Consider the following 121,044-nt stretch of genomic DNA (forward strand, 5'->3'; position numbering starts at 1 on the left):
ACCTGTATGGGAAGGGAGGGATATCGCACCTGTGCGGGAGGGGAGGGATATCGCACCTGTGAGGGAAGGGAGGGATATCGCACCTGTGCGGGGAGGGCGCACCTGTGCGGGAAGGGAGGGATATCGCACCTGTGCGGGAGGGAGGGATATCGCACCTGTGCGGGAAGGGAGGGATATCGCACCTGTGCGGGAGGGACGGAACATCGCACCTGTGCGGGGCGGGCGCACCTGTGAGGGAGGGGCGGGGCGGGCGCACCTGTGAGGGAGGGGCGGGGCGGGCGCACCTGTGAGGGAGGGGAGGGGCGGGGCGGGCGCACCTGTGAGGGAGGGGCGGGGCGGGCGCACCTGTGAGGGAGGGGAGGGGCGGGGCGGGCGCACCTGTGAGGGAGGGGCGGGGCGGGCGCACCTGTGAGGGAGGGGAGGGGCGGGGCGGGCGCACCTGTGAGGGAGGGGAGGGGCGGGGCGGGCGCACCTGTGAGGGAGGGGCGGGGCGGGCGCACCTGTGAGGGAGGGGCGGGGCGGGGCGGGCGCACCTGTGAGGGAGGGGAGGGGCGGGGCGGGCGCACCTGCCCGCGGCCCCGCGGCCGGCGGGGCGCGCTGGGGCCGCGCTGCTCGGAGGCTGGCGGCAGCATGGCTCGCTTGCTGGGCACCCTGCGCAGCTCCCAGCCCGTGGCTCGCTTCCAGCGCTCCTGCGGGCTCTTCCCCGCCGGCGAGGAGGGCGGAGGCAGCGGCGACCCCGCGGAGGGGCCCCGGGACCGCGGCACCTGCAATGGAGCGGGCGCACGGCGCTGCCCGGCCGGAGGGAGCGGCCCGCAGGTGAGTGCGGCGGGGGGGCCGCTGTGACTCAGCAGAGCCGCCCCCGGCACCGTGCGCGCAGGGATGCCCCGGGAGGGTCCCCCCGCATCCCGCAGCCTGCCCGGGCAGGGAGGAGGGAGAAAGGGTTCTGGCTGAGAGCGAGGAGCGCCGTGCGCTGCCGCAGCCCGGCCGCATCCTGGCCCCGCCGGGGAAGCGTCTCTGGGCTCATCTCCGCGCTCCCCCATCGCTGGCTCCCCCGGGATGGGGCGGTCGGTGCCGGCGGGAGTCGGCCGCAGAAGGGCCTGCGGGCCACCGCAGCCTCGGCGCCGGAGATGCGGCTGGGAAGGAGCAGCTGTGCTCCCCGCGGCTCCCTCTCCGTGCGGGGCGCAGCTGCCGCGGTGCTGAGCGCTCCCCGGGCCCTGCCCTCCGCACGGGCTGTGCCCGCAGCCGGCCCCGCTGCTGATCCCGGCCGAGCTGCTCATGGAGACGGGCTCGGCTCCCCCTGCACGGGGCTCAGCTCCCCCTGGCCCGGCAGGTCGCCGCGTTTCCCGGCAAGGTGTGTAATTCCCCTGTGTATCAGGAGTAACAGGGAAGGAAGGGTATGATGCAACTCATGTGTACAGGTCGGACGAGCTGCTTTTTCTCTTACTGTAATGGCTTGGATTCATTAGCAGATCGCTTTGTGGTGCCTTTCGGAAAGCAGGTGTGATAATGGGCTTCCAAACACTACCTGCAACATAAACATGGACCAGCCGTGAATGTCACAACTCTACCACTCCTTCCCTTCCATACTATTTTACTGTTCCCTGTTCACATCCAGTGCTCAGATTCCCATTTCAAGCACCTAAAATTCCTCCTTAGCTGCTGCTTGAATCTTTCTCAATTAGATGTAGTTCAGTCTGTTCACTTCTGAACTACAGTGAGTGCTCTTTTTGGGTAAACTATGCAGATAATTCACTAAAAGATGTATTGCTGTATAATGTATGTAAATGATATTGCTTTCTTTTGAACAGTGACGTAGTTCATGTACCAGTGTTGATACTAAAATCCTGTCAAGTTACTGCTCCATGAATGCAGCTGTTCACCTTGAGCAATTGTTTTGGGTTTCATGAAGTAAGGCACAATTACCTTTATGTGAAGGGTGAGTGTGTTCTGAGTGATGGAACTTGGAGATAGAAGCAGAAGGGTTTGTTTCTACAGAATTATGACACAGAATTATGACATTCACTTCTGAAACATGAAAGTTTGGTTCAAACACCCCCAAAATGGAAATGGGAGTAAGAGATTGAATGGTGTTTCAATTAAGTGCTAGCATTATAAAGAGAGGCTCTCTCTGTTCCTTTTTATTGAAACTGGAAATGAAAAGTCTATTTTTACAAGGAGGGTCTTCCACAACCTGACAAGAAATGTGAAAAGTGAGGCTAAGGCTCATATCCCTTGCTTTGTTGCTAATGACCTGGGGTTCCCCTGATGTATCTGCAAATAAGCAGGTTTAGGAGTCTCATTCACATAGCAAATTCCTTGGCCATGAATTCTCTATGGGCAGTGGAATTTTCTTGCTGCTAGCTGCAAGTGTTTGCAGAAAGGTGCTAAAGTGCTGCTCCTGCATCTCCCTCCTGGAGTCTCGTGTGGCTCATGATTCATCATTGCCTCTGTTTGTGTATAACCTGGAGATTAAATATATGGTTAAAATTAAAAAAAAAGGCCCCAAGGCTTGATTACAGTGGCCAGCAGCAGCATGAGTGGCTGCGTTTCTGGATCTTTGTAAATCAGTCCTGCCTGCCCCACGGGAGTTGCCATGAGATCAGACAAGGAATGAAATGCTTAGATGTGACACCTGTGGCTGCATGTGTTTCTTAAATATTGAATCAGTCACCTAACCCATGCATTTAGAATCACTTTCTAATACCTCAAATGCAAACTCTGGTGTCTGTGAATGATACAGAATGGTGTTAGTCCAACACATTAACTGGGTTTATGTCCTAGCTTGGTCTAGATATTGAATCTATGGGCTTTTAGTGGAGAAGCTGCCTGGGTTTATTACTATAGAAGACAAGCAAGCAACTTCCTGTAACCATGCTGTCTCTGGCAAATACTAGTTTCTTTTCTGTACTGCTTTCTATTATTAGTTTGTTTCACAAGAAATTAATTTCTGGAATAGCTAAAAGGTATCTATTCCTGATGCTTTGTAGGAAACCCTCAAGCTGTGCTCATAAAAACAACTTACTACCTGAAGCTGGTGTTTTGTGATTGGCCAAATAAAGGCCACATATATTTAAAAAGTGGAGCTTTGCTTATCACTAAACTCCTGGTGGACTTTTGCTCCTGAAATTGATAGCTTGAATGAAAGGGTACAAAGGGAAAAAACAACCTTCTATTCAAAGTTCTTTGTAGAGGTTTGTTTGTCTCCACTCTTCCATTCCCAGATGCTTTATCATCTCGAGATCTGTCTTCCTGCCTTTGAGAGAGTACAGTTCATGTTTACACTGTAGTTATTCCTTAACTGTCAGAACTGCTCCAAACCGGCGCAATGTTTACAAACTGCCTGATGATGTTTAGTGATTGTATGGCTCTTGCTCATGCTGTAGGTGAGGAGGATAATAACCAGGATAACAGCCAGGTGATGGTAACAGAAACAGAGAAGGTAGGTACAAACTGCACATCCATCTCAATCTGCACATGTATTACAGTCCCCAAAAATGTGGTCGATTACTTGCAAGTTATAGATGAAAACACTGTTTTTGCTGTGATGGGATGGCTGGTAATTTGAAGCATCCTTGCTCTAGAGCCTGAGTCAAGTCCTCTCTTCTGTGGTGGTCCCTTGCAACAGATTTTTGCCCCAGCCTCAGAGTCTTGCTTTTTCTTTTTAAATTGTTGTACAGGCTTACTTTGTTTCACGTTGTTTCCCTTTCCATGCAGCAGTAAGTTGGTGGTAGCTGAGGTGGGTTCAGCAGGAGGGGCAAACCCTTGTGAAAACAGCCCATGAGCACTGCTAGAACAGTCATTTTTGCCTCAAGTGCTAACACTTTGTTCCCCTAGAGAATACAGCTGAACTTTTGGAAGCTCCTCAGTTTGGAGCTGCAGCTGGGGAAATGTGAGATCCAGTTTCTTGTTTCAATGGGCTGAGCACAGGGCTCACATTCCCCAGCAGCGCTCCCGTACTCTGTGTTCCGATCTCCCCTACCCAGAGTGGCTGCTGAGGGAGCTGGACCATCCTGCACGTGTCCAGCTCTTGGTTTGAGGTCTAAGCAGCCAGTAAGGGATAGTGTTAATCTTTATGAGTGAGATGGTTTCATCAGGGGGTTTTGGCCAGCCCTGAGTGACGGTGCTTTGGAAGGTGACAGTGGAGTCACATCCACAGTGTGTGGCAGCCCTGTGAGAATGTTAGCACTGGGTTTGCCTCTCCTCAGGGAGCAGCCTTGCATCCCCTCTGGAGAACAGGCTGCAAAGACAGGTACCTGCTGTTTGTTACCATCTCAGCTTCAGGATCTTGCTGCAGAAACACCTGAAGCTAACAAGTTTGTGAAGCTTTGCTGGTAGCAGTAGAGACCCAGTGTGGTGCCTGCTGCTGAGAGAGTGGTGCTGGCACAGGGGCACCCGAGGGGCTGTGCCGGCAGCCCAGGGCTTACACCGATGAGGATGATGATGATGTGCTTCATGACTCATTGCTTCCTGGATCACAGCCTGAGTCATCGTTTTGGAGGCCACTGGACCTCATAATGAGGAACTGTCAGGATCCTAGGATTAATTCCAGTGCTTGGAGGTGAGCCACTTACTGCTTTATAATTCTGCTGAATGTCTTGGGCCATTAGTTTAGATATCAACCAGAATAATAAAAGTTAATCTGCTGTCGTTTTTCTCGTTTGGGTCTCTGGAGAGCAGGAGTAGATTTAACAGACAAGAAGCCAGAGAAAATGTGTTCTGGAAAATTCCTTTGGGCAGCCAGTTCTTTCAATTTCTCTTGCTTTCATGCTCTGTAGGGAATGTGTATGGGTCATCTGGGCAGTGGAAGGTGACTAATGGCTGCTATGGCAAGTAAATCTGAGGTCTAGAGGGTACAGGTAGTGTTGTCTAAACCATGACACTTTTATTTAAAATATCTGTTCACTTTCCTGCTTTAAAGGGTTTCATATCAGTCCAGTTTGGTTAGCATCTGTAACTTACTTTGCCAGGGTATACTGCTGTTGGTCTAGATGTGGAGACTGTGAATGCTTCAATATGGAGTTAAATCACTGATTTACTTATTTTGTTACTAACTTTTGGAGTATTTATTACTAGATATAAAAATGAAAACATGTATAATGTTTCCTTTTGAAGACAGCTGCCAGTTGCAAACCACTGCTAACAGAGTTCCCTGAGCCTGTGGGTTTTGGCACACATGAAGTGGTCACTATCACCCCAGGCCAGGTGGTTTTTATCCCCTTTGCAGCTTGCTCCATTGCATGGAATTATAACTATTTACTTAAGTCAACCAGTTAATGAGGTGTAGTGCCTTTAGTGTTTCCCATTGCCATTTCCCTTTGCAAAGAGAGAATGTTGGGGTACTTTATTTTACAGGAGGAGTCGGTGTCAGACACCTCAGGTGTGCCACAAGAGCAAAGCCTGGATGTTTGCAGTGGAAAGGGTCCAGAGGCATCAGCAGCGAGGAGCCTGTTCCCTAACAAATATACAGCCCACCCACCAGGATCTGTGGCTTGAAGCAAAGGGCAGAGCAAGCAAAAGATTGAAAGACAGGTCTAGGGAGGAGAGGGGAGTCCCAGAAGGGCAGCTGACACCCATGTCACCTGCAGGTGTGAGGTGCCAGGGTGAATTTGTAGCTGGCACTGACTGAAGTATTAAAGCTTGCAAGCACCTGCCAAAAAAGTGCCACCAGCACTGTGCCAAGCACTGCTGGCTGGGGGAGCACCAAGGGGGCTGCAGCCACAGCAGGGCTCATTCAGTGGGGTAGGAGATGCAGGCCTTGGAGCAGCACTTGGCAACATCAGGTTACATGTTGGTCTCCTTGTGTGTTCCTCCATCACAAACAGCATCAGCGTGGCCTGCACTAATTGCAACTAATAATGAGGCAGCGAGTGAGTTAAGAACATCTTATCTGCAGCTCTCTTCCCAGAGGTGGGCTGGCTGCTGAGGTGTCCTCCCATGTGCCTCTCCACAGCTGCAATCTGAGCACATCCTTTCCTCCTTACAGGAGTCTGTGCCTTTTGGGAGCACATGGACAAGGCACCTGTGTATGTGTGATGGTACTTAACCCAAAGCTCTTTCCTAAGGCACTACCTTGGCAAACTGCTTTGATTCGAATCCTGGAGCTGTCTACTGGCAAAGAAGTCACTTCACCTTGTGCTGGTGCCTGATTGTAAGAGACTAAAACAAATAGTTTAGTTGCCTGAAAATGGTATGGTGTTATTCTGTTTATGTTCCAGAAGCCTTGCTGCTCTGTGCCTCTCAGAACAGACATCTGCCATGGAACTAACCTTTGTGCAAAATTATCTGACTGGATTCATGATGCTGCTGTGTAGAAATAAGTGATTAATCTATGGTGTCAAACTTCCAGGCTACATTTAATTTCTAAAATAAAATCTTGATGTGAGAACAAGCTTTCTGCTCTGAAAAGAAGTGTAATATTGAAGTCCTGTTTCTCCATGGTGACTGGCCATTCCTTTGAGCTCCTGTGGGGTTGGATTAGGTTGGGTTAAGTTAAGCTTCTCTTGAGGATCATCTAAGACCTGTCTGATGGGGCAAAAGTGGGTGAGTGTCTTCCCATTCCTCCTTCTCAGTATCTCTGCAGAACACCTTGGGTATCCAGCAGCCTTGCCATGCAGGCCCTAGTAACACTCTGACTCATTTGGTTTTGGCAGGAAATCAAAACTAAGAGGTGGTGGTGCTTGAGGGAGATGGGTGGATGTATGGGCAGGGTGACCATCTAATGCTGTGCTGCTGGAAAACTGCTGTTTGTGACATATCCTTCTACCCAAAAACAGTTTTAGTAACACAGTACCTTTGGAAATATGAACTACAGTAAGTTTCAGAGAAATCTGGTATGTTTTGAAGCTGAAATACTCATCTTTCTGAATTGCCTAAATTTTGCTTCTCTGTTTCTGAACTTGCCTTTTCCTCCCTCTGTCCACAGACACTGGTGCTACCTAATCCTTAAAATACCTTCCTCAGACATTTCCAGGTGTGGGTTCTGTGTTGCACCCCACAAAATTGCAGTCTAATTCTCATAAATTAAAATGCAATTAAATAAACCTGTTCTTCCACTGTAAAACAGGGAGGAAGGAAGCCTTTTCCTAAGCCCTTCCCTAGCTTGCTTCTCTTACCGTGCTGTTTCCATATTGCACAAACTGGGCATCTCTTCCTGGAATGTAGGAGGATGCTGAAGTGCACGAGAAGCTCACTCACCACATCTGTCAGGGCAGCTGAAACAGCCATGTCCAACCTCAGCCTGGCAAAGCAGGGCTCAGGGAATGAGGGGGGTGAGCCCAAGGAGGAGAAGTGCACAGCCCTGTTCATGCTGGTGTTGTGCAGCTTTCTTGGCAGAAAAATGCTGCCGACACACATCAGTGATTCATAACAAAAGTGTCAGAACTGGGCTCCTGGGGAGTTCTCCAGCAACTGGAATGACCATGAGAGGAACAGCTTTCCATATGGAGCAGGCAAGGAAATAGATGCAGGGGCATTACCCTGGCTGTTGGGAAGGTGCTTTCAGGGGTGTGCTCAAAAGTCTGAAGATCATGGTGGAAGGTAGACCTATTGGAGTTCCTCAGAATTATACTGCAAGAAAAGGGGTGAACCATAATTCTGATGCCATGACACCACTGTGTGGAGGAAGGTCAGAATGCCTTGCCTTTTTAATAGCAACAAACAAAAGCTCCAAAGTATTTGAGCTGGTAGGTTTGATTTTTAAAGGTCCTCTTCCAACCCAAACAATTCTGTGATTCTCTGAATCATGGATGCCAATTCCCCAGGCATCTGCTAAGAAAGGAACACAGGAAATTAAATGGCCTGTGAGTTTGAGTGCCACAATGGACACCTTTTGATGGAAAGTGATGAGAATCTTTTCAGAACAGGTTTCTTAGCCATGTGGAAATCACTAGCTGGAAACGTAGGTGTGAGAGGCATGATGCCTGTGAGGTGAATTTAGAAGAAGGTGCAGTTAGGCTGGAGGATGAGAACAGAAGTCAAATAGTCTTGTCAAGCCAAAGATATGGTTGAAAATTGGCTTCTATTCAACAGGAGCAAATACTTTTTGAAGAAGTAGGTGTAGACTCAACTGTAGAATGGAATAATAGATGTGGTAGAAATTTCATGAAGGAAAAAAAGTTGTTTGAAATCACAGGTTTGACACGGTTCAATGGTGACAAACCTGAAAACTGCCCACAAAATGAATGACATTGTGCAGGACTGTTCCTTCAGCACTGCTGAAGTGTAACCTCTGATCTTTGGGCTCTGTAATTCAAGATAGGCATGTTAGGTGCTGTGTCTGGAAAATGCTCAGTGCCCCCTGTAAGAATTACCAGGTGATTAGGGAGTGGAAGAGAGAACAGTTATGTCATTTTTGAATGCTTATAATGCGTTCCTTCACAGGAAGGAGACAATTTGTTCCTTGTCTGCAGTAGATAAGAAAATACCCATAGGTTTCAATTTCAGCAAGAAGGTTTCAGGCTAGGTGGCAGAAGAGCAAAGCACTTGGAGATCGCCTGGAGCAAGCAGTGGAGTTTTCACCTCTGGTTTGGTAAAGACAGGTTAGACCAACTCCCACCACAGTGGTGTGAGTGTAAGCCAGCTTGGTGGACAAAGCTGGACCAGCCTTAGTTTAGGCTGTCAGGAAATGTGAGGCTGTCCTTTCCAGGGACTGCAGGCATGGTCCTTCTCAAGCAATCTCAGCCTCCTTAGCAGCCACTCCCCTATCTGAAAGAGACTTCGGTTTCTTTAAGACAGCTTTCTTTACAGAAGACAACATAATCAATTTTTCCTTCCTTGATTCTTCCTATTAATTGCCTAAACAAATTCTCTGTCAACTCTAGTCTTATGTTATTCCACTTCATATTGAAATGACTCGGCTGATTCTGTTATTTCTATGTGTATTCCTTCACTATAAGGAAGAAGGCTAATCATGTTACTTCTAGAGCAAGATGCAGAAATAAAACCTGTAATCCAGTCTATCTCCCAACTACTAATCAGACTGTAAGGGAAATCATATGAAGATTAAAAAATTAAATCTTCACACATAAACTGAAGTGTCTGAACTGTTCTGGACCCATTCCATCTTCAGTGTGCTGGGTGTGTGTTGATGTGCAGGTACGTGTATCTGTCTCAGCTGACCATCCTTTACAGGCTGAAGGGAGCCTTTGGATGAGCACATACTGGTGTAAGCTGTGGTGACTGGGTGAGCATTGTGCCCAGGGGACAGCACTGATGGGAGACCTGCATGTACCTTTCCCATTGTCTGTCTGGGTGGTCTCAGCCTTTGCTCTGGCAAATACTTCCAGCCACCCCTGGTGCTCCTGGCTGTGCAGCACTGCTCTTCTATTGTACCTTGCTGAGAGTTTTATCTAATGGCCTTTTGGAATGAGTTAAGAAATTACTGAAATATTACCAGGATCCTGTCTGATTTTCAGGCTCCCCACTGGTTCTTTACCTGAGACCACTGAAAGTGCTGTGACTCTCTGGCTTGAAGCTTGAGCATTATTACATCTCATGCAATGATTGTCTCACTTCTGCATCATCTGATGGTTCCAGGCCATGTCCCTGCCCACTAGGGCAGGAGAGCCTGCTGCTGTCTTTATTGCACATCAGCTGGGAGCTGGATGTGCCCCCTGTGTGCTGGTCAATGAGTGCCTGCTGCCAACAGCAGAGCTGGACAAAATGTTATCACATTTAAGGAAGATTTTCTTGTGATTTCTGTTTGTCTCCACCTCCACATTTTAAGTTTTGGCTGGCTCTAGGGTCCCTCCAACAACACTCTGTAAACCTGGACAGCTTTTGAAAACTGGCTGCCTCATGTTCTGCAGAGAGTAAAAATTAATTACTTGTTTTAAAGCATTTAACCAGAGTGGGAAGCTGCACATATGTATGAGCTTGGTTAGGTGTGTTTTTGATGCCTTGGGGCTTCTTGTGTGTACTTTGTGGGTGCTGTTTGCTGTTGTCCTGCCCCTGCTGTCTCCTGACATCTCTGCAATTCCTTCCATGCCTTTGTATTGCTCCTTTGCTGCTCCCCCCTCACCCTGCCATGGGTAAGGGGCTCATGGCCACACCAGGATCTCCCACTGGGGCACAGTTCCCTGGCCACCTCATGCCTTCCATGGAGCAATGGGTTGCAGTGCTGGTGCTCCAGGGAAGGTGAAATCATAGGTGCTGGCGTGTTCTTGGCTGCTTGTTGGATCTTCAGGAAACTCAGTGTGCTTGATTGGATGGGAGAGCTGAAGCTTTTGATAATCATGGGTTTTGATTTTTCTTATTTTCCAAAATCTAATTACCAATTTTATTATTTTTTTGTGACTTTATAGGCTTATTTTTTAACTTGGTATAGTTAATAAAGTGATGCAAAACTGACTGCTTATGCAGAGTACTCCAGTACAGAACACTTTTTCCTACTGGTTTTATTCTAAGCAGTACAGCCCTGTGGGGCTGAACTGTCTGATTTATATTGTCTTTGTGTAAAGCAACATCTAGACTGGAATTTTTTATTTTTAGTTTTGTGCCTGATTTTTGGTGGCTTTTCTAAATTTAGAACCCATTTTTTAAACCGCATTAAAATACCTTAAAATGCAAAGTATGTAATGTGTTAATTAGAGACCTTGGGAGGGAAACTCCTAATCTTTTGCAAGGCAATTCTCTTGGAAGGGGAGCAAGGGACTTCAAGAACTTCAATTAAACATGTACATCTTGTGGAAGATCCAAAGTAATTTAGAGCTGAGAACAGAGTATTGGTTAATGGGATCTCTGGGTCAGACTCTGAGCCTTGGAAGTCTCATGCTGCACTGCTTGTCCCTAGAGACAGGGCAGGAAAAGCTGGGGCCTGTTTTGCTCTCTGACAAGACATCTCCCAGAGGAATTGCAAGGAGTAGTATCTTTGCACAGCTCTTTCTTTTCCCTAAAAATACATTTTTTACTCTATTAAGTTAGTGGCTCAGCTGGTGTTCCTTTGCTTCAGCTTTGAAGGCTAAACACTGCATATATACATCATTTCCAAAATGATGGATTTCTCCTATGCTGTGTCATTGTGTGTTATTGTATCCCCAGAGGCACCACGGTGTTGGTTTGCCCTGCTCTGCTGGCCCTGTAGGAATGTTTTGGGGATGCTCCCATGCTCCAGGGAGGTTGGGTGGGTGCTCTGGCAGCACCTGGTGTGGGTGACCCATCCTTCTGCAGAGACTGCAAATGTGGCATGACCTTCAATAGCTGTTTTCTGCTGTGCCAATAACTGGGTAGTTTATTTATGGAGACTCATACATCCATGAGAGTTTCCTGTAGTCTGAGTGCTTGAGGTTTTTCAAAACAGATATTCCACAGATGATGAGAATGGTCATTTTTGTGACATTACCTGTCTTCTGTGTCAGTGAATGTTGAGGCTTATTACATCTTGCTTCTGAAATGCTCTAAAAATTCTCACTTTATCTGCAGGCTTAATTGCTGCCCATTAAAACCTCTCTGATCCAGACTGAATAGCACTGGAGATGGATGGAAGAGCTGATTTGCTGAAAGGGCTTCAGGCATTGTGGAAGGCATCAGGTCACTGCAGCACATAAAGAATAACCAAGTCTAAAGTTAAGAGTTACTTAAAATTAGAGATTGAATACTTTTCTGGGAATGTTAGAGGATGTTAACACAAATAATGGATTTTTCTACACTGGGGTTAGAATGAGAATAAAAAGAGAAGACACTTCACAAAGCACTGCACTCTGTGCTTTTGGCAGAAATATTAGGTGTAGATAGTAAATGTGAGCTAACAGGTCTGAAGGTACATGGGGGAGGCTTGCTGTTCTTACAGTGCTTTGGGATCACAAGGAGTGCAAACACCACTTTATTACCATGCTCTACCAAGCATCTAGTGGAGTGATTCTGTGGCACTCTGTGTGCCTGACAAGTGGCTGCTAGCATTGTGTCACAGACAGGCTCTGTTTGTCCCTGTCACACATTGGCTACGCACAACTGCTGGTGTAGAGTTAAAAAAAAAAAAAAAAAAAAAAAGGTGCAAAACCCCCAACCAAATGTGTGTGTGTGTTTTCTGATAGAAAAGGAATGGAAGAAAAAAAAAGATTTTAAGAATCATGTGGAAGGACTTGGACCTGTCTTCAGCCTGGGAATATATTTTTTAAATTCACATTTCTTTTAGAATCTGATAAACCACACCTTTCCACACAAAACAGTTACTGGAATTAGAAAGTTTTATCCCTCATCCCATGAGGTTGCAAATATAAAAGCATTACCTTAGGGATGTGTCTGATTCTCTCACAAGCACATAATTCCCAATACCTTGGAGATTAATGCTTAATGAGGAGTTAGTGGTGCCAGAAGAGGGCTTTCTGTGGGGCCCTGTTAAGTGTCACCAAATGCAGTTTCAGGATCTCAGACAGAGGCATTGGAGTTGCTAATTGAGCTGGGGGTGCTCTCTAAGTGGCAGATGAGACTTGAGACACTCAGACTGATTGCTCTGACATGCAGCCAGCCACAGCATAGAGCTGTTACCCTAGAGGATTGCCAGTAACTCATTTCTGACCTCTGTGACTGATAGATGGGGGAATACTCCTCTGACCCTGGCATTTCAAAAAAATGTTGACTTATCTTTTCTGTTTATTGATGCAAAAATCAATTCAAGTTGTGGGGGTTTTTATGCTGGTTGAATGGATGCAAGTTCTTCCCATCTTGCTTTTGTCGTTTCTGTGCAGTTAGACTCATCTCTGCATTAAAAGCAGATGAAGAGACTGAAATTTCTAATGGCTTTTGCAATGAGTCACAAGTGCATGTCTAGACAATTTTTTTTTTCTCACTAGCACATAGGATGAGAGTTTCTCTTTAGAAAACTAACTTTAGTTATACAGCCAGCTCCAAGCATAATAGTTTTCCCATTTGGAGAGTTTTATGAGCTTATGTCTAAGCTGTATCTTAACTTAGCATGTCTGTGCTGAGATCTTCATGATCCCTTCTCAGTTCTCATCTTTAGGAGGTTCTTTCATCTTGTATTTACACAGCCAATGTATTCTTAATTTTTTGGGGAAGTTGGAGTGAAACTAGATTGTCTCCTTTGCTCCTCCACTGAATCAAAAGTCCTGTCTATTTGTCTGTCTACTCTTTAATTCCTGAAGTGACATGTGTACCTGCAAAATGTGATTCACTTGCCTGTTGCTCCTGCTAACAGTGAGGTTTCTGAGTGGTGTCCTAGTCCCAAATGGCAGCAGCAGAAGCAGCAGCAAACCTTTCCTAGATGCATTCAACAAGTGGCCAAAGTCATGGCCTAAGCAATGTGTGCTGCTGTGTGGCTTCCCAGCTCTGCAGGGATGGGTGTCACCTTTTGGAAGAGGGAAAACAAGTATATTAGGTGGGGTACAGCTAGTGAAATCACCTAGCTGCCAAATCCAGAGACTGAATGAAATGTAATGCTAAATAAAATGAATAAATAAAGCCCAAAAGGTTTGCTGTTTGCAACGTATCTACGGGTAATGCTTAAAAAGACAACCTCGTGGTTGTTACTTAAAATGCTGGAGGTGAAAATCTGATGGTGACAGGTGCAGCTCTTGTCTCTGCCCACTCAGAGCCTTGTATTCCCCTGGATCTGCTCGTGCAGCTGTGGTTGCTGAGCCCAGTCCCACGTCCAAGCTGAATCTTCCAGCTGTGGTCCCTCTGTGGGGGTGACCCCGTGAGATCCTGCCGGGAGCACAGGGCTGGGGGCACACGGAGGAGCTCAGTGCTGAGGGCTGGTGGCAGTGGCACCCAGCAGCAAACTTCAGGGGCTATAATGTGGCAAATTTTAAATGAAGTAGTTCAGTAATTGCAGTTTAAGTTTTTCACCTCAAAACGCATTTCCAGTGAAAGCAGTGGTGGCTTTGTCTACTGATGTAGAAATTTCCAGCTTGAATTCAATAACTTTTATGAAATACACCTGATTACCCTGGAGGGAAGGCTGATCCCATCTCTTGAAAGTCTTTGTCCATGTGACTGCTGCCTTAGTTTGAATAGATTTCTGCTCTGCAGGAAATGCAGCTGCACTATCACTAGAGTCTTCATCCTAGTATAAAAGTTAACTGCATTTCTTGACACTTCTCATGACACATAGTTTTGGTTTAAGGACTGTGAGCTGTAGCAGTTATAATATTTTAAGTGTTTGCTATATTTTTCTACTCCACTAAAATGATAAAATTCTCTCATTTTCAGGGTTGCACACAGAAGTATATTGTGAAGAACTACTTCTACTACTACTTGTTCAAGTTTTCAGCTGCTTTGGGTGAAGAGATTTTTTATATCACTTTCCTTCCGTTTACCTACTGGAATATAGATCACTCTGTGTCTAGAAGAATGATAATTGTTTGGTCTGTAAGTATTTCCATGATTAATTCAAACTTTAATTCTGTATCTGTAGCAAATGACTGTTTAAGAGCAAGAACTACCCCTCAAACAAAAGAAGCACCAACACTATTCATGTTTAGGAAGAATAGGCATTGCAATACTGAGAGAAGAGGTGAGAGGCATCATCTGACTCAGGGTTTCTTCAGCTCTGCCACATCTTGGACTGACTTTTTTTCAGCACAATCACTGACTGAGCTGCTTTTGACAGAGTTTGCACAGAGCAGTTGGGAAAACACTTCCTTCCCAATGCATCATAGTATTTCAGGGATTGTTTTCCATCACTTTAGGAAATAATTCTCTTATTCTCATTTCTTCTGTGCAACTTCATTTAGTTCTGGCTTGGTTGAAATTACTATAAACCTGATAGAAAGGGGATATGCAGGCAGCAGTGGAATAAGCAGGGTGTTTCTGCAGTCACTTGAGGGGGAAAGATCAGATTGTCTGTTGAAGGCTAAGACTTGAAAGCACTGATTTTTTTTAATATGAGAGCATTCACAAATTAACTGATTTCAGCATTGCTTCAGCATGGGTTTGGGGTATCCAGGATAATGTATTTCTATTGTAGCATTGAAAAAACAGGAGATAATCAGGAACCATTGGCCAGGACTGGCTGTTTTGTTACTGCCATTGCTCATTTCGGTATTGATCAGATATTGCTGCCCAAATAAAACAATTTTGGAACAGAGAAGGGAGGTAGGGAGCACATCTGCCAGGTGCCAGAGCCTGGAGGTTTAGCTATCAATCTACACTGATTTAAGAAATTGAAGCTTGGTTAAAATTCAGATATGATATCCATGTTTATTTCTTTACAGTGAAGCTTCTCTGTGATCTAGTCAATTCTGGCTAATAATATTTTGTCTTTTTGACCAAATAATATGATAAGAAATAATAAAACCAATTTGAATTGGGTCATACACTTCAAATACACCTGGTCTTGGACAGAAGACATCAGTTATTGTGCCAGTAACCTTAGTCAGTACATTTTATAAAGAGAACATGAAAAATAACTTGCAGGTGCTATTTAGAAGTAGGTGGACACAGTATAACTAGAGCTGGGATTTGGCCAGGAGTACACCTACAGCTTCTGGAAACGTGCCACTGAAGATGAAAATTCATAGTCACTGCCTTCTGGGTTTGCATATTGCTCAAAAGAATGGGCCTTTGGAGTTCTTTACATGCATTTCTGTAGACTTGCCTTGCCTTTTCTTTGCAAGGAATTCATCTGAGTATTGGCCAGATCTAGTCTGACTTAATTAAAATATTCAAGCATCTGATATTATGATAATTAATATTATTTTTCATTTACTGAGTTGTGGAGTTGCACTTTATACCGAAATGGGGAAAACTGTTTTAAATACATGGGCTTGTAACAATCTGTATTTTTAAAACATTAATTATATGTAATTGTGAAATGGCTAAAAATGTCTGTGCAGGCCATGTGTTAACTTTGTGGCATGCTCAGCCACAAAGGAGGGTGTCTTACTGGTGAGCAGGGACTGGCACTCACAGTGCTGGTGTTGGTCTGTCTAACAGAGTCATGAAATCATAGAATGGCTTGGGTTGGAAGGGACCTTTAAAGCCACCTACTCCCATCCCCTCTGCCATGGGCAGGGACACCTTCCACTAGACTAGGCTGTTCCAAGCCCTGTCCAGCCTGGCATCAGATGCCTTGGTCATGGATGTGACATTTGGCTCAGCTGCAAGGGAAACACCAAGGTGTCAGTGGGACAAAGCTGTGGTTTTAACTAAATTGGAGGTTTTTGGTGATGGAGGTGTGAAGAAATGCTTCTGAATGCGTGATGATGATGATGATGATTATGCATGGCTAAGAAGAACTGTGTTAGATGACAGAAAAAATCCAGGCAGCCTGACAGTCTCTGACAACAGCTGTGAGTGGAGGGCTGGGAAGAGCATGAAGGGACAATTGCAGGACCCAGGCATATTCTGCAGAAGGCTCTTATCCATCTGGGGAAAGGAACTGGTATCAAAGGGAGAGCCTTAAGAGAAAGGGAGGAGTAGCTCCCCTTTAAAGGGGATGCTCAGGATGAGGAGAGGTTGTTAGTGAAGCTCTTCAGCAGGGAGAAAGAGTGGACCAACAATGACTTTTTCAAGAGCCTGGGGCAGAGCACACAGGTATGTTGGGAATCTGGCTGTCAGGGATGATGATGAAACCACTGGCCAGGACAAGTGGCTCTGGAGAAGCAGAAGTGGTGCTGAGGGTGGTACTTTTTGTGCTGTTTCCTACTTAAACCTGAAAGTTTCTGCTGTGAGTTGGAAATGACAATGTTGGTGTCCCAGGATGAATCAGGGGAGTTTCTTCCCTTAAAAATTAAAGCAGCATTAATGCTGTTGATAAAGACTTCCTGTCATCTTATCTGTAATAGTTTATGCAGAGCCAGTCACCTCCATTTGAGAAAGAAAATTTCAAATTGGAGCAGGGCCAGGGATGATTAAAGAACAGACTATTTTCTGAGCAGAAACCAAAAGCTTAGATAAAGCCCTAACAAAATGAAGTTGGAGAGAAAATGGGGCTGGCTGCAAAAACCATGGGAAGGAAGGAGCTTCTTAAAATAAAACTACAGTCACAAGAAGAAACATGCATAAGGCAGTCATAAATAATTTCAGTTGAAGCCAAAGGTTGTGAAATAACTCTATAAGAGTGAAGGGCAGAAAGAAAAAATATAGAGTTTATTTCAGCAGCAGCAGAGGAGTGGACTTGGAACCCTGAATGTCTTGCCCAGCCCTGGGTCCCCAGATACAGTTATTTGTGCTTTTCTGTTCAGGTGGATGGCTGTAGAAAATGCCGACTGTTGTTGCATCCCGATGCTTTGGCAGCTTAAAGCAGCGTGTTGTGCTTCCATGGGGCCTTGTCTCTGAGGATTCAGAGTATTTATGCAGGCTTTACCTTTACCTTTGTGGACACAGAGGAGGAGATGGAGGAAATGACTGTATGAAACCTCTGAGCAAGGTGCTAAGTCAGTAATGAAGGTACCCTGCTGTCTTTGCTTCTTCTCTCCAGCAATTTGAAGTAAACACTCTTGAAACTGCACAGGCAAGGCTTTGATGCCTGTGACTCTTGCAATTTCAGCCAGGAAGTGCAGAGATGAAAAATAGCTTCACACAGTCCCCAAATGTACTTTCAATTTACTGCATGTCTCAGCTCAAGAGGTGAAAGCTCACTTTCTGTTTGTTTGTTTTTTCTTTTTGCACTGCTTCAGGTTTGAAATCTTTATTTTGGTGTGGAATTTCAAAGGCAGAGACCTGGAAAAAAATACTTACTGTTTCAGTTTGCTATTCAGCATGCCTGGAATTATCTTTTTTTGTTTTCTTTTCCTCAGGCCACGCCTCTTTAGAGCCTATAAAATTAATTCATGCAATATAAATAAGAGCTGGCCAGCATGGACTTTGTTGGGGCAGGTGTGGAAGCTTCTGGCATGTGACAGTGATAAGCTGCTGACTCAGGGGTAGGTGGCACCTCTGAAGGAAGGCAGAGTTTGGGTGTTGGGTGATGCCAGGCTGTGTGTGCCCCTCGGGACTCCCTGAGCAGCACTGGGTGGGGACATCTTCAGCAAGTCTGAAAAGGTACTGGGTCTGAACCCATAGCAGTTTAGCTTTCCATCTTGCTTTTCAGAGGAACAGCTTTCTAAAGGCTGTCAGCACTTAGTTATTCAGCAGTGATGAGCTCTGAACTCCCTCTCAGGGTAACCAGGAGTTTCCTGGTCAGCAGGACTTTGCCTGCAATTGTGATGCCCCTGATATTGCTGTGCACTGATTGAAAACACACTTGGAAGCAAACCTTGGGTTTAACAATTCTTATGTGTTTGTTAATTTTAGTGCCTTTGCAACACTTCACCAAAACAAGCCTGGAACTGCTGACAAACACAGTCACTTGAAAGCCAAGCTCTTCAAAGCACCAAATATTGCACTGCACAAGAACATGTAAAACTGTATTCAGGCACATAAGTAACTACATGTCAGAATACAAAAACAAATGGTGTGTGCAAGTTGATTAAGTGTTGATTGAAAGGGAATTTTGCAAGAGCTGGTAGCTGTACTCCACCCTTGAAGAAAAAGTGCCAATGAGGCTTTCATAACTTGAGATGAGCTGTGAATCATTTAAGGTGAAGTTTAAACTGGAAACCTTTTGTATTTCAGTAGAACTTCTAGGTGTAACACTTTGCCAGTTTTAGATACTAGATGACAAACCAGATCAATGTGGCAAAACTTTTCCCTGCTGCTAGGAGTCTGGACCCAAATTTCCTTCTCTAAGCCCATTATAAGATAGTCAACTACCTTACAGATTTTGTCTAAAGGCTTCTTTTAAAAACACAGTAATGTGTTAGGGTATTGGCTGGTTGTGGTTCTGGAGGCTCAAGGTTCTACTAATCTTGTTCTGGTTTTGTGTTTCTGAAGCCTGAATTGAGACAAAGTCCTCCTTCCTTATATATATATATATATATATGAATAATATATACTTATAATTATATATAAATTATATGTATATTAATAATATAGGGTTATAGGGTTATATTAATTATATATATATATATATATAAATAAACCCCTTTTTTGGGAAGCTGCCCTTGCTGTGTCTTCCCTGTCCCTGTGCCTCCTGCTGCCCTTTGCTGTGATGTGAATGCTGTGCTGCTTGTGGTGGGCTGGAGATCTGCCTGTTGGATTTGCTGCCCTCATGGTGGCTGGTACAGCCCAAGGGTTTGAGCATCCCACCAGCTGACTGCAACCTTGAATGTGCCATTGACCCTGGCCAAACCCTTGGTAAACGTGAAAAGTTCCTGTGCAGCCAGCGCAAGGCTGATGTATTTTCTGGGAAACAATAGCCAATGTGGAAATGGCAGGTCCTGGAGCTCTAGGAGAGCCAGCTACCCTCTCCCACAAGGTGTGTGTGCCTGGAGGAGGATCCCAGCCCTGCTGCTGGTGTTGGCACATGGGGAGCAGCCCAGTGCTTCAGGAGGGGATGGGGGAGGATGAGGATGGCTCAGGGGCCCAGGCTGGAGGTGTCTGGGGCTCCCCTGTTCCGCAGGGCTTCCTCCACCTGGGCTGCTGCCAGGGCAAGAGGCCAACAGTGCTGCTCAGTGACTTTCATGGTGTGCTTTCCTGAAGCCAAGCCTTACTTCTTGACATTGACTTGGGGGTAGGAGGAGTACCTCCGCAGGAACGTGTTTTTCCTTGCCCTGTTCTTCTTTCACTCTGAAAGGAGTGATGCCTGGGGGACACAATCACAGCTACTATCTGCTGCAGTCTTTATCTGGCCACTTAACTTGTGGGATGCCGAGAATAGAGCAGTGCAGGCTGGGTGCTTGGCTTAATTTCTGTATGGCAAATCAAAGTCACGCCTGCCTCAGCAACCACATACAGTCTTTACTGCTGCTTGACTGATCTGCAAATGTTCATTAATAGTGCATCCTTCTTTTTTTTCTTCAAAATGCTTGGTTGCTCCTGTCAGTGCACAGTGCTTGTGAAAGAAACCCAAAGTAACATAATTTTCAAACTGTGAATTTTGTTTCTGAGATGATGACATATTACTACTGGTCAGGGTTTCTAGAGGCAGGTTATAGAGTTTCTATTTTGGTGCTAAACCAGCAGATTCAAAGTCAGGCTGCCACACTGTGAGTCTCAGGGAAGAAGTTGCCAATGTTATTTGACCACATCTTCTCTGGAGTTTTGTCTTGTTCTTATAATAGATCAATAATGAAGATAAGGACAGCTGCAAAATCAGAAGTTGAAAACAAATATAAGCTGGTTCCCCTTTGTTAGCTGAAATATTACAGAATATAAAAAGAACTGTTCCTCTGACCTTCGTATGCCAGTGGGAGGGTCAGGTGTGTCTATCCTGTGCAGAGGTTATAGCAAGGCAGGGAAGAAGGAAGATGTCCACACACAGCACACCTGCAGCACTGAGCATGTTTCCTCAGTCCTGCCAGGCTCAGTGTCGGGGCAGCTGCCATAGGAATATTCCACAGCAGAAACTGCACTCTGTGACAGTGCTGCCACAGAGAAATGCACAAGGAACCCTCTCTGCACAGGGAATTGGCTTAGTTGGGTCTGTCTGTTCCATGTGTGTCTGCACCGTGGTGGTAAATCTGCTTCCAGAGCTCTTGCTTCCTGTCATGGGAGTGATGCATGTGAGGAGTGAGGAGAAAGCATTGCAAATGCCAGACAACACCTGCAGGTGTTGTCTCTTAGATGGTTGACTTACACACCAGCTGTATGGATGTCAGGGAAACAAGTCACTTCATGGCACTCATGCTCAGGAGGGGAGCAGCCCCTCACTCCAGAGGGACCTCCTGCAGATGTTGGAAGAAATGAATAGGTACCCACAACTGTGTGGATGCTAATGCCTCAGATTTGGTTCTGTAGTTGTTCGCTAAAGCAAGCTCTGTTAAAATACAAAGATAGATTTGTCTTGTTTATCCTGATGCAAAGGCTCAGGTGAAGAAGTATTTTTGGAGATAGACCATATATATGACTCAGAGCAAATTAAGAGGAAGCTCTCAGAAAAAGACTAGAGGCTGTCTTGCTGCTATAGCAACTGCCAATTGCCGCTGTGTAGTAAAATGTAATGCTATTCACCCAAAGTGGCAATAAAGCCTTGCCTTTCCTTCACCTGGAACCCTGTCTTACTGTAAAGGGTTGCTATTGCCTATTGCCCTCAGCACAGCCCAGCCAAGCTGTAGTGGTAGGCAGCACAGTTTGAGGATGGTCTTGGGTTTTGCTTACAGTTTTGGGGGGTTTTGTTCTTTGTTTGTTTGTATGTTTGTTTTATTGCTGCTTACATTTGTTGCAGGATTTAAGCCGGAAGAGTTCAAAGTCATTTTCATTGCATTGGGAAATCATGGATGTGTGTGAGAGAAGGGTGGGGGTGGGCACTGCTGGATGGGTCCCGCCAGTGCCGCTCCTGCCCTGCTCTGTGGCACAGGGCTGTCCCCAAGGAGGGCACCGCACTGCCCGGGGCAGGCAGCTCTGGCAGAAGTGCTGTTTGCTTTGCCGTGCTGTGAGCAAAGAGCCAGTGTGGATTCTGGGCAGTGCCCAGCCTCTGCAGCACCCCCAGTGCAGGTGACACAGAGCACCACCTGTGTGGGGTGGCCTTTAGCAATGTGCCCCTGCCATCATTCTCTCGGGAAGCCAGTTCAGCTGCTGGGGGGGTGTTTTGCCCCACCTGCGAGTGCTGCTTCTGCCTCATAATTCAGAATAATATGTGTAAAGCCACGTGCATGGTACCCAGATAAGCTAAAGGTAAAGGTCTGGTGCTTCAGAGATCAGTGCTCAGTCTCAGCATATTCTGGAGTCCCCTGCATGTTCTATGAAGGTCATCTCACCTCTCCTTACAGTCTATACAATGTGCTTCTAAAAAGTAGAAGGGTAAGAATTTAATCTGGGATGCCAGGAAGGGGAGGGTGTTGTGAGGATGCCTGGTATTTTCACTTACCCATCCCACCTCCAGCATTCAGTCTGTTTTTCACCATCACAGGAGTCCTAGCATAGCCTTCATTTTTGAGATGACTCATTTCCTTTTCTGCAATGCTCTTACGTTCTAGTGCTAATAATACTTCCACAAGTGGAAGTCATTATTATAGAGGACTGCTGATAAACTGGCTCATCCTACCTTGCCTCTCAGATGGTATCACAAATGGCAGCCTCAATGTTTTATGTTCTGCCTGAGAGAGTAATATTTCTTTCAACCCTGGAATTTAATTAACTTCCAAACATGTGCCTGCATCCATTTGGAAATTGATGGCATTAACTAAATAAACCCACACAGTAGGTTTTTAAAAGACATTTGTTCCTTGAGCCTTTGTTTACTGTGAACAGTCTGGGGCAGGGTATTCACTGTCTTCCCCGTGCTGTGTGTGTCTGTAGGAGCAGCCAGGTGTGTCCCACTTGCTGCTGATAATAAGGCACTAACGTGATTCACATGATGAGGGATAAAAGCTGCAAAGGCAGCAGCAGTAGTCACTTTTCCAGGCCCTGGTGCTGGCTGTAAGTCTAACACTCCCTGCCATGTGCTTTGCTGTAGAGAGACAGGTGAAGGAATGTGACTGGCTTTTCCCTGGTCCTGACATGTGAATCCTGAATCCTGCCATCTTTCTTTTCATGTGAAACCATTTTTTAAATGGCTGATGGGAGACAGAGGGATGCAATGTGCCTGGTGACGAATGTGGCAGTGGGTGATTGTGTTGCTGTTCCAGCATATGGCCAATACCAGTAGCAAGGGAAGGATGTTATTCTAAGCCCCCTCCTTTGCTGGTGGAAGCACAAGAAGCAGAAGAACGAGCTGTCTCACACAGCAACTGAGCTTTCATGGTAGACACCAATTGACTTCATTTTTGTATTTAAAAAAAAAAAGGTTTGCTTGGCTTTGTTTTAAAGAGCCTTCTCCGCCTACATGTGACTACATTATCTAAGGGGAGGAGGACTACAACAGAAAGCAAATAGATCCTACAGGGACCTGGTTAACTTTTCTCAGATGCCCTCAGTGTGGATGCTGAGAGCCTGCTGCCTTTGAGAAGAGGGCGCTAAGGAGCCAAGCATGCCCTGAGCATGGCTGGATGGGCAGCACCTCTCAGGGATGCTGGGCAGCATTGCCCCTTGCCTCTGTTTCCCTTGCTGACCTGAGAGTGTGACAAGTCCCCTAAAAGTACTGTGTTACTGTGCTCGGGGGCTAATTAATGCAGCCCCCACTTAAACCTCTGGTGTCCCAGGCAGGGAATAAAAGCCTTTTACTGGGGAGTTAGGCAGGAGAACTGGTACCTCGTGTTGCTTGTCCAGTTTTCCCCCTGCTGCCTCTGCGAGGATGCTGAGGCTGTCATTTAATAACCACAGGGGTGGAGTGTCCCAGCAGGGTTTCTGCAGCACCGGGTGGAGTGGGAGCTGCTGGGAACAGGGGAGCTGCTGCTGGTGTAAGGCAGTGATTGGAAGGTGGGGGTGGAAAAATTTCTCTTATGGCTGTTTTCTTTGCAGGAGAGGGATTGTAAGGGATAGTGAGGAAATTTAAACTCCTCTGGCATGGGGTGGGAGCCAGCTGTCTGTCTCACACTGTCCTGTATTGCTGAATCTCATCAGCCAACCCTCCTTTTGGTCCCACTTCTCCTCAGGTTACCACACAGAGCAGAAAAACCACCACTTCCTTCACTGGCTGAGCTAATGGAAATCCATTTAATAATTCAGGGGATAAATTCTGCACTTGGAGGGGTAGATTCTGCAGGAAAAAGCACAGGTGGTTCTTGGGTGGGCTGCATGGGGATTGCCTGTGCTGACAAGCCTGTGGCCTTTCCTGTCCCCAGATAGTGATGTACATAGGCCAGGTCTCCAAGGACATCCTGAAGTGGCCTCGGCCCCTGTCACCACCTGTCGTGAAGCTGGAGATGAGGACGAATGCAGAGTATGGGATGCCATCCACCCACGCCATGGCAGCTACAGCCATCTCTTTCTCCTTTTTCATTGCAACCATGAACCAGTACAAGGTAGGGGGTACAAAAAGAAAACAACAAGAAGAAAAAGAAAATACATTAAAAAAAGAAAAGCCTGTGTCTGCTTCCAGCAAGCCACATAAATCTTGCAAATCCAAAGATGTTGCTATTTCCAGAGGAATTCTTTATTTATTTTCACACATTTTCACATGTGTATTCTTCCCCGTGCTTACCTGTAGCTGGCCAATAATAGACACAAAAAGAAATTTAGTGGAAATGTCCTTTTTTTTTTGCCTGGACTCCTCTCAGAGCTGCTGTCAGGCTGCACTGCCCTGCTGGGGCTTGGTGGCTTCAGTGTGTTTTTGCACATGTTGGACATGGAGGGAAGGTGCCTGATTGCCAGCATTTTGTGCTCACCCCATGCCCACCAAGCCAGTGCTGCACATCGGGACATGCTGGCTCCCAGGGAAAGCAAAGGAGCTCTGTGCCACGTGGTTTATGTATGAAAGGAAACGAATCCTTGGAAGTTCCTGGCTCTAACCTGTGTTAACTAGCAGCACACATGATTGGTAAGCCTGCTTGTCAGAGGAGTAACAGCAACTTCACTGCACTGGAGGTGTAGACTGTTTGGGGATGTCTCATAATCTTTCCTCAGCATCTTTCTAAAAGGTTTATTTCCTGGAAGCTCATTTCTCTGTGATGATTATTTTCATTCTGTTTAATGAATCCAAGCCTGTGTTTCCAGTACTCTAGCAGTAACTTGCTGGCTGTATTGTATTTAAGAATGTTTCTCAGCCCTCTCAAGGGATAAATCCATGTAACCAAGAGGTCTCCTACTCCCTGTGTGGTAACTGGTCAGAGCAGCTTGACAGTGGGATGGGGACAGGGAACCATAAGAGGGAATATTTGTCAGGCCTGGAAGGCCAGATCCATCCCATGTGTCAGAGCTGACAAGAAGACCTGGTCAGCCACACCTTCTCCTCAATCCACAAGTGACCAGTGAGACACGCAGCTCTCCACAGGCTGTCTTGTGCTTCTTGGAAACTGCCATGAAACAATAAAGCTGCTGTCAAATAATTAAATGGTTTAATTGCCTCTATTAAGATGGAAAAAAATCTCCCAGTACATTATGCTACTATCTTCTCAAGATGCCCTAATCATCAATTACTGATCTGGACTAGCTCCCAGGCTGCCTGCTGAGGGAGGAGTCAAGTGGGTGTAAATGCGCCAAAGGCTTAGAGAAATGAGGAAAAATAGTGTTTTATGATCAGGGAGTGACATCTGCAGCTGGGACTGAGCTCTCTGTTCAGGGGGCTGGAGTATGCCAGGGGAAAGGGTCAGAAGTGAGCTGTTATGCTTAGATTTTCCACAGAAGCATTTTTGTGCTGACCTGTGGCCACCCTGGTCAATTGTCAGCCTCTGGCGGAAGATGGAGACTTCGTGTCAAATTGGATGAATAAATTGCATTTATTTATATTTTGGGTTGGTTTAATTTTTACAGAAAAATCTCCCTTACAGACTTAAAGAAGCCCAGCAACCTACTCAGTTTCAGGGTTTGAATGAGTAGATTAAGGGCTAATATGTTAAGCTTATTCTTTACCAAGTGTGGGTTTTTTCATTTTTAAATGTTGATTTATTTAAATGCTTCTTTCCATGTTTTTAGGCTACTCAGAGAGGATATTAAGCAAAAACAGCTTCATAAGAAGCTTTAAGTGTCACAGGGAAGAGCAGTCCTGACTGCTCTAATAGCTGGATTGTGGTTTCAGCCCAGACATTGATTCTCCCCACTCAGCCCACCACTCGAGGACTATTGATCACACTTCTGGTCAGATTCTGCAGCTGTCACAATCCTCTTGGCTGAGCTGAGCCTGCAGTGCTACCTCAGGCATGGCTTGTACAACATGCTATGCCTTTTTCCTTAAGCTCTTTAACACTAACACGGGTTTTACAGATAGATATTGTAGGGAACATTTCTGCAAACACCATCTATTCCCCAGATGTCTCTACAGTGAGACCAGAGCTTCCAGGAGCAGGCAGCACAGGTACTGAAATGACCTTCTAGTAGGGCTGCGTGTTGATTGAGGGGAGGCCTTGTCTCAGGTCACATTAATCTCTTGGGGAAAGTGCAGCTCAGGAGCCTCCTCCCAGCACAAGATCCTTATGTCAGTCCAGCTGCTTGGTTTAATGGGTGTATTTAATATTTTTTTTCCCTTTTCACAGTATCCATTTGAGCTCGGCCTGGTAGCAGCGTTTGTGTTCTCGACGTTGGTGTGTCTGAGCAGGCTCTACACCGGGATGCACACACTCCTGGTAAGGATGTACCTCCAGCTCGGCTTTCCTACTGCATCTCCCACTCTTCAAGCGATGCATGACCTGCCTTGGCCATGCCACCGCAGGAGCAGAAGGGTTGTGCCACTGCATTTCGGGCTGTGAATCAAAGGAGCTGTGAGGAAACCCTGGGGCCGTTGCAATCCGAGTCCGCAGGGAAGTGATTTACGGTGCGGGGAGGCCTCGGCGCAGGCCTCGGAGCCGGGTGAGGTCAGGGTGACATCTCAACTGGAGTTCTCCATTTTGAAATTTTAATTGTCAGGAATGCACTTGGGCAACTGCCGCTGCTCCCTAGCTGAGGCCTTTGAGCAATAGTATCGCTGTTTGCAGCGGGCAGTCCGGGGCTGGGGCAGCCCGGGAGTGCCGGCAGGAATTGCGGCTCCCTGAGTCACCAAAGCCTGGTGAGCGCGCTGCCCTTGAGGGCCTGGCCCACAGCAGCGCCCTTGTCAGCGCACAAGGCCCTCAGAAACGACATGTTTCTTGTTTTTAGCTGGAAGGAAATGAATTCTTAAGGGACTGAGATGTGCAAATACTTTGTCTGAAAATAATTATAAAATATCTGCCGCTTTATACGACAGACTTGCTGGGCACAATTGCTTAGAGACATCAGTGCTGCTTTAGGAACAAATTTCAGCATGCCTGTGATAGCTGGTTCTTTCCTGACAAGAGGAAACTTTATTGATCTGTTATATATAGTGGTCACAGGGGCAGTTCAGCTTCCCAAATACGGATTAGAACTTCTGGCTATTTCCTCACAGGAGTTTGATATGGGTTGTTGGTTGCACATGCATAAATAATTGAATCTTTTCTACTAAATAATAATTATATTTGTAATGAGACTTGATGACTGCAAGAAAGGGAGCCCTCATTAGATAAGGGTTAGCTATAAAATATAGCTTGACCTTACTTTCAGGCCCAGTGGATCAAAACAATATCTTACATCGAAGCTGCAGACCCCCTTCCTGGGCTACTGACCTTAAGTCAATCAGTAAAAATTCTTTGCATACTTCTCTTGCGGGCCCATCATAATGAAAGACCCCTCTAAATTTAGATGTATTTTAGGATAAAGAAGAAAAAGTCCTTTGTGCTTTTGACATGATAAAAAAGGGCTGTAAAATAAAAATAAAGTTTAAAAAAAAAGGCTTCTTAGCTGAAGTGTGAGCAATGCTGCCTTTCAAAAGAGCAAATGTACTTGGCTGAGGTCTTTATCCTGTGTGTGCCATGGTGGGGATGGAGCTGGGGAAAGGCCCAGTGATCCCAGCCTCCACATGCAACCCCTCTCTTTGCAGCAGCCTGACACCCACAGTGACTGGCTCTGCTGTCCCACCTGCAGTGATGGTTCTTTGGGGAAGAAGTGCAGTTCAGAGCTGTTTCTGATCCTTGGTGGGACAGCTCCTGCCCTGAGCTGTGATGCCACAGGGCTGGGGCACAGCAGTGCCCAGCCAAGCCATCAGCTGAAAGAGCCTCTGGGTTTTTAACTGAGGCCTTAGTAGAAAGGAGGCAATAATGTTTTAAGTGGCCCTAGCATTTTGGTAAAGCAAAGGAATGGGCAACAAATATCCATGGACTTGGTGTAACTGAATTTTTCCTGTTTGAAGAACCAGAGGAAGAGTGACATTGTGCATTGTGCTTTCCTGCAGCTCCATTGCAGAATCTCACCTTCCGTCGTCTCAGCTCTACAAATCTGTTTGTATTTCAGCACTGCTGGCCCTGCTTTGAATGAGGAGTAGTATCAGAAAGTGCAGTGATGTTATTAGAAGAGATATTACAATTAAAGACCTCCTGGAGAGGCGGTCAGCTGGTATGGGAGCTATCTGCATCCTTCCAGCTGTACCAGAATGAATACTATGCTCAGGGAAAAGGGAGCAAATACCCATGGCCTGGGCTGTTGTTAACAGGAGAGCATCACCCAGCCAGAGAATGGGGTGACAGCAATGCACTGGCACTGCTGACAGGTAATTTAATTACAGCCACCCATCTCCACCACCTGAACATCAGCGTCCCGTGTGTGTGGAAAAACAGGGAGAACACAGGGTCCTTTCTTATAGGTCTTTTAAGTTATGGAGTCTGAGGACCTGGTAAAGAGGGAATCTGGAGTTACCTGGAAAGGGCATAGTAAAAAAAAATTAAAAATTTGGACACATTTTGAAGCAGTGAATCTGTAATTTTTTAGGGGTTATTTTTGAGAAGCAAAAAATAATTGGAGATTATATGGCTCGTAACTGTTGTTATTTGCCTTTTTTGTCCTGAGAGTTGTATTTTAAAAAATATTGTTTTGCTTTCCATCTTAAAACACTGGCCCAACTTTTGGTCCCTGCCTCAATGCAGTGAACAAGCTTTCCTGTCTCACATCTACTGAAGCCATACCCTTCAGAACCACAGCTGATGTGGTGAGAACCTCACTGGCACTGCAACAGTCCTGAGTTACAAGCAGTAATATCCTGGGCTGACCAGCATGGTCACTTTTTATAACCAAAAAACCCTGAAGGGTTTTTTTCCCCATGAGATATACCCATTTAATGTTGATGCATTTAGTTCTGATTACACCTCCCATGGTGGGGGAGGTGGGGGTGTTCTGAAGCTCCCACCCTGCCCCATTGCTGGGCTGTATTTCAGGTTTTTTCATACCACCATTGATCCTGAAATTATCTTTAATACTTTAAAACTGATAAGCACACAACATATTCACAGTGTAGTACAGTCCTTAGGAGTGGAGTTGAGGAGCGTGAGCAGTGTCTCACACTAAATGAAAATGTAAGGGAACTCAGGCAGTAAGTGACCATCTACCAGAGAGAATAGGAAAAGTGTTCTTTTTGCTGGGATTGGCAAATTGGGGAAGCAGGGCAGGTGTTTGGGGCTGTGTGGGAGCAGGGCTGAGCTGCATGGCTGTGGAGGGGCTTTAGGGGAGGTAGATGGAGCCTGGGGAGGACCTGTCTGTGCTGAGGGAGCTGGAGCATCCCAGCAGGGCAACTGGAGGTTTTAAATTTTGCAGATAGTACTGCACCTTGAGCAAAATCCGTGCCTGTCCTTATTTAAAAATTCCTTTATAATTGCGGGCTTGGCGAGAGGCTAATCTGTTTACACAGGCAGACAGGCAAGAATGTGCTTCCTGGGCGTGCTAACAGCAGCTCCTGCCCAGGGAAAAACTCAGGTCCTGCTCCGGGGGACACAGCAGGGAGAGTCCACAAAGCAGTTTTTCCCACAGAAATCAGAGCCATCCCTCCTCTTTCCATCTTCTCCTTAGTTTGACAGGCAAGGGGGGAAATCATTAATTCTGCACTGCTAAATGTAAATGTTGGTCTGGATCTTGCCCACCCACTCTGGGTGTTTGAAAAAGTCGAACCTGCCCATGCATACCAGGACTGAAGGGAGCCACCACAGACAGCCATGGCATGTCCTGAGCCCTCCAGCAGCTCCTAGTGAGGAGCTTCCAAGATGAGAAAATGAGAAGCTCAGATATTGGTGGATGGGGGGGAAAACAGAATAAACCACTGGCCTCCTATATATATATATATTTACTTACAAGTGGTATACATGTACTACTGTACTGATACATACATTATAAAACACACAGAAATAACAAATATAAGATAACAATGAAATAAGCACTACTTTTTAAAAATGCACATTTTTTTCTACTTATGAGCATGCAAAAATTGTTTTCCCCCCTGGCCCCATGGGTTGTTTTGTGCACCCAGTTTGGAGACCATGGGTACAATGCCACTGGTCGGGCAGAGCTGAGTGCCTGCATCCTGTGTGAAACTTCCAAGAGCCACATTACTGTACTGGGGCTGAATGGGAGGATAACAAAATTCAGAAAACTTTAATCAGGTTTGTAAATCAGTGTTTGCAACTGGGTTGGGAACTTCTGGAGTCAGCTGGGTAAATCTGAGCAAAGCTTTTGTGAGGAAATGTTAATGTTTGGTTACATGTCTTTAATTGGAATAGAAATGCATGTGAACAGCTTTTGAGTTCTGCTCCTTGATTACCCATAGAGGGGTATTAAGGACTTTTTCTTCTAATATCAGGTGGACAAACATCTGTGTGGGAAATGGATGTACAGATTAGGGATGGGATTTCTGAGTGTCAGTGTTGGAAGTAACCCCCAGCTCTTTTGTGTCGAGGCAGTTGCTTCATGTTGGGCCAAAATATGCTTTGTGTGTAAAGGTATCATTTAGGAATTGACATCAAAACATGAATTACTGTGAACTAAAGGTATATAATATAATGGTATTTTACACACTAGACATCTGTGATCAAGTTTTTGTATTTCCATGTCTAGCCTCATGTTTCAGATGAGGGAATAAATGGAAATTTCTATTAGGAATATGCAAAATAGCTGTAGGAGTTGTTTAAAACTTGATTTGTTTAAAATCAAATGTTCTGTGAATCTAATGGAAACAGTTCAGCCATATAGGAGTAATGCATTTACCAGAATGTCATTAAATATTTCTGTTGTGAAAAAAGTCAACTCATTCCTGCCTAACTCGAAGTGGAGTTCACATAAATAATTTTTGGACTGTGACCATGCATGGTAGTAGTCAGCTGTTGTGACTCATGAAAAAGATAGTCTTAGAAGAGGACATTTCTGTCTGTGACTAATGTCAGCTTTAGCAGAGAATTTTGTGACTGTACTAACACTGCTGCCTCTATGCGACACTGGAAGGGCAGCCCAGGGAAACTTGTTTTCTTGCTTTTTACCTGGCTGCTCTCATACAGATAGCTTTTGTTAGGGGCTACCTCCTGTCACCTTTCTCAGCTTTGTGGCTGACAACTATCAAGTTCTCAAAACACCTTATTTGCCTCTGTTAATAAATTAGGGTTTAACTATATGCTTGCTTCAGGCACTGTACTAAAAGCCGGATTTCAGAGACTTGGGCAACAAATTTCTCCTTGCTGTATCCCTGCCCGGAGGTGCCTCCCTCCCACTGCTGGCAGAAAGCATGGCACACACACCACATCCCACAGTTCTGCACTTTCCATCCCTGGAGCTTGTGTTTCTGGGATGGGATTGTGTCTCTGGCAAAGGATAGCATCTCCCCTTTATGCAGAGCAATAAGGGATAATCACACTGATGTGATGAAACTGCTTGTAGGGTTACGGGAGGGAAGGGGTTTGTGTGAAGGCAGCTCACTGCAGTGTTGTCCCAGAGGTGGAGTTGTGTGTGTGCCTTTTCTGAGGTCGTAGGTGGAGAGTGCCCTCAAAACATGAAAGCAGGTGAGGAGGAGGATGCGTGTCCACAGACATATGCATATGCGTAAGCTAAGGTTGGGTTCATGGATTGTCTTGTTTTGTTTAGCACAGGCTTCAGGTTGTCCCTGCACGTGGATAATGCCATCACTGGATTCAGGGTGTTCCTCCCCTGCTGGGCCCCACCAATGCAGATACTGGTACTTTATCATCACCCAAGTACCTGGTTTACCTTCCAGGTCTCACAAAGCCTTTTAAATGTGATTTCTTTACAGGATGTGATCGGAGGAGCACTGATTTCAGCTGTGCTGCTTGTGCTCTTGTATCCTGCGTGGGACACAATAGATCACTTGCTGTTAACCAGCCCCTTCTGCCCACTGTTTTCCATAGCTGTGCCTCTTGTCTTATGTTACAACTACCCCAAACTAGACTATTACAGCCCGACCAGGGGAGACACCACTACGATCTTAGGAGCAGCAGCCGGAGCAACTGTGGGATTTTGGTTAAACAACCAGTACACTGCTTCAGCCTACACCAGCAAAAGTGTTCAGCCTGGATTTCCTCTGATCACCAGTACAATGGTGTTTGTGCTAGCCAGGTTCTTCGTAGGGATCTTGGTTGTCCTGCTGACACGCTGGCTCATGAAGAGCGTGGTCCTTGGCATGCTGGGCTATCACTACAAGTTCCCCATTCGCGACCTGGAAGCCCGGAGACGCCTGGAAGTCGAGGTGCCCTATAAGTTTGTAACGTACTCCTCCGTCGGCTTCACGGCCACCGTGATTGTGCCGCTGCTGCACCAGCTGCTGGGCCTGATGTGAGCACAGCTCCTCCTCACCGAGCCACCTGCGGCACCACCGCTTTGGAGATGTGATAATCCAGGCTGGTGACTTGACCAAAAAGTGTTTTGTGCCTTTCTGCACTGGTGTGGTGGGGTTGGCTCTGGCTGGATGTCAGGTTCTCACCAGAGCTGCTCTATCACTCCCCTCTCTCCAGGGAGAGAAAATATAAGGAATGGATCCTGGCTTGAGACAAGTGCGGGGAGAGATCACTCAGCTGTTTTACTGTCACAGGCAAAACAGACATGACTCGGGGAAGTAAGTTTAATTTATTACCAAACTTATCAGAGTAGGATAATAAGAAATAAAACCAAACATTACAACCACCTTCCACCTACCCCTCCTTTCTAGGTTCAACTTCCCTCCTGAAGTCTCTACCTCCTCCTACCCACCATCACAGGGGGATGGGAATGGAGGTTACAGTCAGTTCATCACATGTTGCTGCTGCTGCTCCCTACTGCTCAGGGGTAGGACCCCTCACACTATTCCCCTGCCCCAGTATGGGGTCCCTCCCACAGAAGACAGCTCTCCAAAAATGTCTCCAGTGTGAATTCTTCCATGGGATGCACTTCTTCATCCAGCATGGGTCCCCTGAGGGATCAAAAGTCCTGCCAGGAGCTTGTTTCAGTGTGGTCTTTAAACCCTCCTAGGGGCATCACCCTGCATCAGTGTGGAGCCCTCCACTGATTGCAGGTGGATCTCTTCTCCTCATGGACCTCCATGGGCTGCAGGGACACAGCTGCCACACTACAGGCTGCAGGAGAGTCTCTGCTCTGGCACCCAGAGCACCTCTTCCTCTTCCTTCTGTGATCTTGGTATCTGCAGAGTTGTTTCTCTCTCATATCTTCACTTCTCTGTCCACCTGCAGTTGTGCAGGTTTTCCCTCCCTTCTTAACTCTGTTATGCCACAGGTGCTGCTACTGTCACTGATGGGCTCAGCTTTGGCCAGCAGTGGCTCTGTCTGGAAGCCAGCTGGCATTGGTTCTATTGGACACAGGGGAAGCTTCTGGCACCTTCTGAGAGAAGCTTACCCTTCTATAGACCCTTATAGCTATTACCATGCCCTTGCCACACAAACACAAAGAAATTGGCCTAAAATATCTGACTTGGAGGAGTCACAGGAATTGCTGAGCACAGGTACCTTTGGGTTAGAAATCACTGACACCACTGTGTCCCATAGTTACATACCCTTTCCCAAGCAACTAAATATGTCAAGCACACAGCCAAAATCCCTGCCAGAGCAGTAGCAATGGCTGCTTTGCTGTGGGGTTTGGGTTGCTGGGGAGCAGATTGTGCCTCTGCCTGCCTGGCTGTGGAGCTGCTCCTGAAGCAGTAGAGCAAACCAAGGCAGGGCTCAGGTTTGGGGCACCAGGGAAAATGTGGCTGGTGGGGTGGGGGGAGAAGTGACCAGCCAAGAACAAAGTGCCATCGTTGGGCAGAGCTCATAGTGCCTTCTGATGGCACTGCCAGACCAGGCCAGTGATGTGTGGATGTTTTTACTCGTTATTACAATTTAACAAAAAAACAAACCCAAAATGTAAAAGAGAAGGAAAAGCTAACACAAAATGTTTATTGTGATTTACAACAAATTTACCTTAGATATTAATAAGAAAGCCTCCACTAAAGGATCCTTTGTCTACAAACAACTGAGCAGAGTCATCACAGCACTGAGGCTTGAGTTCAAACTGTTAAACTTCAATTTAGTTCCCCTGGCTAGGGGAAAGGAAAAAGTCCTTCCTGTCATGCAGGGGTGACAAGTAGAGTCCATAAACTGCGTTGTGGAAGGAGCTGAGTAGTGACTCTGGTGACTACAGCGCGTGACAATGATAAGATGCCATCATTTTCTGCTGCTGCACAACATCACAGTTGGTCTTCCATGCATCCTGCAACACTGTGTGCACACTTGTAGAATAGCAGGCAGGCGTGTCCATAGGAAGGTCATCCCTATAACTCAGGCTGCTTATTTAAAACAATATATTTCAGCTGTTGGACCAATGAGCTGTTGAGAAACACAGCAGTGAATGTGGTCTGCTTGGCTGGGAAAATGTACCGTGCTGTTGCTGCAGAGCTTCAAGCCTGGCCCCTGTGCCTTGCCTGGCAGAATGTACAGTGAGAGCCAGCTTTCTAACCATGTCCACTTGTCTTCCTGGCTGCGAGGAAAATGAACCTGAGGAATGTAAAGGAGGTGCTTTGCCATCCCTTGACTGCCTGGATAAACATAATTCCAAAACTGTAGCTGGGAGTTCTGTCTGAGCAGTGTGAGGCTTGCACATGAAAGAGCTGCACCACTCTAAACCAGGTTGCCAGTCTCCAGAGGAAATGCAAGCAAAAATTTTAACCATTTTCAGATTTGCTCAGACTGTGGATAAACTGCTCTATATCAGGTTGTGTGGACTTTCCATGTGCATGCAAACAGCTCCAGCGGGCCTTTCAGCAGGGCACACGGCTACTCACACCTGCCCCTGGGTGAGTGCTGGATGTGGGCCACCACAGCCATGGGCTTCCACCCTCAGCCTCTCTCCCTCCCATACACCACAGAAGTGCTGCCATCAGGTTTAAAACACCTTTAAACCCCTTGTGTTAAGAGTGCTGCATGAACACAGGTGCAGTGCAAAACGGGAGCCCTGCAGAGGGGCCACATCACAAAATCGGGAAAAAACTTGGCAGCAAGACGAGCATTTAAGCTGGGGATTGGAATTACTCCCGAGAAAGGCACAGTTTGTCAGGGACATTCATGCAGCTGTATGTGTAAAATTTCTGTTCTGATTCACAGCTATTTTATGCTATGAAGATTTTATAAATTGTATCTAAATGCTTCACAAGTATTTTTATAATATCCACCTGTATGCGATTCATGCAATAAATGCAAACTCTATTTGGTTCAAATTTTTAAATAAACCTATTTTTCAGAGTTTGGTGTCTGTCTGTTTTGCATCCTGTATTGATACTTGTAAATGACTGATGCAAAGGCAATGAGTCCCTCTCTTCCCAAGCTGTCCTGCTTGTGGCTCCATGTCTCCTGCTCACTCTAGCTCCATGCTTTGGCTTGTCCAGAAGGATCCTGCTTTTTTAAAAGCATTTTAAAAAGAGATTACTGGTCTACTGATGACTATTTGTTACAATATTTGTAAATGGAAATGAGTGACATGCATGTAGTTACTGCTGGGGGACTTTCGGGCACTGGAATTTCCTTCTCCTGCAATATCTACTTCTAATAGACTAAACAGTTAACTGGAGGCCAATTTAATATGTGCAATGACAGCATGACAACCCATGAACTGCAGAATATTTTGCATTAGTTGAGAAGCCTGACAAGGTTTTATGGTCCAAAAGTGTACTTGAAACCAGCCAGGGCCCCATCCTTCTCTCAGCATCACATCCTGCCTGGAAGTGGTGTCACTCCAAGTGTCCACAGCTGATCAGGAAAAGATCAATTGCTGCAGCATGCCTGGGCCAGCTGGGTTAGGCAGGGCTTGCCACTGGGCTCTGTGTTGAGGCTGTGGTCCTGGGTTGCTCAGGGGACCATAGCCACTCCTGCAGGGCCAGGCTTGGAGAGGCAAGTCTCCTGACAAGGTGAGACACATCACCCTTTCTGTATTTCATTAACCTGAAGCACCAGCTCCTCAGTACAAATCTGTCTTTGCTGTCTTTGGAAATCCTCCCCACTTCTTCATCCCTGCAGTGCAGATGCCTCTGCATTTCCAGGGTGGTGATAGAGAATGAGGTTTTGTGGTGGGCTTGCTGGCCATGTTCTTTGCTTTGTAAGACAAAGGTATCAGCTGAATCCTCTCGGGTAGGCACTCCAGTGTTTAGAGTAAAACACTGCTTTTGATGTGAATGGAGTGGGAGGTAACTTCCAGAGTATCACAGCCTGTGCTGTTGTGTTCTCAGTACTGTCTGTGCTCTGTTCTGGTCCAGTACTACAGCTCTCCCTCTGTGCCTGCCTACAGGGGTGATGCAAGACAATCTAAGTTGCCTTTGTTATACTGTCAAAAGGGATGTAGCAGGCACCTCACCCATAGCATAGTCCACTCTGTCCTGCCCAGAGACTGCCTTCTCCAACCTGTTTTCTTTGCAAATCACTTTCTGGGTACATGGTACTGACCCAGGCTTTGTCCTGGCTGGAGCATCTCTGTGTGCTGGTGCCCCAGTGCAAAACCAGCTGCTCTGTCAGAAGTCAAACGGATATTGCATCTTTTGGCAGGAATTAAGAACCAAAGCACCAAGCACTGGATTTCCTCGCTTTAATTTTCCTGTTTGTCATGACCCCAGCCTCCTAATCCATCTAAGTTCCTATGCAAAATCATAAGCAAGCTCATGACTTCCTTTTCTGGATGTAGTTGATGTAATTTAGGGAACAGAAGAAAACAGTGTCAGTTTCAGTTTTGACCCTTCCCAACTGTGCTACAAGGAGAAGTTAAAAACACAGGTACCTGTCTGAACAGGGTGGAAGTGCAGCTGGGCAGTGGGTGGGATCTTGCACATTTGCTGAGCCATGAGAAAAGCAAGGCCCTCGCTTGCTTCCTGCTCCTGTCAGAGCTTCCCTGCTGTCTCACTGTCTTCCCACCTGCCTGCTGTCCCTCTGTCCCTCTGTCCTGCTGTCCCTCTGTCCCGCTGCCACCCCGCCCTGGAGCAAGGCTCGGTTTCAAGGTCACTGGGCGGGCAGAGGTGTCGCGTGTGCCAGGCCATGATCCCCTGGCAGCCTCCTGGCACTGCTTTTGCCCAGCCTATTCCACACTCACCTGCCAAACCAGGGCTGATTTAAATTTCAAGCGAGCACAGTGCCAGGCTGGAGATGGAAACAGTCCCAGGCATCACCTTTATGTAAACAGCCTTGTGCAATAGCAAGGGTAACCTGCAGGCACGGGGCCTGTGCTGGGAGCTGCAGCCAGGCTGGCTCAGGGTTCTGCTCTTTGGAAAATCACCACCAAAGCACAGCAAGGACAAACCCAGAGCTCAGAGCTCGTGTTAGCAGAACGGAATCCAGCAATCACCCAGACAGCTCTGATCTCTGTCACCAGCTCTCCAGCCTTGTCTGCTTCTGTTCACATCCCCAGCAACGACCCAGTAGCCACAGGGAGCAGGAGCAGGCCAAAAGTAATCCACAATTGAGGAGCAGTAGTTAAAAATCCGACTTCCAACTCTTGTCTAAAAAGAAAACCCAAGTTCAAAAGATTGCTCAGAAGTCCCCACCAGCAGCAAAGGGTCCCTTTCCCAGAGCCCATGGCTACAGCAAAGGGTAAAAGCAAATTTCAGTGCTCACAGTGGCTGGCTCCAGCACAAAGCTGTGTAATAACTACCTCGAGAACTGCACACAGCTATGAGCAGGCTGTAAATACCAGATAATTGCTTTGGAGCTATGAAAGACAAAGCCTCGCAATAAATATACCAGACTTATATGAAGTGTCCCACTCATCAGGAATCACAGTTAATCCTGAGCACAGCACTACAGCAGAGCTTGAATTTCACTGCAAGGCTGTTGGCACCACAGTTAACTGGAAGGGTCAGGGACTCTGAAGAGGCTTTTTAACCCTTCTCTCAATTCTCATCCTCTACTTTTAGCAAGTAATGGTACTTACCTGGGACGAAGCCCATGGTTTTGGAGCATTTAGCTGCCAATGCATGAGCAAATGGTGAAATGAAAAAGAAGCGATACCTAAAAGCCTCACAACACATGCCACTGCAGCTCAAGCCTTTAGCCCCAGCTTAATCTAGTCTTTACACTCAAAGGACAGCTAAATTCACAGGAGAATTGGGACACCCAAAGAGTCAGAAAATCTTGTGTAGAGAAATATATTTAGTGCACGCAAATATGCCTGCACTCTGCTGCAATGCAAATCTGCCTTATTGTCGTCCTAATCCCCGTGCATGACACACCAATAAACAAGGGGGGGTTAATACTTTCCATCTGCGTTACGGATTGCTTCCCACACTGCGAGCCTGCCTGGCTACAGTTGTGTAGGCATCATGGAGAGAGAGATCCTGCAAACGCCAAGCTGCCTAATCCCCTGGGAGGTTTAAATTGTGAGCTGCAGTTTTCTCACTCTCCGTGGGCACTGGAGCCAGTCGTGCAACGTATGGCAATAGCTATATTCTCATTTCACGTCTGTCATGCAGAGATAATTAAAATCTACACTTCCATCTGAGGGGAACCGTAGGGTTTCCAGATGGGTAACTGGAGAGCATATTTCATACTGGATTATCACTTGCACCAAAAAGCCTTGCCTGTTGCCTTCCCACCTGTTGAGATTGTTGATGGGACTGCCATTGAAAAGCCCTCATGGGCCCAAGTGAGCGGGGTCTGTGCAGCTCGTAAAACTACAAGCTTACCTCAGCACGGCACATCTCTCTGCTCAGTGGGGCACTCATTGTGACACCCTTCTCTGGCAACTCCCAGATGTCCCCCCTTGGACAGGCCCCTCCTGGCTCTCACAGCAGAAAGGAGCCGCAGCGCACCGGCCTAGCACAAAACACTGGCTGTTGTTGGCCTGCTGCATTAGCAATGGTTATAATATTGCAAAGGAGGGACAGCCAGCTCCACAAGGCTGCCAGTCAAGGGCTGCTTCGGTGTACTGAGCTGACCACCCACTTGGTGACATTCCTGCAGAAAGGAAGGATTGGGCATCACTGTGCTGGATGGAGCTTCTCAGTTTCAGAGGGTAGAGGCACAATGCACCAAGCTGTGACACAACTGCTGACAGAAAGCCACCTAGAAGGAAAAGCCTGACCCATGAGAGGTTCTCATGTACTGGCAGGGGTAGAACTGCCAGAAAAGTAACCCTGTCCAAAAATCTACATGGTTCTGCTGCACAGCTGGGGTCCAGAAAGCCCTGGTGGGGCTGGGAGTGCAGTGGGCCCACGCGCACTTCTGCAGACAAACGTGCCAGCCTCAGGCAGACAAAGGCTTTGATAGTTTTCTGCTACTCATGCAAAACACCACGGGCATATGCTCTTAAATGCACTTCCCCATTTGGTTTGGAGCTTCAAAAACCTCCAGGCTGACATCAACAATGAAAAAAAAATTTAATTCCACCCCCTCCCCTTTCTGAATTTAGAATGATAAAGGACCAACAGTTATGTCTGGAGCAGGGAAGCAGATATTACACACATCTTGCTTACAAAATAGCTCTGGTTTTCATGAAACAAGTTTATTTTCCTCCCCCAGCCATTGATGAGCACATGACAACCGTATAGAATAAAAGCTCAACTCCTTAGTTCTGCTCACATTCACTCAACATTTGCTCTAATCAATTATCTTATTTCATGCAGTAAGAAAAGAATGAGATTCCTGTTATGCAGCCATAATCAGTTACAGTATGAAGCTGTGTCTGTGGAACATTTCTGATTTTGAAAACTAATCATGTGCTCTGCCATTACATTTCTCTTCTAAAACACTGGGCTTTGACCCAACTTGTTTCTTCCCCCCTGCCCTTTGAAAACATTGAGGGCACAGCCTAGTCCGGGATCCCACATTCCTTCCCTGCAGAAGCCAGCCAGATTGCACTGTAAAGAACACATTTACTCAGGGAGACAGGATCTGTTTTTCTGGTTTATTGGAACATAAAAGCATAAGCGGATGTCCCCTGGGAGGCAGACAAAAGAGGAGAGGGTGCTGCATGTGACAGTGGACAGCTGTCAGAGGATAAAAGTCACATCTTCACACGAAGGGCTCAATATTGATCTCTAGGACAGAGCAAGGCATGGTGAGCTCAAACTTGGTGATAACATCAGGGTGTATGACTCCAAGTTTCCCAATGCTTTGACCTTTGGCAAAGACCTCAGCACAGCGACCAGGAAAGAAAGCAGAGCCTGTAAAGAAAGTGAGAGAAAAATCAATATTTCTTTGGGCCAGAGGAGTCAATAGGCATTTAGTGTGCAGAACAAAGCTCTCAGTATTAAACAGTTCTCTGTGCTGAGATGCTCAGAAGGGGCTCTCACATTCTTGCATTAAAAGTTATCATGATTGATAGAGAATGAGAAAACACTGACTTAAAAATAAAATGTAAAGCCCAAAGCATGGGCATTTTTCGCACTCCAATTGTTTTGACTAAGTTCCTCCTGCAATAGAAATTAGCACAGTTGAGTCAGAGGGCTACTGAAATGAAGAACTTTTGCAGCCTGGAGGCTACTTAACATCCAAATGTCTCCCACCTTTGTCTGTTTAAAGAAATAAAGCTTGTTGTCATCTAATGGATAAATGGGCATGTCACCCTTGGTTGCCTGTCACATAATTAAAAACAACCTGCATTCCTCATCTGGACAAAAACTTTTAAAGAATTTTCCTATTCACCATAAAACTGTGAAACAATGAACACTCAAAGAAAGCCGAAGATCATCTTCCTCTTACCTCAAACCAAGTCCCAAATTTTAAATGTTACATGGAAGTTTTTCCTTAAAAAGTAATTAAATTTCCCATGAAGAACTTGAAGCAGCTGTGTAGACTTTTTCATGGAAAGACTTTCCTACCTGGGAACTTCCCTGTGTGTGGTGGCTCTACCAGCACTAAGTTCAAGCTTGTCTATTGCAAGAGGTGACCTATCCTGAGGTGAGTGGCATTTTTATCTGATAAAGACAAACCCAAACCAGACCAGCCAGTTGCTCCTTTGGAAAGCACCTCTTTCTGAACGAGTGTGAGGCAGCAAGGCACAGTGCGTGGGACATCCTGTGAGCACTGCTGCAGGCAATGCTGCGACATCAAAGGGGGGAGAGGATGAAACAAAGCCACTGAATCCTACAGATTCTGAATCCTCAGAAAGCTCCTGAGCCCTGTTTTTAATGCTGCTGCCTTCAGTGTCCTCTGCAAAAAGATCACAAAAATTTCCTGACATCTGGTTACAGCAAATGCTGCTTAAAGTTCAGCATCAGTCCAGGACATTTTACTGTATGTATGAGGAGCTACTTAAAAAGGCAATGATGTCCCAATGAACCTCAAACCTCAAGAACATTTTCATGATACTCTGGTCACTAATGGTCAAGCTCAGAGATATTCTCTGTTAGCTGCCCAGTGGAAATATTTCATAGGAAGTGTCTCCTATGAGGTTTGTAGTTGCAACTTGCAGCTACAAGAACAGCAATTAGGTCTTTTTCTCGTCCAAGTTGCTGCAAGTGCAGATTACCTTCAATGTCCACTTCAGTTTTGGCTACCTTGTGAAATCTGACCACAGTAGTAAATGACCACAGTAACATTGCTTAAAGGCTGTTTTAAAAATACTCAGAGCAAAATCTTTTAAATTATCCAGTTCCAGTCTTAGCTACAAGCACAAACCAACCATTTACACTGGATGTACAACAGTGAAATTACCTCACCCTGGATGCTACTGGCACATGACTCTAGCCAAAGAGACACTTGCCACTGCCAAGCTGCACTATTCAAAACAAGATGAAACAAATTTAGAAAAGAGTCAAATGTCACACATACAGATCACTTTGCAGACTGTGGGTGAATACATAACCTAAAAATAAAGTTGCCTTTTACTTAGTGGTAAAGGCTTTCCCATTTGTAAATAAAGCTGGTATTGTACCAAAGATGTGAGCAGCACACAGAGACTTTGTTTTAGACACTTGATTGCAAGTTTGAACTGGCACAAGAGCAAGAACCAAGCAGAAGTTGATAATGTTGGTGTGGTACCCCACTATAAATCTGTAGGAAAAAAAGAGCTTTGACAAAGGGTCAGTTAAAAAGCTGTGTCTGACTTGTCTGTTCTTCTGAGCTTCCTTCTGTGTAGTCTTGGGAAAGTTATTTTATCTTCTTGCACATCTAGACACAGCTATGTCATGAGGCTTAACTGTTTTTAAACTTGTAGTAGATATCTGATGGGGTCTAAAATAATACTGTACTCAGTCAATTCAACAAGGGCAGTTTCCCAGATCTGTGCTACTTCCCATTGTGTGAAACAATGCTGTTTTCATACGCAACAAATGCTCTGCTATCCATCACCAGTTGTTGGTCTCCTAGTCCCAGTGAGTTCCAAATATGCTGCTCCAGGCTATGGGTTAGACACTGAGCAGAATTTTCCATCTCACGCAGCAACCGATGCTGGACCATGATGTTACTTTTCCTTGCACTTCCTTGCAGTGAGGAGGGAAATATATAATTAATATCAAGGGGGAACATTTAGGTCCCCAAAGTGCAGGAAACAGGACCTTCAAACAATGTCTCAATTTCTAGTTGAGCTGACCCTGGAATGTTGGCTGCTTCACAGGGCAGTCACCAGTGTGCTCCACACTCTGCAGACACTGCAGTTGCAGGGCACAATTCTGTGGCTGGAAAAGATCAGACAATAAGCAGATAAAAATGAAAGAACCTGTTAAAAATTTTAGGGCCCCCATCTGTCCAGCCAACACATGGCTCTTGCACCAAAGAAACATGAGCTGAGAAACAGGTTTACAGAGAGTTTATGAACTCTGGTTAATAATGGAACTATTATTACAGTAATTGGCTGCACTACAGAATGCTTCAAAGTATATTCTTGCCTGCCAAAAGGGCCTGCAGACTGCATCCCATAGGGGGGATCTAAAGCCTTCCTCATCTCAGTGACTCTTCCTTTGACCACACAGGTGGTAAGGGAAGGAGGTTGGCTCATGCATTGGACCAGGTGGTGTTACTCCATGTGCCTCTGCCATGGAACCAGAATTTGGAGCAAACGTAAATTCCAGGTTAAAAAATTCAGACACTGAAAGGGAAGCAAAGAAGTCAAAAAAAACAAACCTCAGAAGAAACATGAAAAGCCTGAGCAGGAAGGGGGGAAAAAAAACCCAAGCATTTGCAGCTGGGGGAGAGCTTTGATGAGGGACCAACCACAAGCATAAAAGGAGACCTGAACTAGAGGAACCTGCTGTGCTGGGGTAAGAGACAGGCTGCAGGAGGACCTGAGAAACCCATGGAGCAGGGCAGCAAACCAGGACAGTAACCAAAATAATCAGGGAACAAAGGTAAGGACTCTTTTTATCCTAATTTGTGTGTTTCTGGTATTATCAAGTAAACAGCAATGGTGGTTAGGATTTCTAGCAAATCTTGTGTTATTTACTGGGCAGTGTTATGTGACTTCAACTCTTGAAGTAAAGTAAAAGCTTCAGAGTGAGAGTCAAGGCTGTATGAAAGATGTGCTGAAGCTACTTGCACACATGGGAAATCAGCAAAGTGCACACAGCGTCACCTTGTTTGTGACAACAGAAACTGAAGCCCAGCATTCTTAAGCTCCAGTAAAGCCTTGATGCCAAAAGGAGTCTTTCCAGAATCATTGGCAGCTGTGACCTGGAGCTCACCATAGTTTGTCCTGCCTGTCTATGCAGTATCATCCAAGAATAGCATGGTTGTGAAGAGCATGGTCTTCCCCAAGAAACTGTCCCTAGTCAGGGAGGCACAAAAGCACCCCTGGAGGCCTCACTCAGGTGTGTTAGGAAGGGATTGTGATTGCTGCCAGTGTAATTATCCTGAAAGGCTGCTCTTGTAGGTCAAACTGGTTGGTTGTACCCTCAACTACACTGAGAGTCAAAATTGATCTAAACATTGTAGCTTACTGTACCTTCTGTTTTAAGGATAACAGATTTATCCCTCTTGACAGTAAATCCTTTCTGCTCTGCACACAAATAAACTTCACCTTGAAAATCTAGTCAGAGATTGTATTGTCCTTGCTGATAAAGACCCAGACAGTGCCAGAGAAAGCCTGAAGGTCTAGCAGTGGAAATCCACCTCTTAATATGTCAGGTGTGTAAGTGGTAGTTAGGAGAAGGGGTGGGGTGAAATCGTATACGCGTTGCTAAAGAAGGGATGCCAAAGCCAGCCCTGTCTTATGCTGACACACTACACGCAAGGGAAAGACAAAAGCTACTTCTCGTGGCTGCAAGTAAGAATTTAATTTCTAATGTTCAGTGATGTAGAAGTAATACCTTTAATTAAAGCTTCTGTAGCATGTCCTCAAAATCCGTAATTGCCTTTCTGTATTCAGGCAACAGGGCCACTTTGATTGCTTTGGGGTAATTCTTTGGCCAATAATCCAACAGAGCATGTAGTCTTTAGCACATTTTCTGGCTAATTGACCCTCAAAGAGCTCCAAGTTCCCTGCACTCTTTGTTGTCAAACACCTTGCACAGTTTCTTTTCTCTACCTTACTCTCTCTTCCTTTCAAAAAGAAATAGATTAAAACTGTATTATAGGTCTGCAGTTGCACTAAGCCTTCAAACCCACTTGTTTGGTCCTGTAATTTGAAGGAAGACTGGAAGCTGAAGCTTAAGAAGGTAACGGAGCAGAGCTTATCTGGCCTCAGTAGCCTTTCATCTTAATTCTCCTCCCTTTAGTGACTCCAGCTGCCCTTTCACTACCTCATCCCAAATCACCTGGGGAAGTATTTTGCCTGTGCTACACTGCATGGAATTTGGTTTTGTGAGGTTAGATGTTGGTTTTAGGATCAAGTTCTTCCCACTTCTGACCAATTCCTTCTTTTGGCAGAAAATGCAAATCAAATGCAGAGTCAGGGGGCACCATCAGCCCAGGCAGTGTGTTAAAAGGCAGCCCCCTCTTTCTGCCCGTATACACAGCACAGAAGGGGTCCCAGAACCTTATGCAAACCAACAGCAACCTCAAAATCAGATCTTGTCATGGAATGATTTACCTTCAGCTAGTTCCTAAAATCACAGACATCTCAAAGCTTGCATGATTTCTGGAACATACTTAGAGACCAATTGTTCTCATAAGTTGCACATTGTCAGCAGTTCTTCTCCCTTATATTCTCAAGCCCAGAAAAACCATACTTTGGGATCAGTGGGAGATTTGTCAACTATAGACTCTTTATTTGTCTAAATCAAGCTAAAGCTGTGCCAGAATGACTGCCATTTCCCCAGATCACACCTAACTGTAGTGACACACCAGGAAATTCAAATGAGTACAATTAAATTTAAGGCATGTGCCTTAATTACCCCTCACAAGAAAATAATTAACACTTGACAAAAATCACAGAATCACTATCTGTGTGATGTGAATGACTATGTCCTTGTCTAAAGGACATCCTTCATTCTGATCTCTTCCTCTGTTTTTCCAAAAGCCTCCTCATACAGGGCATAGCAGAATAGGGTAAAGTGACAATCAATTATTTACCTGGACTGCTACACTGGATATCCAAAAATAGAGTTGAATAATGAGTCCTTGTGCAGACAATAAGTCTGGGAACATGCAGAATCATCCATAGATTTGCAGTGGTCAGTCAGTAAATCATCTTCTCCTATTACAAGTCAATGGCTGAGTTTCTATCAATTTGTATTTCAGAGAGGGTGTGAGGAAAACTAACTCCTCAATCTCATAAGAACCTGCATATACAACCCTATAAGCTGGATTTTTCATTCTTGCTGTGGAGTGTCCCAGGAGCTTTAACAGAGGTTGTTTGATGTTGCTGGATGTCAGAAAGTGGTTCAAGAATGCAGTAGGTTTGAGGCACCTCTTCATTCACCAGTTATCCTCAGGATTACAGCAGCCTCAGACACTTAAAAATTATCTGGGTAACATCACTGTGTTCCTGCCTTTCCTAATGGAAGGTAATATTGGGTGGATGCTGAGGCTAAGGAATGCTGATATTTTGGGTCACTGATCTGGGTACAGCATTTCTCTTAGTGCTGGGGTTCTCTTATTAAATACTGCATGCAGGGGAAAAAAAAAAAGTAGGAAATCTAGAAAGAAATATATCAAATTCCATGTATTTCTGTAGAAATCAGTATTTGTGTATAATCATCAAAAATTTGCCTTTGTGGGGCAGTTGTGAGAAAAAGCAACTCTCCACTGGAGTTTAGTTACTTTGCAGAGTTACCATTACACAGCTAATCTTTGCTGTTAGGCTGGTTTATCTGATTTATCCAGATTTATCTGAAATGTTATACTTTGTCTAAAAGTCACAAACCTAAGCTGATATTATGTCACAGCTATTTTGTCTACAAAACTAAGGAATTCCTAATCCCAAATAAAGCTCACATTTTTTTTTAAAAAAAAAAGGTCTTGTTATTTCACTTGAGTTAGAAAACATAGAGATTTGAATATTAAAAACTTAATTTATTTGTGTTCCATGAGTGTTTTTATCACTCTTTGGATATCTAAAGGAATGATTCATCCTTGCAAACAACAGAATCTGTCAGAAACTAAGAAACAATAAACCATATGCTTTCTGGCAGGGGGTATAACATAGTCTGTGTGTGCACAGCCAGGCAGCAGGTTTTAGCTTGTTAGGCTCTGCTTTCACACAGGCACTAGAGAATAACAAGAACCAGCACTAAGCCAGTCTGCAGGTCAACTTCAGTGTGTCACATTTGGTTTGCATGTTGTTTAATCACTCATGTCCTAGACCAAGCTGCCCTCCTCTCCCAGTGACTTGACTGAGATAACCAAGAGCCACCTGATGTTCTGCTTTCACAGCTCCCCCCATTTCATGCCTTTCAGAAAACGACTCGACAATCTGGCATGGAATAATATATCATTAAACAATGAATCTCAGCAGTCACTGGAACTGTTCATCATTTAGTTTTAGCAACTAAGGCTTATGTTGCAAAGCAGTGCCTCGTGGCTGAAGCACACAGTGGCTCCATCAAGAACAGAAATGCCTGAGCTGAGTGTGAGCTCAGTATTTCTCTGTGTAGCTGCTCTTTTCTAACACATGCACCACAAGGAAAGATAAAGTCAGTTCCTCCACCATGGGCAACAGGTACCTTTGGAGCCTGCATTCACACTGATCTAAACATTTGAGCCAATATCTTGCAAATTAAAATGTTATTGCAGAAATAAAAAGAAAAATAAAAGTAAGATTAAATTTGAAGCACCATCCCTCTGCTTTCATAAGCAAGTTGAAAAATTGCACCGGACTGGAGAAGTGCTAAACTATAAAGTATAAAACTGACATGCTCACGTTTTATGGTGGCATTAATATCAGTATGGTAGTGAAAATGAAAGGAGATGCACGCTCAGTTTGCCTCCAGCCACAGCAGGCTGAGCAGCTGAGAATGGAATTGAAGGATGGAGCTGTGGGGATGGGCAAATGCAGCCTTTCTTCAGAGGAGCCAGAACTGCCCTGGCACCCTGAGAAAGGAGCTGTGCTATTGCTGCTATTTCTGCTATTGCCTTGGATGATTAATTTCTTTTATAAAGAAGGCTCAGCAATATTGAAAATGTGGTCGATGATTAAGAAATAATTTTCTATTTAAAAATATAAAAAGTTGGAAATTACCTAAATCTGTAATTATACAACGCAAAGCTGTGCCAGACATTTAAAATTCTTGATGCAAGGAAGATTTCTTTCTGTTAAGACTTGTTATGATGTGTGATTAAAACAGATAGTTGCCTTTGGGGGGCAAAACCAAAGGAATTAAACTCTGAGGAGGCCTCTCCAGTACAGGAAGAGCAGAAGAGCAAAGAGTTGTCAGGGAGAAGACACTGACATCTTGAGCTCAAGGAACACAAATGCCAGTGATTTAGATGGTTCTGGTTGGCAAAAACTGATAGAAAATGAAAGCCCTTAACCATCAGGAGAAATGCTACTAGTTCCTGGAGCATGCCTAACTTGTCAGAATAAAATGAAATGAGAAGAAAAATACTGTAATCTTTAATAGTTAATACTTGCAAAAAGAGGCACTAGAAGACAGCTTGACAGTAGAAGATAGCTTGTGTCTCTTTTCAAATTGACTTGACACCTTTCCTCACAGTGTTGCCACAGATTTTTTTTTTTTCCCTCCCACTACAGGACACATACTTCTAAATGAGTCAATTAAAAGTAGTTTCTCTTCTAAAATAATCTTCTGGATTTGAGAAACTAATACTTTCTTTGTTCTCTAATTGAATTTCTTTTATTTCATATATGGGGAAAAAAAGTGTGTCAAACATAATTTGGTGATGAAAGTTTAACAGACAAAGAAGTCTAAGCCTGTCAAACAACCTTTTATTATCCCATGCTGTGCTAAAATAATGTACTTTAACTCACACACCTTTCTGGGGATAAGGGCTGATACTTGAAGAGTATCAAGAAGGAACATTCAAGAAGTTTCAGAGAAGAGCTGAAATACCACAGGAATGCAAAAAGCCCTTCTCAAACTCACTTCTGAGAGCCTATTTTTCATATTAAAAAATCAACAGTGTAACACAAAGCTAATGAAATGAGACCTATTTCTAAAATCAAACTCTGTGTTTTGCCCCAAATTGATGCAGGTAGGCTGCTTGGCCTACCTGCATCACTTCCAACAGCAGGACACCTCTGAGGTGTCCAGTGCCAGTGTGCTGCCAAATTTTGATAAACCAGGTTGATCTGGAGGTACTCCAAATATTGTAGACTCCCATTTTGGCTACATCAATAAAATAGGCAACTTCATAGCTTTCCTGGGTACCTCCTTGGGTATTAATGCAGTTAAAATCAAATTTGAGGCATTAATCCCAGAGTGGGAAGATACTTGATAGAACAGAAATAAGCTTGGCACAAATTTATGAGGATTTAGTTCCTATAAATCTGAAGACCTATTACAGAAAGAAAAGAGAGACCTGATATAAGAGACAATTAAAGGGACATTAAGTGAACAGCCACACCCACTTTAATAGATAATTTAATGCACTTTTGAGTTGTTAGAACTGTCATTCTTCATGTAACTAAGTTCCCTTGATGCTAAAGAAAAATCTGTTCAAGAATAAAGGATGAGAAATTAATTAGATCTCAAAGCAGTGGCCGACATTGGAAAAGCAACAAAAGCTAGTGACAATCATCCAAGTTTGCAAAATAATTTATAGTTAAGCCATTTTAATGATCAATGCTGGCACTTCTGAAACATCTTGCAGAATTAGGGTAATACTTCTAGATGTACTAAAATTGGTCAGGTTTGAAAAAAAAAAAAACCTGTTCTTACCTCTCACTATTAATTCACTAAGGTTTCTGGGAGGTAGGGAGGGGACTAAACAGAAACAGGAGTGGAAGATCTTTAAGAACAATTTATTTGATAAATAAGTACTATCAGTTTCACAATAAAAAAAGAGGAATGTTTTTGACCAAAACCCCATCCATATTTAGTGCTGAAGTGAATGTGGTCAAAAATCAGAAAGTTCCTTAGAGACAAAAATGAGAGAAATAATTTGCACTTCGGAATATGTGATTAATAATTGTGGCTGAAATTCATCAAGGAACTAAAAAAATTAGGAAAGATTAACTACTGGCTGCAGGAAAGACAGCATTTTAAAAAGACTTAGCAATACTGGAAACAAATTGTAGGTAGAGTACTTCCATTTACTAACAAGACTGGCTAAAGAGACAGAAGTGTACTAAGTTTTTAATAAATATTTCTTTTCATCTGGGGTGGGGGGGAGGTATTGTTGAGTAGAGTAAGGTGTTGTCCAGTGCACTGAGAAAATGAAGACTATGTCTGGTTACATCTACCAGGATTAAGATGTTTCTAAAACATCAGGAGTCTCAGGCATCAGAATTGTGGTGCAATTCTCAGAGCAAATACCCTGCCTGCTCCTGTTGGAGTTACAAAACTGGGAATTCAGCAGTACTACAAAAAAGTTAATATGGTGCCAGCACTCCAAGGTGGATGACCTAAGTTGATCCTTGGTGACAAAAAAAAATTATGGGGGACTGGCAAAAGTGAAACTAACAGGAGTGGAATACAGTGAATTACCAGCTGATGTGTTTTATTAAAAATGGATGTTTTCATTACCTACCAAACTTGTCATTTGACAGACTATGCAATGGCACCTATAAAAATGTCAGTTAAGTGGGCTAAGAATTATGATACCTTCCAGTATGTCCGAAATGATATTTGGAGACCTGGTAAAATTGGCACATTTCCTTTAGTTATCTATGAGTAAATAGACAATTATTGACATTTGTGACCAATGGCTGCCAAGACAAGCAGCTGAAAGGCCAGGATTGCCCTTAAGAGCAATCAAGCTACAATTTCTTAAAATAAGGCAGGTATTAATAATGCCAAGCTCAATATGAGCACTACACATCTGCATATAGTTCAGTCTCCCAATTTAAGCTGATCACTAGAGATAGATGCTGCAGTTCAATTCCATACCTCTGACTTGGAATTAGTCCCAGGTTTCCATCCTCTTGTCTCGTGAATTGAGGTTCACGGTCTAAATCTTCTTTTAAAGTTGTTTATTGTGTAATTATTACTATAAAAGCCAATGTTTATTGATGTTCTTAGTTATGGAGATAACTATTACACCTCTAATTTCACAGCTGAACCTTACTAAATGGAAAGCTATTACTATGATTTACTGTGGAATTAAAATTTTCTCCACTTTACCACACCTTTCATTTAATTAAATAAGGGCAGTAAAAAGAAGGGAGTGCAACTTCTTCTGTTTTGTCTTTTTTGTTGTTTTTTTTGTTTTGAAAGACAACTGTCAGTTACTAAATGAAGCAAGAGTTACTCTGCATTTATTATGTACACACACTGAACACAGGCTGACTTCCCAGCTCTGCTAAGCTGATCATTACCTTAAAAGAATGAATGGCATGAACATTTAGTTAAAAAAAAAATAAATTAATAAAATTCAAGAGTTAGCTGAAATCCCTGAGAATCAATACTGTAGAAAAAGGAAGGTCATGTCACAATAAAAATAAAAAGCTGATTCTTTTTAGGGGTTGCTTGATTTCATGAGATTGAATATGGAATACATTTCAATTTTGTCATGGAGGACAGTGGGGCAGGCAGGGGAGCAGTAGCAATGCACAGATTCTCTGTAACATTTTCTGTGAACCTGTCAAGTTGTTTTGTTTTGATAAAACAAGGATATTATCTTCCCTTTTCACTTTGTGCTCAGTTAAATCCCATGTGCAAAGGATGGAGACTCCTGAAAGGTACTGCAAAACCAGGGGTTTCTTCCTTAAACAAGGGACTCTTAAATGTTACATTAGGAGTGAAGATAATTACACCTTCCAGTTCACACCACTCCTTTGAAGACTGGGTTTATAATCCACTGTCAGGATCTCCTAAGCCCTTCTTTATTCTTTTCAGCCTAAGTAAGGCTTTACTATGGACCCAAACCCCATGATTAACATCACCTCCTGTGACTCTTGTCCTGATTTCTGGAAGAAAATTGTCATCCTGGATGGCCATGCAAAAGCACAAAATTACTAAAATATTGCAGAAAACACCCATTCATTTATTTGAATAAAAGTCAAAATTAAGAATATCTTCCAATATAATAATAATAATGATGCCTCTAGTTTTCAGTTCAAGGGAACTGAAACCAATGAAAGAGAACTAAAAATTAAGTAATTTTAAGAAATTACCTGAAAATATATAACTAAATTTGTTGTATCTTTCCACTTCTATTTTTAGATTTTAAAAATTGTTTACATTCTTATCATACACTTCCATACTGATATTTACATTTTATTAATGGTATGGAATGGTTTAGTCTCAAAAGTTTTATGCTTTTTTTAAAATTATTATGGAGCACATACAAGTTTGAGGAGTGATTGTATCTTTTCCATCTACATTTGATTATGGATGCACGTGCCATAAAGCAAAGAAAAAAAAGTGTTTTTCTAGGCCAGTAGGATTCACTCTCACAAAGTTAATTCTGGGCATTTTAAAGCAATGAGGAACATTTCAGACTTCTGTCTTTAAAACTTTAATTTGTATGCTTAGTGATAATAGGAAAACAAAAAGGTTGTATTAGTAACTTTCAGGGAAGTGGAAAGCATTGAGTGTCAAATGTATGTCAAAATCCTCAAATTCAGTCATTCAAAAGCCTCTCTTCCTTAAGGCTGCTCTCAACAGCTCTATCTTCATTTATTACCTAGCTCAGATTACACCAAAGCATAGTGCAAAGGCCAGGGGAACATCACAATTTCACCCATATTTTCTAGCATCTGTACTTTTTCCCAGGTGTTGCTAGAGAGGCAAAACCACTCTGACCTTAAGGTCAGATCACAGGGCACTTAGGTGTTGGCAGAACAGAAGGAGCTCAAATAACCATCATTTGCACATATGGACCAAGCAGCACTGTAGCACAGGCATTTCATTTTCCACAGAGAATTATAATTATAATCTACAAATATGTGCCCAATACATCTCTATCTATTCTCTACCGCTCATTTAAAGCTGGATTTTATTCCTTGTATTGTTTTTCAATAATCAGTGGAACTATTTTAATCGGTTATTTTAATCAGTGTGTTGTTTACTGGTCTCAAGCTTTGTTAAAAATTATGGACAGAGACAATACCTCTAAATCCCTCTAAATCAGAGCCCTAAGACAAACCCATTTCTTGCTGCATGAATTTTTCATTTGGCACAGGCAATAAAACAGCTTTGTGCAGATGCCTCTAAAAATCTGTGCCATTTGTAATGTCCTGATTTCAAACCTCTGAAGTAATTGGCACTGTTCTTATGAATTATTTCAATATCCAGAGGTCTCTTTCAGATGTTACAGGGTATCTTTGTTTCACCAAGCAGTTACCTTACTCCATCACCTGCTGGCATCTCTCTCACACATGCTTTATGGACAAATTGTGAAGCAACTTTAAAAAACCAAAAATAACAAACAAATAAGCAAACCAACCATTAAAAAAAGCAAAACAAAATTCTCCAAGTTACTCTGACTTCCAGCCATCTCTGCAGTGAAGGTCTCAAGCAAAGTTGGTGCAGTAACACTGCATTTGCTATGGCACCAGATTATCAGCCATCTGCATTGATAGCAAGGTTAGATTCCAATGTCAAGACAACTGCAGAGAATCCATGTGCTATCCCAGGAGAATTTCTGAATCACTGGTGAAACAGAAAGTAGTAGATGCTTTTTTTTTTTTTATTGCTATAACCAAAAGCCACAAACTGCTTGTAATATATTGCACATGACAAGGCATAATCCACCCTCTGCACTAAACGTGTCGTGGAGTAATGTCCTGAGAATGCGGGGATTTTGAGTGAGCATTGTAAATCTCACAGAATCAGGAATACTGAGCAGCACTAATAACTAGAAATAACTTCTTCCCTGTGTTAGGATTATATTTGAGGTCTTTTTCCAGTTGCTTAAAATCAGCTGTCATGTTACAACACAGAATATAAAACCTTAGCAAATATTTTTCAGTGCTAATGCAAACTCTTGATATGTCTATTCAAAAACCAGCTACAGAAGAATTTTGAATAGGAACAGAACATTTCAACTTGATTTCAATGGCAGCTGAGTACCCAACTCCCAGAGGCTCTTCCTAACTCCCCACTACCACAACCTCCCTTCCAAACAAGAGGCTTTGCTATTACATGTTCTGTGCTTAATAGAATTAGAACCAGAAGTATAATTGTATTAAACATTCTTCTGGTGAACCTGGGAATCCTATTCACAATATTCCAACAAGCCCATTGAGAGTCTGCCTAAATAATACTGAGCAAAATAGTACTTTCTCAAAAAAAGCAGGGAAAAAACCCATCAGCATATCTGACATAAGTGTGCACTGAAGTGCCATGAGACTATTTAGCTCAAGTGTTCTGTTTGGCATCTTGGCAAACAGAGAACAGGGAGACATCTACCAAATTTTCATTAAAGTTTTATGAACAGGAGAGTTAGGTCAGGCTGCCAGGGACCCTGTGTCAGTGCCACTGTTCCAGTCAGTGCAGAATGGAAGCACTTCTTCAAGCTGAGTCACTTTGAATAAGTGTCTCATACCTCTGAACACCATGACATGTAAGTAGAATCAGAGCTGCCATCCCTGTGGCCATGCTTTTCTAGTCTGTTTTTTCTAAACTGTTATTTTAGGTAGCAGAATAGATGAGTTGCTGGTGCTGCTCTCTTCCATCAACCTGTATTCTTGCAATGAAGGAATCAGGTCAGCCTACTTGCTTTCTCTCTTACATGCACAGGCACATACACAGAGGAGATTCTGTACTTAAGGATGTTATTTTTAATTCATGTACAGCTCACCCTGTATGGAAAAGGGAGAGGGCTGTTACACAACTATCTAAGCAGCAGGGTCAGTCTCAAAGACAGCAGCTCTTTGAATGAAAGATAAATAAGGCATATATCTTCATATGAATGTATAAATAAAAGGTACCTATTAAAAAAAAAAAAAAAGCTATAGATATAGCTAGAAACCAAAAGATAAGGTGTAAGAAGTTGCCTTTTCCAGGCTCTTTTAGCCAAGGAGAATACAGTGGGTGTCTGGCATATTCATCAGTTCAGTGATTCCTATGTACCCTTGCCATCAACAGAGTAAATCATTACACACAGTCCATGAAGCTCAGGGCATATGCAATATTATAAATTCCACTTAAAAGCTGTGAACTCACAGACTACATTAAGCTACTCAGGACAGCTCACAGAAAGACAGCAACCCCATTTTACAATCAGTGAATGCAGACAATGCCTTTTTACTATCATTCCATCATGCTGAAGTGTGACAGCACATATAATGATACTAATCCTTAGTTCCTAAGAACAACCAAAAACTCTCCTCAGATTGAAGGGGAACATTTAAGTTCCAGAACAACCTCTGCTGTACACTACAGTTCTTTCTTCCTTACCTTCAGCTGCCTTGATGGTGTAGCCATTCTCTTCACTTGGTGGTACTTCCAGGACCTGCATGACCCTGTCCAGCAAACCATGGATGATCTCAAAGCCTGGGCTTTTGTTGTAATAAATCGCACATAAATGTCTATAGTTTCTCGCCCCTACATCTGCAAAAGAAGGAAGCAATTATGTTACCCAGGAAACTTTATCACACTTCTAACTAATCTTGCCTTTTGCATCACTCTTCTTTTACTGCCCCATGAGGCACTTGTGGCTGAAAGGAGAAATAAGTATGTAAAATGTCTTCTCTGACAGACCTGTCATGTAGCCTGAGGAAACAACGGAATTTCTTTAACCCACTGGACTCTCACAGTCAGGAATGTAAAGAAAGATTTAAAGTACTCTAGGCCTTGAGCAGGAAAGACTGTTGTTATATACAAATATCTTGTATGCAGTGAGAGGTACCAAGCATAAAGCTAAGTGTTGAAGAAATTTAAAACAGGCAAGCCAAAATGCAAATACCCAGTAGGCATGGAGAAGCTTGTGATGCTGGTGGGAAAGCTAAATATTTATAGAACTCAGCTGTAGAACAACTACCAGCACAAAACAACCAGCCCACAACCTGAAATGAGTGAAATAATGTTAGCATGGTGATCTGTGAAAATATCTTAATTCATAGAGGTTCCCAAGTCACAACTGATGCTCTCTGGGATCATCTTGGACATCCCTGCAACCAAATGATTATGAAAAATGTGCTACACTGCACACATTCCTAAGACAGAAACATAAGTGTCTCCCACTTTGGACAATTCCTTAAGTCAAACCCCTGCCTTATGCCTTTCTGACATTGATTTCAGCAAAATAAGTTCCTGTTTTTTTAAATTTTCACAATGAGTATATAGTAGCATGTTGTTGTACCTTGTGGCTACCCCACTGCAATGCACACTGTCTAGGACTAGTGTGGTTTTTGAGGCTTTACTCATGGTGGGTTTCAGCATTTTCATCAAGTCAACAGGAACCAAGCTCAAAGAAACAAGAAAAGGAATGGGTTTTTCAGGCAGAAAAGAGTTAAGCAGTGAAACTTCTTCACAGGATTTTGTGGATACCAGGAGTTTACACAGCTCTGAGGAGGCAGATGGAGTCCATAGGTGATAAATCCACTGCTTCTTACTATTAGAATCACATCTATGCTGGGAAGTCCCTGAGCTACTCCTGGCCACAGAGCAGGGGAGCCCTCTGGCAGATTTATTCATTTCTCCCTCAGAAGCTGTCCTGCCCTCACAAGCGCTTTCAGCTGGAGTTAGTCAGAGCATTAATATCTACCACATGAGAAATTATTGCTCCAACTAAACATTTAGTGATATAAAAATCTGCCAGGAACTAAACAGGAAAGCATTTATCAAGCGACCAGAAATACACAGGTTAAAACAGACAGTAAAACACAGGAACAGAGCCTACACCCAAGATGAAAGCTCAGCCTTTTTGAGACAGAAGTCATCCAAAACTTCTAGGGCAGCTACTTGGTACCACAGCTGCAAGTTCTCTCATCAGTCACTGAAAGCTGGACTTACTGTGGCAGCAAGTCTGCAATTTGTCATTCAACATTATTTTCCTGTCATTATAATAATGAGCAGTGTTAAATAATGCTGGAGAATCCAATCCTGAAGTTAAAATGGCAACACAGGAAAGTAAAGGCTACAGAGAAAATATAAATAAATGCAGAGTCTGTTTTTGGGTCTGAGCACTCTGGTGGCTCTGTGTGTCACATGTGTCTCTGTTTGCCAGCTCTACTAAGATACCAACAAGTAATGCAGTCATAGATGGACAACAATTTATTTTCATGTTACACTGAGAAACAGAATAGAAAAACATTGTATTCCCTTCCCTAAGACAGCATGTTCTTTGGGCTAGATGTTCAGTAGAATGGTTTCCTTTTTTTTATTAATCATTATAGTAGCAGATTTTGTGATATCTGAATTTTTATTTCATTATGATTAAGATAGTGGTGCCTTCAAACCAGAGTTCTTAATTAAAGCATCAGAAATAAACATACACATTTTTTACACGTCATGTTTTCAATTTTAGGAATCTTTGATAAAGGAAATGTTGTTTTTTTCAAGTGTTATAAAACTTACTCCTTTATGGAGTTCTATCACAACAGAGGAAGTTTATTCACTACAAGTGATAGGAAGGAAAAAGATATTGGGAATTGTAGGCAAAAGCTGGCAGATGTTAGAAATGCTTCAGTTCTTTATAAGTCATTTAAGAGCTCTCATGTCATGCCATGAAACATTTCTATTTTTCAAGTGAGCTTGCCAAGTATGTCAACCCAAATTATACATAAATATATATATATGTGTGTATATATTTTTGAGACTTCAAAGCACTTCCTGGGGATGCTGCTGAAAAACAATCCAAAGGATGGGCAGCTGCTTAGGAATCTGTGAGCCAAGAGTGCAGAGGAAGATAAAGCAACGTTGTACACGGTTCCCTTCCAAATCAGAGCTGCCTCAGAAAAATGACCTGGTGATCTGAAAAGGGACACCTGCTCATGAAAACTTGTCTTTTAGCCTCCCAAACTATTTTCTGCAGATAACCAACATTTCCAGACAGTTGGAAATATGCTTCAAAAGGTGGCAGCGGCTGTATTCACAGATGATATAAATTGTGCTAAATGTGTGCTACCATAAGCTTGCCAGATTCTCCAAGATCACTGGTCAGAGGTGATTTTCCAGTGGATTAATTTCTTTTGTTGTGGTGAGAGAAAGGGAATTCTCTCAGGCCTGGTGGTAAAGGTGCTGATTTACAGCCTAAACTAGTGTAACTATCCTACAGAAGTGATCACCTAGTGATACAAATCACCCACACAAATGCTGTGCAACATATTCAAATCCAGTACATTTCCTTCTGCCCTGAGAAAAAACATTTTTGTTCAGATTTGGTTCCATTTAGTTACATTAAATATAACTAAAAAAAACCCCCTATATATAATATATATGTATACATACACACACATATATAAATAATATAACTAAATATAACTGCCACACATTTTGCTAATTTAATACATCAAAACTTGCTGTCAGATAAGTTTGAAGAGAAATATGTTCAGTTCACCTTGGTAAACACAAGTTCTGTGTAAGAAGGTACCTCATTAAAGTGTTTAAAAGAGCTAGGCTCACTCACACATGGATGACTGCAAGATGCCATTTCAAATACAGTTAATGTCAGTACTCTTTTGACCCATACTTTTGAAATTATTAATTGGAAATTCTGCATGCCAAAATCATGAAATAATAAAATTAAATTAAGTCAGTCTGATGACATAAGCCTTGTGCAGAAAATCTCATTCCATATGTGAGAGGACGACCCCACATTTTCAATATTTGCAGTTGCCTTTCTCCACACCCCCCACTGTCCTCCCCAAACGGTTTATTAGGCAAGTTTAATTTTGGAAGTCAGTTTGGGGAAGATAGTAGTGATTCTAAACATAACATTAAAGCCCATTTCAGATACTGTTCACAGTCTGTAAGGGCTCAGTCCATGAGAGGGCTGCCCACTGCTGCTGCCTCACAAGTCTCTGTTGCGATCATTCCCATCAAAACTAAGTATATCACAAAATCATTCCTTACAAAACTGTTAAGCAGCCATCCACATAAATGAAAACTTTCAAGAGCTGCACTTGACAAACATGAAATAAAAGTAACAATTGAACTCCCAAATTTTATAATGCCAGAGTAAATGTGCTCCTTAGTCCAAGACAAACAGTTCCACTCTTGGTTCTGAAGAATGCTGATGCTATTCTGCCATCTGTCCCACGTTTTGTGCATTCTAGCTAACTGCATGCCCAACAAGGAATGAGCTGCACCACCAAACTGTCTGTATTTAATAAAAAAGAGCCTACATGGTTCGCTAAAACTGCTTGTTTTGCTTGGCAAGGCTCTTTTTTCTTTCAAAAAGGAAAAAAAGGTAATCTACAAATTAAATTCATCACCAAAGCAATTTACTTGCCATTTTGTTTAGGCCTTATATAAACCTTTGTTTTGCAGATCCCAGATCCTTCAAACACAACCACTAAAATCTGAAACCAGATAATGAAACAACAGAACCATTGCTACCACTGAATTTAAAGTAATGTCAGCCTTTTTACTGAGGCAAAAATCCATTCAACTCCTCCCACAAGTTGTAGCTTGGGCACTCCTTTTCTCTCAATATACCATAGAGAAAGACACAAATCAGTAAAATTTAGGCAAATTTTTAACATTTAAAAATCTGTTTTTACAGTTCATTTTACTATGATATATTTTTCCAGATAAAGATAATTTGAAATTTTGATCATATACAGTGAAATCAGTGCAAAGAGGCCCCAAGAAAGAGGAAGGATTTCATGGAAGCTTTTGGAAAGTGAACGAGCTGCTTTGCCTGTTTCACGTGCAATAATTAAGGCTACAGAACAATTCCAAAGCAGCCACGCTTTCTTAGAATAGCTAGGTGAAATAGAAAGATAAGGATAATATTTTTATTAATGAGAGAGGAAATTTTAGACTGTGGAGCTTTTTATTTATGGATACAGTTTTTTACACAGACTTGCTCTGTTCTCAACCCTGTATCTCTGCTACCAATCTCATTCTTCATATCGGTTACCAACTTCCCAGAAAATAATCTGGGAGAACAAATACAAGAAATCCTGTTTAAAGATGATAGAAAAGGGACTCATGTTGAGACACACTGACCCCAAAATCTCTCTGGGATAGAATCTGCTTATAAATAAAAGCTGCTCTTCCCACGCTTGAGACATTCTGCTTTCTACCAGCTGGCACAGCCCTGCACATCACTGAGACTGCAGTGGTACAAACAGGCTCTAGAACTGTAACAGCAGCATGCCTTTAGTATTTCTGCATCCCAGGGGTTGTGCCACTTGCAAACATGATGAGCAGGTAGTTTCTTTCAGGAGATACATCCCTGATAAGAATATCAATTACATTCCTGATAAGAAGACAAAGGAGCACTAGATGAAGAGCAACAAAAATAGGCACATCAACACAAGCAATTTAGAGCAATTTTTTTTTGATGCAAAATTTTCTTGTCTTTATGTTTGCAGTTTCTCAGTATCTGTGACAGATTTTAAGGAATATTTAGATGCCTAAGAATAGTTGCAGTATATCTCCTTGCACTTTTGAGAAAGCATCTAAAGTGAACAACATTTCCAGACACTCTAAAATCCAGCCTGTAAACCAGGCCATTAATTCTTGTGCTGTGCACATTAATACAAAACCCCATTGTAGTATGAAATTACTACTATTATGGAAATGCCTATTTTAAAGGAAATATAGATTTATTTACTATTATCATTTGGTATGTAAATGTATTTCCATTATCAAAAATTCTGAGGAACCTGCTCTTCTTACCTGTATTAGGATCTTTTACTACAATGTCAGAAATCTCAAAGAGTTTGAGAGGCAAGGGCATCTTTCTGTTGGCAGCAATAGTTTTCAGCAGCCCAGGAAGGAGGGTTGTACGTGCCACCTGCAGGACAAACAGAGATGCTGCAAGTCAAATACCTTCCAAAATATCTTGTTTTCTCCATTTGTTTTTGTTTTCTCCATTCATAACAGGAATTTAAAAGTAGTCAACTGCAAATACTGCACTCATCTCCTGTGTTTAAGCAAGCTTGATTTAGAGTTACTAAACCTGGAAATGTACACTCTCTCCATGTTCTATATACTGCCTTTTCTCAAAGAGTTTATATGTGAGCTTAACAAGTGGTACCATTTCACAGGTATTCACAGGAATTGCAGTACAGGGTAGAAAAATAGTACAGAAAAGTGAAAAAAATTCCCATAAATTTACTCTCACTTATACAAAAGGCAAATTCTAAGTGCAGTTTTGGAAACATCAAGTGTTAGCTAAAATATTATTTTTATAGAAAAATTCTATGTAATATTCAGTCGTGGACACCTGAAATCTACAGCAAATGCATTCAAAGAACCAAGCAAGAGACAATCGTGTCTGTGAACATATCTGTAAGAACAGTAACATTTCCTGTGTTCTCCATTCAAATACTTCCTTTAAATTGCACCTTTTTTTTTTTGCCAAGCTAGAAGAGGTTGATTCAGTAAATCTAAAATAAGAGGGGTGGCAGTGACTGCTCCTTGACTGTAGGTTAGAAGTCACCATGTGCTCAGCCACAGTTACTTCTTATGTTTGGTCATGCAGCATTTCTGTCCCTTTATCTTATTTTTCTTAATCAATGAGGAGTTCCAGCTGCACACTCAGTGTAAGATGGACCCTGGCATCATCCTGCCCTTTCCTTGCTGGCAGAGGACAGGAGATGGGGAGAGTTATTCTGAGAATCTCATCCCACCTACCATCTAAAGCTGAAAGTTTACAGTGCATCACACAGAGCAATCCTTCCCAACTTTCAGGGAGGCCTAGATTTTAAAAAATTGAAGCTATTTTTGCCACAAGGAATTCTCCATCCAACAATAACCCTGCTTAGCAGCACTGCTACTGCAAAGGCCTGCAGTCTTGCAAGAACAGGAGTCTGAAATTGTATCTGGCCAGAGGGGCTGCCATGTTTTCTCTTTTTGTTCACACTTTGTTTGTTGGGGGTACATTCTGTATTGCTCACTGTAATCACCATGCTAAATGACAGAAGGGAACAGCTGGTAATGGTCTAAACAGGTTCCAGTGGTGTCTTGCATGACTGCTTATTTGTGGTACCAAATAAAAGGTGTGCAAACAGTCTGTTCTTGAATCTCAGAACAGCAGAAGACTGTCATCAATATTAGAGGTAAGATCTAGGAAGGTATTTCAGAAACTCAGAGAAATCAGATGTTGTGAAGGTCTTAAGGGAAAAAAACCCCACAAATCACAAATTATTAATACCTAACGAACTCCTGAAACTGTTCAAAACCTTTTTAGAGTTTACCTTTGTATTTGTTAGGCAAGAAAAAAAAAAGGGCAGCTCTAAATTTACATTCCTTGTAAACTAAAGAAAGCATCTTAAAAAAAAAAACCAACAACACTCCTGAAAAGAAATATAAAACCTATGGGTACACTCTTTGGTATTTTCAGAATTGTTGAGAATACCATACTTGAGCTCTCAGTTTCTGCTCTAGCTAAGATCAAATGATCTAGAAAGGAGTATTAAGATACTTCAAGAGCATCACAGATTTTAAAAAAAAATAGACAAAAAAATACAAAAACAAGAGTAATAATGATCAATATTTTAAAAAAACCGACCCAAATGTTTCCTCCCCAAAGCTCACGAAGTTTAGAGATTGCCAAATCTAATAGTTCCTTCTCTATTGAATACGTTTTCTAGACGAGGGAACTGATCAACCATCTGGGATTTTCTGCAATAAGACCACTCAGTTTTGCCACATTCTGCCACACAGAGCATGGTACTTTGCTTTCTTGAAAAGCTGATAGTATTTCACACTGGAAGAGAGATTTCTCAGTGGAGTAACAAGATGACATGTTCAGAACATAAACATATCCAAGCTTTTTAATGCAAGAAATGTAGCTTATTGTTCATAAATTTTATTTCCTTTCTCTCCTTTTAAAATACAGAATCCATAACAATATTGCTTTCAAAATGTAACTAATCTCACCTGAAATTCTGCTGTTTTGGGGTTTGCTATGTGCACAGCGTTTGTTGCAGAGATATCTGTGCCAAGTTTATCTGCAATATCTTCTTGGGAACACTGCAAATGAGACAAAAAACCTGTCAAGGTCAAGTAGTTAAAAAAGACAGCCAGTGATGAAATTTGGTATCAAGAACAATGGAATTGTAGCACTGCCCCATAATATATCCCTTCACACATAACACTCATAATACAAATTAAGCCCTAGACTTTAGACCAAGTAGGCAAACTAGTTTATTTACAGATGTTAATTACTAAATAAAATAAAGCGGGATTAAAAAAAAAAAAAGGCAAGTGTTTATTTAGGCTTCTGTCACGGATTGTTGCATTTATTTTAAAAACAGGCTCAGATGCTGCACCCTGACTTGCAGTGGGTGAAGCACTTTATTCTGCAAATAGCACTTATAGAGGGACTGATATCTGTTCTTTCACACAAAGACAATCCCTTGAGGGACACTTACAAAAAGTACAGTATTGTCTATGAAAAACAGCTCATATGGCCAAGCCCTCAATTTTCAGAGCTGTGTAAGATTCTTGTAGTATGTTCATTTTTTAGGGTTGAAGTGTTTTTAAAGCCTGTATTCTAAAAGTGTATTTTTAAGCTGGTCAGTAAAACAATATGCATTCTCTTTATCAGGCTCAGCCAATGTCTGTGCACACACTGCAATAGATGCTACTTCTAAGATCCACACTTCAGATTTCCAGAATTTATAGCTTTATTAGAGTAATAAAGACACCAGTAGCAGACTAGGCACATAACTGAGGATTTGCTTGTGTATTGCAGTCTCCCAGAAGTGTTCCCTTTGCACTGGCAGCACTCACAAAGTGTGCTGATAGACCAACTGTGAGAAAGATGAACAGATGATACCATCTGAAAAAGTGGGTTATTGAATAATCATTTAAAAAAATCCCAAATAACACAAGGAATGTTGAACTTAGGAGGAGAGAACTGTGTTAAACAGTTTTCAGATGTGTATCTAAACTACAGCATGTTACTGTGATTTAACTAAATGCATTCTGGCTAAACTGGAGCTCCTCACAGAAGGCAATGTTATTGTGTACAAATCTCATTTGGGGCTCTAACCAAGAAACAGACTGAGTGCACAAATACATAAGCAATGTTTATCATATAACACTGGGGTACAGAATGTTGTAGCATAAATTATATCCAAGTTATCAAAGTCATAAGGCTCACACTGGTGTGTTAATAAAGTGCTGGGGACATAACAGACTGTGAGGTTCATCCTGTCACAGCAGAAATACAAATAAGAAATGTGATACCATACCATACCAATGTATGACCTTCAAAAATTCTGCTGTTGCAGTTCATAAAGGTTCTCACTTGTAGCAATGTAATACATTAAATGTTCCAAACATATTACCTATTGCTGCTGAAAAAAATGAACTATGTGGTTCAAAGAACCAAGCAAGATTGCAGCACTCAAAAATGAATAATGAATTAGGAAATATTAATTAGGAAATATTAATTTTGGATAGTAATATTAATGAAAAAAAAAATCCTTTAAAAGCTTGACTATATGTAGTTTCTTCAACATGGTAGTAACCACAGGTCTGAATACCTCAGATATTAGCACTGCAGGAGGCAATACTACTTATTGTCCTGGTTACTTAAATGAGTTAATAACCAAATGTTGAAACTGGAATATATTTTTCAGAATGAGAGCAAATTTTGCTTTTGAAGCTCTGTGAAATCTGAAGGTGTTAAAATTTTATTCAATCAATTCAAATTACCAAATCTGGTTGCAGTACCTGAAATTTTCAACTGCCAGAAGTGCTTTAGGAGCCTGAAATGCTGCATCTTAAAACATTTGAGTAAATTAGTAAAAAATAATCCATGAGCAGATCACTCTCTCTTAAGAGGTTGAGTACTTTCAAGGATTTATACCTCTCACCATCTAGTCAATTTTAGGCTCAGGAACAAGCTGAGAAATTCCACAGAAATTTTAACAGAATATGTGATGGTAGCTCCCCTATATGCTAAAATGTGCACAAATTGGACTTTTAAGCAAAGGCTTTGAGCAGATCTTGCGACAGAAAGGATTTTTTAAAATGTATCATGTATTTTCAGTAGCTACCTATGCCAGTCTCCATTTATGGGCCGTTACCATCTACATTTGGAGGGCATGGGAGCCTATTTAACTTTTTTGTTTTTAATAGTAGATCAGGTTCTCTGATCCAGTTCACAACTCAGGGGTATGAGCAAGTGACCATGACACAGATGTTGTTTCCTACTGTACATTCCATTTTAGCACAACAATCCTGCTGCATAATTTCCATAGTACAAATTATGGCATCGGCGAGTATCAGAGTGGCACTTGCTGCTACAGAGTCCTAATTCTCAAAGACTACTGGCATGGCTGTAACAAATAATTGTTAAAACCAGTGGTAACAATGCTATATTTTTTATCTATATTTGTTATCTATTTACTGTATATCTATTTGTTATCTATATTCAAAACCCTACCTGTGGTGAAATTTATAAAGGATGCCACCTTAGCGTCTGTGTATTGTAACTTTTTCATGGCTATTAAAATAAGCTCTTTTCAGACTGAATTATCTAATGCAAGGAATCGTGGGCAAGCGACAATACTAAAGAAAATTACAGAAACAGGTACTTCTCAATACACTGTAGGAAAACCCACCAGAAAGTACTAAATTTTCATGTTGGTTTTCCAATTATTGAATTATGATGAATTTCACATCTGGTGACCAAAGTCTTGAGAGAGATTTGCTGTCTTACAATTCCATCCAATCAAATTAAACTAAAACCAGTCCTTCAGCAGCTACTTCCCTCTCTATACTTAGAACTACATACCACATTAACAGTGACTCATTTAATTTCTCTGACCTACAAACTCACCAAATATTATATTATGATTCCAAAGTCCTAGTAAACAACCAGCTGCCAAAACAGTACTGGAAAATACTGGTACATTTATATGACAACATATCCTCAGACCACCCTCTGCAGTTTTGATTGCATCACTGTTCGAACATGCAATTAAGAAAAACACGAAATCAATGTAATATACCAGGGCAAAAGTGAGTGCTTCAGTGAATCCAGCAGCTGCCAAGTCCAGTCTCAGAAGTTCTGTGAGCTTATTGAGGGGAAGCTAAAATGAAACAAAACAGTGTTCAGCTTCCTTCTAAAAGCATTTTGCTATTCTTTCCTGGGATGATTCTGCCTGCCACATGATGGTGAATTCACAAGGGAGGGACTATGCTTGTGTGCTTAAAATTTTTGAAAGCATTAGCCAGCTGCCTTTAGGCTTGCCTAAGGAAATGAATCTCCCAATTAGAGATTTAATACGGGCTCCCTACTTAAACCCTGTCTTTCTTCAAGTACCAGCAACCACTGGTCTTAGACTTATTCAAATCAGTGGGGCATCTGTTTTGTATCCCATCCACGGTAAATACTTCTCAAGGCAAAGCATGTCAAAATATTTAATTCTTAGGTTCTGTTTTCCCCAAAGCCCTTCTGGCATGCAGCAGTCATTTACTGACAACAGAGCATTCATTTGAAGGGGCAATCTTACTTGATTAGCTATGGCGTACGTTTTCGGAATCACCATCTGAATGTTGTTATAACCATAAGCTATTGCTGCATCTTCTACGATATCACAGGCATGGATAACGTCTGCTCTGGTAGGAGGGATTTCAATCTCTAGATGGTTCCCATTCCCTGTGACGTGTGACTTCAAACACATCCTAGTCAGCAGCTTTGCCAGGCTTGATGGAGTTTCACTGAAACAAAACAAGAGAGTGGTAATTTATGGACTTTGCACTATACTGACTGGCTTTGTAATCAATGTTTTTTCTGCATTGCCTCATATCCTGGAGAATCTGCAAGTGCTTTATAGACTGTACACAGACTTAGCATTAAAACAGAACCAGCTCAGATTCCCACTCATGAGATGGTCATTTTCCTTAACCTCATAACAGTTGTGTGAAGCCATAAAGAATCATTCACTTTCCCTGAAAGCAGGGGACTCTGTTTCAGAGTTGATCTAATTACCCAAGATAACACCTGAATTTTTGATAAACAAAAAAAAAAACAAACCACATAAGCTAAACATTTTTAAAACAATAAATCAGTGTCTTCTAGTACCTTTGTCATGGTTAATAAAAACTATGTTTTCATTTGCAGTAACACACCTGATTCCTACTTTCTTGTTAATGTATTCAGGTTTCACTTTCTCTGTCCGATAAGCCAGCTCCTAAAAAGAAAGACAAAGATTTTAAGCATAGACAGTGCCTGCCATTTCTACCTAAGAGGATTCAATCTCAGTAATCTAGTTTCTAATTGCCATACTAAAATGACACCCACAGTAGAAAAATGTGGAATATTAGGCTATATTTAGCATTCTAAAGTTAATAGGATTGTTGAAAATATACTCTAGTACATGATGCAAAAGCTGTTCTTGGTTAAGCTGGAAGGGTGAATGCAGCATGAAATCCTCGTTATTGAAATTTCTGATAATTTCTGATATATGCAAGTAACAGAGTCCCTGAAAGTTTATGGTGAGTAGTTCATCCTAAGCCAAAGCCCTAAAGCACAGAATGGTCATGCATGAGATCTCATGGTCTTGTACAGATCAAATGACCTTCAGGAGGAAAAGGAAGGAAAACTTTGTATTTCTTTATTGGCACATAAATATCTACCAGTATTTTACTTAGCAACTGTCCAATGTATTTAAGAAAGTTATTTTGTATGTATTTATGTATTTCACGTGTTTCTAAACTTCGTGATACAGAAATCCTTAAAAACCATAGCAACTGAAACTTGGGGATTTTTTTTCTCTATTTTATCTAGGGAAGCTGCTTTGTTGACTGCAGAGATTTCTATTTTGTTGGATATCTTTTCAGGATTCTACACCTTTCCTCTGGTCATTAAAACTGACATTGTAAAAAGAAAAAGATAAAATGACACTAGAAAAACTCTCAGCAAAAATAAGTTTCCCTCTAAACAGTTTGTACTCCCTTGGTATATCTGATTTTATGAACTCAAACAGATCTGTCTTCAGTTACTTTCAGGAAACAGGAGGAATTGCTCTCTTTCTACTTATTAAGAGGATAAAAAAGTAAGACTCCATTACTGTGAAAAGGTCTGTCTGGGGCTCTGAACTGAAGTCAACATTCTGCCTTTTAGACCTGTACATAGTTGGTGTCTGTAAAGTGAGAGACTGAGAAATGCAGTGTTACAAGGTTATTTTAACTGAAGGGCATTAAAGCTTCCAGATCTGATAAGTACATTATGCTGAGGTTGATTTCAGTTGTCCATAGGCTTAAGGCTGAAGGACCTCTTCCTGCATTCATTTTTCCTGATTTGGAACATGTAGATTTGGACACAGATGATGACCTTTGATTGTAATCTTTACTTGATCCTGGAAAAGGTCCTATCACAGGCACTCTAAAACATAATAGTGTATTTTTAACCTCATCACAATTCAGGGGCTTCAGAAGAACTTTCCTAGACAAGGAAAAGCTGGAGCTGGAGTTATTTTTTGTGGGGTTAGAGGAGGTTCTAACTCACTAATACAGAGAAAGTGCCAAGCTTGGTTTTTACCCTACACCTTAGAACCAGCACATGCTGCCACAGGAAAAGCAAACTCTTACCAGACTTTTTGCAAATAAAGCCCTCTCCTTAAGGACACAGAGATATCCTAATGCTGTGCTTACCGGATAGATGTGGGTCTTGCCATTGGGATAAACCACTTCTACTGCTTCAACACTGAGAGAGACAGAAAAATATAAGTGAAACTGTTTTTAACACATGGCACAAATGTAATGTCTCTCTGCTTGGAGATTTATACTCACGTGTATGGCTTCTCACAATATTCACTGAACATCGTGACTATAATATCAAGAACAATTTTTGCCTACAAAACAAACATAATAATCACATTAAAATCTGTTATCTACTTGTGTGGAAGTAGATAAAATACCTTAACAAAAAACAGGGAAAATATCTCACACTCTCTTCATTCTCTTCTGATTTTCTAGCAGTCTAGAATTCTAGACTGAATTTCAAAAAACATTTTCCTTCTGATGCAGACATTTGTGCAAAAGCTTGAAAATCTTTGGTTTTCAAGGTTCTGAAGCCTTGGCATATCTTTTCTAAACTCTGTGCTTTAGAAACACAGGGGTTTTATTACTATTTGGAGCTGGGTCTTCCTAAATTTCTGTCTAATTAGTCATTTTACTGAAATTCAATTGGGAAAGGAGAGGCTGCAGGACTACATTGTTTAGCAATACATTATCAAATAACTTCATTTGCAAATTTTTTGTTTTACAGCTAATATTTTAAGTGATGAGTATAATGGGACATAATAAGATTCAGATGAACAACTCAGTCCAAAAAGGGGTTTTTTTTATGTCTGACAGTGTAATTTCCTTCATGTAAACAGAATAATACTGTATTTATTTTTATTATCAAGACAAGCAGTAGCAAGAAACAGTTATTTATTAGTTTGCTTAGAAGCCACTCACCAACATGAAAATTTATTTGTGTTGTTAACATACCATTTTGCAGTAGGGTAAGTTAAAAGCAGTTTTGCTCTTAAGCATCAAGTTACACACTTTAGGGAAACTATCACTGAATGCACAACCTATATTCAAGAACAGGCAATTATAACTCCTTGGCTTTCACGCTTCAGCTTTGAGTTACAGAATTTGCATATGGGAAGACTTGAATTTAGCAATTATTTGCATGGCATCCCTGCTTGATAAAGATAACTAAGTAGAAAAATCCTTGTCTTTCTTCCCTCAGCCCAAATTTTCAGTAGGACATGAATCTTGACAGAGTATTCTGCCAAAACAGGAAGTCTTAGTAAATTTTACTCTTTTCTAAGCTTTTCAGATTTAGAAAAAGCGCTCAAAAGGAACAAACAGTCTCTAATTTGCTTCAATTATTTTCTCATACAAGCTGAATACTTAGTGTAAACTCAAAGCTATCTATACAGCAAGGCTGAAACTGTTTCCAGGGAATTCCACAGTCCTGCAACTTTTGTATTGGATGGTTGGATCCAGACAATAAATGCCTTGTTGTAGGTCTTTGTATTTGAGCTCTATTATCCAATGGGAAAACAATTATATTAAAGCATATCAAAAGCAGGAAAGAGTAATTTACCTTTGTAATATCTGTGCCTGTACATTCAATAAACACATTTCTGGTATTTAGGCTTATTTTTGTATGATCTCCTAAAACATGTGAAAACAAAAACATGTTAAGAAATATTAGTTTTATTGCAATAGACTGATACTGACTCATTTTGTGTTAGAAAGATCATTGTCATCTTCCACAATGTAAAAAACCCATTATCTACTGCACCAACATTCACAGCTGTTGGCAGAATAGCAGCTCTTTTTACTTTTGCATTTATGAATCAAATGAAAGGAAAAAGGCAGATCAGACACACTGACTGGATTATGCTTTCCATTGCAAGACACAGGGATCTGTAAAAACAGGTACCCTCAGCTGGAAAAGCCAGCTAAGAGAACAGTGGCCATCTGCTGTTAGCAAAGGGCTTTGCACTGCCATAGCATCCCATCTTCCCTGGGTTTAGTCTCATATTCACATCACACCTGTGATATATGTCATTTCCTTGGGCAGGAACAAATGAAATGGTTTTTAAAAAGTGATTTAGACTAATGACTATCAACAGTCATTCTGTGGTCTCTTGACACTGTCTGCTGATACCCTATAGGCTGCTCTACAGTAGTGGTTTAGGTCCTAGAATGGGTCCCTTCTAGGCATGAATTTGCTTTGTCTGTACTGGGAGTTATGATGAGAGCACTGAAGCACATCCCTGTTGCATTCAAAGATTTTCTTGTCTGGAAGAAACTTTTGCAAACTGGGATGAAGGCCCCCAGTGGCTGGCTCCCTACAAAAGTGGGGTCTGTCAGTAAGCCACAAGCAATCTGGAGCAGCTGTACAGAGAAGTCATTCTGCGTGTTAGGTACAGATGGGCAGTGCACACCTGGAGTGAATTCCATGGCTGGGAACCATGCAGAAATGGGCACACACAGTCCTAGAATCGTGTGGGAACATGCCAAATCCAGCCCCTCTGTTCTGCTTGCCTTTCCTTGCACCATTCATTAACACAGATGCACCCCACCAGAGTCAAAGAAACCACTTGCATATACATGGGAACTCCTCCTTCCTTTGTTTGACCCTGACTTAGCCCCCCTGTTTTAGTTTCCTATCTTAGAAATTAGGTCACAGCCAGATGGAGTTAGGTGCAGCAGAGATCTTAGGACCAAGGGATCTTGTACTCCCCCTTACAGCTGTGCTATATCTCATTGCAGATGGAATGTATTCAGCATCTCTGGACTCACTTCAAAGCAAATACAAGCCTTCACTTCAGTGATTGTAGATAATCCAAACAACCAATAGAGATGTTTACATTGCATTATTTGTTTAGAAAGCACCTCTGACCTGGAAGCCTATCTTAGATACTGTTCTCTAAAGCAGAGGCAGGTGTTAAATTTAGCTCAACCTTTTTAATTGATAAAATATAAACAATATGCAGCGCTTATACATGGAACACCCCCAAGCTGGAAGGAGCCTAACAAAGAAGGATCAAGCACCGTGGTTGACACCCCCGTTCAATTTATAACAGCTACTGTTACCAGTCCCTGCCACAGAGTTTGAGCTGCCTTTTAAAAAGATTTGGGTTAGCTGGATAAGGTGTATTAGGAAGCATAGATCCAAAGAGATTATCAAGGCAGATTTATTGGTCAGGGAAATTTACTGATTCCTGACCTATATTTCAGTATAGAAGTATACTGAATTACCTTTCTTTAAAGAGTAATTATTCCCATGCCATTAAATGGCTTCAGTAAACCAGGTTCTCAAAAATGACACATGGTTTCTTTTGCATTCAGTGGCAACCCATGTTTAGAACAATGCAAAAAAAGCCTAGACCAATTTATTCTCTTTAAGCAATTAAATTCTTTTGAAAACAGTGCAATAGCAATAGGATCCATAAAAACTAGTTCCCCTTGCTAAGTTCCCTGATGTAACCTCAGAAAATGGAGTACAAAGTTGCAGTTACCAGTTACTGTTACCAGTTAACAAAATAATTTCTTGCAGGCTTGTTTTCCTAACAAAGTTCCCTTCACAAGGAACTTCATTGAGTTGGGGAAGAGTATGAGAAACTCAGTGCAGAGGTTTGCAGTAGCACTTTTACACCCTTCTGATGAAGATGAGAAAAAGGAACAATAGCAGCCTAGGAGGGAGCAAAATATTTTACTACCTTTAAACTGAAAGAAGGAAAGAAGACTTCATGAAATTTTAAGTGGAACTATTTTAAGAAAAAAATAATAATCCCTATGATACATCAGTGTTTCTGTCTGACACTAACTCACACACAAAATAGCAGTAACAGTACAAAGCAGTCAAAAACTAATCTTACCATTGATGATGGGTGGCATGGACAGAACAACCCCATTGCTGTCATAAATGACAGGATAACGTGGTTTGTTTTCAATCAGGTGCAAATAGTGCCGAAGGTGGCTGTCAGTCTGGAAAAACAAAGCACAGCCTGAATTTCACTGCAGCTCAGATAGAGCCACAATCCTTTGGTGAGTAATTAAGGGGACTTTTGAAGGTGGGAAGGACTGGGTTAGAGTTAGGTACTTTACTAGGAAATGGTGTTTGCTCCCAGCAGCAGGAAAAGTTTGAAATGAGAGAACTGGATTTTTGGTTTTCTTCAAAAGTGCTGAAGATTATTTAAGGATTCTCTCAAACATGTGTAGGCCATGCTGTCCAAGATACCCTTGTTCACCACAGCAGGCAAACACTGCCAAATATCCCTAGTCTATAGGAACTCTTCCTGAAAGTAATAAAAATTACCACTTCAATACTTTTCCTTATAAATTGCTGGATACTGACATATTTATTATTTATTAAAATTTGATTCAAAACTTACATTTATTCTAATGACATAAGTATGTGCTGTACCAAAAACCTAATTTCCTTTTTTAGTCTCTCTTGTTTCTAAGCTCTCTTACTCTTTAGTCAGAGATACTTGAGGAATTGCCTCCATGGCCAGTATGTGTATTCCAGCAGAGCTGTCTACTGTAACTACAGTGATAAATAGTACCATTTTCAAATACTAACATGGGAACTGGCCCACATAAACAGTGTAAAATCAGACTTGATAGGATCTTTTCCTAGCATTTGCCTGGTTTTATCAGGCTGCTGAGCCAGGAGCAGTGCTAGACAACTCCAGCCTTTTACACAAAAGCTATACTTGCCTAATATGCAGCTGGGTAAATAATCCATCATCTTCCCCAAGCAAACTGGCCAAATGAAGGTAACATTAAAAAATCTGCTAATATCTACCTGAATTTTTTCCAACCCTTTTACACCAGACATTTATAGTAGATAAATACACAAGCCTTTTACAATATTATTAAGAGCATCATGAAAAGCAATCTTCATGTTGATAAATTAGAAGTTTTCTACCAAACCCATTCAAAGAGTTGCTCTTAGCCCCAAAATATCACAATGTATTTTTCACAGAAAATAAAATATTACCATGTATTTCTCATGATAAGCAAAATATGGAATGTTTACTGGCTGTTAAGCTACAGAAGAACTGTGTTTTATTTGTAAGAACAACTTTTAATAACAAGAATATGAGAGATATTTAGCCTTGGAAATTTATCTTCCTCCTTTATCAGTCTGAAAAATTCCACTTACCCTATACAGATCCATAATTTGTGAGGCTGAGTACTCCTGGGATTGATTCAGGGGCTTAAATTTAATTTCAGAAGGTGCTTTGGCTGTAAAAGTAAATGGACCGGTGATGGTGTCCAAGTCATGGGTACCTATTGCTACTAATGCCCTTTTCCTAGAAATAAAGAAGGCAAAATAATATTTTTACTAGTAATACTTGGAGTTTCTTAGAGTATGATGCTCTATACTTTTATGCATTCATAGAGCTTACTAAAAAAACAGAAGGATAATTTTGAGACGCCTAGAAATTGAAAAATAATTAAATGATAACATTTTAATAAATATTATTATGAATAACAACACCACTGTCAAGGCAAATCCAATGGGAACATTGTTAAACACTTCTGTCTCAACTGTTGAATGAACTGTAACAGCTATTTATGTTGAACAATACTGGCAGAAGACAAGAACATGAAAGGAAATGAGAAGGATCAAGACAGCTCCTATAGAATATTTTCCTTGGCATAACCATAATGCCTCTCTGCAACGGGGATGTGCACTCTTAACACATGATAAAATCATACACACAGACACTATACACTACTTGAAGCACTAACCTGCTTATTTAAGCACTAACCTGCAAATATTTTGGTGTAGTTTCTCTTGGAGGTCAATGAAACTGTCGTAACGGTCCTTGGTAAAAGTTATATTTCGGAGGATGGCAGCTACAGCGTGAGGCCGAATCTGGGCAGTCTGCAATTCACAACAGCAGCAGGCAGATTTCAGGAGAGCATCTGAAACTTTGATTTTATCTGCTACACCCAAATCAATTTGTCTATTGTTCCTCCCCTCCTCATTCCTAAGAACAGATCACACCAAATAGAGGTATTTAAATTTCTTTAGCTCTTGTTCTGCAAATAGGATTTCCAGTCTCACTGCTCTTACAAAATCATAGTGATAGGGATCTTGTTGCTTCAGCAACTCTCAATACATTTACAAAACATTTTTACCTGTTCAGTGATAATCAGCCTCTGACCTTCACCCTCAGCTGGTATTATCTTTTCAAACCTAGGGAGATTTATCCTAAAACAAAACCAGAAGTAAGTCGGTAGCTGAAATGCAGGAAACTCTAGAAATGTAGCAGCAAATTTATGTTGAATACTTTCTTGCTAATGTTTCTTGGCATGTAATTCGCTAACTGTGCAAAACTTGTTTTTTATGGGATAGTAAATAGAACTCAGCAAGATAAAATCATTGCAGAAAAGGGAAATAAATTATTTGTTTTGGTATTTACTACAAAGGATCACAAGAAAGTTTCTCTGTAGAAGTTCTTTATAGAAGATAATTCTCAAATGGAACAGCAATTGAAATTTTTTTAGAACAGATACAAAATCCATTAACATTCTAGTCTAGTCTTTATAAGTTATGCAATAGATCCTCTCCAGAGGAACATCTGATGAATCTGATCTACAGACGTAATCATACTCGAAATCCAAGCAAGTAAGAAGTTATTTACTGACCAGAAATGGACCCATATTTCAACAAATAACAAACAACACAAGAAATCTCACAACTCTGCCTTACCTTTCCTTAAAGACCTGTAGTCCTCGGACCAACCCCTCCAGGCAAAGCAGATCATAGCGGTTGGCAGGAACATCAATTTTATAGAGAACGACATCAGATGCACCTTTTGCCTTTTCTTCACCTTTTTCCTTACTTATAATGTCCTTCTCAGATGTCTGAAATGAAGCAAAAAAGTGGTTTTAACCTGATACATCTCAACATTGACAGCAGTAGGATAGTGACATGAAAAGAGAAACTGTATTGATTAGAAGTTTAACACTAACTTGCATTTATACAGCAAATGGACATACTAAATACAAGAAATTACATAAAACCTCAAATTCAGAAACTGCAAAGCAGTGTAACAAAAGAAAAATTCAGTATTAAAATTTTAATTTTAAGAAAAAACATTATAGAAGCAAGAATCTCCCGAGTGTCAGATCCCAGTAGAGATCTGAGACCTTATTTTTGTCAATAGATCGGCAAGTGACTTGTCATAATCAAATTTATACTGAAATAAAATGTAACATATGATGTTATCTTTTGATAAAGATCATTAAAAGGCCAATAAATTAAAATTAAATGGCAAAACCAAAACAGGTCTACTTGAGCAAGATTTGCATGGATAGAGTTATCAGGTCCACCAAATCTCCACAAGCACAGAATCTAAATCAAAACATGAAATATAAATTAGTTACAACTCAGGTAACAATGTCCAGGACAAATGTTTTTTGTGGATATTCCACAGACAACTACATTTCAAACAAAGCCAAACAGATCTTGTAAAATATGAGCAGTACATGCTCTGTGGCCATTATTTATGCTGCTAAATAAAACGGTGCCTGAGACTGAAGAGCAAGCAGCACAGAGTGTTGACCTCCAGAAAGTATTGCAATATGCCATCTTGGAGTCTCTTGCTTCCAAAGCAGTAACTTTGGTAAATCTGAGGGGTTTTCTCCAGATTCAAAACACCTGTGTTAATACAGTCCATTACAACACTGTACCAGGGGACATGCTGGAAACAGTGCTATACAAACTCTTACCAAAAAACAATGCTGTCAATATGCTATATCTACTCAAAAAGTGATAAAGAAAAACATTACTTACAATTTCATCAAGCTCCAAACCAAATTCAAAGCAAAGCTCATCAAATTCTTCATCCGCTGTGAAAGAAGAGGGTGAACTTTGGTTAATAAGCAGACCTCGCTCTTATTTTTGTGTCTGAGTTTGGAATGTTTTCAAACAAGGCAACAAATTCTATTCTGAAAAAAAAAAAAAAGGTCAAAGTAATTTAAAGAATTTTCCTTATATTTGCATCTGAGGAGCAGCTTCTTTAGTGCTGTCAGACAAGTACATAGTCAATTTACTGACATGATATTCTGACAGCCACAAGAGAAGGCTTCTGATCTTTGGAGCTCTGCTCCTCAGCCAAGTCTGTCAGAGCAACTCTGGCCTGAACAGATAATGAAATCAGAAGGGAGTAACTGGGCAGCTCCTATTCTGATCACTCAGGTTGATCTACAGAGGTTGCATCAACTGCGTTGTAACATGTGAGTTACACAGGCCTGATCTGACAATGCAGATCTGCACCGGGCTGAACGGCTCTCGTCTAAACCACTGTATGTCCTGAACACTCCTCTCCGGCCGAGAAGTTCTTAAATCTGCTTCCTGAGCCGAGAAGGAAGAGTTGAATAACCCCACGCTATTCACTGTTCCCTTTGCCTGCTCTCCCCTTTTCTCTCTCCTTCGTTTAAGCAGATCCTGACACACACAGTGACACTCCAACCAGAACCGCCATGCGGAGACGCGTGGTTGCAATTTCCCGAGATATCTCGAGCAGTGCGTGTAGGGGCAATGGCCCGAAGGGGCCAGGGATAACACATGGCTGTGCCTGCCGTGCCGTGGGCCGGCGAGGAGCCGGCGGCAGGGGAGCCACCGGCGCTCTGAGGCCGGAGCTTCCCCGAGAGTCCCGGCGCAGCCCCGGGACACGCAGGGCGCCGAGGGCGGCGGCACCGTGCGCGCTCGGGGCTTCGCGCCGGCCGGGGCGGGCAGCGGGGGAGGCGGCGCGGCCATGGCAGCCCGGCGGGGATGGCGGGGATGGCGGGCACTCACTGTAGCTCCTGCCCAGCGCCCGGAACAGCAGATCCCGCTTCACGCTGACGGTCGGCATGGCGGCCCGGGCCCGCGCTGCGCCTGCGCCGCGCACCCGCCAGGCCCCGCCGCGCTCCCGCCGCGCTGCCCGCGGGCCGCCCTCAGCCCCGCGCCCGCGCCCGCCGCCCCCCGCGCTCCTCGGCGCCGTGACAGCGCGCCCGGGCGGCCGGGGGCTGCTCCGATCCCGTCCGGGCCCTGGGGAGGAGGCGGGCGGTGCGCCGAGCCCCGGCACCGCGGCGGGCAGCTACGGCGGTGACATCAGCCAGCGCCGGGAGCCCGCGCTGGGCGGGAGGGGCGGCCCGTGTGGGACCGCGAGTCCCGGCGGTGCCGCTGTCCCCGGCCCCGTGTGGGACCGCGAGTCCCGGCGGTGCCGCTGTCCCCGGCCCCGTGTGGGACCGCGAGTCCCGGCGGTGCCGCTGTCCCCGGCCCCGTGTGGGACCGCGAGTCCCGGCGGTGCCGCTGTCCCCGGCCCCGTGTGGGACCGCGAGTCCCGGCGGTGCCGCTGTCCCCGGCCCCGTGTGGGACCGCGAGTCCCGGCGGTGCCGCTGTCCCCGGCCCCGTGTGGGACCGCGAGTCCCGGCGGTGCCGCTGTCCCCATGGAGGATGGGGAATCCCGGCGCTGCCGCCGTCCCCGTGCAGAAGTGGGGTCAGCTTGGGCAACGCTGTGCAAGTTTCGGGGGGTGGTTTCTTTTTCACTCCGAAGTTTTATTTTGACGATCCCTGTCACGAACACCCCGGGCGAAACGCCGCGGGCGGGAGGAGGCTGTGCGTGTGCTTGTTTAATTAAAAACGAAACGCTTGACGCCAAAACACTGCAGGAACTCTTTAAGTTCTGGGTCAGCTCCATAAGCTCTTTATTGGTAAGAGCCTTAAGCACGGCCCGGAGTGCCGGGTCTCCGGCCGCTCCGAGGGGAAAGGCCCCGGTGCTGGGTGCGGACACACCTGGATCGCAGGCGCGGGGCTCGCTCCGGCAGAGCCGCGGTGCCTGCGGCCGGTGCCGCTCCTGCGGAGCGTGAAGCGGCCGCCCGTGGGAGGAGGGGGTGCAGCAGCCGCCAGCCCCCGCAGCCGCGCCCGGGCTCTGCCCGCTCCTGCTCCGGGATCAGGTTCCCGCGGCCGGGGCGGGCGGCACCGCCTCCCCGTCCCCGTCCCCGCCTGCCGGACCCGCGGCCGTGGGCAGCGCCGGCGGCGGGAGGGGCGCGTCCTGCACGGCCGGGGCCGCGGCAGAGCGGCGCGCAGCGGGCAGGTGCGGCGGCTGGAGCCGGAGCCGGAGCCGGCAGGTCCGCGCCTCCCGCGCTGCTCTCCGACAGCATGAAGGTCGAGTTTGCCCCCATCAATATCCCTCTAAAGAGGAGGATCCAGACAGTCGCCGTGCTGCAGTGGATCTTCTCATTCCTCCTGCTGGGTAACAGCCTTCATCCTCCCTGCCCCTGGCCCAGAGAGGAAAGGGCGAGAAGCGGCTTTTTCGGTGACCGGCGTTACCCCTGGGCATCGCTCGGTGCCAGCCCGCGGCTCCACGTGGGTGCAGAAGCGGCCGGGGGCGAGCAGATCCCCGGGCGGGCAAGAGCATCGCACTTCTTTCTTCCCTGAAAGCTTTGGATGGCTTTTCCTCTTTTTTGGGGGTCTATTTCTTTCTACGGGTTCTTCTTCAAATATGATCTCAAAAAGCTAATGTCTGTTGCCTCCTCCTTGAGACGCACAGTAGGTTTCTGACAGCAACTTTTCTATTGAAAGAGACCAAGTCTGGTAAATGACTAATGCTGTTTTCATTGGTAATTTCGTAAAATAACTTTATATGCTGTAGTTCAATAAAATTCTCATTTAACAAGGTAGTGAAAATTAATGGGCATTGTCAGTGAATTGACTCAAATGCAGCCACTTCTGTAAATATAGGAAAAATATCCTCACTGGCTTTATGAAAGTGTTGCTAATTCTACTTGGTAATCTTTTTCCACTGATTATTCCTCTATAATTAATGTTCCTAATATCTTAATAGACACCTATTACTAAGTACCTATTCACAGCAGAAAATCCAATTCACATGGGTAGGTATCTCAAATTCGATGAAACGAATCACTTGATAAGGTAAGATAAGCCTTAACTCTATGAGACTAAATCCTTGGATTGTATAAATTGGGAAGTGGTTATTGAGCAGTCTGTTCTGAGGTACAGAGTCACCTGTGTATTATTGGAAATGCTGGAACACTTCATGATCATTTATGCTCTAGGATTTACAAGGAGAAAAGGATGGGCACATATCTTCCTTGTATGTCTTGCAAATATATTATCCTTCAGATAGTCTGATGTCTTTCAGATTTATTTTTTTTTTAGGTTAGCCCACACATGAAAGATTTGGGGGAAGTATGGAGGGTATGAAGCATCTTCACAGAATAATCAGCAGATGTTCTGTTACCTCCAAATTATATGTAGTTAAAAGATAAACTGTTTATGTTTGTGGCTGCATTGTAAGTAGTCTGTATTTTAATTTTCTGTTATTGAATTAGGTTTTGGCATGAGCCATTATTTAAGTCTCATAAAGCAGTGGAAGTTCAGGAGCAGTGGAAGAAAACATTTTTTTTTCCCCTAAGGTAGCAATACTGCTGCAGAAAACCACATCTTCCTGTGCTTACTAGAAGTGATTGGGATGCAGAAAATCCCCTCTTTGTAGTTTAGTGGGCAAAGTAGGGAACTGTCATCTGCAGCTGGCACTGCCTGGGAACGTCAAGGAAAATCAACTTGGAAATGGTCTTATGGCCGTTTATGTTGAGTATAGTTAGTTCATGTGATCATGAAAAAATGGATTTGCAAGAATGCTTGATTAACAATTTGATTCTAATAATAATAATCTGTTTGTGCACCATGGGGATGTTTATCTTTAGAGCTGACCAAGGTGACCTTGTCATTTCTTAGGCAGACACTTTCAGTGATAGGGCAGCCAGTGATCTGGCCAAAAAGTTTCACTTTGCTGCAGGAAAATTCAGGTGGATAAATCCTAAATAACTTAAAGCAGTGAGAAATGGGCTGGTTTCTGATGTTCTTGAGTGCTCCATGTCTGGATTTTTCAGTTTTTGGTTTTGGTTTTTTTCCCCTGAACAGCCATTGTTTGTTTGTAAGCTTGGGATTCAATAGTGACACTTTCAAATCAGGGAGGAGATGCCTCAGGACAAGTGAAATACTGTGTGAGTTCATCACAGAATAGGCTGGAGGTTTAGGTGTTCTTTGGGGGTTAATGTGTGTCTGGAACTAGTTTATGCCAAGCACAATCTTGATTGTCTGTCTTGTGTTACATATCTGCATGTGAAAACTTGAACAGATAATACCCTATGACAACTAATGATTCATGATAGAGATAGAGGGATTCTGTTCAGAGCAGTGAATAATTGGGTACTGGCTTAGCTGCTAAAGTTGTCCATCTAGGTATGTTGTAACGTGCCATAGCTTAGTAAAATGAACTACAGGACTAACAGATCAAGTAAGTGAACTCTGAAAATTAGTGTCCTGAATGACAAAAGCTGAATTGGTCGGTGATATTCTTCAAATCTGGTGAGAGATGCATTAAAAAGTGATTTTGCACACTGAATAAGCTGTAAGGGGAATATGAGCCTATTACAACGTAGAATGAAAAATGTGACTTGGATAGAGGACTGTTGGTTTTATCTTGAAAAATGTAAAAAGCCCTTGTTCTCCAGGCTTGCTTTGTTGTAATGCTGCATGGTTTTCTGAGACTGTGGAATTGATGATTGAAAATGCCCTCTTACTTGTGAGACTCACAAGCTGGCCTGACATACAGACATGAAGTAGTTGTTGAAGGCTAAATCTCATCCCGACTGTAGAAAGAGTGAATCAGTCTACAAATACTGAAAAAATGGCAGCAGCAGCGTGGTACAAGCAAAGTTCTGCTTCTTCATGCAGTGTAGCAGCTTGGGCTGGATCTGTACTCCAGATCCATTGCTTCTGCTGTAAACATGCCTCTGTCTCAAAAAAAGCTGTACAGATGTGCACAGAATTTCATTATATACAAAAGGAACCTCTTTAAAATTCTGGCTGTAAGTTCCTGTGCTTCCTTGTTCTGTGCTGCAAGCTGCCAAAGTTCACCCTCAAAGGGAAAAGACAAGTTTTCATTGTAACAGTGATTTGCCTGTTCATTATCCAGGGGCATGACACCAGAAGCAAAAATAAGTTCTGAAATACTGGGCTGTGTATGTGAGAGTTTCTGGATTAGATGAGAGAAAAGCCCATTAATGGATTCCCACCGTGTGTTAGCTGAAAATGCCTTGTGGGTTTCTATCTTATGTTTTCTGAGTACAGCAGGCCAGAAAAGTTTGGGTATAAGTTCCATGGAAGAGAAAAGTGTTTTAATTGTCTTTTGAAAGACAAGTGTTATCAATCTTGAGTCCAGAAAACAAAAGCTGTTAAAACTGAAAACTGGCAAATGCTAAAATCTTGCTGTTTCTCACCATATTAAGCACAAATCAGGCTGAAGCATAATGTCAAGCCTTTAGTATTATATTGCTGAAACAGCAAAGACATTAAGTTTTTCAGTGTCGTAGTACCTACTTTATAAAAGGCCAAACCAGACAATTTTTACAGATGGTAGTTTTATGCCTGTAATTACAGTTATTAGAGATTTGTTCATTTGGCCAGGGGCTGACAGTCCTGGGCCAGGTGTGGCCCTGTTCCGAGCTCGTGCAACACCCACACCATGTCTGCCTGTGAGGCTGTGTGCTGCCTGTGTGATCTCTCTGTGCCATTGTCCAACCCAACCCCAGGCAGAAAGTCACCAGGAGAAATAAAATCTCCAAGCCTGTAAGTGCTGCTGGACTGACAAAGCAAAGAGGTTACATAACACCCATTTTTGTATCACAGGTTCATGTGCACTAAAGAAATTGTCAGTGTCAATGAATGCAGTGGATGTGCCTGGTGTTTGCAGGAAATCTTTGTTTTTAAGCTTGGAAATAGTTTTCTAAAGAACTTTGAGTTAATTTTGCTGCATTTGCCATTATGTCTGATATCCTCCTACTGGGAACAGGTGTAGGTTTTGTGTTTCTCACACAGCACACAGCAGTGGGCATTAATCCTTGGTGTGTGTTAGCTGTGTGCCTCAGTACTGCACATCTGTCAGCAAGGTTCAGTTTGTATCAGGAGGTGAGTAGCACCCAGGTAGGAGGTAGATCAAAGGGTTCATTTAAAGGCAAAACCATTAAAACAAAGAAAAATCAGTCAGATTTGGTTGAAGTGCTGCTTTCCCAGTGCTTCAGCCTTTTGTTTTCCTTTCTCTCTAATGTACACAAATCAAATGACAACATTTTTGAAGAAAGTAAAGCTAGAAGGTGAGCTATGTGTTCCTGCTAACTTCTGTGCCCATGATGTGAAAATGGAGCTTGTGCATGTGGGGTTTGAGCATGTACAAAATCAAATGCAAAACTGAGCAACCTGGTTGGAGTGGTGGAGTCTTGGGCCAAACAAAGAGAGAGGGAAATGAGAGTTTAACCCTCCAGTAGGGATATCAGGGTTTTTCTCTGAGAAAGAATGATGGTCAGAGAGAATGGTGCATCTTTTTAGGCCCACTTTTGGGGCCCAGCAGTGTCCCTGGTCTCCTCACTGGGGGTTTAGGAAGTGACTGTTATGCAGGCACCCCTGTATTTGTTTGTGAAACCCTTAATAAGGCAAAATCAGTATATAACATAAGGTATGCTTTAATAGATGCACAAAACCACAAAATAATATGCTGAAGACAGTGGTATATATTAAACTACATCCTGTTCTCTAGTGATTAAACTTCTGTGCATGTAGGATGAAGCAGTCTGTTAATTGAACTTGCTGGACACAATTTTGAGTTGTGGATCTGGCTTCCCTAAAAGAATAGAAATGATGAAACATTTGCCACAGAGTGAGAGATTGCTGCTGGAATAATAAGTGATTTCTGTGTTGAGAAAGAAGGTGTCAGTGTAATGTGCTAAAGCAAATATTAACCTGTTCTGCAAACATGTCATGATGTTTTATTCTCTGGTGCTGATTTAATTCATCAGCTACAGCTGGATAGCTAATATGGTTTTGTTTTTCTCAAAGTCTTTTTCAAAAAGACTCTTTTGATGCTTTAGGAAAACTCAGCTAAACTCCAAGAGCCCTCCCTAAGCAAGCTGGCTGGTATTTCTACTTGTTTTTGTCACTCTGTGCTCATTTATCTGTGAAGTTTATTGGTGGCCTATGGGTAGGGACTAAAGTGTGATCACAGAGAATAACAGGATACTTACTGACTAGTATTTCTAGGAATGCTGCCTCTGTTACCTACATCTTAGGGAGCGAATTTAACCATGTGTCTATTTGTTTGTATCTCTCAAAAATAATGAGAAAAAATGTCTCTGTGTCAGGCCAGAGACCCTAGCTTGACAACCTCTATGTGAAAATAAGTGACTGTGAATGCCTAAGGAGAAAGAAAAGAAATGGGAAATATGTAGACTAAATTTGGCATGCTGTCTTGGTATTTGGCAATTAGTAACTTGGGGATTTATGGTACCCAGGCCACTCTACCTCCAAGTCAATTGTGTGTAATGCTCTATATCTCTAGTTTATCAGTATTTGCCAGTGGAAGGTCTTGGGAACTTGGAACCAAATTTCAGCAAAAACAGGCCTCTAAAGCTGAAGGTTTGTGTTTGCTGTCACAGCACTGTTGAGATACAGCTTCTTTGGTAGGAATGCTCAGATACCTTTGTGTCTCTAATTGTAACCAATAACCTGACAAAGGCCCTCACAGGAGACTGACCCATATCCAAAAAATGCTGGCTGCCCAACCACCTCAGTTCTGGCCATGGCTACTAAATTCCTGGGGATGCCAACAGTTTTCCAGTGCAGTCAGTTTAAATAAACTCCCACCTTTTTTTCTTTTTTCTGGGGAGTCCTTATCTGCTATGGATACAAAGTGTCAGTGGGCTCCTGTGTTACTGGTGGAAATCCATTGACAGAATTGCAGAGCAGTGGGCTTTAAACAGGACAGGACTAACATTATGTCTCCATTTTCTTTTAAAAAGGCTTTCTATGTAAAAGCCTGCAGAGCAATATTCTGCAGAGGCATGAACTTGCTTACTGCTGCCTTGGCAGGCTGCCTATTCTCAGATACTGCCTATTGTCTCAGGTCTTATTTTGCTGGGAATATTGGAATCCATTTACTGTAGATGTTCCTTCATTTGAATTTCCGTCCTTTTCTTCATGATATATATAAATAATTTGGAGAATATTTTCAAAAATTAAGGCTGATTAATTCCTTTTTCTGCATGAAAGTATCCTGTAAGTGAGGAAATTTGTTTTAATGCCAAAATCCACTGATCAGTGGTAGCTTGAGGAATGATAGTGAGGAGCAGACATTCATTAGGGATGAAAACATCATGGTACAATTCTTCTGTGTTCCCTCCAAAGTTCTTTTCCCAACCTAGCTCAGAGACATTGCTGCTCTGAAAACTAAGGATGGGAACAGCACTGTTGTACATACATCAATATGGTTGTTGAAGAATGTAATTTTTCTTTTTAGTTTTTGTTTTTCCCCTGTGTCCACAGATGTAAGAAATGAGCTTTTCACCTTGCAGTGTGTATTGCTACACATACATATTCCTAAAGCCCCAGGAGGGGCAATACTAAGAATCACTTCTGCATCTGTGTATTTGCTAGGATGACAGGGGGATAAAGATGTTTTTTTTTTACCGTGTCCTTGGTGGGATGAGGTTCAAATTGCTGAATTCTGAATGTCTCCAGCTCATTTAAGACAGAGCAGCATCATGTGTTTAGAGAAAGCTTTGCTAATTGTATGTGGGACATGGCAGGAACCAGCTCAGAGTTCAGAGCTGTCCTGAGGTTTCAGAGTGAGCTCCTTTGCATAGCTTTTGGATCACTGCAGAGAGCCTGTAGTGCTGCTGGGGTGAGACCAGCACCCCTGGCACCAGGGACACACCTGCACTGCCCAGGCATGCTGTCCATGACTGCTCAGAGTAGAATGGGAGCCCTCTCTCCTAGGGCCAACCTTGAATTTGGTGGCTTTCACAACTGATGTTAATGAAACATTTTTGATGCCTTAGTATCTCCAAATGACTTTGAAGCTTCCAATTTCCAGATTTAACCTGTGCTCTTTTCCTACTTCCTCTCTCTGGTTTTGAACTATTTTATAAATTTGGTGCCCCCAGCTGCAAGCTTAGAGCCTAATTACTGTTTGAAGAATCAGGTGTACAAGCATCATTGGGCAGGATGGCTTTCCGTGCTGGTAGCTAACACTACACAGAGTGATTTTCATCCATTTGTTGCCAAATATGAGTATCCATGTGTTGTAAATAGGAAATGGAGGAGAAGTGACACGCCAACATTGATTCACAAACCCAGTGTTCAGAGTTCCATGCCAGTGATTTGTCTTTTAATCTATATTTCCTCCTGCCCCCTCAACCATCCCCAAAATCCAATATATATATATACACAGAGATTTTTCAAAGCTCTAATTCAAGTTCAACCAAAAAATTACACTTAGAATGTATACAGGGACTACATCCAAGGACACAATGATGCTGTAGAATGACAAATCCCAAGTTATTCACCTTTTGCCTGGAACTTGTTTATGTATTTAGCTAAAATGGTTGCTATTTATTTACTCACTGTCTTGTCTGAAGGAGAAAACATCAGGTTTGTGTTTATAGGCTCATTGGGTTTGAGTCATCCTAAGGGGAGCTCATCATCTTGCAGACTGCTAATTCCTTGAAATAATGAGGAGGTATGGTAAAAGGAATTTGCCTCACATGTCTCATTGGAAATGCACTAATCATCTTAGTCCTACAGGATGCTGTGCTCCCCTTAGGAAGTGCTAACAGCATACTTATCTCCCCATACCTTGTGTGCACTCAGGAAGGTGTCCTAGCTAAAGCAGAGCAGCAGTTTGTTGATCTGGTGTGTGTTTATCTGCATAGGATTGGGTACTGCTGTCTGGGCCTTTTCACTGCTGGTGTAATTAGCTCTCACAGCAAGGATGCTTGGCTACAAAGATCTTTTCAGCTGTTTGCTAGCAAACTGAGAGTAAAACGCCAGCCATGTGATTCTGTGTTTAAAAAGCCATGTGATTGATTCTCTGTAAAATCAAAATTGCTTCTGAAAGAAAGGGTAGGAAATATAAATACTTGCTAATTTTTGCATAGCAGATTAATTGATTTATAGCAGCTAGAAAAAAAACTTCTCATCAAACTTAAACCAAGAACCTTGGTGTCCTGTCCATATTATAAATTCCTAGAAATTTCTATAATTTCAGGATCTCTTCTTCAAGAAACAGGTAATGACTTTTCCTTGATAGATTTCTGTGCCCTATTTTGGAGTGGTGCTAGAGTGGGATTCCCTGAGAAACTGAGTGTTATATTTCACCTGTGTTACTTGTCCTGCACTAATGGTGTTCCTTAGAACTTGTTTCAGTTCTTGTGAGTTTTCCACATTGACTTTGGGGGTCTGTGGGCCTCAGTTAACTGTGGTGTTTTTCAAGAGCTTTTACTCAAATGCTTTTCTGTGTAAGACTGGAGTTGCTTGTTGAGGAGGAAGCAGTGAACTTCAGTACTGAAGAATGGAGTATCCTTGAAAATGGTAGATTTTATCCTGCTCCTGCTTTTCTTTATGGTCATTTCCTTCTCCCTTCCTCAGAGCAAATGCAATTCCATATTTTTCTGCACATATTCCTGCTGGAAATGTTCATCCCCTTCTAGACAAGATATCCAATTTTATTTTGAAGGCACAGTCAAACTAGGCACAGGAGCAAGTTGGTTGAAGTACAGAAAAAGTAAATATTCAGACTGGAGGAAATGCAAGTCTGCCTGTAGACCAAGTTGAGATCTCAGCTTGAAATCTGCATAGTCTAGGAAATCTACTGACTTTTCAACACCCAAGTAATATCTCTCCTGAATGAAGGCGATCTGAACTAGGATGAGAGGGTTTCATTCTTGGTTCATCTACTTATTCTGATAATACTTTGCATTTTGTGAGCCAAATAATTGCCTGAAGTCCTTCTGTTGTTTCTTTTAAAGTGTGCTCTATTTAGTGGTGTATTTAGTTCAGTATGTTTCACTGGTGTAACTTCTTCTAGGACTTCACAGGATATTGCCCTCATGAAGGCCACACAATTGTGAGACATAAAGTACTGCTTCTGCATTGTTAAAATATCTCTGACAAACGCTGGGTTCCTGCAACTCTGCCCATGAGTCTTCCACTGAGAACTAGGTCCTGTTTTGCTTGTATATGTCTGTGATGCTAAAGCCCTGGCTCCCTTGCAACCTGGACTTCAGCATCTGATCCCTGAGCCTGATGGGGTTTGTTCAGGAGGTGGCAGAGCAAGCAGGCTGCTGCAGGGGTACCACAGGGCAGAGAGCAGCCTCTCCTGCTCCTCAGACATCTCAGAGCAGGGCTGCTCAACACGCTGCAAGACTAAAATTCTGCAAGTTCTACAAACGTAAAGTTTCCATAGGATTTCCCTGAGTAATTGTTTCAAGGTTGAGCCACAAGTAGCACATTGTATTTAACCAAACAGCTTTTTCTTGCTCCTTGAATTATGTATAATACAATTCTTTTGTATCACTATTGTAGCAAGATGTTACAATTTCAACTTAATTGGGTTTGAAAGTATCAGGACTTGCCTGCTATTGTGCTTCCATAGCAGTGCTGAACTTCTCCACTGACTGACGTGTTAAGCAGCTGAAGTGAGACCTTTTCATGTTTTGGTCTTGTCTAGTGCATCTCCTTGGCCCAGCACTTTTGGCTGGGAGGAGAACTACCATCCCCATATTATAGATAGTGAAGCTCAGAAAGAGAAAATGATTACCCAACATCCCTGTAATTAGAAGAGATGTTGCCATGGCTTCCTTTCCCTTCTTTCCTTACCCAGCTTTCCTTTCTTCTCACTCCCTGAAGCATTACATCCTTGTTAGCCCTTGCTGTCTCCTTTTATTTTGCCTTAGGTAAACCAGATGCTCTCTACCAAACATCCAGTTATGCAGTAGAGGAAGAAATAATACATGGAGGTGATACACCCTTGTGATGTTTCACCTTCACTGTAACAATGCAACATTGAATAAGCTGAGTTCAATTTGTGTGCATTTTGTGTAAATCTGTAAAAACATACCAGGGCTGGGCATGCAGGTCTTAAAAGGACACAGATGTGATTAACACTTGCCATGCTTACACTTTTTGTCTCTTGTAGCAGAGTTTTGCTGTGGATTCTTTGTGATCCTGATCCTGGGCAACTTCTGGTTCCTTGCTGTTCTGTACCTGCTGTGGCTTTACCTCGACTGGGAAACACCATGTGCTGGGGGCAGACGGTCCCAGTGGGTCAGAAGCTGGACTGTCTGGAAGTACTTCAGAGAATACTTTCCCATTCATGTGAGTGAAAGGCTTCTCACAAACAGCTTGAATAGCCATAAGCATGGGCACACATCTAAGACTTATCTTTGCTAAAATTCTAATACTCACTCCAGGGTGAACGTAACTTCTTTCTAAAGCATGGGAAATCTGAGATATAGTGACAAAAGGGACAGGGCGTGGTTTTCTCGTTGGACTGTTGGGTGACAAGGTAGTGCTTCAGGACAGTAAATGCTAGACTGTAAAGGGTGTCTAAATGGTATCCTGACACACCTATTTAAGCTGTGTTTATCTGTAAAGCAGGACAGTAGTTTTAAGTGCTCAGAAGGAAATTCACTGTCATTGCTTCTATGTCCTGTCAATGTGCAATCTCCATGACTGTTGTTTTTGAGGTAAATATTATAATGCCCACCACTGACTCTATTTTTCAGCTTATAAAAACTTCAGAACTGAACCCAAATCACAACTACTTACTTGGCTTTCACCCTCATGGGGTCCTGGTAGCTGGAGCCTTTGGAAACTTTTGCACCGAATCTCATTTCAAAAATTTATTTCCTGGGCTTACTCCATATCTTCATATCATGCCCATCTGGTTTGGCTGTCCCTTCTTCAGAGAATACATAATGTGTGCTGGTAGGTAAAAGCAGAATGTCTCAGCTGTTGTTCCATCTTTTAGCTTCTGTTACTAATGTAGAGCCTATTCCTCTTCTTATATATGGTAAGTAATTTCAGAAGGATCAGTGTTGGTGCTAAATTTAACCTCTATTTTATGATGAACTGTTGTGGCAAAAAATTTTGGAAGGTTCTATTAATAGTTTTAAAAACTATATCACTAAGTTGTTTTTTTCTGAAAAGAAATTTTTGGTATTCCTTTGAGCTATCAGAGAGCAGTCTTGAGTATCCATTATGTACAAAAAGAGAAGGACATAATAATTTGTAATTTTATTTAGCAGGCACATGTAAAACAAATTCAGGCTAATCTCTTACCTGAAGGGCTTAGTCTTACACATTACAAATATCTTTATACTCAGAACTTAATTACCTGCTTCTCATTGAAATCCCATGTTGCAAATTTGTGTAATTTTAATTGAGATGTAAACTCTAAAGAGTTTTTTGCTCTGTTCTGAGAAGCATTTGTCAAAAAGGGGTGATATTCATGATCGGTACTGCAGTAATAAAAGAAAAAAATAACAAGCAATCAAGTTGGTGGAACAGAAAAATGAGAAGAATGAAATATGCACCAGTGCTCCCCTCCAGTGGTTTAATGCAGGAGTTATTTTACTTAAATTCACTCAACTACAGCATTTAAGCATGTTCTGATACACCAGACTAAGTCTGGGAGGCAGAGTTTTAACTTTATTCATGACTGCAACACAAACACTGCAATCTCAGAGAAGCTGTTCCACTGCTTCATTCACAGAAACATGTCTAGGATGTTGCCCAGATTAATATCAGATTTACTTATCTGTGCATACTTCAACATATCAGAGAATGCCTTTCCATGCAAATGTAATTTCTGAGGGTGTTCTTTATTGCTAAACAAGGGATTGGCAATGGTAGAACATTGCAGTTTTAAACACTGTCTTTTAATCATTGTCTGGAAGTCAGATTTACATGTTTTTGGCATCTTGACCCATGGGAACAAATATTTACCTGCAGAATGAGTAATGACTGCAGTAAAAAACACTAAAGAATAGCCAGCACTGGAGCTCTGTTTTCACAGGTATGCAGCTGATAAATGAGAGGGGACCTTTGGTGTATTACAGGTCACCGGTCAAATCACAAAACAATTGCAAAATCTTCCATGTCCTGAAAGCCATGCTCCTGGCACAACGTTTCTTTTCCCAGTCTTTTTCTGCCTGTCTAAAGCGTGCAGTCGTTGCCTCTGGCAGCGCAGCTGCGTCACTCCCGGGCTGCACGGAGCATTGCCCTGTGGGCAGCCTGACAGCTCAGCTTCAGCAGGAGGCACATTTGTCCTGGGGAAAGGCAGCAGCTTCTGCTTTCCTTTCCAGGGAAAATGCATGCTGACATGAATGAGCATCACCTGAATTACTTGTGAGTCCCAGGTCAGCTGCATTTTCAGAGTAGCGGTGACTGTGAAAGCATATGTGGCAAATGGATGTAGCTTTTTACTGAGGTCTGGACTTGCTCCAGTTGCAAGCTATTCCTCTTGGTGGCCAGCTCTCAAAAGTAGATCCCAGTCATCTTCCCTCTCTCACAACATTCTTATAATCCACATTGTAATTGTCCCTATTAGAAAAAAGACCAAGCAGGGAGCAGCACATCCAAAATTTCAGCTCTGCAAAAACAACAACATAAACTATTCTTGAGCTCTAAATTGTCACTTAGATTATATTAATTCAACACAGTGTAATTAAACATGGCTTCTGGGTAAATGGGACCACTATAAACCTTTGAAATAAAACTTAGGGCAAGAAAGAAAAGGAACCTTTGAAAGATTAGGTGTATATCTGCTGGAAAAGGGATTTTTCAAAGCACCAAGTCCAGAGCAAGATCTAAGGAGATAATAAAGTCCTGTACAGCAGTGTGCCTCTGATTAGAAGTGTCTGGATCAGCAGGAGTACCAGAAAACTTCATATAATCTGCTGTTTTAGCATAAATATTGATGAATGCCTGGGATTGGTTAATAGAGAATGAGCTGATGCAGCTATCAGGAATGGTAGAAATGAGTCATTTCTGCTTCTTCTAATGATGTCATGCCATTGCCTTAGATGGAGCTGCTGCTTTATAGCTTTGAAAAGAGTGGAAGGGTCTGCTTGGCACTGCAGCTCCATGTTTGAGTTAACAAGTCCTCTATATATTCTGCTAACCCCTCTGTGCCTGTGTTTATATCCACCTGCTGCGCAGCTTTAGCTGCTGCCTCTCAGCAGTACCTGCTGTATCTGCTGCCATTCACCTCCTCTGTTCTTGGGCACAGAGTCTCTTGAGGGGGAGTTAAGTTGCCAGAAGAGCACACCCTGAAGAACTCAAAACTCTTGCAATAGGCAACAGCATTGAAATCCTCAGTGTGAAATCAAAGCACATGCCCAAAACACAGTCGATTGCAGAGTGAGGAGGTTGAATACAGACCTTTGAAACCTGTTCTGTGCTGTTATAATTTTGAAACATCATTTCTATATTTAAAAATATTCTTAAATTCCACTGAACTTGTACATGAAGATCCAGTGGTCACTCTTAAAATGTTTCCTCCTGAAGGAATGGTTTCTGCATCCAAGGAAAGTGTCTCACACGTGCTGAGCAATGAAGGAGGTGGCCACGCATCTGTCATTGTGATTGGAGGAGCAGAGGAATCTCTGAATGCGCATCCTGGAAGCCTGACCTTGAACATCCTCAAGAGGAAAGGCTTTATTAAAATGGCCCTGAAACATGGGTAGGTCTTCCATGAAGCATGCTTTGAATGCAGATTGATTCTTAAATATGGTTCATACTACATAAAATTAGAGAATTTGAAAGAGTCTAAGTGTCTAAGAATGTGCAGATGTCTGGCACAGGAGCCAGTCTGTCCACCTAAATCCAATCTGGGAGTGTTGAAAACTCCCTTTGACTTTCATAATTTGTAACAGTAGGTGTTATTAGCATATCTTGTTTTATTTCAGTTGTTTCTTGCAAAGAGTAAGAATTATGAAACAATATTAGTAAATCTTGGCTGGTTTTCTGAGTAGGGCAGACATTCTTTCTGTTCTGTAAATTGAAGACACATTAAGGTAGAAAGTTTTTATCATTTTAAGCAAACAAACAAACGAATTGGATAGCCAAGCCCTGTTTCATTAAATCACTGAAAATTATGATCTAGGAAGATTTGTTTTCACTGTTATTCTAAAGACTCTCTTTTGAAGATTGCCATTTGCAAAACTAAATTCCTGGGAATTTTTGGTGAAAATCTCAAGAAAAACTAGGTAACTTTTTACAATCAAGCAGCCATCAGTATGTAATTAAACAGAGATGGTATCAGTACCTTTTGAGTGATTTACACAAAGCTGTTGTATTTGTTTTGGTCTGGTCTAGATGGTTTGTGTATTAGAAATATTGAAACCAATGATTTGTTCTGGCTATACTTTCTGGACAGCTCCCAGGATTATACATTGACATGTGAAGCAATGAGAAAAAAATACTAGTTTTGAGAAATCTGTAAGAGCTTTTTAAGCTATTAACTGGAGAAAAGGCAGTCTCTGAGAAGAGGAGCTCTCTGCTTTTACACAGAGTGCAAAAAACTAGAAACTGTTCTAGAAACTGTTCTGTGCCAAAATTCTAAGGATGTTTCTTATACATATCACTAGGATCCTCGTAAAGAATTTGTTTGCTATTTGAATGTAACATATTAATCTAATTTGTACCCAGAAAAAAGTCTTGTGTATTTGAATTAAGAGTTTACTGTCTAAGTGAGTCTTTATTCAATCTTTGCTCAACTGCTGATTAATTCAGTGGAATCCTCAACAGTCACTAGATTTTATTTGTTGTAACCATAAAGACTAGAAGAATATTAGGTACTTTTTTTTTTTTTTCCTGAGTATGTTGGTAGATGTCTGGTCTGTCATATCACAAAGGTTGTTGGTGGTTATCTCTCATCTAAATTGATTTGGATTGAGAAATCAGATACACCTGTGCCTCTCATGACCTTGATTTCAAAAGTATCTCCAACACATAACAGCAAGAGTGGGACACTTACAAAACACAGGAATGGCCCCTTTACCCCATTACTTACTTCAGTTCCAGTGATGGTCCTTGTCTTTCTAAAAGGGTCATGGCTGTCTAGAGCCCTCCCCTGGCTGGCAGTTCCCACCTCTGCCAGAGTGCCTGAGGGCTACAACCCACATGGTCACTGTAACCAGCAGGCTCCAGGTCATTCCTACAAACACCAGCACAAAAACCTGCCTCTGTGTGAAGAACAGGAATGCTGACTTCTCATCTGCCCAGCAGGGCAGTGGGCCAGTGTGAGTCCAACAGAGCTCTTGCCCAAAGACTCAGCATCGCTTCTGGTTTTGATGTCTTGTTTTTAACAAAATGGGAAGAAAACTTCCAAATGGAGTGGAAATGACAGGACAAGGGAAGCTCATGGGATGCAGATGAGATGACCCATCTGCAACAAGTGCCTGCACACATTCCTGGTGCTCATGGTCTGCAACAGCAAATACCAACACAGGAAGGAAGGGGCAGTGCAGAGGGCTGTGCTCTGTGGCCCTGGCTCCTGTGCTGCCAGCACAGAAAAGCTGTGTTCCTCAGCTAGGAGTTTGTCAAATGTGGCCTGAATATGTCAGCAAAAATCCTCTGCACTTCTGCAAAATACAGTTTGGTCCAAGGTAGTACAAATATCTGATATGAAGTGAAGAAATCCTAAAGACACAAAACAAATGATGAATCAGATAACTTATCTTTAATTTCACAATTGTAAGTTACTTATTTCTGTCTCAGCCTCCTACATAGCATCTTGCAAAAGCCTTCACTAGATTAAAACAAATCCCACAGTGTCAGGACACCACAGCTATTGCACCACAAGATGTTCCTGTTTGTCTTTGTGTTGTAGTAAAAAGTGGAGTGTTTACACAGCCACAGTAAACACCAGGCTTTATGATATTTCTTTTACAGGTGGCATGGTGATAAATCCACTGGAGAAAGAAACTTTGAGCAGACACTAGTCAGAATAGTATGTGGGAATGATAGTCTGTGTGAGTTCTCAGGCCAAAGAAGCTGTTGAAGCAGTTGTTTTTAATTGTACAGGTGGATTTTGACTATCCACAGCGTTTTCCAGCCAGCTCTGTCCTTACTGCATCCTCCTCAGGCATTCACAGCTCTGCAGAAATTCATTCTGACAATGTTTTGTGCCAACAGAATAGAACTAAGATACAGAAACCAAGATTTAAGTATAGAAAATAAAACATCTCTGAATCAATCAGAGGCTGCTTAGGATTACCCTGCTTTTTTTTTTTTTTTTTCCCTCTAAACTCTGTAGAGTAGTTAATGAAACTAAGCATTAATCAAAAACCATACTGCAGCCAAGGTTTTAAATACAATGATGGGTTTACCTGCTGAAGACAACTGCACTGGTTCTATCCACTCAAATAGTTTGTCCAGGAGCTAGTCAGTGCCTTTCCTTCCAGGCCAATTCATGAACTGAATGAGAATTCATTAGTCTGTGCAAGAGCCAAAGTGAGTTCATGTAATTTCTGTGGGTAAGATGTGACCTCTGATAAAAATGGATTAATGCTACTGTTTCTGAAGAAGTCCAGAGGAATCAGGGTTTCACTGGGAATTGGACAGCAGAGGAGGAATTTGGCATTGCACTCGTGTCTGTGAGGGTGTCTGGTTTTTATCATGGTTTTTGTGCTGAAATCAAGGGCACGCATTACTCCGGTCAAAAGACAAGGGAAAGCCAAGATCTGTTTTTGATGCCATCCAGCTGGGATCATTATAAGGTTAGCAATGAGGTTTCTTTGCTTGCCAAGGGAAAAAAACTGTAGTGGAACAAAGGTGGACTTGCTGAAATAGTGGTGGATAAAGACATACTTATGATATGTGCAATTACTCATTTTCATAATTCCAAACAGTCACAAATTGCAATAGGTATCAACCAACTAAATACTGCCAAAAGCAAGTTGCTAGCTGTGTGCCAGTTACTCTTTTTTTAAAACACCAACCAGCCAAGGCATCCAAAAAGCTGGTGCACATGAGAAGAGCTGAATGCCTATTGCTGATGAAATCCAAAGCTGCTGAAACTCTCTGTGCTGGTTATTGTGAAACTGTTTCCATGCTGCTGATGTGAATTGAAGTGTAAGTCCAGGCTGATGTAGAATTCTCAGTGTCCTCTTTGTTTTACAGGGCTCATCTGGTCCCGGTGTTTTCCTTTGGTGAAAATGAACTATTCAAGCAAGTTGCAAACCCCAAAGGTTCATGGCTCAGGAATGTACAGGAGAAGCTGCAAAAGATAATGGGCTTTGCTTTACCACTATTTCATGCTAGAGGAGTATTCCAGTACAGTTTTGGCTTAATACCTTACAGGCAACCTATTCATACTGTTGGTAAGTTCCCTGCACCTTTTCTAATGTGTTTGCAAATGTTTTGAAATTCATCAGTGTGCTGATAACATCTATAAATTTATAAATCTGTCCTAACAGAATTGATTACTGTGCATCTAAAACAAGTATGTGAGGTTTACTGTCCTTCCCAGTTAAAGGGGGCAGTTCTTTTCTCCCTTTCCCCTTTCTGTCCCAGCCCAAATGTTACTCTTCATTCTCAGTTATCCATAGGTTTCTATCCTTGGCAGTCCATAAAGAAATCCAAGAGTTGTCCAGTTTTTATGAGAGGGCTGCCACAGCTCTGCAGCAGTTGCTGTGGGTTCTGGATGCTGCAGTTGTTTTGTGAGAAACCCAGAACCTTAGTTTCTTAGCTCTGCAGAGAAGTAGCAGTTGGATGTTCCAGCTGATGCACAGCCACCCCAGGAGAGCTCTGGAGCAGGGCTACTGGAAGGTGATTATGTGGTCCTGACCTGGTGCTCTTCAGGACAGAGAGAGATGCAGGAGGAAAGGGAGAGGATGCATTGTGGTGCCACAGCCCTTGGGCAGGCTGCTACCTGCATGGCTTTGCAGGTCTTGAGGTGTTTCCTTCCCTCTTGGTTTTTTCCCTTGGAAAGAGCCTGTCATGTTTAATTGTGAGTGTGCATGCCAGGCAGTTTGGGAGAGTGTTTTTCCCCAAAAGCTTTCATTACTGCTCATCTACTCTCACTGGAGTGTGGAACTGAACATATTTTTGATGGTTTTACAAGTGCTATTGACAACCATACCTTTGCAAAATAGGTGATTCTGGGTCTCATGCAAAGGCAATATCTGTCTGTCTGTAAATTTTTTGATAAATCATTTTAACTAGATTCTGACCTGAGTGAACTAAAGAAAATTGAGCTTTTCTGGTGTTCCACAAGGGACTTTGAAGGTGGCCCTCCCTTTATATGAGGTCGATTTGATCATAGTATGAAACAAATAAAAATGTTTAAGACAAGGACATAGCTCTTTTTATGTGAAATTTCAAGCAGATCTGTGTTTTATCAGTTCATGCAGTTGAATATCTGAATATATTTAATTTTTAAAGCCTGCATTATACATAGGCAGGCTAAAAATGCCACTTATTTTAAAGCCAAAGAGTTTATCAAAGCTTTGGAATGAGATGTATTGGATGAGATCTATAATCTGCATTTTTTTTTTGGGCTGATAACACCAGGACTGTTCTGAAGCTTAAAATGTCTTATTCATTGAGGCATTTCTTCATCATGACAAAAGCACAGGAGTGCTACAAATCAGCAAGACCAGAGTCTTGCAACAGAACCTGTAAGACCTCATGAGGTTCTTTGCCTTTTGTGTCTCTTCCCCCATGTTTGAGAACTATCACAACATCCCTGTGTCCTTTGAAGTGTGTGGGGTGCTCTTGGTATGGCTCAACATGGCTTTGAAAGCATTGGCTCAGCTCCTGAGAGCTGCAGAGGCACAGTGAGCTCACCTGAGGTGATGAGCTGTGCTGCCAACGTGGCCAGGTATGGGTGATTTCAGTCCTGCTTCAGGAGCCATGGATCCAAGAGCCATCCAGCTAAGCCAAGATCTGTGAAGTTTGAGTGTTTGGGGCTTGATGAGTGAAGTACTTTTGATCTTCCTTTATTTTTATTTTTTATTACTTTTTTCCAGAAATAGAAACAACTCTAAAATATCAAATTAAGCAAGTTCCTTAAAGCTGCACATAATATTAGAGGGATGAGTGTAGTTTTCAGTCCCACAAGAAATCTTCACTCTTGGGAGAAGAGGCTGTTGCAGAAGGGCTTGGGGTCTGTTTGCTCTTTCCTGTCCTGCCTCTGGAAATCCTGTATTGTATGTATATTGATTTCACACCCCTCTAAGGTATTGCTCAATGCAGGGCTGGGTTCCCACCCCAGCCATGTAAAGTCTGAGTTTCAGCACCACACAGGGTCTGAGAGCTGGTGGCAGCTGGAGCTGCAGCAGGAAAATGTAGGCTCAGCCCTTTGTGGTTCTGGCTAGGCTTCCCTTTAGTCATCACCATCCAATCTGAAGTGGCAACATCTGTTGAAAGGAATTTTCAGGTGCCTTTGGGAAATTCCTGGGGGTGCTTTTAGCTCTCTGTTTTTCTAGACTTCCTCTGTAATCCCAGTCAGGTCTGTTAAGGTCTTAGTGCTTCCAATGCAAGAACAGCTGTCAAAAAATGGTGATTGAACAACACAGGAAAGACTGAGATCATGGGAAACTTCTTTTAGCAATCCACTTTTTAGCCATAGCTTTTTGTGGAAGAGAAGGCTGCCCTCTGGATTTCCATGGAGTCACCTGCAGGTAGTAGGCTTTTGCACAGTGCCTGGATAACATTTTGGTTCCAGGGACATTTGTGGGCAGCGGATAGTTCAGAGACACCTCACAGGGTTTAGGGGATTTATGTGCTACCCCTTCCTAGGCTGAGGTCACCAACAACATTTCTGGTGCAGTGATATCCATTTTGAATAAATTGGAAGATAAATATTTCCTTCAGTCATGTTCATGTGACTGTGTGATTGAGGGCACCACTGTCCTCTTAAGCAAGTTCCTCACACTGAGTAGTTTTACTATTCAAATCAGAAGACAGTGTTTAAATACTGTGTTGAACTTGTAGACAGCACATGACGCATAGGATTGTATCTTGAAGTGTAAACTGCTCCTTCAAGTTAGTTTATGTCTCTTCTCATTCGTTCTTTTGCTGCCAAACTGAAATGCTGGGGTGGGGTTTAATTAATTTTACCTGAACTTGAGCAAAAGGAAGTGAAAAACCAGACCCAGGACTCAAGCTTGTGAAAGGCAGGATCAGACCCCAGGATAAGAAAATTGTCCTGTGATTCTGCCATCTGGCTGGGAGCTGTGGTGGAGCTCTTACAGAAAGGACAGCAGTTCTGCTTAAAAAGAGATATCAATGACACTAATGCTGTTGTGTTTGATTTACAGTGGGAAGCCCCATCCCTGTAAAACAGAACTTGAACCCCACCACTGAAGAGATTGATCAGCTACATGCATTGTATCTACAGAAACTAAAGAAATTATTTGAAGAACACAAAAGCAATTATGGCATCCCTGCACATAAATCTCTCATCTTCGAGTAGAAAATTACAATTTGTAATTCCGAATCTCATGGAAAGAAACAGTATCTGCTGAAAGATGTCTTTCTTGCAATCCACATTTAGCAATCTGTAATTATCCTTGTAAAAGGAATACTTTTAAGGATGGATTATTAGATGATTTATTGATTTTTATCTCATTCTTGGGCAGTGGGGGGAGGGATCATTGGGATGTAAGCCTCGAAGCCAGTGCTATTTTGAGTTGTTCTTTTAGGTTCATGTGTGCCAGAAATGCGAGTGAGAGACCCCACACAGATGTTCTTACCACCATGGTACCTACCCACAGCTTGAGCATAGGAAATTGCCCCAGCAGGAGATCAGCAGCAGAAGTATAAACCCAAGAAGCCTTCGATTAGAGGTTGAGAGATTTACCAGCATTTATCAAACATGATATCAGATTGTTCTCTGAACGTCAGAAACCCCTGCTGCTTTTCCACAGGAATGAAGGTGTATGATTTCAGCAGATGGCTACTGTAAACCACTTACATGAGAATTCAAGAATAAATAGGAACCTTCAGCCCTGAATAGGATACTGGAAAAAATGTTCTGTCCAAGTCATGGAGCAGAGCAAACCTTCTGTTTGGAGAACAGTGTGTTGAAATTTTGGTGTGTATGTGTGTGCTGGGTGGTGGGAAGCACTGAATGATGTGACTTTTCTGGACAGTCTGTGCTTTGGATCATAAGTTTGGAAGGTGAAGCAGCTTTGGTAGTTTCAGCTTCAGAAGAGATGGCAGGCACAGAACAGGAAAAGTGAGGGAATCATGTGAACTCTTCATCCTGTACAAATTAAAAATAATCCTATGTCAAGCATTGCACAGAAGGAAAGGGAGCCAAATTTGTTCAGTCAGTTCTGAAATTTCACCAAGAAAAGTGTACTTGATAATGCCTTTTTTTCCCCACTGACAGATGTGGGGAAGTGTGTGTTAAGCTGGTGCTGCAGGGTGACACAGCTGCAGTGCCGAGGCAGTGTGAGCATAGCTCTAGGATGCAGCAGGTTATAAGAGGATGCATTGTATATAAACCAGGTGCCTGAATTGGAGAAAAGTTCTATCCTAAATGTGGATATCCACTTCAGAAGAGAAAAGAAAAAAATCTTAGCCAAACTATTTTTCAGTGAAAATGCCTAGGTCTTGGAGAGTATTGTGCATGGGAAGAATTGTAATATATTACTGAATTTTTATGAGATAAATTCTTGTATTTGTAAATGCTTTTTGTCTGCCTGCAGACTTTGCAGGTCTGATGTTAGTGAAGAGTTTGCTCTGCTCTAAGCAGTTTTGGTGCCTAAACATTACATAAGTTAGGTGCTCTGACAGGTCATGCATGGGCTTGTCAGGCAGCCTGGGTATCTTCAGTTGGCTCAGTTGAGCACTGAGGTGCTCCAGGAATAGCAGCACTGGACACCTTGTGTATTCAATGGGCTGTAGGCTCTTAGAAGAAACACAGCTGGGGCTTTGAGAACAAGGCAGAACTCTGGAAAGAAAATATCTTAGCAATTTGAAGGTGTTTAAAGAAAAGAATGGAAATGGACTGAGCTCCAACTGAACCAACACCCCAAAGCCAAACAAGTATTTGCCAGACAGAGCAGATGTATGTGCTTCAAAAAGCCCTCCAGCAACAAGGTGGTTTCCTTAAGAGGGCTCTTCCTTCTAGTGCCCATTTGTCATCCGGATGTAAACAACACTGAGCCAACACTGAGTCCTGCTCTCATTTTCCCTACAATGACACAATCTTTCTGGGAACCAGGGCTGGAATTTCAGTGCTTGAAGAAGCCCCTCTTCCCTGGCAGACTGCTGTCAATGTGTCCACAATCCACCTCTACCTGAGCTTGGTACCATGTGTGCTTGCCCTCCCTTTCCACGCCTTTGCTGATCACTGATGATCACTGTGGTGTAGGCATCTTGCTTCCTCACTTTCTGCCCTCCTTTCCCTGGGCTGAGATCTGTGGTCTCTGTGCATGGAAAATACTGAGTGGTGGCTTATCATTCAGCAAAAATGGGGTTTAGGAGCAGGGTTTGGGAAGAGGAAGCACTCTGGTTTTGCAAGTTTGACACCAGCCTAAAATCAGGACTGTTTCAGCTCTGGAAAGGGCATGTTTCTAGGGAGATCAGACATGGCAGGTTTGTTACCTGGGAAGAGGTCTCAGGGTCCTGAGAATTGTACAAATGATGGATGACCCCTGAGCTCTTGCTTTTTCTTAGTCAGCTACGTGAAATTTCCTTTGAATTTGACTCTTTATTGCCTGCCCTGATGAGCAGTGAGGATTATTCATGAAAGAAGAATTTGGAGTCTATGTCAGACTGCTCTCTCCTAGATCATCTGCTCTAATGAGATATTTCCTCTCATTCTCAGTCTGCTCTTTTTCCATTACCTTAATGATAGAGAAAATCAGGCTGTAAATTTTAAAAATATTAGCATTGGGTTGAGGATGGAAAGTAACAATTGTTTTTTGTTGATTAAATTAATCAAAATTTCTTGGGAATATGTGGACACTGATTTTGGGACAATATCTGGTCCAAAGGATACCCTATAAACAGCCTTTCCTCTGAATTCCATGAGGAAATTATCTGTGGGCTCTCTGTACCATCCATAATTGGCTTAGGAAGAAGAAGTAGGGATTGTGTTGCTATGGCTACTGATATTATCATTGTTTTGTAACAATGGAGATGGTAAAAAACCCCAAAAACTAAAAAGCCCAACAAAAAACAACAATAGAATCTCCAAACAACTCAAATATTTATTGTTGCTCAGTTACCACTGCATATTGCTTATGATGGTCCTTCCAAAGTACCTTTTTTTATTGTCTAGTGCACCCAGGACTACTTGAAAGTAGAACTTCTGTCTCTAAATGTGGTAGACATGGTGTCATCTAAGGTATTGACCTGTGTGTGGATCTATAAAACAATCCTGAGCCTAAAGGCCAGAGCCCTGGCAGCCACAGACCCATTTTGGCTACCACAGGCACCAGTCCCAGCGCTGCTACAGGCACGAGGAAGCTGCCCATGTTTGTTGGAGCAAGAGTCTCCAGCTGCAGCTCATGCTGGACAAAGCAAGAGCTAGGAGCTGGTAGGAATGGTGACACACCCTCCCACAGCTGGAACTGGAAGAACTGGGCAGCACTCAGATTCCTGGTGGGGATGCCACACTGCCTGGGGCCTGCTTCGTGGGGTGTTTCTCTTTGTGCCTTTTAATGGCACAGGTAATCCCAGGGAAGCCAGCCATCCATCAACAGGAGAAGCTCTGCCTCTAAACTGTGCAAACACTGCCTCCCTGACACACTCAGGATGAATTACCTGCCTGTTCCCTCGTGTGTGAACACCTCTGTGCCAAATTCTGTTGACAGAAAGTCATTCCTGAGTATTTTTACTTTGTGGACTACGCAGCATAGTTTACACTTTGTAACTTTTTATGGTACCTGTAAAATATGAATGTCAGCTGTTTCAATGATAGCTGTGGCAAGGAGGTGTCAGCTAATAAAGGTTTGTACCAAAGTGGGCTTGTGCTGACTGGAATTCACTGCTGTTGGGTGAGGATCCTGGCTGAACTCAAGGGGTCACAATAGCCTGGCTGTCAGGCTGTGCTCGTATCACACTGAGAAATCTGGATGGATTGCTTGCTGCAATCTCCTGAGGAGAGCCTGAAGCCAGGTTCCTGATGGGGTTCCAAAAGGTCTGAGGAAGAAGAGACCCACAGCAGGGAAGGACTGAGCTGCAGCAGCCTTCAATCAGTGCCAAGGGGCACAGCAGGGATGTTGGAACATGGGAGGGTGGGCAATCTTATGAGGAATTGATGGAATAACAGCTTTTGGAGTTTTGAAGAAAGGTTTGGATTTTAAGTGAAAGTTGCATGAAGGAGTCCAAATCTTAGTCCAAACCCTAGAAAGGCTACTACCCTACAGAGGCTCTCCTTCACTCGAGGAAGAGGGGAGGTAAACAGCTGATTGGAGTAAAAAATGGGTTACATTTGTCTCTTGGGAAGAGGAAAACCACTCACCTGGTAAGAGTGATGTATTTAATGGGAGTTGGTTGTTTGGGGGTTTTTTAAGTACGGCTGCTTAATGCAGCATTAACAGCTGTAGTGACAAGTATCAATTCCAAAGACTGGCAAAAGCTAATAGTATTTTGTTACTAGCTTAATACTTTTTTTATGGAATGATGCCACCTTGCATGTCAGAAGAGTATAAAGAGGAAAAATGGGTTTAAAGTGGCCTTGGAGTGTTTTGAAGTAGCCCCATTATGTGTGTGTACATGTGTAAATTGGAGGTGCGTCATGGTTCATCAATGGATCAACATTACATCCTGGTTTTGCTGAAATACAAAAAAAAAAGCAAGTTATACCTGTAAAGCAAGGAGTGGAGGAAAACAAGGAATGGAGAGGAACTGGACGTTCATGCTTCCCAAGGTGCTGCAGCAACACTCATCTTTATCACCATTGCTTGTGATAGGTGAGTGATGTTACCTCCTCAGCCAGGTAGTGGATTCTGAAGGCAGTTGGGTGGCCTGAGGGATGTAGACAGTGTTTCAGCTCAGGTTTCTTAAGGTTGGTATCAATTTCATGTCAGCTGAACTGCTCAGTGCCTACAATGCAGATCCCAGACTTCCTTTGTATTTTCCCAGTTTAATAGACAGAATAAAGCTGCAGAGAAGGGTGAGGAGAGGAAAAAAAAAAAATAGAGGAAATAGATTTTCTTTGTCATATGCTGAGAAATATATCCATTTATAAAAGTAACTAAAAACTATAGGTGAGGAACCATATGCTCCTTTTAACATGATGCTTTTCATACCCTAACATTAAGTTTCACAAATAGCACGAACTTGGGAAAAGCCTTCTCCAGTGCAAAGGGAGAGACTTCCTTAAAGTATTCTGGAATAAGAATTACTTGTTGCCCAATTTGGTGTACATCTAGCCTGGATCTTTTTCCATCTTGGACAGTAGTTACAACTAAAACTGTTGGCCAGCTCACACCTGTTTGTCCAATTTATTTTCAGTTAAATTTCCCACTGGCACAACTGGATCCCCGTTGCTTTTGGAATGGCTATGATGAAATTTAATGAACAGTCCAAGAGCCTGTCATGTTGGATGTGAGCTTTTCTTGGCTAACGAGAATCAACAGTGGGCTCACCTTTCCGTTCTGTCAGCAAGCAGTATTTAATCCCAGGAAATAGGTGTGTTACCTGGAAATTTGGCATTCTCCCTATTTACAGAACAGATACTGTCCTCTAGAGAGGTGAATTATAGTGTCTTCCAAGGGAAGTTGTTTAGGACTAAGTCTTACACAAAATATGAATATGTTGTGCTTGCAAACGCACTGAGGTCCATGTTAAAACAGAAGCCAGGTGATTGATTTATTGCTAAAATTTATCCTATTTCTCATTTCAGCGCTGCTTCTGGCAAGTGACACAGCACTGGCTTTTAAAGCTTCACAAACGTAGGGAACGCTGCGCTGTGCGGGACCGGGCTGGGCTGGGCTGTGCGGGGCTGGGGGGAGCTGTGCGGGACCGGGCTGGGCTGGGCTGTGTGGGGCTGGGGGGAGCTGTGCGGGGCCGGGCCGGGCTGGGCTGGGCTGTGCGGGGCCGGGCGGAGCTGTGCGGGGCCGGGCCGGGCTGGGCTGTGCGGGGCCGGGCCGGGCGGAGCTGTGCGGGGCCGGGCCGGGCGGAGCTGTGCGGGGCCGGGCCGGGCTGGGCTGTGCGGGACCGGGCCGGGCCGGGCTGTGCGGGACCGGGCCGGGCCGGGCTGGGCTGTGCGGGGCTGGGGGGAGCTGTGCGGGGCCGGGCCGGGCTGGGCTGTGCGGGGCCGGGCCGGGCAGAGCTGTGCGGGGCCGGGCCGGGCACAGCTGTGCGGGGCCGGGCCGGGCCGGGCTGTGCGGGGCCGGGCAGAGCTGTGCGGGGCCGGGTGGAGCTGTGCGGGGCCGGGCCGGGCTGGGCTGTGCGGGGCCGGGCACAGCTGTGCGGGGCCGGGCCGGGCCGGGCTGTGCGGGACCGGGCAGAGCTGTGCGGGGCCGGGTGGAGCTGTGCGGGGCCGGGCCGGGCTGGGCTGTGCGGGGCCGGGCCGGGCCGGGCTGTGCGGGACCGGGCGGAAGTGCGCGGGGCGGCGCAGGCGCAGTGAGCTCGGTGGCCGGCAGGTGGCGCCGTCGCGCCGCCGCCCCGCTGAGGGGAGCCTGGGGCCCTCACAGCCCCGTGGGAGCGAGCCCGGGAGCCGGGCCCGGGATGCTGGGAACGGGGTGCCGGGGACAGGCATTCCTCGGCTTCAGGGGACGGGAGAGGGCGCGATGTTCTTGAATCGCGTCCATGGGTATCGGGATTTAGGCAGGTGCCCGCTCAGACGAAGTCGTGCCCTGCAGTGCGTGGCTTGAGGGCGCTTCCCTGTTGCCTCCGTCCCCGGCAGGACGGGGAGGCGGCGGGATGAGGGGACACAGTGAGCCCCGGAGCTGGAGGCTGTGTGAGGAAGGTGCTGCTGCTCGGATGCCTGCATCCGCTGCCTGTTTTCCTGCTGCTTCAGTGTCTCACCTGGAAAAAATTCTGGCTGCATATGACTTCGTAGCCTGACATTTTAATTCCTGATGCTGGGAGGAAGGAACGCGCAGAAGTAACGCAACCGTTGCTGCTCTGGAAACTATTGAAATATATAACTGCTTTTTGATATTCATCAAAAAGAAAACAAATTATGTGAAATAAAAGTTTAATCTTTTAATCTCTCACATCTTTTTTATGTAAAATCTAATTTTTCAGAATACAAATTACTTCGATTACTCATGTAAGCAAAGGATTGATGTGATTTAGATTTGATTATACTCTTAAAAATAATGGTTAAATTTTTAAGCATCTGTAAGTCATGTGGAATAAAAAGGGCTTTTAAAAACGTGGAAATTTACTGTCCTGTGCCCTGACTCTCAGCCAGTGGCAGACCACCTTATCACATATTCTGTCATTATTACTTCCATCAGTCAAAGCTTTATCAGCCATGAACCAGAAAGAGAAAAGTCTGTAATTTGACCATAAAACCTGCTGAGGTGGAAAATATTTGCTTAACTGTCATATAATGCGTGGGTTGAGAAAATGGATGTTATGTAGCTGGGTTACCAATGGTGTCAAGTGAAATTCTGTACTCCTGGCTACCTCTGACAAATTAAGACAACCCATATTATTTCACTCTTCAGAACAGGAAAAGCTGAAATCCTGAAATACAACATGCCATTAAGTTTTGGGTTGAGCCATCTGAACACAGTGTGCTCTTTCGGGGAATAAGCTGGCCCTCTGTAAGCAAACCTTCTGCCAAAGGGCATTTCACCTGAGTAATGGCTGTAAATTAATCCTGTTTGATTGGACTTGAGAGAACTGGAAGTTCCCAGGAAGGTCTCCCTCCACCTTTCCACCTTCTCCTGCCCAGAGGGACAACAGGCCTTTCAAACTGGATGGTTTTCTGTGACCTCTTGGTGTTCATTTTGAAGGAAATATTATTAGGATTTTTTGTTTGATAGGTAAGTAGGGTCTAGTGGCTTGAGTTCACCATGACTCATGACTTGATGTCAGGGTGTTTTGTGTGCATCTGTGCTCTGGAACTTCAAATCTTTCATCACAAGGTGCAGAAGTGGGGCATGAGGTCAAAGGTGTCAATCTCCTCTTGAAATAAGGGGGGGTGATACCCTTTTTAAACTTGCCTGGTTTTCATATCCAGCTTTTGTTCCCAGCTCCTCCATCCTGACAGCAGCTGGGGAACAGCACAAGAGGTTTTTTTTCCCAGCACTGGTCAGCATCTCCTCACCTCTGAGGAGAGTGGTTTCCCTGTTACATCAACTGCTCTCCCAACAGTAGCTGACAGCAGTAATCTGCATTATATGGGATTAAACAGGCACAGTAATTAACTTGCATAAGCGCTTTAGCAACTTTTGGCCTTTGAATTGCAGCCTGTCCTGTGTGTGTGGTGTAGAGCCTCTATAGGCTGGGTACAGCACGGGGGGAAGTTGGGGAGAAGCAAAGAAAGATGAAATTTCACTTGGAAACAGTGAGCAGGAGCACACAGGGTCACAATGAAATAGCTGTTGTCATTTTTTCAGGAGTCGAGGTGTGCTTACAGGTATCGAAAAAAAATCTTACAGGTATTGAAAAGGCAGGATGTATCCACTGCTTTCACTGAATCCACACAACTATGGAAGAAATGTCTCTATTTCTAGTCCCATGTTGTGCTATTCCTATGTGAGAAGTGAAACTGTATCTAGGAATTTTTTCCTTCAGTTTTATAGTTTTTACTCATCAGGAGTCATACCTTTAACTAATTCTTACTGCTTTGCTTGGGAGATTCAGTTCAAATATGCAACCCTAAGCTGAACCAAAATGTAGGTACATCCATAATCTCCACTGTCCTTGAGTGCTGGATTCTTGTCAATGACCAAGTGTTCGTAGACTTTAAGGCATCCATCTCAAGAAACACTACAGAAATAAGTCCAAAGTATTGTGTCTTTTTTCTTCACTCTTAAATATATCTGATGCAGCCAATTCAGATCTGCTTTGAATCAGAGGAACAGCAGGGAAGGCTGAAATGTGTTGGCCTGTAGCAATTTCTTTTTCTTTGAAAACATATGGTGCCAGGGGAAAGGTCTCAAAGTCAGCAGGAAAACTTGAGAAGATTTCACTTTCCCACTATACAGTGTGTTATCCTGGGTCTCATGTGAGAAGCTTGTTTTACTTTTACATGAGACTAAAGTGAGGAGTCACCAGCAGGTCAGCTGAAATTGCTACACCTTGAGGAAAAAGGGTTGATCCTCTGAGATGATCAGTCTGACTCGAAGACCATGTGGGTTTCTTGTTTGTTTGACTTGCAGACCCAGGGTCCTCCTGCAAACCTCACAGGAATGTGTTTTCAAGACCTTTTTGCCTTTCTGGGTGTGTTGTCTTCAGACATTTCGGAGCAAAGCACTGCAGATTTTTTCATCACCCAGATAGTCCCACAGGAGTGCAGATGTCGTAGGAACTATTGAGAAATGTGCACTGCTGAAGTAAACAGAGCCCATAGGTATGATGGACCTCAGAGCAGTGTCACAAACCCTGTGGGCATGAAGCACCTCAGAGAGGCACTGAGTCCTGAAAACCTGTAGTGACCTTGGGAGAAGTTACTGCCAATGAATTCCGCTTACAGGTGCTGATGGTGCAATAATTTGCCTGAGGCATGTGAAAGCAAATACAAAAGGGAAAATTGTCCTCAATCCTATCAACTAGCTAACAGTAGGTCTGGCCCAGTAGTCTAAATACAGTCTAGCCTAGAAGTCAGGACAATGGGCTGTCAAACAGGGAACAGGTTGACAAAGGACTAACCATTTTGTAATACATCAGAGTTCACTAACTGGTTGCCTTGGGATCGGGAACGAGCCCTCATGCTCTGTGCCTGGGTTAAATTCTATGGCACAGCATGATTGCTGCTTCCCAGGTATCTATTGCTGCAAAGTGCTGGGAGTTTATGGCCAGATCCCAAATCCTGCTGGCACTCACTGGCAGGAAGGGCTGTGTCATGGATGCTTCCCCTGTGGCACCTGGAACCCCACTTCTGACAACCAGTCTGTACAAACACTGGTGTAAAAACTAGAAGAGAATTTGAGAATATAGAGAAGAGAAATAGGCTGAATTTGTTTGTCTCTCCAAATCCAGTGCTGAAACCCTGAACCTCAGTGCAGAGTGAGCAGCCCTACCTGGAGTATCTTGAGAATCTCATAAAGAAGAAAACCACTCATGGGTGTGAAATGCTCTGATTCTTATCTCTGTCTGAGCATGCCATGGAGGTAAAACTAGTAAGTGATACTGTTATCAACTTGGATCTTCTCTTCTGAGCACTGAAATTTACTTTCATACAAAGGAGAGTTCCTAAATTCCTCTTTTAGACAATAATTTTTGTTTTAAAAGCTGGTATAAACTCCATATATGCTCTCTTCTTAAGATATGGAAAAAATTAAGTGGACACATTATTTACATTAGTAAAATAAAAAAGTACAAGAAAACGATCCCCACTTAAAAGAACAAAACCAAAAGTATGAAGGTAATAACATGAAATAACTTTGAAGTTCAACTACTTGTTTTAGAATTGGAATACTAAACCCCATGTCTTGCTTGTACAAGAATCTCTTCACCTGATTTTGTTTGATGATAGCCTGGCACTCTGAACCTTTGGGAAAAACCTGACTGGTTTGGATACCTGCATGGAAATTACCAGTTCTAAAACTGTTTATTACACTGTTTGTCTTAAGTTCTTCGTGGTGGCAGCTGAATAATAATGATGACCTGCTTGATATTTGTAGGGCATTATTACAAATTTTGCTAACATATGTGATGTAGCCTTTTCAGTATTGGAAGGATATTCTTCTAATATTGCTCTACTGTATTGCTGTTTGCTGTCTAGGATTTCACTGTGCAGGATGGTAAGAGCTAGAAAATACAGAGAAGAGCATGAAATTGATTCTTTCCCTGTGAAATTGCTAATCATATGCCATTACAGTTTTTACACAGTTGCATAAAAAACATCTGATATTGCTTCCAATGAAGATTCACATTGCAGGACTCCTGTGACCCTTTCTGATATAAACAGAAGTTCTTTGCTTAGGGCAGAGTGGTGTTTGTGTAAAGGCGTTCTTTCAGCTGTGGGCTGAGATGTGAGGTGCTCCTCAAAGGCCATGTTGGTACGATGTTTTTTGCTTCCTTCACAATTCCTGTTCAGCTTGCTGCCATTCCCCACCCATCTCCACAAAGGGAGGGCTGCTCTGGTGGTTGAGGGGTCAGGGACAGCCTCCCCAGCCTGGCCTGTCTTAGCAAGGCCTCTGGAGTGCCCTTGCCATGAAGGTGTCCCACTGGAGTCAGCAGTGCCGTGGGCGTGGGGCTGGCACCACTGGGAGGTGTCTCAGTGCCCTCCGGAGACTGACTGGCTTTACTTAATCTGGGAGAAGACAAAACCAGCTGTCATTGGGCAGTGCACAGGGACAGCTGTGCTTTTAATCACTTGCATTAAAAAATAAATGAAAATTAACTGGAGGATAGTGTAAACAGTCCCCAGTTGTGGTTCCTGAGCTCCACTTTGACCACCTGCTGGCTTGTCCCCTCTCCAGCCCTGGCTGCAAAGGAGGATTTGATTCCTTCTCTGTTTTAAGCTACACCCTTGATTGCACATGAAAACTGCACTCTTGGCCACTGTCCAGAGTTGTAACCTTGTTGCCAGAATCTATTAAAAAAGCGCCAGCCGGCCCTTTGTATCACTTAATCTTTTCTCTGATCATGAGCAGTACAGAGATGCCTTTGTAATGCACCAGCACTGTTTGATGTAAATGCCAGTGCTGCTGTGGGCTTTCCTTATTACTTGGGATAACCTTCAATTAAATTTTCAACAGAAAAAGTAGCTTTCTACTATGCGTTCACTGGCAATATATTTGAATTTATCAGGGATTGAAATAAACAGTATTGTTAAAAAAAACAGTCTGAGCTTAGGTAAAACATGATTTCTCTACAGCACAGGCAGCTAATTAATTAGTTACATTCATAAATTAATAACTTATGAACATTTGAAATACAAGGAATTATAACATAATTCCCAAGACCTGTTAATGTTTGAAAAGGCATGTATTGCAATCCTAATTTTGGATTAGAGGATTGCAGCAAAGGAGTTACAATGGATGGGAGATACAAAAAGTTAATTAATGAGTAAATAGGTAGTTCTACATGCATTTGTGAACACATATGTAATAAAATGACAGAACTTTCTGTAGCTGATTTCCACTCCTAATAGCTCTTAGAAATTTTGAATTATGTTTTTCATATCTTGGGTTCTCTTAATTCTCTCATGAAGCACTTAGGTTTAACTTACTGGAGTATAAAGCAATCTGAGGGCTGTGATTGCTCTACAATAGCTCAGATCAAATTAATACAAGGTTTTTCTTTTTAAGTGTACTTTAGTTCCATCAGCACTCTCATCATCAGGCCCAGGCTTGTTCCACATTTTCAGATGAAGTGCATATCTGGATTCTCAAAACTATTGCACTCAGTACAGCAATATTGATGACATTAAATGGAACATTTAAAAATGTATATATGCACAAAATTCCCCTGGATTTCTGGTCTGCCCATATACCTCAAACATGATTTATCAGTAATTTCAAGCAAATCTTTGCAACAGAAGAAATAGGCAGAAAGAACTGGAAAGGGGTCTGACAGAGGTTTTCTGATTTTAAGTTTGAAGGATACATACCTGGAATCTGACTTCACAGCTGAGACCCATGTGTAGTTAGGTGACCCAATGCCATGATTCCAGCTGCTTCCAGATTATTCCCGTCCACTAAAAGCAAGTGAACAAGGACTGAACAAATGAATTTAGTGTGACTGAGTTGTGGCTTTAATTACATGTGGTGTGAGGAAATGACAGTCTTGGGCTGTGACAGCAGGTTGCTGGTATTCTCACCGCTCACCTGCTGCTCATGCCTCTCCCCCAGGGAGGAAACTCCATTTTGTTTATTCCCTGGGCTGAATCACTCCAGAAGGCTGGCTGGGAAGGCAGCCACAGCCAGAGGAGCTGGAGGAGCTGGAGGACTGACCAGAGCTGAGGGCACAGCGGCTGAGCGGGGTCTCTCTGGAACCCTGCACACTGGAGGAGGAGCTTGGTGGAGCTGCAGCCTCTGATGTGGGCCAGGAATGCTGTGAGGAAGCTGAGGAGCAGTGCCATGGATTGCAGAAAGACACAAGAGCCACCCCTGGATCTGCACCCACCTCAACTCCAGAGGTATTTGGATATAGGGTCCAAATATATAGGATGAAGTCTTCATCCAACAGACATTAACAGAGATGCTCTGACTTGTGGGGAAAGGGGAAAGGGTTTTAATGCAGCAGTGGGACAAGGAGAGCCGAGCTTCACTCTGGAGCTGGCCATCACTGCCCAGGTGTATCTCTAATGTCTGCCAGGGGCCCTGGTACTTAGCCCTATAGCCCAGAAAGAGGTTTCCTGAGGTTTCCTGGAAACCCATAAAGGTGTTGGCATTTGGTTGTTAGTAAATACAGTGCGTCTTTTTGTTTTGGTATGTAAATCTTCTTATTTAATGGGCAATAATATTTCATAGGGGCCTAGCAATGAATTAAAAAAACTCAACCTCATAAAACAGTTTCACAGAAAAAAAAAAAACTATAGATGTGTTAAGTGCATTTTTGTTTTGTTTTCCTTATTGCAAGCCTCTTCATGTTTCTAAGACCTTGTCTGCAAGGTCATGCCATGGGCTTTTAGTCTCTGCTTGCATTACAGCAGTGATGCAGACTGCTGGTGCAGATGTGCTGCCACCAAGTACACAATGGCTGGAGCAGCAAACACCCACTGCAAATGCACAGTATGGAGGGAAGAAGGGAAAGGAGCGTGCATGGGGCAAGCTGTGAAGTGCAGAGTCCAGTTTAGTTTCTGGTGGAGCATTGGTTTCATTTTGCTCAGGAGATAAGAGAGAAGGCAAACAAACACCACCTGAAAGCGCCGTGCTGCCAGGCAGGTGGTACAAGAAATGGTGCAGAGTCACCTGCCCTCCCACAGGCAGGGATGTCAGGCACTGGCATGCAGGGAAGTGTCTGAAATGAGGCTGCTGTGCCTCTGCTGAAGCAAACAGGCACACAGGGCATGTCAGCCTCCCAGGTATTTACCCACATACCTCTGGCCAGGCTGTGAATTCTTCAGCTCAGCAGCAAACACCCACTGAAGCCAAGAGCAGTCTGGCTCAAGTGAGAGGGGTGTGATTTTGCTTTTCAGTTACCAAGTATTGCACCTAATTGAACCTGCAGGGGAGAAAGGCTGATCTTAAGCTGATAATTCCTTGTTTAGATGTGACTTAAAATAACTGGCTTTGGGGAGCAGCAGTGCCTCCTTGATCCCAATGAGAACTGTCATCCTGCCAACACTGGCTGCCGGTCCCAGAATTACCACTGCCATCAAAGGCCCACTGCCCTGTGTTCCTCACCACCCACTGAAGGACTGACTGAAAATCAATCAGAGCTGCTCAGGGCCACCAAGGTCTGAAGAAGTTGTCTCAGTTTTGACTTCCCACCTTGTCTTATTTGAGCAGAAGCTGTCAGCCACCTCCTGGCCAGGCTAAGGGGCCTGGAATGCAGCTGGTGAGAGGTGATCACCAAACCTGTCATATTTCCACAGATACCACTGGGCTGTTACCACAAATAATGCTGACAAAACAGGATACACATGCATGAACTTCCCATTATTTATATATATATTTTTATATATATCTGGCTTTCTGTGAATAACTTGTCATTTCAGGACATCCATATCTAGTTTGTACTGCTGCATCTTGAAATTTTAGCTCATGATGGAAAAAAACACGTAGGGGGAGGTGTCACTAAAAGCAAGTGATGAATCCTGGCACTGTCAGCATTTTGGATGATGTGGACACATTTCCATGCATTCAAGAGCCAGTGATCTCTATCCTTGTTACTCATTATCATGTATGTAACCATAACTATGTTTTCTGTTACATGGCAGCAGAAGTATGCAAGTTGGTTTTCAAGTATGAAAAGGCTTTTTCCTTGTGGCTGGTGTCCCACATGCTAATTTGCCAGCTGCTAGTCTTTGATCCTAGTCTAGCACAACTGCAGTGAGATCAAGGGCTGTGTTCCATTTAGCACAACAAGCACTGGGGACGATGGAGAGCAGGGGTTACGGCAGCTCAGTTGTGTGAGCTACATGCTGGCAACAGCCTGCTCCAGGAAAAGTTGTACTTGATGTCTACAGCTCTTGCAGGAAGGGAAAAATCAGAACTTTCAGGGGACCCAAATATTTAATTCAACAGGAGGATTACCTGTGTTTTGGCCTGCCCTTCCCTGGTGCCAGTTTTGTTGAGCTCTTGCTGAAATGCAGTATATTCTTGAAACACCAGTGGCAGTTCTCCTGCCTGCATTTCACAGCTGGGCTGCCCTGCAGCTGGCACCTCAAACATTACTTTTTTGGGACTTAGGTTAGTCAATCCCCTATATATAGCCATAGTATATATATATTTCCTAAACCAAGAACTGGGTTCTGTAGGCAATAAGTGTCTCTTGAAAGCCCCACTTCAAGCCTCAATCAAAAAAAAAAAAATCCTTACTTGCACTACAGAAAAAATTTTAAAATGTTAATAGCAAATCTAAGACTCATCCTTTTGGATTCAAAGACTGTCATGATTTCAGACTTTGTTTATAGAAACACCAGCATCTTATTTGCTGGGATTTTTTTAGGTGAAGAGTAATTTATCTTTTGTACTTGTCTCTGGCAAATGAATGATAGGAAAACTGTGGGTTTCTCCAAGACTCCCTGTGAGGGAGTCTAGAAGAACTTTGGGAGTGGTGTTTTCAGGAGGTTAGGAGATCATTTGACTCCTTAGAATTGAGAGTTGGCTGTTTACTATTTGTCTAGGCAAAAGACATTAATAAATATAATATCACACTTCAATAAGGGTGATGGGGTGTAAATCTGTTCCACACTGCATGATTGTGTTTGCAGAATAGTACCAATGAATTTCTAAGATCAAACTGCAAGCTGGATTTATTCTCACTTAAAAAATAACTGCTCCTTTCATGGTGTAATGACTGTGATGTTGATTGTTACCTTCAGTGCTGGGTACCAAGGAGGGGATTGATGGACTAATAAAGAAGTATAAAAGGCTTCATGAATTAGCATTGCAAGCTGTTAAGTATAAAAATAAAGATGGAACAGTTAGACATCTTTTTTCCGGGAATTTTGTCTTTTCAGATAGTCAGAGGAAACTTAGCATTGCCATGAAATCTGATACCCCCTGCACAAGTCAAAGAAGGAAATAGTAAGGAGAGTTAAAGAAAGCATTTTAAAGTATGTTTCAATAAATACTAGTTCTTAATGGTTTGTACCATGTTTTGTTAGCCTCAGATAGAACAAAGCAAATACCACCTAATGGCAGTTCTTCTGGCTGATCCTATCCTGAAGGTATCCAGATTCCACACATGGATTTTTTTATTTCACAATATACTTCCAGCAACAACATTCATTATTCACCACTACCTTTATATCACAATAATTACAGTGTCAGCTGAGTAGTCTACTTGTCTATTACAGACTTAATACCTTGAAAAAAAGTAAGGCTCTAATATATTCTAAGAATACTGGACAATAAAACAGCCCTATAGTTTTCAGACATTTCTAACACATCCACATACTACAAAACCATTGCTTTATTCTTTTAATAGAAGAGATGAAATAGAACTTTAAGTCTATAATGAATCAATATTTATCAGAGAGGTTATTTATCTGAGAGTTTACATCTATACATCTTTGAAAGTAATTAACAAGACTTTTATCTAGGTCTCCACAAAACATCATTCATTTCTACTTGTTTACATAAGAAGCAATTATTGCCAAACCATCCCCTGGTGAACAGCAATACCTTACTTCAAGCAATAACAATGCTGTTGCTGTGTTAACATCCTATTCTGGAAGAAAAGGGAGCTGACTCAGTGCATGCAGTCGAGTCCTCAGAGCTGTCTTACAGGAGCAAAACAGGTTATGTGAGATTATGACCTTGGTGAGCTGTGCTAATGACCATGATTTAGAATTCCAGGCTTTTGCCTCAGGTAGAGAATTAGATGAGACAAAATGCCTTTAAAACAGCCCAAATTGCACTAAGCAAAGTGCAGACACAATTAAAAAAATTTACAGTGAGTAACTGGGTGATCTCCAGCTAAAGTATGCTCAGTTTTTCCCGAATTGGTATGTGTGGGAACTCAGAGTACTAAAGCCCCAGAATGTGTGTTTGCAGGAGGTCCCTTGAACACCTGTGCTGTGGTGGTGCTGGCTGACAGCACAGGAGCACAATGCTCCCAGTCCACACCCAATACAGAGAATACTGGGCCAGAAATTTAACTGGCTGGGAAAGACCAACTCCAAGTGTATTTTGTGAGTGATTTGTAGTGTGAGGACAAATTTATGTTTATTATCTTCCTGCCAAAGGTAACGGCTATTTAGACTGGGGTTAGAACTTCTTGGCTTGGGCTGTCTCCAGAAAGGTCCAGCATCAGTATTCAGGAGCAAATGCTGCTTGTGACCACCACTCAGAACATTCAGACTTATTCGAACCATGGTGTTCTCCTGTGAATGTAGCAGGATTTTGGTCTCCTATCTGAAACATTTAGGAGATATCCTTTAAAAAACATTCATAGCACATACAAAGCATTTGTTATTTCAAATTTTTACATATTTGCAAGTGTTCTACTTTCATTTCTTGGAAATGTTCATGTGTTTGAAATATCAGAGGAGTGAAGAGGTACAGAATGCAGTGTCTGGAGGAACACACATATGTGCCATTAGCTGAGAAGTGAACTTTTTGCAGTGATGCAGATCATGGTCTGTGTTGTTAGGCAAGCGTGGTTGTCGTCTTCCTCATGCATAAACTGTCTCCCTTAATCTTAATCCTGCTAATCCTTAGCAGGTGAGGATGAACACTCCATGTGTTCCCAGCTATCACTGGCCTAGTTTCCCTAAACCCAGACCACCCTATATGTGAACTCAGTCTTGTATCACTTTAATCATCAAAGAGATCACACTGTCTTCACTTACTTATGCCTTCATAGATTTACTTCAGAATAATGCCAAGGTGTAGGAGGATTATAAAATCATACTTTCATTATTGCGCCTTCAGCTCTAAAATCCTGAATGAGACCTTACTCTTAAATGCTGCTGCCTTTATCCTATGCATATTCTCTTTTTATTTTCTGTGCATTTTCTGATTGTACTTGTTACTGCAAGTTCTGAGTTCTCTGTGTTTCTAACGCTTTCTAATATGTTTTTAATGTTTTCATGGTATAGATTTGAATGTTAGTGTATGTAATATGTAAAAATGTAAGTATATTAGTATGTAATTTAGATTTTTTTTAAAATCAATGATCTCTATTATTGCAGTGGGATAGCCTTAAAATATATAGAATTTTGCAATAGAATGGAATAGTACTATTACTGAAGTACTGAATCTGGCAATTACTTTATTTTACATATAATTATTTTCTTAGGCATATAAAACCTATCAGCTAGTGAAGTTCTGTTTCGTAGTCTGTTGTTTCTGATATTAAATTTTGAATCACTGAGAAATTGTTATGAAGCAAAGGAATATGTCCATCAGCCAAAACTTAATGAGCCTCATTTTATCATTACTGAGGAGAGATTTAGAGAGTGAGGGTTCCCTTAAGCAGTAGGTTGTATGGACTGTCTGGTGCAATCAGTAAGGAGCACTGTAAATGTAAAATTGAGCAGATCTGACATTCAGCTCAACATTTCCCAGAAGAACCCATGGATGTGTAAGCCCCTGAATAATCCCTGTTTTTACACATGTACAAATGTCATAAGTGAGGCTTTAGGAAATAGTTCACATTTGTCTCCACTCTGCTTGGCACATGTCTGCTCCTGCACTCCTGCGAAGCTGCAGTGACTCCAAAGTGCTCTGCAGAAGGGTGATGGGCAAATGGCACTAAATAGATCAAGCCCCAAAGCATTGCCTTGTAGGGGCAGAGCAGGAGACAGCCTGGCACTGATCAGCTCAGCCTGCCGAATCAGACACCCCTGCTACAGCCCTGATTCTTTGAAGAATTCCCTAGTTAAGCTTACTGAAACTGGGATGGCTTTGGCTCCCTTTCTATATCTGTGCCAGAAGAAAGACGTTCCTTCCTTTATAAAACACACTGAAAGCCATTCTTTTGAGGTTTAACAATTTTATGGAAGCATTGCTGTACTGCACTACAAAGGAAATCCAAGTGTGTTCAATGAACTTTAAGTTTTGCCAACTAAATTTCACGTGACTGATTTGCTATACCAAAGTGAAATCAGATGCAACTATTAGGATGCAAGCAACCCCAGATTCAAAATCAGTTTTATGTATGAATCATAATGCAGTTTGAATAGTCATTCCCTGAGTGTACTGACTAACAGCACCTTGGAGTCTGTGAGTCACTAAACATTAACACTTGGTTTTTACACAACAGACCTGGAACTTCTTGCAATATCTTTCTTTTTAAAGTGTATACACTAATTTTGGCTTTTATACACCCCAGCTGTGAGGGGAAGTTCCACCATGAATGTGGTTTGCACAGAAGACAGGATAAATGTTCTCCCAGAGAATGGAGGATGTTCTCCCAGAACATGTCTTGGGTACATTTGGGCACCCACCTAAGCCATGGCATTTCTCAAGCTGCCAAAGATGTGGTAGTTTACCTCAATTTTCTCAAATAACCCCAAACATCCCACCTGCACAAGAGCCCAAATTTAAGCTTCTTTTTTGAAAACCCTTGGCCACATTTGTTTTCTGGTTGAAGCCTTAGACAGCAAAGTGTCTGAAAACATTGTAGAGTAGTTGACTAAACAAAGCCCATTGAATAAAGCCAAACTATTGGAAACCTTTGCAGTCTTCACGTGGTAGACCAGGAAAGCACTCTTGGATTGCTTTGGCCACTCACTGTCTTGTTACAGAGTTTATAATGTGCCATCTCTATCTGTAACAGTACTTGTTTACTATGTTATTCAGAATAAATAAAAGAAAGCAGATCTGTGCTGAGAAGGGGCTTTTCTCTATCCTTCTCAAATACCAGGTGCACACAGGGTAATCCAGACAAACCTGGTGAGTCTTACTAGGGTGGTCTAAAGAGCAAAAGGCTCTGTTCCAGTGCTGTTTGAATGAAGAAACACTCTTGAACCTGTTCTGCACCAAGGTGGGAGGGGTGGTGGTGGACTGGGCTGCAGCATGTCCAGTGCATCCATGCCCACGGAGCAACACCTGGGCACACAGCAAGTCATGGGGGAGCCCACTCTGGGCAGCTGCTGGGGTACAGTGTGGAAGGCTCAGATATGGACTTAGGCCTAGGCTTGGGTGTTTTAATGGCCTATTTGATGATTAAATTGTATTGTGAGATTCTCAGGATACCATTCTTTGGGGCCCATAGGGATGAATGTTTTTCTGCACGTCTGAGACACCATATGATGATTTGATTCCTCTTGGCTGCCTTTGACACCTCAGCTCCACTGTAACTTTTCACTGGCCTAGAAAACGACAGGCAGCTTTTGAGCAAGAAAGTTCAGGAGCAGAAATGAATTCTATTTTTAATCCTTTCCCTGATTTTCCGTGGGTGACGCAGTTTCCCATGGCATGGCAGTTCCAGGGTGCGGCAGTGTTGCCGAGTGTGCCTTGCAGCTTGTTTAACAGATTTAACCCATTTACATGCTTTCCCCTAATTAGAAATTTCAGGTTTGCGGGGTTATCCTACTATGACCTGAATGACACTCTGATTTATCACAGTGGGTTAGCAACAGAGATGTAGGATGAGAACATACAAGCTAGGAATTTAAAGAAGTATTTTAAGCTGAGACTGTGTCAAGTGGTGATAAATTTTCCACTATACCCTTGATCATCTTATTATTAATGTCATCAATCTCTCTGTGAAATGTGGCTCTGGGCATGCCCATATGACCAAGTGTTCTACTAAATAATTAATCATTGGGGCATGTTGCCAGAATTTGCTGCTTTCCAATTTAATCTTAGCAACTTGCTCATTTGTTTCTTTATTTGGAAACAAAAACCTTCACAGATAAAAATGAGTCAAATGTACTGATATGTACACGAGGACTATTTAGCAATGAAACCTCATGTTGCTTGGTCCAGAAATGTTTCTCCATCTTTTAAAGCAACACCCCAAAATTAACAGCTGTGAGAATGATCACTTCAGGATCACAAGCTGTTTCTGCTGCCAGAACCTGCATCCCAGCTGGCTCCTCCTGCCCCTTCAGTAGTAGCTCAGCCCTCTCTATGCTTAAAAGGGCATTCAAAATGCCACACTAACAGGATATCTTTAGATATAAATTATTACAACGTCAGTTTGAGTGTTTAATTAACAATGACCATGGATATGAATCTCTTTGTTGAACAGGTTATTGTTTGTAACTAAAGCAAAGTAAGTTCCAAGCAAACTGTTAAAAAATGTTATTTTTAGTTACAATAAATTTAATTTAAACTAACACTGTATTAACTTGTAGCATTCAATTATTTAATGAATCATGAAGACAGTCTTGTAATTTTAGAGTCATTCATTTTTCACAGGTTTGAAGGCATACACTGAAATACATTCTATTGAGAACATGAGCTTTGTCCCACTCAAGCCCTTCTTTAATGATTTCTTTTATTTCACATAAGAAGTCAGTTTGATTTTAGTTTAAACATATGTCCTGTACTCCTTAATTTTGTGTCCCTCCAAGTATTTTTAGTTAAAAGCTCCCACATCTGTCATATCTGTGACACTGTTGGGTTCCCCCCCTGCTTCTTCCCAAGAATCAGTGGGCAGCAGCCTGTTCATGAAAGATTAACGCCAACCTTCCACACATATTTACCCATTCATACCCATTCAGTGTGACTCGTGGTTTTGTTTTTATTAATTCCCCCTGGATATTAGCTAGAATTAGCCAAATATAACATGGGCATGCTGTTCTCTTTCCTGATGAGTCAGATGACTGTACTTCCAAATCAGTATTTTCATAAGATCACTTGCAATCTTCCCTGCTATTTACCGCTTGCTATTCATTCTCTGTTGTTGAACAAAACACATGGCAGGGTTTTTTGCTCCTTGACTTCATGCCTGAAACTTTTTAAAAGGGAAAGCGAGAATAGTTAATGAGCAGCTCCTTCTGGAAATCAAAAAGAACCCAGCCAAATAAGAATTTGTGAATACAGTAATGTGGTTAGGAACAGCCATGCATGTTTTCCCATATACTCCTTCCCTGCCTGAATGCTCTAGGGTGATACAACTACTTCTTTCCTGTTTTTAATTGCACTGTTGTGATTTATTAATGAAAATATAAATAATCTACTATTTCAATTTCCTATCGTTATGCATAACTTGTGTAGGAAAGGCCACTGTACCCCACAGTCACTAGTGTAGTGCCTTGTGCAGGGTAAATTTCCAATTATACCCGTTATTCCTCATTTTATTGGTGACTCTTATGTGTGCTATCTAGCCCCACGTTCTTTGGCTTCCCCAGGGGTTACTCAGCATAGACTTGTGCAAGGAAAGTGCTGAAGTAACACACCACCAGTATCTTCCTAAGCCCTGCTCTGTAAAATCTACATTTAAGCAAAAGGTGTGCTAATATCTCTGATGTCATGAAAAGCTTTACTTCTGCTGTATATAAACATTGGGAATCTTTGAAGAACCTTATGAAAATACTACATATATGTAGGAGCCTTTAAATCAGCATGTTGATGTTTGTGTATATACATATAATTTCTTAAGCCTTAGGTGTCTGTAAAGTTGAAGCTACTTTATCACTGTAGGTTGCAGGTGATGTTTTTCTTCTGATGCTCAGCTGAATTAGGAGCCATCAACTCCTCCTTTACCCTAAGGACTGTTATGGATACAGCCAATAGCTGTGTCTATTTGGAATAAATATAAATGTAAATATTTATTTGGAATAAATATAGCCAGTTACACAGTTAATGTTTGGATTTCCAATGACTGAAAAGTTCAGACAAACTTAAATTGATGCACTGTACTGTAATAAAGGTGAGTCTGAAGTACAAAATTTACAAACAAATCTGTATTGGACGTTAAAGTTTCTTTGAAATCTCCTTCTCACAGAACTTGATAGTATTCAGATCTAGCAGTTTAATAAAGATAACATTTAATTTCAAGTTATGGATTCCAAACATTTCTTAAAGTGAGGCTTTTGCCAAGGTGTTTTATGGCTCAGTTGGTGATGATAACCCAGATATAAAGAAGAGCAGAGGGTTCAGCATGAGATCTGATGCTGAGCAGATGAGCTCTGTGCTGTCCAGTGCTTTATCTCCCATCTTCCTTTGCATCACATCACTTTTGTAGT

The 121,044-nt window shown here is 42.7% G+C and overlaps 3 protein-coding genes across 4 annotated transcripts; 2 read left to right on the forward strand and 1 right to left on the reverse strand.

Annotated features, from left to right (window-relative positions):
- The first annotated feature begins 570 nt into the window (after positions 1–570).
- Positions 571–35,051, forward strand: SGPP2 (sphingosine-1-phosphate phosphatase 2). Of its 2 annotated transcripts, XM_086844300.1 has the most exons (5): positions 571–816; positions 14,167–14,325; positions 23,661–23,840; positions 26,007–26,096; positions 31,580–35,051. In XM_086844300.1, exons 1-5 carry the CDS (start codon positions 631–633, stop codon positions 32,120–32,122), a joined length of 1,158 nt encoding a protein of 385 aa, XP_086700426.1. In that variant the 5' UTR covers positions 571–630; the 3' UTR covers positions 32,123–35,051. The 2 variants fall into 2 exon arrangements, with proteins under 2 accessions (XP_086700426.1, XP_086700427.1); XM_086844301.1 differs by lacking the exon at positions 23,661–23,840 and having other exon boundaries at positions 596–816.
- Positions 35,052–39,676: 4,625 nt separating this feature from the next.
- On the reverse strand, positions 39,677–76,772 carry FARSB (phenylalanyl-tRNA synthetase subunit beta). The gene is made up of 17 exons (XM_086844299.1): positions 76,641–76,772; positions 75,636–75,691; positions 74,550–74,704; positions 73,976–74,048; positions 73,603–73,718; positions 72,990–73,140; positions 71,698–71,806; positions 69,411–69,481; positions 68,099–68,160; positions 67,961–68,012; positions 66,437–66,498; positions 65,818–66,025; positions 65,314–65,394; positions 62,228–62,320; positions 60,020–60,137; positions 54,626–54,778; positions 39,677–39,949 (listed from the first exon to the last, which is right to left on the reverse strand). Exons 1-17 carry the CDS (start codon positions 76,696–76,698, stop codon positions 39,798–39,800), a joined length of 1,770 nt encoding a protein of 589 aa, XP_086700425.1. The 5' UTR covers positions 76,699–76,772; the 3' UTR covers positions 39,677–39,797.
- Positions 76,773–77,877: 1,105 nt separating this feature from the next.
- On the forward strand, positions 77,878–101,672 carry MOGAT1 (monoacylglycerol O-acyltransferase 1). Its single transcript, XM_023933233.2, has 6 exons — positions 77,878–78,081; positions 87,880–88,058; positions 88,469–88,670; positions 91,254–91,428; positions 94,872–95,071; positions 98,015–101,672. Exons 1-6 carry the CDS (start codon positions 77,988–77,990, stop codon positions 98,167–98,169), a joined length of 1,005 nt encoding a protein of 334 aa, XP_023789001.1. The 5' UTR covers positions 77,878–77,987; the 3' UTR covers positions 98,170–101,672.
- The last annotated feature ends 19,372 nt before the right edge of the window (positions 101,673–121,044 follow it).

This window comes from Cyanistes caeruleus, chromosome 10, assembly GCF_971803275.1.
Source record: "Cyanistes caeruleus chromosome 10, bCyaCae1.hap1.1, whole genome shotgun sequence".
Lineage (NCBI taxonomy): Eukaryota > Metazoa > Chordata > Aves > Passeriformes > Paridae > Cyanistes > Cyanistes caeruleus.

Excerpts from the sequence above, each read along its gene's own strand:
- FARSB (XM_086844299.1), bottom strand. The coding sequence starts at position 76,698 with ATGCCGACCGTCAGCGTGAAGCGGGATCTGCTGTTCCGGGCGCTGGGC. Across the intron at positions 69,482-71,697 it reads CATGCCACCCATCATCAATG|GAGATCATACAAAAATAAGC; the intron begins GTAAGATTAGTT and ends CACATGTTTTAG. Across the intron at positions 68,161-69,410 it reads CAGGCACAGATATTACAAAG|GCAAAAATTGTTCTTGATAT; the intron begins GTAAATTACTCT and ends TTTGTTTTGTAG.
- MOGAT1 (XM_023933233.2), top strand. The coding sequence starts at position 77,988 with ATGAAGGTCGAGTTTGCCCCCATCAATATCCCTCTAAAGAGGAGGATC. Across the intron at positions 88,059-88,468 it reads GAGAATACTTTCCCATTCAT|CTTATAAAAACTTCAGAACT; the intron begins GTGAGTGAAAGG and ends TCTATTTTTCAG. Across the intron at positions 95,072-98,014 it reads GCAACCTATTCATACTGTTG|TGGGAAGCCCCATCCCTGTA; the intron begins GTAAGTTCCCTG and ends TTTGATTTACAG.
- SGPP2 (XM_086844300.1), top strand. The coding sequence starts at position 631 with ATGGCTCGCTTGCTGGGCACCCTGCGCAGCTCCCAGCCCGTGGCTCGC. Across the intron at positions 817-14,166 it reads CCGGAGGGAGCGGCCCGCAG|GGTTGCACACAGAAGTATAT; the intron begins GTGAGTGCGGCG and ends TCTCATTTTCAG. Across the intron at positions 14,326-23,660 it reads GAATGATAATTGTTTGGTCT|ATAGTGATGTACATAGGCCA; the intron begins GTAAGTATTTCC and ends TCCTGTCCCCAG.